The 143,775-nt window shown below is 41.4% G+C and overlaps 11 protein-coding genes across 11 annotated transcripts in view; 5 read left to right on the top strand and 6 right to left on the bottom strand.

Annotated features, from left to right (window-relative positions):
* cux2b (cut-like homeobox 2b) overlaps positions 1 to 2,248 on the bottom strand; it is a gene marked incomplete at its 5' end in the record, with an annotated part of 120,010 nt that extends 117,762 nt beyond the window's left edge. The window contains one exon of the mRNA XM_084055521.1: positions 2,186 to 2,248. Coding sequence (XP_083911647.1) covers positions 2,186 to 2,248 — 63 coding nt within the window. The remainder of the gene's footprint in view (positions 1 to 2,185) is intronic.
* A 7,927-nt stretch (positions 2,249 to 10,175) lies between these two features.
* Positions 10,176 to 13,587, top strand: myl2b (myosin, light chain 2b, regulatory, cardiac, slow). Its single transcript, XM_084055158.1, has 7 exons — positions 10,176 to 10,204; positions 11,299 to 11,379; positions 11,513 to 11,588; positions 11,912 to 12,016; positions 12,704 to 12,782; positions 12,979 to 13,027; positions 13,412 to 13,587. The coding sequence occupies exons 1-7, from the start codon at positions 10,202 to 10,204 to the stop codon at positions 13,514 to 13,516; spliced, it is 498 nt and encodes a 165-aa protein (XP_083911284.1). The 5' UTR covers positions 10,176 to 10,201; the 3' UTR covers positions 13,517 to 13,587.
* A 3,695-nt stretch (positions 13,588 to 17,282) lies between these two features.
* LOC311043823 (uncharacterized protein) lies at positions 17,283 to 25,402 on the bottom strand. Its single transcript, XM_084055195.1, has 6 exons — positions 25,175 to 25,402; positions 22,926 to 23,828; positions 22,267 to 22,458; positions 21,554 to 22,039; positions 20,474 to 21,070; positions 17,283 to 19,971 (listed from the first exon to the last, which is right to left on the bottom strand). The coding sequence occupies exons 1-6, from the start codon at positions 25,229 to 25,231 to the stop codon at positions 18,658 to 18,660; spliced, it is 3,549 nt and encodes a 1,182-aa protein (XP_083911321.1). The 5' UTR covers positions 25,232 to 25,402; the 3' UTR covers positions 17,283 to 18,657.
* Positions 25,403 to 26,495: 1,093 nt separating this feature from the next.
* On the top strand, positions 26,496 to 32,978 carry ppp1cc (protein phosphatase 1, catalytic subunit, gamma isozyme). Its single transcript, XM_084054806.1, has 7 exons — positions 26,496 to 26,933; positions 28,419 to 28,550; positions 28,775 to 29,005; positions 29,473 to 29,577; positions 29,853 to 30,076; positions 30,611 to 30,745; positions 32,327 to 32,978. Exons 1-7 carry the CDS (start codon positions 26,879 to 26,881, stop codon positions 32,414 to 32,416), a joined length of 972 nt encoding a protein of 323 aa, XP_083910932.1. The 5' UTR covers positions 26,496 to 26,878; the 3' UTR covers positions 32,417 to 32,978.
* Positions 32,979 to 34,408: 1,430 nt separating this feature from the next.
* Positions 34,409 to 45,945, top strand: pptc7a (protein phosphatase targeting COQ7 a). The gene is made up of 6 exons (XM_084055883.1): positions 34,409 to 35,095; positions 37,680 to 37,859; positions 40,271 to 40,469; positions 42,779 to 42,905; positions 43,018 to 43,147; positions 43,574 to 45,945. The coding sequence occupies exons 1-6, from the start codon at positions 34,894 to 34,896 to the stop codon at positions 43,630 to 43,632; spliced, it is 897 nt and encodes a 298-aa protein (XP_083912009.1). The 5' UTR covers positions 34,409 to 34,893; the 3' UTR covers positions 43,633 to 45,945.
* An 857-nt stretch (positions 45,946 to 46,802) lies between these two features.
* Positions 46,803 to 55,963, bottom strand: rad9b (RAD9 checkpoint clamp component B; the record flags this gene model as incomplete). The annotated part of the gene is made up of 11 exons (XM_084055520.1): positions 46,803 to 46,922; positions 47,543 to 47,741; positions 50,985 to 51,113; positions 51,640 to 51,704; positions 53,128 to 53,231; positions 53,503 to 53,618; positions 54,282 to 54,381; positions 54,715 to 54,829; positions 55,318 to 55,455; positions 55,616 to 55,686; positions 55,930 to 55,963. The coding sequence occupies 11 exons, from the start codon at positions 55,961 to 55,963 to the stop codon at positions 46,803 to 46,805; spliced, it is 1,191 nt and encodes a 396-aa protein (XP_083911646.1).
* A 2,959-nt stretch (positions 55,964 to 58,922) lies between these two features.
* On the bottom strand, positions 58,923 to 64,468 carry LOC311043416 (ubiquitin-conjugating enzyme E2 G1-like). The gene is made up of 6 exons (XM_084054653.1): positions 64,255 to 64,468; positions 62,530 to 62,632; positions 62,316 to 62,413; positions 61,582 to 61,760; positions 61,142 to 61,256; positions 58,923 to 61,041 (listed from the first exon to the last, which is right to left on the bottom strand). The coding sequence occupies exons 1-5, from the start codon at positions 64,295 to 64,297 to the stop codon at positions 61,170 to 61,172; spliced, it is 510 nt and encodes a 169-aa protein (XP_083910779.1). The 5' UTR covers positions 64,298 to 64,468; the 3' UTR covers positions 58,923 to 61,041; positions 61,142 to 61,169.
* Positions 64,469 to 65,191: 723 nt separating this feature from the next.
* Positions 65,192 to 70,509, top strand: anapc7 (anaphase promoting complex subunit 7). Its single transcript, XM_084056272.1, has 11 exons — positions 65,192 to 65,410; positions 66,751 to 66,937; positions 67,182 to 67,301; positions 67,573 to 67,684; positions 67,777 to 67,930; positions 68,071 to 68,213; positions 68,355 to 68,472; positions 68,643 to 68,839; positions 68,973 to 69,197; positions 69,403 to 69,553; positions 69,651 to 70,509. Exons 1-11 carry the CDS (start codon positions 65,310 to 65,312, stop codon positions 69,838 to 69,840), a joined length of 1,698 nt encoding a protein of 565 aa, XP_083912398.1. The 5' UTR covers positions 65,192 to 65,309; the 3' UTR covers positions 69,841 to 70,509.
* LOC311044581 (sarcoplasmic/endoplasmic reticulum calcium ATPase 2-like) lies at positions 70,418 to 106,486 on the bottom strand. Its single transcript, XM_084056271.1, has 22 exons — positions 106,298 to 106,486; positions 105,894 to 106,118; positions 104,528 to 104,545; positions 104,333 to 104,415; positions 101,329 to 101,433; positions 99,504 to 99,642; positions 89,276 to 89,356; positions 88,225 to 88,310; positions 86,740 to 87,037; positions 86,031 to 86,197; positions 82,795 to 82,883; positions 82,320 to 82,422; positions 82,056 to 82,187; positions 80,532 to 80,651; positions 79,278 to 79,496; positions 78,677 to 79,012; positions 78,165 to 78,385; positions 77,466 to 77,668; positions 76,545 to 76,630; positions 76,155 to 76,288; positions 75,499 to 75,616; positions 70,418 to 74,426 (listed from the first exon to the last, which is right to left on the bottom strand). Exons 2-22 carry the CDS (start codon positions 106,009 to 106,011, stop codon positions 74,151 to 74,153), a joined length of 3,132 nt encoding a protein of 1,043 aa, XP_083912397.1. The 5' UTR covers positions 106,012 to 106,118; positions 106,298 to 106,486; the 3' UTR covers positions 70,418 to 74,150.
* Positions 106,487 to 109,967: 3,481 nt separating this feature from the next.
* ift81 (intraflagellar transport 81 homolog) lies at positions 109,968 to 129,577 on the bottom strand. The gene is made up of 18 exons (XM_084055099.1): positions 129,127 to 129,577; positions 128,277 to 128,380; positions 127,701 to 127,881; positions 127,516 to 127,605; positions 127,174 to 127,239; positions 125,807 to 125,917; positions 124,917 to 125,001; positions 123,847 to 124,010; positions 123,442 to 123,537; positions 122,785 to 122,931; positions 119,239 to 119,388; positions 116,774 to 116,902; positions 114,736 to 114,825; positions 113,774 to 113,860; positions 113,527 to 113,598; positions 112,318 to 112,403; positions 111,780 to 111,825; positions 109,968 to 111,234 (listed from the first exon to the last, which is right to left on the bottom strand). Exons 1-18 carry the CDS (start codon positions 129,268 to 129,270, stop codon positions 111,052 to 111,054), a joined length of 2,031 nt encoding a protein of 676 aa, XP_083911225.1. The 5' UTR covers positions 129,271 to 129,577; the 3' UTR covers positions 109,968 to 111,051.
* Positions 129,578 to 136,391: 6,814 nt separating this feature from the next.
* Positions 136,392 to 143,775, top strand: part of LOC311044360 (breakpoint cluster region protein) — a 36,701-nt gene continuing 29,317 nt past the window's right edge. The window contains exon 1 of the mRNA XM_084055863.1: positions 136,392 to 138,187. Coding sequence (XP_083911989.1) covers positions 136,822 to 138,187 — 1,366 coding nt within the window. The 5' untranslated portion in view covers positions 136,392 to 136,821. The remainder of the gene's footprint in view (positions 138,188 to 143,775) is intronic.

The following is a 143,775-nucleotide window of genomic DNA, read 5'->3' as shown; positions in this document are numbered from 1 at the left end:
TGAAAACAAATTATTTTGAGAATGAATAGTGTACATTATATGTCCCTTATTAGCATCTGGGTAGCCTACTTGACATGATTAACTTTCAAAATCACCAAATTGTGACTATAATGTGACTAAAACTAACTATATATCAAAATTTCACTGACTGACAAAAGTTTTTATTTACAACACACTATCATAGCATGTATATTTTGAAATTAGCAGCCAGCCCTGTTATTAGGTTTTGCAAAACTGTAGGGAATTCAACTCAGCTCTCAGGCTATTCCATTTGATCATGTAAAAATAATCCATAATATGCTATAGCCTACATGTGACAGATTCCTGGTTCTGGATGGATCAGTGGAAGATGATTGCGATTATATTAGGCCAGGGGTCTTCAACAGGGGGTCCAGGGACCCCTAGGGGGTCCTCAGAATTACTACAGGGGGTCCACCAAATGTTTGTGTGATGGGAAACATTAGCTGAAAATAGCAGATCTACAGGCTCACAACGCCTCACACTGCGAGGTGTTGTGAGCTTATAGATTGGCTATTTTCAGAGTTTGTGTAGAGGGAAGAAAAGAGCTGACCAAGTACAGAGCCAATGGTCAAGTTGACTAAATAATGAGGCTTTATAAGGTTAACTATCTGAAAATACACATTAGCATGAATCCAACTATCTATGAAATCTATGAAAAAGTTAAATCTGCAACACAGTTTTATATAATACGTTGTGGGGGTCCCTGCTTCATCTCTCTCTCAGCTAGGGGGTCCTTGGGCTGAAAAACGTTGAAGACCCCCTGTATTAGGCTAAAATGCTACATGAACCCCGGTGGACATGCATGCACAACAATAGCTCCACTCGCCCTCTGGATCCCCGTCTAAACGAGCAGTCCAGCGCCTGGGAGGTAGGATAACATTCGGCCACACAAGACAACCAAGAGCAGATCTGATTTCTTCTCGGCAGGCAGGCTTTTCCGCGGGACCTGGATCCTCAGCCACGCCGCTGTCATCTCTCATGTTACAGAACATCAATCATACGGCAGAGACACAGAGACAGTGCCCTTGCGCTGGCCGAGGCTGATTTACAAACATTAGCGGGGAATACAATTACACAGCCCTGGCCCGAAGAGCCCAATGCGGCTTTAGAGGTGGGGGTGGAGGCATAAAATAGCCTCTAACGTTGGGAAACCTAAAGGTTTTTCCAGGGTCCACCCGGTGGACACTGGAAAAAACCTTTAGGTTTCCAACGTTTAGAGGCTATTATTTCATGCCCACTCAAACGTTTGGTTTCAGAGATGCAGCCTATAACCTAAACCTGTCAACAATGTGCTTTTAGATTTCAACTTTCAACTATAGCCTATACGCTACGTGGCATAATTAATAGCCTAGTATATCTATTGGACTCGGAGCTATAGGTAGACGCACTATTATAAATCAAATTGCTCACCTGAGACATCTAGGCTATAAAAAGGCTATTGTGTCATAGGCTACAAACAATTGTATGCGATCAACACTTCCGTACATTGTTGAAAACTATAACGTGCAAACAGATCGCATTGCTACTCATAAAACATAAATGTTCCGATATCAGTTACAGCTCTCATCTTATCGTATAGTAGGCTACACCAAATCCTCCAACAATTAAACGCATAACCGATGTCAACAGAAAAAGAAACTTTCTCAATCATAGTCGTTTAAGTTTACTATCAAGCAATCGTTTTAAAATCCTTTAAAATGTAACCACGAGATAAAAAAATGGTATAGTATCACAACCGGTGCTGCTGCTGGTGAATGGCATAAAACATTAAGCTGGTGTAAAAAAAAAAAAAAAAAAAAGTTACCCTACGTCCAAGAACCAAGATTCACTCGTGCCATTAAAAGTTTGCGAACAGCAACAATGTAGCGATATTGTCGCTGTAAAAACGTATAAATGGCTATAAAGTGTAGCAGCGCGCTGTCCGTGGTGCTGATCCCAGTGTGGAGGCAGAGCGCAGAGCTCTCTACTCTATGGTCGCAGCTCCATCGCTGATCAATGATTGAACCGAACAAAGGCAGAAGAGGATCAATTTCTAATAACTATCAATGCAACACGGCTCGCTTTCAGCTCTTAATTCGTCAGATTCGTCAACTCACATCGGTTTAAAGTGCATGACATGCCGCAAAAAGATACATGTAAGAAAAGGTAAAGGAAAAACACTAACCTGAAGCCGCCGTAGATCAAATTTCTTCCAATATTGAAACATCGATCCTACATCGGCGGCCATCTTGGGGGATATTGAAGAGATTTTTTTCCAGCGGCTGCAATAAATATGTGGGCTGGATTCCCCTCGTTAAACAACGTTTACGATCATGCGGGTCCTACTTTATAAGAAAAAAAAGTAACGAATAGACTTACACACGAGCCCACCGATATGTTTAGCGAGCCTCCCGACATGTTTGGTTAAATGGAAAAGACAGTATCTCCTGATTTTCAAAAGTAAAAGCAAACTGTATCCACATGCATCCAGTCCCGAACATTAACTGGACAATTGCACTTGATTTTGCTTTGGCAAAGTTATCAATATACTGACGTAAGGGGGTGATCGATATTGTCTGGAAAAGAGAAGGAAATGATTTGTAGATTAGTAGTAGTTCATGGAATTTAGCCAAGCCTACTTTTAGGTTATTTAGACTATTAGAAGCCTAAATCTGTAATGAAATACATGTAAACATATATTTCTTAGAAAAAGAGTATGGGAAATGAAAACATGTGGTTGTAGTAGGTGTTTCGTGAATGCCACCTCGTCCACCTTTCGGCTCCTTTATCTTATTATGCAAATAAGACTAAATACCTCATTAAGTGGGCTTTTCTGCAATTACCCTTCCTTCAACTTGACGAACAGATTTCCATGATAAGGACTGTAGATTGAAGATTTAAACGACAATCTCATTCTTAGTTAAATATCTCTATAGAGTTTTGCAACATAATTCTAGCCAATATGAATTCTGGCGACAAAAGAATATATGTAAACTAGCCTATTCACATTATTTCCACAAGGTATGCCTACTTTTATAGATTTTATTCATTCATCCGAAATATAACAAAGTTGTCGTTATAGTTTAGAAGGCATGTATTTCTGCAGGTTCAGTTGTTTTTATGGATTTTTGGGGCAGTCAGTAAACAATAGGCTACAGGCTAATATAAATAGTTTGCCGATGCAAGCTTAATCAATTATAAAAGCTCAAATGATGACATACGTCATATATTTATAGGCTATATTAGATAAAAAGCAGAGAGTTCATTATGTTTTCTATAAACTTTTCCAAACATCACTTCATAGCCTAATTCTGCTGATAGATAATATCGTGTATATTTGTAACGATAAATCAGTTTAATCTTGGCCAAAAAACACATTACCTGATTAAACATATGGCCAACACTGCCCTGTTTACAAGCTGTCTTTCTTTTGCCACCTAAAATAAGTCTCTTTAATAAGACTGACTGAAGAACAAATACCGGTGTCACTGACTCCCCCTGCTGGCATTGTTGTGTACTACTGGCACAGTGCTGCACTGAAACGAGGCTTTTTGTAAATGAAGATTATTTTTTTAATTTCCTCCACTAATTATACTATTATCACCCAGCAAAGGCATGCGTCTAAAAAACATTGCTTTAATCCCCTTTCCCACATACTGATCACTGCCATGAGTCTCACAAAATGTACATAGCCTATTGCTTAGGAGCCATAGAGACTGCAGATATCTCTCATAAATCGGTGCTATGTAGAAAATGATATCCTCATGAGTCACATTATTAGTAGCTTGGGGGACAATGAGATATTCTCATGCAATACAAAAGTACCTAGGGGGTAAGTGAAGCTTGCTTATTAAAAGTTTCAGTCATTGCATTTTATTTGTGGCTCGAGGGTGGGAATACGATGCAGGACTCAAGTGTAATGAACATCTTATTTAGCTGTGATGTATCAGGAAACATAGCATTCACATAGAATTACTGTAGATTAGAAGACAATTTGAGGGCAACATCCCCACAGCTCATGTGGGTATTTAGAAGGTAGCTATAATAAAGGACATTTTACATCTTTCCACACCCAAAGGTTTCATTTTTTTCTGTGAATGTTGGCTGTGCAGTTATCAGTACAGTGCATGATTTTGGTCTTTTAGAATCTAATATACTGTAAATGCTAATTACCACAAATATAATGCAATATAGTTCTTTGCTGCTGGAAAAGGTAAACACGTCTTTTACAGAATGATTCAATTGCCAGTTTTGTAAAAGTTTGAATTTTAATGGATTAATTTGCCATTTCTTGGCAATGTATTACAAAATGTGTTTCTATATAAACCCTATCAGTGACACACACACATATATGTCAAGAATTTAAAAGAACCTAGTGAATAGGTTCAGCCAACAGAATGAACTCAAATGCAGGGTTAGATTAATCCGGGTGTAGATAGTTGTTATGAGGTGCTCTCTGTAAACCTGCTCAAAACAAACAAGATCTCATTTGTCAACAAGAGACACATTTCTTTGAACTGCTGAAGCACTTTTATAATGTGTTTTTTTTTTTTTATAACTTTTGAACATTTAGAGGGATACAGTGTACGGCCTTAGCTAGCCATACCAAAGGATAATACTGATCCCAGTGGGACTGGAACCTAAAATCCCCAGTGCCATTTCCTTTTAAACCAATGGACCATGTGGTTAAAGACACACTTCCTGAATGAAGGATTCTTGACACCACGTTCACCATTCCCCAAAACAAAGTGCTTAAGTCCAGCTCTACTGACCTCATTAAATAAATCACATTTCTGAGCGCTCCTGAAACATTATGAAATCTCAAAAACAGACTGAGGGTTATTCCACCATTACAGCATTGGCATTATTAACAGAGTGACTTTTGAAGTCAGTGAATCAGGAGAGGGAATGCGTACCTTTGCCTGCATTAATTTGCAGGAATTAATTCAGTCACTTTTTGACCTGTGAAGCAATGATGTAATTGAAAGGCTTGTATGAACATTTTCAGATTGTTAATGAGGCCAATGGAGAGGAGATTTAAAATGAAATGATGGTGTTTCTCCTAGGAGACTGCCACTGTGTATCTCTAAAATTCTAGATAAGTTCTAATTCAGTGGTCTCTGCTCCAACCCTGCAGAGCCCCAGAGTACTTCTGGTTTCCATTCGGTCTAATCAGATACTAATTCAGAACTTGAACACTAGTTCAACACAATCAACTATCTGGAGACTATCATAATAGAAAACTACTAGTAGCCATCGCTCGGACCACACAGTAAAGCTGTTAATGTAACTCTGAGAGTGTAGAAATTGACCCAACCATTTGGACCTATAAGGGTCCATACTCAAGTTAACATTACATTAAGGATTTTAATGTGCAGGGTTACAAACCACTCCTCTAGATGTTTCCAATACAATACAATTGTTAAGTCACCACTGGAATTTAGCTTGGTTGGACCAATAATTTGCCAGAAGAATTCACTTCAGAGCACCTCATTTTTAGATGAGGTGCTACATTTTCAACTGTACCTTGCATGTGTATAAATGTGGGTTGCCATTTTAGATTAATTTCTAACTTTTTCTGTAGCCAGACAAGTCAATTAAGAACAAATTCTTATGTTTAAATTGACAGACTGCCAAGATGCATAAGGTCTCTGTTGACTGAACTGTCACATTTATTATAGCATGATATTATAATTCTCAGCAGTAGGAGGGCTTGAAGTCTCTAATCCATAATTATGATCATTCCATATGTCTTTCGTGTCATTACAGGCTCATTTACATTTTGTCACATGAGAAAAATGAGGTAGGCTATTTTAATTTGAGGAGATACAATTGTTATTGTTTCATGTATTAATTTAATCATTCTATACTGTAGGTACATTGATAACAAGTTCTTATTAACAGAGATGGATGCTGTTCCAATAGGCAACTTGGTTGCACAGCCCACATGAATAAGAGAACTCGACTCTATATCTTGTACATACTTAACCTTTGAAAATGTGATTCCCAGATTGATTGATTGAATACTTTATTAACAGTTTGCAAAAACAAGGCATGGTGGCACAGATTTACACAAAAGAATGCTAAAAGGATAACCCAGATAAGCCCTCAGGGCTTGTTTCCATTAAGTTCAATAGGTTGTAGTTAAAATCCCACTATAACATCGGTCACATATATTCAATTCATAAAGACATTTAAAGACCAACAATAATATACAATAATAAAAAAACATCAATAAGAAAGAAAGATATGTACATAAACAGTTGGGGGGGGGTCATTTCCCTCATAGATAGAGTCATCGTGTACTGCAGGTTTTAACATTGTGCCTTAAGCCAGATTTATACTTAATTGTGTGCCGGTGACACGTGTGGAAAATAGTAGATCTGAAAGCTTGTTGTGAGCTTGTAGATCTGCTATTTTCAGTGCGTGACACTGGCGTGCAACTGAGTATGAATTAAATATTATGCTTAATATGCACATGATTCTACTGCTCTAAATGGAATATCCCACTGGGTCAGACAATGGACCTTATCAAGGTTTGTTAAAATATTCATCTTGAAATTTTATAACGTCCTGAAATTTTTATGAACACAAATCACAGGGATAGCCAGAGCGTATTAGCACAATTATATAGCTCATTTAGAATGAGTCATTCTATAAGGTGCAGATAAGTTTCTTCTCAATAAAAATAACTCTGGAGGACCTTATCAGGACTTTACATACTGTAGCAAACAAAGTCAAGTAATAATGATGATGTTCAACAAACTATCAAATTAGCAAAAGCTGAATCACCTTAATGAGACACTTGACAAGGGGTTTTACAGAATGTAGGTTGGTGGTAATGAGTCTTTTTTCGTCCATATCTTAGATATTGGACACAGGTTGCTAGCACTACCTACTGGACAAAAGGGATGAATGGAAGAAGACTGGCTGTAGTTTTGTGTAAATCTACTTAGTGTTCACATAACCATTTAAAGCCCTATTATACTTCGTTGTACTATGGTGTCCTGCGGCAAAAATAGTCAATCTACAAGCTCACAAGGATCTAGTAGATTTTGGGGGTGAACACTTAAAAGAATTGTGAAATATTTTGAAAATGCCCATGTTTAAAGTGTGACATTAGAGTATGGCATGAAGGCTCTTGCTAAACTTCATTTCACTGTAATGAAAATAACCATGCATGTTAAAAGTTCAAAATTCATTGCAAAAATATGAGATATTTTCTTAAATCATGTAACAATTCAGCTGGCTAGGGCTTGTATCGTGTGCTTGCAATGTAAAGCATTTAGGTCTGCCTCACAGTCTGTCATATCCCCTTCTTTCATCTTTCTATACTGTACTAGAACAGAAATACCAGAACAATCTTTGTATTTTTTATTTTAATTGTATTATTGTTGTTGTTGTTATTATTGGAAAATAGTAGCTAACTTACGTTGACACTCCGGATTTAGCTGTGCATGATGATAGACCCTGCAGAAAGGTCTTTAGCTGAAATAGATGGCTTGTGAACAACAATGAACAGACAGACAGGAGCAAAGGGACTGAGGTCACAAGCATACTGTATAGCCAAACCCAGGACCTTTCCTGTGTGGCTCATATACCATTGGCTGACATTTTGTCTTTCTGACCCTGGACAAACAGTTAACATCAGACTTAGCACCTCTAATGCGGGAACAATGACCAATATGTCATCAGACATCTAGGCTTTCTGGATAAAGGGTTGTAAAAGAGAGAGGACACAGCAGGACATCATTCAGCCTGTGACAGTACATGGTCACATGATGATAAAAATAAACAAATTCAGGCGTCATATCATTTATATCCTCATTGTTCTTCCCAAGCCAACACAGTCTACCACAGTCACTGAAAATAGCCAATCTTTAAGCTCACAACGCGTAGCACGCGCTGTGAGCTTAGTTGCCTATTTTTGGTGAGCGACACCGTCATACGATAGAGCATAAAATAGATATAACAGTATATGGTGTGTTCCCACCTTTGTAAGAACTGGTTGCTTCTGCTCCCAGATCTTCAGTGTGCTTTAACTTTAACTTTTCAAAAGGATATTGATGGACTTCAAACTTTCATAATAAACTTCTACTATATAGAGATATTAGTGCTGCATTGCATTTTATTTTACATTGGCAAAATATTTGCAGTTTTTAGCATTTACAACATCGGAGTGTTAATTTAACTCTGAAATGATAGAAATTGATAGTTAAAGCTGCACTATGTAACATTCCTGTTCTACCCCGGATTTGAGCCCGGGTCTCCTGCACAAGTGCTGCTTGATCAGGGGATAAATTGAATCTTGACCTTCAGGTTAAAATGTGTGTCAAATCAGAAACAGGATGGTGTCAAAGGTCATGTCTCACCTAGACACAGGATCTAATGTCTCAATAGAAGAGCAGGGAGACCAAACCAGCCCAATTGTATAAGCTATATTGTATTAACATACAATACCATACAGATTGGACAAAATTACAAAAAAGTAATAGTGCCGCTTTAAATTGACTGTGTATGACTTCAGAAATCATTATTGGCTCTGAGCAACATTGAGATGTACACACAGGTAATTTTACTTCATGAAACAGTTATGATGGGTATTTTGGTCAACTGAATTAAGCTACATAAGCTTTCTTACACTACACAAATGCTAAGATTTATTTATTGTCTCCGCCAGGCCGAAAGGCATGGCGAGAGAGTATGTTTTACCCCCTGTCCGTCCGTCCTGTCCTGTCCGTGTGTTACCAGCTAATCTCCGGCACCGTTGGCCCGGTCGCTGCGAAACTGTGCACACACACTTTCTGGATGCCAATTCAGAACCTCTGCCCCACATTTTTCAAATGGGCATGTCATAGTGCCACCAGGAGGCCGATTTGTGCAAAACCCATTTTTCCCATTACTACAGCTTTTATCCAAACGTCATGCAAATCGGTGCACAGTATCTCTATAGTCATGTGATCAACCCGGATCTGTCCGATTTGCCATAGTCCATCGTCATTGGCTAAGGTTGGCTTCCAAAGTTTGCAGGATTGGTCTGTTTTGAACATTTTTTGTTTTGAACTGCCTCAAATCATGAACACAGCTTGCCATTTCCATAAAATTGCACATGCACATATTTCATATTCCATCCTAATTGGCTAACATTGGCTTCCAAAGTTTGCAGGATACAGTAGGTCCGTTTTGAACAAAATGCCTCAAATCATGAACGCAGTGTGAGATTTCCCTGAAATCTCGCACGCACATTCCCACTAGGCCGAGGAACAAATGCCACCCTTTTCACATTGGTCTGTTATAGCTCCACCAGCAGGTCTAATTTCACAAAATTTGTTTTTGGAACAAAATGCCTCAAATCATGAATGCAGGGTCTGATTGCCGTGAAAGGCCTACGAACAAATGGCACCCTTTTCACATTGGCCTATTATAGCGCCACCAGGAGGCCACAATAACCTACCTGACCTGGCGGAGACTTGTGCTGAGACTTTTTCTAGTTTTACTTACAATAACGGAAAACATTTAAAAAACACAAATACAACTGTACTGTAGGATTCTATAAATACCACAAATAAGCATTGCTCATTTAAATGTCTCTATCATACACTAAAATATGTATGAAGAAGTGAAATTAGCTGAATAATGTTTCTGAAAAACATCCACAGATATTCAATCTAATAATAAAACATTTATTACTATTGTGGCTCCATAGTCCACACTAATGTTTTCAACAGCATAGGCATGTTGTGTGACACAAGTCTTATTGGGGGATAGAAAAAGCTTTGGTTCTTAATGTTGTGCTACTCAGAAACGGCTCAGATCAGATCATAACATTCAATCCAAGTCCCTATGGCACATTAACAGGACAGCTGGAGGTCATAGACCAACAAATGGAGCCGCCAATGACAGTGCCATGGCTATGCCCAGTTGTTATTCTTATATATTGGTAATGGGACAAAGTATTTGCCGATTACCTATTAAATCTCATGAGGTTAAAACATTGATCAAAGTACAAAGGAGGACAAAGGGAAAAAAACCCTCACCTGTGGCTCTGCCTTAACATGGCATGGGGTATTTATAGACCGATGGGCAAGCATAATTGTGGGAGGGGAAGGCTCAGTATATCTATCCCTTGTTTTGAATACTGGTCCATCACAATAAAGCATCAAGGAATACTGTTTGGTCCTCATCCAGCTACCGTAGGAAGATGGTGAGTGAACTCAAATGGATGCTGTCTTCGGTTAACATTGCATTTGGCCTCAGGGGGATTTAAAGATTTAAAGAGAGCATCGTGTGTAGACGCCTTGTAGACGCCTTATATGCCTTGTAGACGAGATGTTCTTTATTGTTTGTTAAACATCCACATTGTTGATGGTGAACAAAATGGAACATAGTTAGATATTTTGAAAAGTAGTATCAAAATATTTTAAACTAAATTGCAACATGTAAGTAATGTATTGTGCTTATAAATAACTGTGCTCATTGTATGTTTTCATATTTTTCTATACATGACCTGAAAACTATACATGTTGTGTGCCAGTATGTGTGATGGTGTCTAAGAGTCACACTCCATATAGTCCATGCTACTGTTTTAAGTGCAGGAGTGTTGTGAATGGCCAATGAGCCTGCTACATTGGGCCCTGACGCTAGTTTAGTTTTTGTGCACATAAACTGAGAAACGGTAAACATTTACAGAAACAATCCAAAACGTGTCTCAAACCAAACAGAAAAAGGAGGAGCCGAGCAAAATGGCAAGAAATACAATGACCTTCCATTCATATGATTTAAAAGTCTAATCCACAACGAGGGTTAGACAGCAGCTGTCGACAGCCCTGTGAATCTAAGCAGTATGATGTCATCATGCTGCATTCCTTCACACTATTTTTCACAGTTCCTTGGCAGTCATGTAAATAGCTCAACGTAATCCTTGCCTCCATGGGATTTCCAGTCAAATGGGGCTCAGTGTGGCATGCTGTCACCACCCAGGGCCCATCGCATAATCCCTCATCTGATACTAGCTCTCTAGAAGCTAGAGAAGAGATCGGACCACAACTGCAGGAAAAGAGTGGAAGTAAATATTTCCATCACAAAGTGACATTGGTACTAATCCGCCATAATCAAACGTGCCCTGTTGCGCAATTCATGCTGAGCAGTTATCATCAAGGTTGTGATTATTGTCTTGTTGTCATAAGCACATGCGTCATCACAAACCGATAATGAGTGAAGCGCAAACAGAGACCCAGGTGATGATGACTGTGCCAGCAGTGCTCTTACTAATGACTTTGTCACTGTCAAACTCTACAGGCACCCAAGAAAGCAAAGAAGGGAGCCAACTCAAACGTGTTCTCCATCTTTGAACAATCCCAGATCCAAGAGTTCAAAGAAGTCAGTGCTCTGCCCATGGTTTCCTTTCACATAGAATGAAAGCGTGATGGATGCTGATGAGAGCATTGATTTGAGCATGCCAGACAGGACAATGTGCACACAATATAGTACTATAACAACTGATCTTCAACAGGCCTTTACCATCATGGACCAAAACAGAGACGGTTTCATAGACAAGAATGACCTGAGAGACACTTTTGCAGCTCTAGGTGAGATGTTGTTTGGTTGCACCTGCGGTAAAAACAAAAACAGTTTGTGACTATACAATGTATAGTGTGTGTGTGCGTGAGCATGTGTGTGTGTGTGTGTGTGTGTGTGTGTGTGTGTGTGTGTGTGTGTGTGTGTGTGTGTGTGTGTGTGTGTGTGTGTGTGCTTGCATGCATGCGTGTGTGTGTGTGTATGTACCATATGTATGTATTTCAGAAGAAGATATCTGGTAAAAATGACCTGACATTATTCACATCTTTGTGTAGGGAATGTTATATTGTTACTACACCACCTCTCTAGCTAATAATAAAATACCCTTTTCTAGGTCGTTTAAATGTGAAACAGGAGGAGATTGATGAGATGCTGAAGGAAGCGCCAGGACCGATTAATTTCACAGTCTTCCTCACCATGTTTGGAGAGAAACTAAAAGGTAAAGAAATTGTTCTGCTACTTATCTAGAATGTCAGGGATAAATAAAACTGCACTGAATGATGTTCATCTATCTATGTATCAATGTATTGGTTGGTCTGCTGTCATCACATTGTATATCAAAGGACATTGGGCTGTTCAGTGATGAGGGGGAGGTTGAGACCGTGCCAATGCTTGAAATAGATGCAATCCCCTGGATCATTGGTTCTCAAAGTGGGGTCCGGGGACCCCTAGGGGTCCTTGGGGGGATTCCAGGGTGTCCCCAGCAAAATGTGTTAATATAGCATCACAATAATTTTAACCACTTTAACCTTTTATACTTTGGCTATTCAAAAATAGAAGATATACAAGCTCATAGTGCGCCACCGAGTGCCACGCTATGAGCTTGTAGATCTGTCTTTTTTTTTTTATCGTGAACATTTTTGCAAATCTTTGAATATATATATTTTTTAAAGCGAACATTTGTAACTCAAATCTTTGCTTCTGGGGGTCCCTGCAACAAAATATTTTGAGATGGGGGTCCGTGGCCAAATACATATCGCTTTGGGGGTCCTTGACATGAAAACGTTTGGGAACCACTGCCATAGATTTGTTATGTCCCTCTATTGATCGAGGGGCTGCTGACAGCATTTGCCCGTAGACTAGCAGAGAGATTACCACATTGCTGGAGATGTTTGTTTCTCTGAAGGTGCTGATCCAGAGGACACCATCCTCAATGCTTTCAAAGTGTTTGATCCTGAAGGAAAGGGCACTTTAAGGAAGGAATTGTGAGTATATATTTTAAACTCACAATTAATAAACAATAAACAAAACTACTACTACTACTACTGCTACTACTACTACTAATAATAACAAAAACATTATAGTTTACTATTAAAGTCAGAAATCATCTTATGACTATTCGTTATAAAGTAGTTAACATTTTTGATGATTGAAACATCTGTCTTTGACTGATTTTTACAGTGTGACAACAATGCTGACAACCCAGGCAGACAGGTTCTCTCCTGAGGAGGTTAGATCGCCACTACCCACGAAGACAGGCTATTTGAAATATATTATACAATCATGCTCTTGTCTACATTATTATAAAATACTGGGATCAATAATTATGTTTACCACTGCTGCTTTATGCTATGCAAAGTCCTGTTGTGTCTGTATCATTAGTAATCATAGTAATTTTTTAATCTTTAATTCATCAATGTTTCTTCACTTATGTCACCAAGGCAAATGGGCAGTTTTACTATGGATGGTGATCTAAGTGATTCTGTGTTTGATGCCAAAAGATCTGAACACACCCTACACCTGAACTAAAAACACATTTTAACATTGAAACACAAAGGTTGTGCCATGCCTTCATTCACACACAAAATAATCTATTTTTACTCCACCCTCACAGATGGAGCAGATGTTCACTGCATTCCCCCCAGACGTAGCAGGAAACCTGGATTACAAAAACCTGGTCCACATAATCACACATGGGGAAGAGAAAGACCAAGAATAGATTAATATCTTTGTCCACCATCTTTCCTGATGCTTGGACTGCCCTCTGTGTAATAAAATAAATGGAACATGTTTTCCCAGAGACGTCCAGATGTTCTTGATCAATTTATATCAGCTAGAAAGTTCAGGACAAGTCTGGCAAGGTGGTCCACTTGATGTTGCAGTTCCCTTTCTGACCATGTGATATGTGATTGTAGAGCAACATTAATGGGCAAAATAAAACAATGAATTGTAGAAAATGATCATTTATGTTACAGTATGTGCAAAATGTATACATTTGTCAGTATGTGAGTGAATGGTTGAATGAATAATTGAATGAATATTAATGAATTAATGTATTTTAAAGCTTACTTGCCATCATATTGGTTACATATCAAATCTGTACAAAGATTCACTCAAATATGGAATCAGTCAGAATTGTCCTACAATGACTGTAATTAGCCTAGGCCATGACAGAGACTGTTATTAACTGGCAGAAATTCTGAAAACTCTTAAATCTGGCCGTGTTGCACCGATAATAGCAGATCTACAAGCCCATCGAGATACAAGGCACAAGACATTGCACAGCGATGCCTTGTGAGCTTGTAGATCTGCTATTCCTGGCATGCAATGAAGTATATCAAGCAGTCATGCATCCACAGCATGCTGATTTTAGGCCTACTTCTTCAGTGTTAATATTTCATGCACTATCAGTAATTGCTTCCAGGTCATTTGAAAACGAAATAGGCTATCTCCTATCTAACAACACACCGCTTCTTAACTGACTCCACACATGGATTTACATAGATCATCATGGTATATAGGTGTTAAATTAATTAAATAAAAATCCAAACAAAAATCTGTGTGTCTACTGTCTGGCTATCTACCAGGCAGGCACATCCCCAGTCCCACCTCAAAGTAATATTAACTGACTAGCAAAAGCTTTAGTAACACACCACTGCTCCCAAGTGGTGAAATACTAGATTGAAGCAGTGAAGCGGATCCCCAAATTATTCAGAAGGAAAATGCTGACAGTTTTTGAATGGAACATTATGATTCTGTAAGGTGCTGGCTACTTTAGGCTATCACAGCACTGCCAAGTCAGTCTGTATTTTAAGATATAATAATAATAATAATACATTTATATTTATAATAATGCATTTGTAATGCACTTTTCATTCACAAGGAATCTCAGAGTGCCACATGGTAAAAACACATCATCAATCATATCAGGTTAAATAAGCAGGGTTTAAAAACAGATGTGGCTAAACAACAATTCAACACAAAAATGCAGAGTAAAATAATGTAGTTTTTTTTGTTTAGTTATAGGCTAATAACCTGATGTGTATGTGTGTGTAACATACATGTCCTATCCACATATCTGTTAATTGAAGCAATGGACATTTCTTGTAAACATTTGATAAATGTGACTTATTTACAATTTGTTTTCCTTTCATTTCACACACACACACACACACACACACACACACACACACACACACGCACAGTATAGTATATGGCCCAACCTATGTGGTTAATATATATTTGCACCAATATCAGACACATTCCTGTGCACCTGCTGCACATGAAGTGATTCAGTCTTATCTACTTATATAATTGAGGCGTGACTTCCTTGCGTCGCTGACGCCACAGCTCTGTAATCGAATAAACACAACACCGACACACCACATCTCGCCAACACAGTAGCCACGGCGGACGCGCTGAATTTACACCTCGCGTAGGCCACCTCTCACTGCTCACTACACATTTTCCACGTCGCAACATAATTAATTCCACTCACCACATTACGGACAAAACGGAAGGGGAGACAGTTTCCTACCGTGCACATCAGCGAGCCAAAACAACACCATGCGGTGGGCTGCCAGTCGGGATGACAGGTTTTCAAAACAAGCGCCAGAAACAAGCAACCACCTTCATGAGAAAAAAAACACACCGCCGAAGGGGTCCGGCATGTTCCACGGGGGTCCCCGCGGGTCCCCACACTCACAGGGGGTCCGTGGACCCCCACGTAAAAAAGAAATATAAACATTTTTTTCAAATTATTATTTTTTTAATACTTTTGGAAAGTTCTATCCCACCATTTTGGTACCCCAAAATAAGCGCGCCCTCACAGCCTAGCGTAGCCCCCCGAGACTCTAGTATTATATATATTAGCAGCTTGATGAAAGCTGAAACTCATGCCTTACGCTTTAGTTCACATTTTCTTGACAATGTCCTATCTTTGCTGGTCTGCTGTGCCTCACAGACACTACACTGTAATGTTGAAGTGTTCCTCCTCACTGCCCAGGTCCAATATATTCTTTATTTAGCCCCGTCTATGTTGGAATGGGGATGTGTGTCAGGAGTAGTATACGCCCAATGATTGTGCGTATGAGGCAGAAGATCGGTGTCAGTGTTTCAACAAGGGCTCTATAATTATCCCCCAGCAGTAACTAGGCAAGTAAAAGGGGACTGGGTGACCCACTCACTATTCTGTCACCCGTTTTCTTGTTTTCTTTGTGGATTGTATGTGTTGTGAGTTTGTGTTGCGGAACTATAACACAATTTGTAGCGCAGTAAAATAACAGTGAACAATATGCACACTCTATCCAATGTGTACTTTGTCTTTCTGGTTAAAAAGGAGCTGCTTATCTATGGATGGAGTCAGGAGGACATAATGAGGATCACAACTTGGTGATTTGTGAAGGAGAAAGTAGTAAGGAAAGAAGAGAGGAGCTGAGTCAGTCTGAGATCCCAAAGGCCAGATTTGGCCAAAACGGCCTCGATTCGCTGGTGAGAGGCCCACCTCATGGCACATGACTAGTATGAATACTGGACTACTATCAGTACTATGTGATCACTGAAAAGCACAATGGCTCAATTGGCCCTGCCCACATGGGTTGCACTGCTACCCTGTGTTGAGGTGGTCCACTGCTTCTGCTTTCCATGTCATGAAAGACATGCCACAGAAACTAACTACTTAAACTCTATTGTTAGTAAAAAAGATTGTTACTGTACTTGGACGGCTTTTTCCCTCTACACCAAATTTCTTCAGCATCCCCCAAAGCAGGGAAGCTGGGGTTCAAGTGGTTAAAGATATCCCAGAAGCCTCTATATGATTCAATGTGTCCCTTTTTTTTTTTTTTAACAATTCTCACAACCGGCATGAGAATTGTAAAAAAAAAAAAACGACCCAGAAAGTCTATGTACCCCCGCTAGATTAGCAGTAGAAATATAATGACATTATAACCTTGTCACATTCTGGAACAATTCAGATCAATGTTATAGTAAGTGACAGATTTTCTAAATTTAGCAGTTACAACAAGAATATATGCAGGCAATATTTTAGATTCAATGAACATAACAACGATAGCTGATAGCTGTGGTGGGGGTGAGGTGTGTGCTTGCATCGACAAAAAAATAAATACATTGAAGCACCAAATGTAACCCCAGAAGATATTTAGTAGCCTAAATACAAAAGTGAATATAACTTGGAAGGTGCATGGTGCATTTTTGGGGGAAGAGGGATTTGTTAACAAAATATAGTTTCTTGTGTCTAGAGAGAGAGAGCTAAACTTGTTTCTATTATTTTAAGCCCAAATTTTAACATTTCAATCAAAAGGTTATAATGATCAAAATCTCATAAAGTAATAACTTTCTCACATTATGATGACAGTCAGATGTGCGATACTTGTGTCACAGGGTGTCAAAACCTAGAACTGTTCTTTAAATCCCCAAACACAACACAAGGTGAATATCACCACAGTTTTGTTGACAAAGAAGAAATGAACAGTTAAAAAATACAGCAGGCTAAGCGTTTTCTTTTTTCTTTTCTTTACATTAGGCAAGAGATAAAACTGTACAGACACAAAATAAAAAATGAACTTACTTACACACCGGGGATATGATGAACGATACAAAATTATGTAGAAATTGTTTTTCTTGCTTTATCACTGTGTAATGTTCGTGTAGTGTGTATGGACAAGTGCCAACACCACACTCAGTTGTAAGGATATACTGAACATGACAAAGGCTTAATTGTGTGAGCATAAACAACACAGTGAGCATATACAGCATTCAATTAGCGGGTTCTTCAACAGGGGTGTCTGGGACCCCTAAAAAACTATCATCACAGTAACTCTGAGGATTAGAGTTACTAACATTTCTTTGTGATGATTGGAACTGTTCTTTATGTCTGAAAGTACATATTAACCTGAATCTAACACAATTAGCTAAGAGAACATGTAAACAAGCAAACACACATTTGATTTAGACAACACTGATGATAGTGCTGTCAAACAAATCTATGAATAGAAGTCATCAAAGCTGCAGCATTACTTGGAGGCAACTCATAGCCTCTTAACAGAAAGACCTGTGGAATACTTCCAAGCTAGTAGTGGTGGGAAAAACAGTTCATTTCAGTGAACGAACGATTTCGTTCAAGTTCACGGCAATGATTCGTTCAAAATGATTTGTTCACGTTCTCGTTCAGTAGCGCTTCGGGTCCCGGCGGAGCGCATGTGCATGCAACTGTGTGCATCTGATCCCACTGACATGACTGCACAGTCTGCACAGAAACACAGCACTGTCATTCACGATCTAATTGCACCATCTTCTTTGTAATATAATGTGTAGAAGTAATAAATCTTCTTTTGATACTTAAATGTGGTGCCAACACTATCTGTCTTTTGTCCAGGAACAACAGTAGACTACCTTTATTTCAATTCAAATAGCAATACGCATGCATGTCTATACTGGAAAATTCTACAGCACAGCTTTCTGTCTGTCTGATGATCTGTCTGTCACGGGAGGAATAACAGCCCGCCTGTCGTGTGTGCGGTGTGCGGGGGAGGGGGGGGTGAACGAAATCGTGAACGTAGCAGTTTCAAGAAGTGAACGTGTTCGTTCACGTCAAAGAACTAGTTCTTATGAACGAATCGATCATGACCGACACATCACTACAAGCTAGTCTCAAATCTCAACAGACATTGATGGTGAGCTAGCTCATCAAGTTGTATGGACGAAGCAGGGACCCCCATTTATTTGAGAACAAAAAAATACGCTTTGTCTCTCTCTCAGCTAAGGGGTCCTGGCCTGAAGAACGTTGAATACCCCTGCTGTAGGTTACTACATGATAAGTGTAGCAAACAAAAATCATAACTATCATAGTATCACAGCAGCAGTCAAATCTGACACCCTCCTCAGCAGCTGGCTGATGGTCAGCTCCTTCTTCTGGTATGCCTTCCAGAACTTGGCCAGCTTGCCCTGCATCAGCCTACACTGCTTGCGCACCGGCTGCTGCTGCAAGGGGATTAGGTTAGCCTCAGTATGCAGCAACTGCAAGAGGAGGTACAACTGTAAGTTGCATCGCTGTGTCTCCTGTTTAAGGCGGTTGTGCCAGCCTTCAACATAATTGTTTGTCTTTGTCCAGCTTTTGTAGACAAACCATTGCTCAGGCTTCCACTGGCCAACAATCCAGGTGTTGCGGATGTAGTTGAGTATGGGTCGGAGCTGGTCGTTGACACTGCCTGCGACCTTGTCGAAAGCTGCCACGATATGGTCGGCAGAGATATATGGAAGGGTGAACATCAGCGTGATGTAGTGATGGACTGCACCTGAGGCGAGGTAGGCCACTGCCAGACCAAGCTGCTGGACCTGACGCCACAGGGCTGGAATCAAATGGAAGTTGCAGCCGTGGATGACGGCATCAGGCAACAGTTTAGCTGCTGCTTGCCAGTTAGCTCTTGTCACCAAGTGCACCTTCTCGAGGTTGGGTGCCAGGTTCTTCATAGCCTGGAACACTGCAACATAGTCCTGCTTCCTCCTTGATGACATAAGGACAAATGTCAGAGGGACTTGCTTCACGTTCTGTCCCTCATCATCCCAGAGGAAGGCGTGGAAGCTGAACAGCTGCTGGAAGGGCTGGTTCACTAAGTTAAATGTACCACCCAAGAAGAGCTGCTTTACGCACTTCAGCAGCTCCAGTTGTTTAGGCGTGGCAAAGATGAGGTTTCGAGCCCCATCCTTGTTGATGTCCTGCTGGAGGAATCCATCCGGTACATGATCCTTGTCTAGTACAAAGTCCATGGAGGAGGGTTCTGCAGACTGTCGTTTCTGCAACTGGTAGTTGGAAGACCTAGCCACCTCCTCCCCTAAGCTAGCAGCCGACAGCCGACTGAAGACGTTGAGGTGGTGAGCCCCGTCCTGGTTGAGGTCCTGCTGGAAGAGCCCCTCCTCTACATGATCCTCGCCCTGCACAAAGTCCCTGTCCAGCGCAAAGTCCAGGAAGGTGGGGCCTGAAGCCCGATATTTTTTTCGCTGGTAGTTGGCACACCTAGCCAGGCTGGCAGGGTTGAGACGAATGCTGGAAGGCATGTCTACGGCCAGCTCCTCTGACATCACCTCCTTCACTATGCTGGCAGCCGACTTGAAGAAGTTTGTCTTGGTGAGTCCATATACGTGCTTCGTGAGCTTTACCTAGGAAATCATAAATCAAGTAAATAATTATGATCAATGATGTTGCAACAGAATGAAACTAAATTCCTGGGCATGATAATTAATCATAAATGATGTTGGAAACAACATCACACAGAATTGATCAAAACAGTCTAAAAATAATTGCATAGATATCCATCTGTCAAAGGGGTTTAAGTTGTGGAATAGTTGTGACAAGGAATTAAGAAAGTGTGAAAGAAATTATAATAAAAAATAGTTGTGATGCATTGCTATGGACAGCGTGGTCAACATGTTTGGTGTATCCTTTACTTTAATGTGTGTTAAGAAATCACTATAACAGCCATATACAGTATGGGCATAAAAGGGACATGACTGACAGGTACATAGATCTCCATATATGAGCATATTGGTTGGATCAGTGGTGCAACGTAGGTGTGAGGGCCCGAACTCTAAATGTGAGGGCCGCCTCTAGTTCCAGAAAAATTGTTAACCATTAATAAAGACAAAAATAAACTGCTACTACCTTGGTGGCAATGCCAGGCTGTCCAGCATGGCTGTGACCAATGCGGCCTTGGGTAAATCTATCCCCATTCTGCTTCACGGTGGCCTTGCAGGAGTTGCTGTTGTTGCTGCGGGATCGTATAGAGCAACGCCACACTGTGTGTCTGGCCGACCCTCCACACTTCTTGGTGTAGCTGTATCCATGGTTATCAACCAAAAGCAGGCCACCACGCTGTGTGCCGCCTTCCATGATCTCGTAGACCACGTTGCTTGACTGCCCGAGGGGGTCTCCGTCTGGCTGCTGGGGAACCAGTCCCGGTTGCGGTGGCTCAGGTGTGGCTAAGCCGAGGTCGCAAGCCCCGTCCTTGTTGAGGTCCTGCTGAAGGGATCCCTCTGGTACATAATCCCCGTCCAGCGCAAAGTCCAGTCCGGTGGGGCCTGCGAGCCGATTTTTCTGCCGCCGGTAGTTGACACGCCTAGCCAGGTTGGCAGGTTTGGAACGAATACTGGATGGCATGTCTACAGCCAGCTCCTCTGCCATCACCTCCTCCACTATTCTAGCAGCTGACTTGAAGGCGTTTGCCTTGGTGAGTCCATTCACTTGTTTGGCGAGCTTGACCTGGCAAAGCAAAAATCAAGTAAAACTTTATGATGACCAATGATGATGACAGAATGTGTATGAAGAAACATTTCTGGGTGTGATAATTGATCATAAAATTGGTTGGGAACTTTACATAAACTAGTAAAGTGTTCTCGCAAACTGTGGTCCTAGCCACTTGGCATGGGATAAGAAAAATCTAACTTATACATCTTCATCACAATGACCCCAGAGATAATGTATATCGACATAATCTGTAGGAGTAGTAGCAAAAAGTGTGTTTTGAAGAACGGTACCGGACCCCCCCACACACACACACACACACACACACACACACACACACACACACACACACACACACACACACACACACACACACACACACACACACACACACACACACACACACACACACACACACACACACACACACACACACACACACACACACACACACACACACACACACACACGGTTAATGAGCACAAAATAAACTACTACTACCTTGGTGGCAATGCCAGGCTGTCCTAAATGGGTGTGACTCATGTGGCCGCAGCTAAAGGAATCTCCAACCTGCTTCACTGTGGCCTTGCAGGAGTTGCCGTTGCTGCGAGTTCGTATAGAGCAACGCCACACTGTGTGTTTGGCCGACCCTCCATACTTCCTGGTGTAGGAGTATCCATGGCTGTCAACCAACAGCTGGCCACCACGCTGTGAGCCGCCCTCCACGATTTCGTAGACGGTCTGGTCTGCAGGAAGGATAGTGCCGGTGCCCCCTTCAACCTTCATGTACACAGTATCGGCTGGAATGTGAGAGCTCTCAGTTACCGGCTCAGGCAGCCAACTTGCTTGGAGATCATCGATGGTCTGGTCTGCAGGAGGCTGGATGGTGGTGCCATCTTCAAACTCCACCTCTTCAGACCTCCGTGCCCTCTTCCGTGGTGCAGGTACTACACAATCATTGTATCGGCGTGGTTGGCAATGTGTTCTCTGTTGAGCATAGTGGAGATGATTCAAAATTTAACCTACCTGGAATCTGTGCCCCCCTTTTATCCAAGCACACACAGAAAGGCATTTAGCATGAACAATGTATATCTTGAAATACTTTGCAGTTTCTGGGGAAGGGGGGTTTACGAGCCCTGATCTTGCACTTGTTGTAAGTCGCTCTGGATAAAAGCGTCTGCTACGTGCCAAAATTGTAAAATATAGCGTCTTACTCTGCCCAGTTTTCTCAAGGGCTCCATTTTCCAAACAACAGGCTCATTTCCATTCATGTCCAGGTTGTCAGGGTTGGGAGGGATACTGGATGGCATGTCTACAGCCAAGTCCTCTGCCATCACCTCCTCCACTAAGCTAGCAGCTGTCTTGAAGACATTCGCCTTGGTGAGTCTATGAACCTTGAGCTTCACCTGGCGAGAAAAAAAAATCTAGTAAAAATTGTGATCAATGATGATGATATAAAGTGTATGAAAATACATTTCTGGGCATGATAATTTATCCTAGAATTAGTTGGAAACCACACATACATTATGTAAAACAAAATGTCTAAAATCATTGCATGTATCTGTCAATGTGGAAATTATGTGACAAAGAATCAACAATGTGGAAATAAAAAAACATGATTTTTAGATAATTAACTTATATATAGCTATATATTGCTGTGGACAGCACTAATCATGTTTGGTGGATCACTAAAATTAATGTGTATTGAGAAATCACTAAAACAGCCAAAAGTACTAACAGAGGTAGGGATGGGAAAAAAGAAGGGTCGGGTCAACTTTCTCCCATAATGGTTGTGATATTTTCTGTGGCAACTTTCACCAAAAAAAAGGCCTCCCAAAAAATTGTTAATGAGGACAAAATAAACAACTACTACCTTGGTGGAAATGCCAGGCTGTCCAGCATGGGTGTGTGTCATGCGGCCCCGGGTAAATGAATCCCCGACCTGCTTCACTGTGGCCTTGCAGGAGTTGCCCTTGCTGCGAGCTCGTATAGAGCAACGCCACACCGTGTGACTGAACGACCTTCCATACTTCCTGGTGTAGGAGTATCCATGGTTGTCGACCAACAGCTGGCCACCACGCTGTGAGCCGCCCTCCATGATCTCGTAGACGGTCTGGTCTGCGGGAAGGATAGTGCCTTCCTCGACCTTTGTGTACTCGGTGTCAGCTGGAACGTGAGAGCTCTCAGTTACCGGCTCAGGCAGCCAACTCGGTTGGAGTTCGTCGATGGTCTGGTCTGCAGGAGCCTGGATGGTGGTGGTGCCATCTTCAAACTCCATGTGCTCTTCAGACCTCTGTGTCTTCTTCCGCGGTGCATGGGTGTGACAGACGCGGCCCCAGATAAAGTCATTCCCAACCTGTTTCACTGTGGCCTTGCAGGAGTTGCCCTTGCTGTGCGCTCGTATGGAGCAACGCCACACGGTGTGTTTGGCCGACCCTCCACACTTCTTGGTGTAGCAGTATCCATGGTTGTCAACCAACAGCTGGCCACCACGCTGTGAGCCGCCCTCCAAGATTTCGTAGACGGTCTGGTCCGCAGGAAGGATAGTACCGGTGCCCCCTTCAACCTTCATGTACACCGTATCGGCTTGAATGTGAGAGCTCTCAGTTACCAGCTCAGGCAGCCAACTTGCTTGAAGGTCATCAATGGTCTGGTCTGCAGGAGGCTGGATGGTGGTCCCATCCTCAAACTCAAACACCTCTTCGGATCTCCGTGTCCTCTTCCGTGGTGCAGGTTTCACACAATCACTGTAGCGGCATGGTTGGCAACGCGTTCTCTGTTGATGTAGCAAAGTGGAGTTGATTCAAAACTGAACCTACCTAGAGTATGTGCCCCCTTTTATACAAGCACAATCACCCCCCCCAGAAAGGTATTTAGCATCAACCTTGCCTAGAACACTTTGACTTACCCCCAGTGCTGTAGTTTAGGTTTTTCAGTATACCATAATTATTCCCTCCCTCACATATACACGCACGGTCACATAATGAATTATTGTGATTACAGAGGGTATACTATTTTGTTTTTGTCATCATTTCGGTTTGAGTATACTGCGTATACTGGTAGAACACACCACTGCTTATCCCCAATCCAACCCTTGATGCTAAGAGCCAAGCGGGAAGGCATTGGGTACCATTTTTATAGTCTTTGGTATGACTTGGCCGCCGGGGATTAAACCCCGCCCTGACCTCCCAATCTCAGGGTGGACACTGTAATCACGAGGTCGCTGAGCCGGTTAGCCCAAAATATAACCCCCACCAAACTATACTGGGGTTACAGTGGCCAGCCTGTTTTATACCCAGGGGTAGAGTCTGGGCTAGTCTAGTTTTTATACCCTGAGGTATAAAACAGACTAGCCCAGGCTATACCTCTCTAGTGTAGATTTTAATGTATTTAATTCGATTTCCCCCATATATTTTGGGCTTACTTTGTAAACATATCGAAATGTAATTGCTAAATATACTGGATATCGGGTTGGTGCCAAAAATCTCATATCAGTCAGAGTGTGTATATATATATATATATATATATATATATATATATATATATATATATATATATATATATATATATATATATATATATATATACACATACATACATACATACATACATACATACATACATACATACATACATACATACACACACACACACACACACACACACACACACACACACACACACACACACACACACACACACACACACACACACACACATATATACACACACACACACACACACACACACACACACACACACACACACACACACACACACACACACACACACACACGTGTATGGGGGTGTGTATGGGGGTGGGGGGTTAAAAAAAAACTTTACTGACTATGCAGTTTCGGGGAAAGAGGGTTGATGTTTACTAAATCTGATCTAGCACTTGTAAGTATTAATGTTTGTCTTTAAATGGATACACAGGACCTTAATGGGAACAAGCCCTGTGGCTTATTTGGGTTTATCCATTAAGCATTCTTTTGTATAAAACTGTGCCACCGTGCCTTGTTTTGCAAACTGTTAATAAAGTGTTCAATCAATCAAAACAAAAAGTTGCTCTGGATAGGAGTCTGCTAAATGCTTGAAATTGTAAAATATAGCTTCTCTTACCCTGCCTAGTTTCCTCACGGGCTCAGTTCTCCCATCGACAGGCCCAGTTTCATCCATGGCCCAGTTCTCCTGGCACCGTAAACACGCCTCAGGCTCGGCTCCGGTGGTCTGCAGTTGGACACAGAATGTGTTATAACTGGTGGTTTGTTATAGACTCGATTATATAGATCGACAAATCTGCGTAAAAACAGCAGAAAGTCAGCAAGCGTGAAACTGTTACCATTAGCATTCAAAGCGGGCTAACCAGACTCCTTTGAAGACACCAATGTTGCCATATTCTGCGAGAGAAATAAGCAACCAGGTCTGTGAAAACAAGCCCAAAAGAAGCTACTAGCTCCCACGCGACGCGCTGTGAGCTTGTAGATCTGTCATTTTCAAACAAATAATCTTGGGGGAAAATAGGTGATTTTGAAACATTTTACCAACACAAATCTTGTATGGGGGTCCCTGGCACAACATATTTTCCGATGGGGCCGGAGGGTATGTGGACAAATGTGGGTGTCCTTGACATGTTTGAGAACCACTGGTTTAAACAACATTAGGAAGCAAGAAAGACCAATTAAGCAACTACACTTTAGAAACAAGAGCCCAAAGTAGCTTATGATAAGCGGACATGGCAACGCTGGTTATGCCGATTGCCTAATTTATGCTCCGTCGTACGGCGGTGTCGCGTGCCAAAAATAGACGATCCCCAAGCTCACAAAGCGTCGCGATGTAACGCTTTGTGAGCTTGGAGATCTGCTATTTGAGTGTATATATATATGGGTTTTTACAGGAGGTACGGTAATCTCGCGTGAAGTCTGGGATCTTCTTGGTCGCGCGCTGAAAATAGTCAATCTACAAACTCACAACCAATGTTGCCATGTCGGCTTATTATAAGCGACTTTGGGCTTATTTTTCTGTTAAGTAGCTTGTAAATATTGGTAATTGTTTCTAAAGTGTAGTTGCTTATTTGGGCTCGTTTCCAAACGTCGTTTAAACCAGTGGTTCTTAAATATTTTCATGCGACCCCCAAATTGATATGTACCGGCATGTGTCTGCAGCCCCCCCCCATCTGAAAATGTTTTATGCCAAGGAGCCCCTTACAAGATTTGTGTTGTTAAAATGTTACAAAAATGTTCCTCTTTTTTTTAAAATAGCCACTACTCATGCAGCCTATTCGCTTATTTTGGGCTTGTTTTCATAGACCGGGTTACTTGTTTCCCTCGCAACACCTGGCAACGCTGCGTGTGAGCTTGTAGGTTACAGTGTTACTCGGTCGTACGGCGAAATATTTCTCACATCACGCGAGATTACAGTAGACTCGAGACGAGGTGTGGTTTAGGAAAAAAAAAACAGAGACAAACGAAAGGAAGGACGACCATCGCCAGCTAACGGCTAGTACCGCCGTGCCGTTTAGGTTTATTTACTTATTTTTTTAATCCACATTTTTTTTGAACGGAAGCTAACACCAGATGTAGTAGAATCAAGTACAAGTGAGATATCGATGTAGGTTGTATCGTTGAAAAAGGAGTAGCTAGACGGGAAAACAGGGTCACGTCGTCATCATCATCATCATCATCATCCCCCCAAACCAGGACAATTCACCGAAGCTAGCCTAACATTGGGTCGTCGATGCTAATCTAAGCTAGCTGGCTAGCTCACCCCAAGCTATAAACAGATCTGACTGAGCTCGTTGTATTATATATACTCACAGACGCCACGATGGCCGACGTCGACAAACTGAACATAGACAGCATCATCCAGCGTCTGTTAGAAGGTAACGAAACGGCCGTTTTGTTTAAAAATATGTTGAGTAGTTGTGTTTATTTTACCCGCATGCTAATTGTTAGCCTGGAGGTATGTATTTGTCAACACCGCTTTGGGAGCTAACGGCTAGCAATCCTAGCCTTGGATGAAGACTAGATAGATGTGTACTCATAGATGTATTTTATCGACTTTTACTTTCTTATCTGTGATATCTGATATTCAAATGTATAAATCAGGTTCTCAACCAGTGGTCCGAGGACCACCAGTGGTCCTTGAGGGGGTCCCAAGCTAAATGAGTTCAAAGTTAACATAGCGTCACAATCATTTTAACCACTTAGCGTTGGCTATTCAAAAATAGCCGATCTACAAGCTCATAGCTCGGCACTATGTATATCTGCTATTTTTGAAAAATCTAGAAAATGTGTGCATATCTTTGAATACATATATTTTTTTTTTAAGGCAAACATGTTTAACTCAAATCTTTGCTTCTGGGGGTCCCTGGCACTAAACATTTTGAGACGAGACAAATGTATATCAATTTAGGGGTCCTTGGCATGAAAAAGGTTAAACAACTGGTCTAAATCGATAAAAATACGTCTATGATCTCTTGATCCAGTCTTGATCCAACGCTATAGCAATCCAGCTCTGCCATATATACGTAATGTCGTTCATCATATAAGGTCATCATATAGCATCGTTATTGAGCTGGAAAAAAATATATCTTCATCGCTCTCTGTGTCGAACACAAACTGAAAAACAACCTGCTGCCCACAGCGCTTGTCCTTTACTCAGGGCTCAACAGTGGTGGAAAAAGTACTCCCATTTCTTATCACGTAAAAGTATCAACAGTGCGATGTATATTACAACTCTGTTACAAATAAAAGCATTCAAAATGTACCTTTTAGTTAAAGTATTGGCCTCAAAATATACTTGAAGTACCAAAAGTAAAAGTAGTCATTGTGCAGAATGTCACAACAAGTTCAAAATATATAAAAATCTTTTGAAAATAGCAGATATACAAGCTCACAATGTGTTGCATTGCGATCTTGTAATTCGGCTTTTCAAATAGCCGAAATATATAGACCGTAAGTGGTTAATGTATGTTTAGTAATAAAAATCTAAATCTAAAAAGTAATTAGTAACTAAGTTTTCAAATAACTGTAGTGGAGTAAAAGTACACTATTTTCCTCAGATGCAGTGGAGTATTAGTAAAAGTATTGAACATCGGAAATACTCCACTAAAGTTTAAAAAAAAAAAAAAAAAACTCACAATGGTACATAAGTATAGCATTTGAGTAAATGTACTTAGTTACTTAACACCACTGAAACACCTACATATAATTGTATCTTCATCGCTCTCTGTCGAACACATACTGAAAAACTACCTGCGCTCGTCCTTTACTAAGGGCTCAATACTAAATTACTAAAGCATACAGCTATGGTCAGTGAAATGTATAATTATTGTTACTGACCACTTATTGTTCCATATTTACAGTCAGAGGTGCCAAGCCTGGAAAGAATGTCCAACTACAGGAGAATGAAATTCGTGGATTATGTCTCAAATCAAGGGAGATCTTTCTCAGTCAGCCCATTCTTCTGGAGCTGGAAGCCCCTCTCAAAATCTGTGGTAAGTGTTAAATCACCATACTAAACGCCAGGCTGGTGAAATGACACCACCATGCACCCCCAGATGCTGGAGAATTCTGGCTGTGCCTGGGATGCTTGTCCAGACATTTTGGAGGGAAATTAAAAAAAAAGTAATGTTTTTATGTAAGTTGAAAAATCCTATACATCAATCCACCCCCTCCCTCCCTCCCTAACTGATGCATTTGTTTTTCTGCTATCTTGTAGGTGACATTCATGGGCAGTACTATGATTTGCTGAGGCTTTTTGAGTATGGGGGCTTCCCTCCAGAGAGCAACTACCTATTCCTGGGAGATTATGTTGACAGGGGAAAGCAATCCCTGGAGACCATCTGCCTGCTGCTGGCATACAAAATCAAATACCCTGAAAACTTCTTCTTGCTGAGGGGAAACCACGAGTGCGCCTCAATTAACAGAATATATGGCTTCTATGACGAGTGTGAGTATTGCATAATGGTAGTTAGGATTCATATATATGTTTTGGCTGAAAATACTGACTATTTAGATAAATGATAGTTATGTAATTTAAATGGATGCTAGGTATTTTGTTTACTTGACAAATGCTAAGTATGATATTCAGACATGTCAGGTTTGATTGCTTGTTATCCTGATTACAATGTAGCACAATAGCACACTTATTTTTATGTAAGTGTATTCCTTGACCGGTCACCCTGTAGATGGTTTACTATTTACTAAGTTGCGTCCATGGCACCTAACTCTGTTGCCCTTTATAGCAGTGTATGTTAAATGCCTAAATTGTAAATGTCAGTCTTATTTTTGTCCCCTGCAGTGTCAACTGCTTTTGTACCACTAACTGTTAAGGGTAGATCAGGGTTTTAGTTTCTTGTTTATTACCGCTTTCCCGATGTGGACTTCAGCTAAAAACATTTTTTTAAATCTTTCTAGGTAAAAGAAGGTACAACATCAAGCTCTGGAAAACATTCACAGATTGTTTCAACTGCCTCCCTATTGCCGCCATTGTTGATGAGAAAATATTTTGCTGCCACGGAGGTAGGTTTATACCTTTTCGATATCAATTTAAATATTATTTTAGCACACTTTTCCCCTGTGCTGCACCAGTCACCAGTACTATTCAATGTGAATGAGCTGCACGTGTTGTCCAAAGTCTATCCCTTCATTGACGTCAGCCACCAGTCTTGTTTGTCATTGAGTATTGCTGACTATTGCTGTGTTTGTAGTTCATCCTCTGATTATCGCTGCTGTCAGATTACTGACCTTGGTGGTAGTGTGTGTTTATTTATACTGTACTTCATGTGTTTCCACAGGACTGTCACCAGACCTTCAGTCTATGGAGCAGATCAGACGCGTCATGCGGCCCACTGACGTACCCGACCAGGGTCTCCTCTGTGACCTGCTCTGGTCAGATCCGGACAAGGATGTCCTAGGCTGGGGGGAGAACGACAGGGGCGTATCGTTTACCTTTGGCTCAGAGGTGGTGGCCAAGTTCCTGCACAAGCATGACCTCGATTTGATCTGTCGCGCACATCAGGTAATCAAAATAGTTTCTTTTTTTCCATGGGTGATGCAGCCTTTCCATTTCACTGTAAAATTGTATCCAAAAGAGTAAAAAATGTGGTTTAATGTGCAGAATATTTCCAGTGAGATTGGTATTAAACCACTTGAATCGTCAAAACTGTTCAGGGCATTGTGCCTTTATTGACAAATTGATAATGGCAGAGTTCATTCACTGCACACACTTCACACAGATACAAGGACAACAGTGTGTATAGTGCAAGGGATAGTAGACTCTCTAAATGGTTTTCATCCTAATTGTTGACCTGAAATAAATTGACAGGTGGACAAAATCTATGATTAAATATGAAATAATTTATACAAATTAAACATTTATGTAATCTCCCGACAGTTATGTGTAAAATCGTATTTATAGTTATGAGTAAATCTGGGCGCATTCACTGATATGTCATTAATTGAGTGGGTTTTTATTTGAGGCTAGGTGCCATTTATATTTTTGTTGGTTTATTTTATACATTAAACTGTTATTGTTTTGCTTCTGATTTTTCAGGTTGTTGAGGATGGCTATGAATTCTTTGCAAAAAGGCAGCTTGTGACTTTGTTCTCAGCGCCTAATTATTGTGGAGAGTTTGACAATGCAGGTGCCATGATGAGTGTGGATGAGACCCTCATGTGCTCTTTTCAGGTGAGAAGATATTGTATAATTACGAAAATCTAATTTTGGTTATTTGGTTATATAAGTAAAGATTAAGGAAGAAAGAAAATGCTTATCAAGATACGTTTATTCAATGACAACACATTCACAACAACGTAATAAATAATTAAGATATCGGAGCAGGTAATGCTGGACTTCAATTTAAATGATGGGGTCAAATCTGTCCCACAGAAAGATTTTGTAAATTGTGTGTGCAAAACACACAACCTTAGTGGCAACATACATCACATCCGTATTTTCCTGTGCTATCTTGCTGGTGAATAATTAAATGATGGGGGCCTGGGGAAAGCAGAACTTTGTTGGTACAGTCCACCTCTTTTGTGACCATGCAGTGTCAAAATTGTGACACTATAGGAGTCATCTTATTCTTAACTTTGCCAACTGGCTTTGTGAAAACAGACTGCTGTGTTGTTTTTCTCAGTTTACTGTCAGCTGGAAAGGCCTTGTCAAATGATTTGTGGTTTATCAGAAAGTGTCTTTCCAAGTTCCCTTTCTTTGCCATCGCTGCACAATTGTATTTGTTGCAGTTGTTTTCATTTCCACATGACAACATTTTTTTATCTTGTCACTTCATATCTTCCTCAACTCATTCTCAATACTGTCTGCTGTCTGTCTTTTTAGCAGTCGTGGAAAATGAGTAGTACCGTAACCTAGTACTAAATGGGTAACAAACCGCTGCATGCTCCAGATTTGTTCACATTTAAACCAGCAAGCCTGACTGAGCATGATTGGGCGGTGGGCAATATTATTTTTTCTGGGTCTTCAAATTGCAGCAAGAAACATGGGGCTGACGGATCATGGTTTCCCACACCTGATGTAAAGTATCAGACTATTGTTGTGGCTGTGGTTTAGCACTAGAGTAGTAACAGACTTAAAATGCTGGGAATATTGTTGATACTATAGGCCGCTTTAACCATTTAAAAAAAAATCTGAAGTGTATTGTAAAAAATAAGAAAGAAGAGAAAAAAAACTGCCACTGTTCCCAGTGGACATTAAGTTTCCTGGCATGTTTTAGCAACAGTTATTGTTCTTTGGAAGGACATTAATGGGCTGAGTAGACAACGATATTAGTTACCTGGTGTTTGGCTTTGTTACAGTGCAAAGTGTCCAAATGTTAACATGTGCAACAGTTTTGATAGAAGTAGTTTAAAATCTGCTGGCATCCATGGCCATGTGGGATAGGTTGGGCGAACCAAATGACATCCTCTCAGGAGGCAGATTTGTGCTCTTGCTCCATTGACATGATTAGATTTATATCTGCGCTGATCCCTAGAATCCACAGTCTGTCTATAATTGGTTTCCCTGTATGACCAAGGAAAACCTAATTAAACAAGTGGAGCCAGGGATTTCCAGTTCAACAGTTAAGATTTAATTTGCTGTCCCCCTCAGAACATTTCTTTTGGACACTACTGCTAAACAGAAAATAATAGCTGTTACTACTAAAGAGTATTAGTCATAGTTAAAATTAGTGTATTTTAGATACTTTTCCTGCTTTTATTGACTAATGATTCTTATGGCCGTTTTCTGTTATTCTTTTCACTGTTCTTTTAGATTTTAAAACCAGCTGAGAAGAAGAAGCCTAATGGCAGCCGTCCTGTGACCCCTCCTCGCAACATGGTCACCAAACAAGCCAAGAAATGAGGTGGCTGGTGTTCCCACTTCCCTGTTCTGCTTTTGTCTTTTGCATTTGAAGGATTGCTTATCCTTCATGCTGCCAATACAGAAAAGATATACACTCCTACCCGATGAAAGCAAATAATTTTGTTGTTTTTGTCCACAAGGGTAAATTGATATGTCACCATGAAAACCTCAGGTGTTTTGCACTCCATTTTGCAACTAAGTCTTTGCCACATGACTGTTCAATCAGGAAAAATGTAACAATATGGCTAATTATGCACAGGAATGCCTTGTTTATAGCTGTGCACAATTTTCTTTTACAATTTTGTTCATGTCTCCATTTCAGTTGTCACATTTTCTTGTCACCGTCAATAATTGATATTAATGGTTATGGAACAACTGTGGAATAATATGTGAAACACCTGTTTTATTTCTGTACAATTTTATTTATCATATTGCATTGACTTCTCCGCACTCTGCATCATCACATTTTTAAAACTGAGTCTTGTGCTAAATTAAATGAATAAAGAAAGCATTCTTGTAATGTTAATCTTTCTAATAAACTTTGAGCGTATTTTAGGGGAAATTTTGTATATCATTATTTCTATTCCTACTTTTTCAATGTTGAAAAATAATGTTACTCTCCGAACATAGTACATGAGTTCTTTACTGTTTACTTTTTGGCAAAAACAAATCTTAAAATATATATATTTTTATAGTACTCCAGTAGTTCACCCAAAACATTACTTATTTTCTATCAATTACACACCCCATGAAGCCTTGAATTCATGGAGATTTTTTTTGTTTGTCACATTCCTGAGCCAATAATTTGATGACTGGAAAAATGAGTCATCTTTGGGGTGAATCACTCCTTTTTAAGGGCAAGTTTCACCAGTATGTAGCTGGAATAGATGACTGGTTGTAGTACTGTTTTTGTTGTGCACATCTTGCGTGCAAACAACTGATCTGAGCTGCTGGTTTGTGAAAGACTGGGCAGTAGTACTGAATTGTACACAGCAGTGTAGTCAGGAGACTGCTTATGCACTCCAGCTTTGTCCAGAAGAAGGGATTTCGCAATCTGTAGACCACCGTTCCTAGCCTACATACTTCCAAGTTCCATGGTGCCGTCATCTGCATCCGAATGTCTTGTTTTATAGGCAGCTGATGACATACTTTATTGTATTAGTTCAACAGCACTCAAACACTGAGTGCGCACTTATGAGTCCATTCAGGCCAAGCCGTAATGTGCATTGTGCACCAAGAGAAGTGCATACTGGACTCAAACTTAAAGTAATACCTTGACACAACACAGGGTGCCGCTATAATGATATTCGCATGAAACACGAACAAAGGCTCATGGGCCATGGCAAAAATGAATGTCCACTAGGGGAGGCCAATATGCAGTGTAACATTTTAGACCGACATTAATGAGGTCAGAATGAAAGTGCAATATTTGGAAAACACATGTGGACTCATGTTTTAATATTTATAAAATGGTAATATTTCCCTATCGATATTACGAATTAAGAAAATAGTATGGACTCCCAATGTGTCAATGTTGAGGAGGCTGGCGTAATACGCCACTGAACCTAATCATTTGCTAGTTAATAGAGGTTGGATATTGACAGCACTTATTTACACATGTATATAGTATATAGGGGATAAAAGTGTGAATCGTAGTAGTATTACCGGTAACCAGAAGTCTCGTCCCAAAACACGCTCACCCCCATTTCTTCGCCCTGGGGGTTCTTGTTCTTGTATTTGTTTTACTGAGGATACGTTTAGAAAAAAAAATCAGGATTAGGCATAGTTTTGCTGAGGTTACGTTTAGGAATAAGGCTAGGTTTAGGCATAGTTTACTGAGGTTGCGTTTAAGAATACCATTACCAGGTGAATACCGCCGGATTTGCCCCGGGGCGACTGTGTTTTGGGGCGAGCGTTGTTTGGTATTCTGGATTGCGTAATGTGTGACGTCGGAGCAGCCAGTCACAAGACCTGAGAGAGTGAGACCTCGGATCGTAGCTGCCTGGACAGAGTGAGGAGGCTAGAAGACCTGGGGGGTTTATTTATGTTACGTAGTCTCGCTGAGGTTGTCTTCTTGACATCATGGTTGCGACGAACAAACCGCTATTAGTTCCCGAGTGTTATACCGTCGATACCGACGTCTCTTTCCTCTGAATTTGCTCCAGAATAAGATCTTCCGTACTGTAGAGACGCCGAAATAATAGCTACTCTATTCGAACCTGTCATTAGCGTGGCGTGCGGGGCTTTGTCTGTCTGTGTGTGTGTGTGTGGACGGAGCGTGTTATTGTCACTGAGTGTGTGCGTAGCTCAGCCGTTACATACTCAAGCCTATACGTAACCCCGGTTATTTGAGTTTTACGAGCGCGCTTAAGTTTTGCTGGCCATATTAACGTTGGTTTGTAAACATCGTGAGCTTTTCTTTTCTACGTCGACGCTTTTAAAGCGAGCGTTTTTCGGTGGGGGGTGTTCGGTAGGGGATGTTGTCTGTCCTGTCGTACGGTCGACTGTTTGCCAGGGCTGTCATCGGCGGACTCTCTCAGACCGACGGCCGAGACTACAGCCTGGTGACGGCCAGATGCGGCTTCGGGAAGGACCATCGTAAAGGCATCCTGAAGAAAGGCATGTGCTACGGCGACGACGCCTGCTTCATCGCCCGACACAGACATGCGGATGTTTTGGGTGAGTGTTATGTCACTGTGTGTTTGTCTGGCTGTCTGCACTTTCTTTATTATCACATCATCACAAAAGGTCATAAAGGCTACGGCTTGCAACAGTGGATCAAACAAGGTTAGTTAGGCTATCTTGGACACTGGAATTACTCATACGAGAAGCACGTTGTTCTTTTTAGTGTAATCCTATCCTATTTTAACGCACTGAGACAAAGACGGGAAGCTCTGGTCCACGATGAGCCATATCTGCTGTCACACAGACTTAACGCACATAGGTCATAATTATAGTGCTAACCTACACATTGTGTATGTCATCATGTAGTACCGTAGAGGCAAATTACTTTTATCAGCTTGACCACTGACCAGTAATGTCTTAATGTGCACTTACACTGAGGGTCAGGTCAGGTTGCTTTGACTTGCTGATACTACTCGTCGATATTGTCTCTGAGTCTGGAGTGTTCAAGTACTGCCTGGTGAAGGCGGTTGTGTACAAAGTAGACCTTAGCTGGAGTCTTTTGTTTCTGCCAATTATCAGGTGGTCTGGCAAGTAGAGGGCACATAGTGCCGGGGCAGGCCGGCCTTGTATGGTCAGTGGAGCAGATGCTTGTGTCTTGGGAGCTGCTGGGATACAGTATGTTATCCGAGTCCTCCTATCACTAGATTGTACTCCATGATAAGGGGCATTCTCATTTATAAATGGAACAGAGGTGCTCAAACTATTACAAGTGGAGTACCAAGATCCTAGATGTAGCACTATTCGTTGGATTTGGGCTAACTCTGGTCCATAGCCTATATAACTGCTCCTAAACTGTCCTTTTCTGAGGCAGAGTAAACCACGCTCCAACTGATGTTCACTATGGCTTTTATTTCTCCCAAGACGAGACAACGTGAAAAACTGAATGAAATGACATAAAAACAAATAATATTTTTTAACCACAATGAATTATAAACATGAATTATGTCCTTGTTGACAGCCATGCTGTATTCTTTTTAAATGTCCATGAAATGTCCACATAACACATGAAATGTCCATATTTAGTTGCATAAACACACAACAAAACAATAATAACAATCATTGTACAGACCAACAAAATAAACAAGTGACATACCGTGTGCGCCTTCTGCCCAGATATGCTCAGGAGTGTTAGTACTTTTTATCATTTTATATATTTTCTTCTTGGCATACACAGAGCTCCTCACAGCTCTGAAACCCTGTTTGTTCTGATTACCAGCACCTAAGCTCACACAGGTGAACCCAATGCTGCCATGATTGGTGTCACTCTATATCTGCTACAGCAGGCCACAATGCAGAGAAAAGTAGAAGGCACTATATCACCATACTCCATGCACATACAATATATTACCCAAAATAAACAATATTCACCTTTCATATTTTCAGAAAAATAATAAAAACAATACCACAAAATTCAACCACTCTCTGGAACAGCTACAGCCTAGAAGGAGTTCGTTCTCCTTATGGACCAGAGTTGGTCTTGGACCAGAGAAATTACTTGACATTGATCATTTGAAAACTAATGGAAGCTTCCCTGCAGTGTCCTACATAGTACACTGGCCTTACATGATCTTTAACATGAGCTCTTACATGATCAATACATGCTCGCTTTGTAATGAGTAAGATGTGCTAAAGTACATCTCTGATGTTATTATTTTGCACATAATATGGTCTTTAAAGGGCCATCCACTGTCCACACCATTAATGATAACTATAAAGCTTGATATAACAATATTATGATGATAATGATGTGAGAATCCACATCACACATGTTGAAAGTGAGTGATGTGTTGTTCTTGATGCCCTGTACATTTGGATGGATTTTGACTGTCAGTTTCAGACCACTAGTAAATACATATTTGGGAGCAGAAATTGGTGTGCGTGCGGACTCCTTTTTATTCTTATCTATTACTACTGTTTTTGGTCCAGCACCCAACCTTGTCTCTTTCAACTTGACTGTCAGTTTCATTCATCACATCCCTCTGAAAGTGTTTGCCCGCTTTTTGTATAGCAGTGTTGTGGATGCCGTCAGCCACATGAGATAGAACCGTTTTTAAAGCCATATTTATAGTTATCGTTATTATCATTCTTTATGTGGACATACCTTTAGACCCTTTGAACCCCACCCCCAACCCCTGACCGTTCTGCATACCATGACGTTGATTCACTCAGTCTGAGTTTTGTCTTGTGCTGTACTTGGTGTCTTGTTTGCATCTTGGTGAAAGTGCCCATTGTATTTCTCCATCATGCAGCTGCGTTGACGTTCTTGTTTCCTAGCAATATATTAGTTCCTCTCTTGTGGTAAGTCACAGTTAAGAGGCAAGGAGTCCGGGGATCATAAATAATAGCCTCATTACTAATACTGATTTTCTGTGCCTACCACTGATACTTCAGTTCAGTTATGAATCTTATGATTTATTGTACCAAAGATAAACTTAGTTGAGGACAGGAATTAAAAATAATAAATTGCAACATAATCTACCACACTCTGTTATTCATTTCAGAGGGAGTCACTAGCTCAACATGCAATGCAAAGTAAAGCGTCTTCATTGAGTGAATGTATTTCTCGCTGCTTCCTTAGGTGTGGCAGACGGAGTGGGTGGTTGGCGGGACTATGGAGTGGACCCGTCGCAGTTTTCTGGGACACTGATGAAGACATGTGAGCGGCTGGTGAAGGAAGGCCGCTTCACACCCAGTAACCCTGTAGGAATCCTCACAACCGGCTACTATGAACTCTTACAGAACAAAGTGCCTCTCCTCGGTGAGTGAATCAACCCTGAACACAGGGCTGCTCAGTTAATTAAATATAATAATTCCATAGTGTAAGAGCAAGAGCCTTGTTGCAGCAGCTCAGTGGCCTTGTGGTTAGAATGTCCGCCCTGAGATTGGGCGGTCAGGGTTTGATTTTAGTTCACTAAATATATTGAATTCAATCCAAGAGTTGTCTGACTGAATCAAGTATAAAAGAGATGGAGAGCGAAAGAAAAAATAGGAAATAGCGGCACTCTGATCTAAAGTATTGCATCTTTTATTTTTTTTTGGAGTGCCGCTATTTCCTCTTTTTGGTATTTCCTCTTTTTGGTTCTTTATATTGAATTGAATAGAAAAGGTAAAATTACAATGAAATAATACCACATCTTAAGTTGCATAAAGCAAGGTCACATTATTAAATACATTTATCAGAATCACCATTTTAAGCATAAAGCATATTGGGTCTTGGTATGCATTCAACCAATGTTCATCTTTCTGTTGTTATGGTGGCATTCTGGGCTGGCATTATGAATGTACATTTATATCTACTCCCAACATAAACCTGAACAAAAATAATGTAATGCAAAGGACACAACCTACATTGCCTAACAATTGCATCCTAGAATATTGTGGAGACAATAATACTAGAGTCTGAACTCATGAGTTCATGACATACAGCTGAAATGCTGAGCTTTGGTACACAGCCCCCCTTTTTGTAGTTCTGTGTAGCTGATTGGGTAGGTAGGTACTAGTACTGATTTCAGCTGGAGCCACCCATACCAAATGTCTCTTGTCATAATATTGTATTGGTAGGCACTTAAGATTAAACTATGCAGCAAATGCCAGTGTCATGGTACATGGTGAAGATGGGTATTTGGTTGCAGCGCAGAACTACAGTAGGAGGGACATTTTTCAGGTGGTAGGATGATAGGTTCTCAACCTTTCACATGTAATGTCTTGCTTCATGCAAAAAGTTTAAGGCTTGGCTGTTTGTTCCCATCTGTGTATAGTTAAGTGGTCGGTTGTGGTTCAGAGATCTTTGCAAGTTTGCATCATGAGTCAGAGTCTCCGTCTCCGTTCCCATTAAACAACGGGAACCTTAGTGTCTCTATTCTAGGGCCGACATTCGTGGAAAATAAACATTTGGGGAAAATAGCAGATCTACAAGCTCACAACGTGTGGCAACCTTTCCCAACGCGCTGTTGTTGATCGACTATTTTCTGTGAATAGGGAAAATAGGAGGGGGCCTAGTATAGACCCATTTGGGACTCCAGTCAAGTAAGTATATTGGGTTTTAAGTCTGTTAAGAAGTCCTGAGAACGTCCCATGTCCTGACCTGCCCCCTCTGCAGCTCATTCCAAGAATCATTTTGCTACATGGCACTGATGCCCGTAAGCGTGTGCAAACGTGTAGCCTTGTGCCAACAAAATCTAGGGAAGAAAAGCAGGGGAAGGATGTCCATCACGGAGTCAGTACTTTTCCACCCTCCTGACATGTGCAAATGGTGGAGGGAAACAACACAGTATTGTGTTTTTTTCTTCCACTGTGGAGGGAAGGTTCTTGAAGCAGGCTGTGTGTGTGTGTGTGTGTGTGTGTGTGTGTGTGTGTGTGTGTGTGTGTGTGTGTGTGTGTGTGTGTGTGTGTGTGTGTGTGTGTGTGTGTGTGTGTGTGTGTGTGTGTGTGTGTGTGTGTGTGTGTGTGTGTGTGTGTGTGTGTGTGTAATTGTTACTATAGAGGAAAACAGAAGAAAGGCAGTGAGTGAGTCACATTGCGTGAGGGGGGTTTTAGAAGGTTGAGCCCAGAGAGCGGACCACATTCTGGTGAGCCTGTTCATCAGCAGCAGGGTGTTGTCACACAATGTGTGCTTAGCCAGATTATTATGTTTCCTCCTGCATCCATCCTCCAGATGACGGCCTTCCAAAGTAAAGTGATCTTGTTACAAACATTTTGTGTTCTTAGACAGATTATTGTGTTTCCAACTGCATCCATCCCCCAGATGACGGCCTTCCAAATAAAGTGATCGTGTTACAAGTACATACATTTTGTATGTTCAACCTCAACTAATTAATCAACCATGTAAAATATATATTGGGCTAGGTCTCGTGTGTCTTTCCTTAAATGGCATTTTGTTGTCAGTTATGTGTGTAAAGAAGGGCAGGTTGGGAGACTTTTCCGGAATGATATACGTACTTATGCATGCCATATTACTACTTCATGTATGTTATCTTGTCTATTAACATGTACTGTGATTTGAGTTATCTGTGTGCATTGAGCCATGCTGCAAACCAAATTGCCCTTGTGGGACAGTGAAGAACTGAACCAGCTTTCCATTCTCTCTCGCTGTCATTATCCGTGTTATGCGAGTTGTGTCTGTCTCTCGTTCTTATCTGTGTGTGTGTGTGTCACTCTCATGTCTTTCAGGCAGTAGCACGGCCTGTATCGTGGTGTTGGACCGGCAAAGTCACCAGCTGCACACTGCCAACCTCGGTGACTCAGGCTTCCTAGTGGTGCGGGGAGGGGAGGTTGTCCATAGGTCAGACGAGCAACAGCACTACTTCAACACACCCTTCCAGCTGTCCATAGCTCCTCCAGAGGCAGAAGGAGTTGTCCTCAGTGACAGGTCAGACACTCATCAAGGCACTAATTAAACGCTGGTGATGATTGAAGCCTCTGTGTGTTTTACACCTTTTTGAAGGATTGTTGAGTGGCAATGGATAACAGAAGAAGTTGCCAAACTGTAAATGTAAGAGGTGAACTGATAGATGTGAAAGATACCTGCACATTTATGGATTGCACACTGGCATATTGAAGGCACTCAAAATGCCTCACTTTGGTTTTCCACTACTTTAGGATGCAGACTGTCCTAATTGTTTACATTTTATAAGAAATAGCAGAATGTTATGTTACTTTTCTTTTGCCATTGGTGCTCCATGGTGATATTATTAAACGGAAAGGTTGAGGGTTAAACTTGTTTCTGTGAAACTACTCTGATGGTGTGTATCCGAGGTCATCCTGGGACCACGTGCTGCTGTGTCTCGTTGCCGCAGCATGCGCACAGCAGAGCCGCCTCTTGTAGCGTGAGCGAAGGCGGCAGCAGTTGGACGCCCGCCAATGTCTCTGTCTGCCAGGTCAAAGTCTCGTCATACTGATGGGCGACTGGAGGCTCTCCACTCCACAGCCAATCCTGCACCTGCTGGCCCGGCCAGCCTTTTCACTAGTTTAATCTTAAATGAGGCAGATTGTTTTGAGTTTACTGCATGCATTTCTCTACAGTACACTAATGGAAGGCAAACCATGGATAAATCTGGGCTGTAAGGCACTAATGGTTTCAAATGGAATCGGGATAAGCAGCGAGTGTTTCCTGTAGTCTTTTATTTCTAGCATTGGTCTCAAGTGACTTCTGTTCTGTGGCTCTTCATCCAAGTCCCGGTATCAGCACTTTTTTAAAGAATGTGTGTCTGCTCTTTAAGTACATTTCTTGTTTTTATAAATAATTGAGTGTGAGACGGTGGGTGAAGCATTGGAGGTTCAAGCAGAATTCGGTCTGAGACCAGCTGGGGTAGACGTGGGGGATCTCACCCCATCAGGAGACTCATCTTTTGTGGTTTAATGCATCTGTTCTTAGAATATGATTACTGGTCATTTTGTGGCCAATGTCCCTCGTCTTTATGTTCCCCTTGCACTAAGGGCAATGTTCCAGCAGTGTAGTGCTGCCCCAACTGAATAAAAGCAAAGAAAATGCATCTTCCTTTTTTACATGCGTGATGATTAAAAGCATGTAAATATTAACAAGAGACATTTGCGTTTAAAACTTCATGTCCCAGACGTTTGATCTCCCTACCCCGACTGTCCTCAGTGGTTTTATAAATGACTTCTGGCTACCTATCACTGCAGAAGGCAGTCCAGATGCATTATAATGAATAATGGCTCTGCCTGGCCAAGGAGCAACGGGGTCAGGGAGATGTAGGGATTCTTCCAAGAACTGAACTTGACACTGGCACCAGAACTTGGCCGTGGGTCTGTGACTAACACAAATCACTGTAAAAGCCATGATCGCTGGAGCACCCATGAGACCAAAGTGTACTTTTCCAAGCTAGACCATGTGACCATTCCTTGAATTACTTCTCATCGTCGCCATACACATATGATCCGGTGTTTGTCATTAGTTTCCAAAGTCGTCAGTCAACTGAAACTTTAGTTGCAATAAAGACTTGGCTGGAGAGTAACTAAGAGTGCCATGCCGACTTACTGGAGGACTGGCACTAAAACGAAACATTGTAATGTCAGCCTATTCTTGATCTTTTAAAATGAAGACATGCTGCATTGATATTGCACTGTTTTGTTGGGAGATCAACATGATGTATCTCTTATGTGACAACATGGCACTCCAAAGCATTTTGTGACAGGTCATTATTGGAAGCCTGGCTGATGTTCAACTATACCTGTAAGTTGATGAGGTGTGTCTGCAACTGTACATGCCATAGTCGGGCAGAGAAGAAGTTACGTTTGGTGCAGAGATGTGCTGGCAAATTCTCATAATTCATACAGTATTAATAAATATATAGAATGCATGTACCATTCCATTCATAACAGCGCTGTGCTTCCATGTCAACCATGGAAGAGGAAGTTATAAATCCATGGGGGCCTATGTGACGTGTTTATATGAAGATGCGTTGATTATGGTATCCTTAAAATAAGTGCCATCATGTCCCCCAGGAAAGTAGGTGGCTGTGAAATGAATACGGAAGTAGGGCGCACGTGACCTATTGTATAGTATAGCTATGGTTCATACAAACATAAAATGGAGGATCTCCAGTATAGTGCAAATGCATTTACTCCATTAGGAGTCCTAATGCTTTTTTCCTGAGCTTTTAATGTATATCTGTGTATGATAGACTCACTCTGCTTTTACACTCTGTGTCCCCTCAGTCCTGACGCTGCAGACAGCTCGTCCTTTGACGTCCAACTGGGCGACATAATCCTCACCGCCACAGACGGTCTCTTTGACAACATGCCCGACTACATGATCCTGCAGGAGTTGAAGAAGCTCAAGAAGGTATGTCGAGCTGTAACACTAAACAGGTCTGCCCGTCAGGGTAGTACGAACACTGGAGTTGAAAAACATGACTGGAATGCTAACACAATGTCTGGCGTGTTTTTGTTAACAGAACTCAAACTACGAGAGTATCCAGCAGACCGCCAGGAGCATCGCAGAGCAGGCCCACGTGCTGGCATACGACCCCAACTACATGTCACCTTTCGCACAGTTTGCCTGTGACAATGGGCTGAATGTAAGAGGTTAGTATCTCAAGTGGAATGTGAAGGTATGGCTTAAGGCTGATTTATAGTTCGCTCTGCAAAATGTATGTATTTTGTACTGAAGATGAAATTAGGAAAATTGTAAAAACACATTAAGCCTGTATTATGATAAAAGGACATTTTTTAAACATATTTGATACGTTTAGTGTTGGCATGAGACCCCCAACATTTTCTTCCCTCCAAAATCAAAGATTACTAACTGCTTGAGGAATGAGACAGAGGAGAAAGGACTTCAAACTTGATGTCCTGCCAAAAACATTGTTGGCACAGAAGAAGCATAGTTTAGTGTTTAGCACAAGTATATATTCTGTTGATGAAATAATTTCAAAAATCATCAACACAAAAAAGTTGTTTTGTAGGGCATTATTCACATCCTGACCGTGTGTGTTTGTGTGTTCTCCGCAGGAGGAAAGCCCGACGACATCACAGTATTGCTGTCAATTGTAGCAGAGTATACTGACTAGCTAAAGACTGTGTGGAGGAAGATGTTTTTTTTTCACCTCGCCTCTGCAGGTGTTGTCTGCTTTGATTCCTGCTGGCCAGGAAGAAGGAACTCGTGTTTGGACAGCAGGGTCCCACATCCCCCTGTCTCTACACTGCCCCCTGACTCCCACTTGACCATCATGCCCCCCAAACCCCTTTCTTACACATGCCCATCTACTGTAAACTGGAGGGGATGGACAGCCAAAGGATGTGGGGGGGTTCAAGATTTGACACTTCCTCCTGGCCATGTCTGATTACCTCCTCTTGTTGTGGGGGTAATCCCATTTGCAGAGATGAACAATGTTGAACGTGGCATGAGGGAAGAAGCTCCTGGTTGATGTGGATAAGTCCTCTTTCCTGAGTGTGGAAAGTTCAAAGCTCAGGTTGAGATTCAGAAAGGGATCAGGTATTGCTAGTGTTAGGTGTTTCAAGTGGTTTGAAGCTGTGCTGTCAAGCCAGAAGAGTTAAAAAGGGAACAGAGCTGATTTAGAATTGCACACCATAAATGGTAAGCATTTTGCAAGGGGATGTTCCAAAATACTTTTCTAGGCATAAGTGCTACGTTCAAAAACCTACATCAATCGAAGGCCACGGCACCCAATATGCGGGTATAAGGACACACGTTTAATATGACTGGTTTGATGATGTTGAAATGTGTTGTAGATGTTTCCAGGAAGGGACTTTTTGTTGTTTTTTGGGAGGAGGTATAGGGTTTCAGCTGCAGCTGCCTTTTCCGTATCCGCACAATTCTAGTCTTGCACAAACATTATTACTTCAAGGCTGTTTAGGGAGGAGATTTTATAATGTAAAAAAAAAAAAAAGCTTTTCTAAAAAAATTATGTCATTGCTAGTGTCAAACTAGTGCCCTCCCAACGCAGCAGCGGCTGGAGCCATGATTGTGATTACAAGAAATGTGTGTGTGTGCGACTGTGTGTGTTGGTGAAAGTTCTCATGTTAAACTCACTTGGTGTCTGTTGTTTGTTAGATGATGTGTAATTAGTGTATACTTACGAAATGTGTATGTGAAGGCAACACAGTGTTCTCACTATCCAATGGGGTGAATTGGTCTTGGCAGCCGTGAACGCACAAAGATAAAGATGCATATCTGAAGACTAAATACAGCAGATGCTGGTCGGGTGACCAAATATATTTTTTATAAATTCTTCATTCGATGGGATTAGTGGAGAATAATCTGGATTGATTGCCATATTGTGGTAGCTTTAGAAAATGTTAATCACAATCAGAATTCTCCTTTTCTTTTCTCATCTCTCCTCCCTAGCCCCAAACCTCTAATCATTAGAGGTTTCATTAGTCTAATGAAACATTTGTGGGTCATTGCAGGTTTTGATTTGCTTTTCATGTGCAAAATGACCATTGTGTTTATATTGTTTTGCTGCTGATTTGCACTGTGCATTTGCACAACTCATGTGCAGCAACCTTAACTGACAAGTCAAATTTAGTTTTCTCCATATTTCATTCATTATCAGAGCTGATGTGCCTTGTATCAGGTGTCATTGATACTGGCGAACATGTGTGTAATTATTCCTTAACCTACCCCTCACACTCACAGTATTCTAGAACTAAGCGCAAAGCTTGAATCTGTTGGAACAGCCATGAGATTCAAAGTTTCCCCATCACGCCTTGCTGTCTTAATACTAGTTTTTTTGTCATATATTTCAAAGATATTTAAACCTTTTACCCCCAAGATCTGCTATCATGCACCCAGTCACAAGTTTAGGCTTAGTAACGAAACCCATGCTCTGAAATCCATGTGGGAAGTTTACCTTATTCGGTGATGAAGTGGGAAGTTTACCTTATTCAGTGATGAAGATGGCATGACAGAACACCTACAATCTGCACCATCTACCTACAATATGACATTTTTCAAATACGACAATTACTGTAAGCTTTCTGTGCATGGAACTTTATCCCTGGTTTTCACAGAGGTAAATGAACAGGCATGGCATTGCAGATTTGAAAGGGGTATGGCACTGAATAAATAAAGAGAATCTAAGCAGCCTTAATAGTATTGTAACAAAAGCAAACCTCTCCCTGTCAGATGGCACTAGTAGCTTCAGTGTTCCCTTACCCGTTCTTAAGATTGCACCCAGTACCTACATATTGCATCCTCCCAAAACAAACTTTGTTACAGCCAGAGCTGCATGGGTCTATATATTTTGGGTGAATAGTTCAAACATTCTGATGCAGGTTCTGTATGCAGGTTCTGTAAGAAAGGAAAAGAGAAAAGTTCTCAAATCTGTAAAATATTTAAATAAAGAGTATAGTATTTATTACCTTTTGTGTTTTTTGTTTTATTTCACTAAGACAAAATGTCCACACTAGCCACATTGAGGAATTGTTTTATTTTTGTTCCTTTCAAGAGATGGGCACAAGCCTTCATTCAATTCTGCAACAATGAACACCATCTGACTTCCTTGTCCATCCACTGACAGAATTCATTTCAAAGACCTGCTCTCAACAGATGAGATGCGTTCCGGATGCCTCCGAGGCAGTAATCCCATTAAGACAAGTACAAGTTGTATCTGTGAATCTCTGAGTCCAAGTTTACCCGTGAACTCACTCTCTCAATGTACTGTTATGCAAGGCAGGGAGTGATACTGTAATACTGAACAAGAACACAGTGCCATTTGTATGTTTAGTTACACATTCCTCAGATCTCAGGCAGTCTGTCAGGCATGCTCCAAGTTACTATCAACAAAGAGGTGTGGTATCTCAAAGCACTCTAGAGCTAGAAATATTAGTCAAGACTAATATCTCTTTAGAATTATTATACTTCTGATTTAGTGTTTCCATGACCCATATCCTTGTTCTTTTGTATTTATTTTCATTTTGCTCCATCAAATACAATTCAAAGGAAAAACTGGCGGGAATGAACATTGAAAACCATCAAATGCATTATAAACAATTAGATATACACACTGTATATACTGTGTATACTGTATTTGTATATGTTTATACATATACATTACATACAAAACAGATAAATAAAAAAACTGATTTAGCTGTCACAGCTATCTTTATGTAACAGTCAAGGAACCCCAGTAAGCGACTTTCTGCTGTAGAATAATGGCGAATTAAATAATTAGCAGTGTTTGGTTGGCTCTATGGTTAACTTAGGGTGAATGTATTGTCAACCTTCGTCCTCCACATCATCCTCAATGTCACTGGAACATGCAAGAACAGACTGGGAGGAGAAGCCACCATCAGCCACCTGCTCCTCTGCCAAGGCCCCAAACAGTAGGGAGCATATCTAGGAGATTACACATTTTAAATGCATTATTTTGGAAAAAGAAAAATACATCTCACCTACGTATATACAATAGTGTGTGTTGTTCAAGTAACCAGACAAATAATGAATGGAATTGAAATGTGTTGAAGTCAGATTAAAGATGAAGTGAATTCTTGTAAGGCAGCCCTTATGTAATACTGTGTGGCAAGAAGCTATTAACCTCTTGTAGGGATTTAAAGTAACTAGAGGTTCGGCCCTCACACCTACGTCGCACAGCCGATCAGACTGATATGACCATATATGGAGACTGGAGAGATCTCTATATCTATCAGTCCTTTATGCATCTTTTATAGGTTGTTGTTTCAAAGGGAAGACCCGGTCATCTGAGGCATGGGTTTCCATCTGCCACAGTCACTTTCACCTTGCTCCTCTTTTCATAATCAATCACACCTCATATGGTGAGGCATTATGGCGATCTGGGCCCGCTTCCAGTTGAAAGTCTGAAAGCACTTTATTTGTACTTTGGCACTTTGCGATGCGGGACCAACCCCACAGCCATGTAAAGATTCTAGAACACTGAAGCCTCACGGGAACACTGTGTTGCTCGAACTGAAACCTAATTAACAACATGGGAGTCTTACCTTAGAGGTGGGAGCTGGGACTGAACCAGGTGTTTTGCATCTCTCCTTTGTTGTGTACTGTCTGGAAAGAGATGCTGGGTTTGACAGTGGGCTTCCATGGCTGGATGCGACCAACTCAGTCACAGGATGAATGCTCTGGAGAGAAGGCTCAGGTTCTGTCTCATGTGAACCTCTTAGGGGTCCAGCAGCATCTCCACACCTGAGAACAGTAAAGCTATATGATAACACTACAAACTTCCAGTGCAAGTCATCTACAGAGGTACCAGTATTCTCATAAAAGGGGCACATGTAATACCCAAATAGTAACTATAACCTCTGAAAAGTGGAATAAATAATCAGTGTAATTGAGGTGCAATTATTATAATTACAGTTAAGACTTAAATGAGGCGGCATATGCTATGTTCTCCATAGCAACGAGACTTCTGTAAATAAAACTGATGTCATGGGTATGTCTAAAAATTCGCATGAGCATGTCAGATACTCAGATGTCTGTGCCTCATGGATTACTTTGCTTGCACATGTGTTAATGTGCGTGAGAGATGGAGAGGGGAGGGTTCCGATAACCAGATACTGAGGAATTCTTCTTAGAATCTCTCAGCAGAAAGTAATGAGACTCGGAGAGCTGAATCATTAGTGAAAAGGTACAGGTTAAAATCACATGCCGACTTTATGTCACATGATAAGAAGAAAGAGGACCTAAAATGCTCCCCTGAGGGACCCCACCTTAGTGGTTGAGGTGAGGACATGGTGCAATTCACATTTACCATTTGTTCTCTGGTCCCCAGATAAGACCTAACCCACTGTAAAGATAAACTGTTAAAGCTCAAAGCTGTAAGTTTGCTCAAAAGGATATTATAATATACAGTGTTGAACGCCTTTTGAAGATCCAAAACAACCCTACCACAATACTTTCCCATATCTACTTCTTTCCTAATATGATCTGTAAGATAGTGCAGACAATCCAGACAGGTATCTGTAGAATGTGATTTTCTGAAACCAGATTGAAATTCAAACAGCAGATTGCAATTGATGATGTTATAGTGATATTGTTTCAAATGTGATAACGTCTGAAACATCAGCTTTTTAACATAATAAAATCATGTTAATAATTAAGACAACAAAAAGTTCAACCTGAAAGTTCAACCTGAAAAGGAACAGTGAATTGTCCTTATCATATTTTCAGGCTCAATAAAGGTACAATCACTTCCATGGAGACTTTAAATGTCTAGACATTGATCTTCCTCTTCCTCAGACAAGGATACTTAGATTTTTGGCTCCAGGTGAAATAAGGTGACACATCAAGATCCCACTCACCGTTTTGCGTTTTGAAGAAATGTGTCCAATTTGCCCCAAATTTGATTCATGCACCGAAAAAGCCTCTAAACAATACAAAGCCAGAAGCGATTTCACTTACACCCATAGGGTATGCACAAATGCTACAAATGTCATTGTTTGTTGCTGAAATGTGAGTGTTTCCACCAAATTAGGCACAAATGGTCTCGAGTCATGTGACAATTGCCGTCAAACAGAGCTTTGATACTCCATATGTTGTTATTGTAAAGCACTTTGTAACTTGTTTTTGAAAGGTGCTATATAAATAAAGTTATTATTATTATTATTATTATTATCTGTACGTTTGCCTGTAATTCCCTGCACAAATGTGTGGACAGGGCCTATTTCTTAAGAAGAAAACTGCATCATGAATGCAACATCCAATAATACCCTAGATAATGAAAAGAGGGATTTAGTTACAGAAATTGCTTCAACATGTATGAAATATGCAAAGATCAACAATACAACATTTCGCTGCTTGTACTAGTATAAGTGACAAATAAAGCCCTTCTTTATTCTTAAATTGTATGAGAGAAAGTTAGATACTAATGCCCAGGATTGTGGAAAGTGGTCACTTTTTAATAAGATGAGAGATTCCATCTGCACAACTTGATCTGTAGGCCAAGGATTCTGCATAGCACTAAACTACCTTGATTTGGAGGCCGTCTGCAACACATTTGCCAACCTCTATGAAAATAAATTGCATCCTCCAGCGATAAGGAAATGAGTGGCCAATATTACGGCTACAACATACAGTCAAATGTATTTGTGCAGGCCTTGACAAGAGCAGAAATTCTGCCTGCTCAGCAGGTCACCGTCGTTCTCTGTAGCCTGCCAGCAGTGCTTAGAACAAGCAAAGTAGATCTATAAACGGCCCAGATGTGCAAAAATCTGGCTGGGACTAATGCTGAAAACTCCCAGCCCGGCTAGAGCATAGCAGAGATGCTTAGAGAGATACAGACGAGGTCAGAAGAGAGCTGACAGAGCTCTGCACTGTGACATCAGCAGAACCGATGAGCCAGGGCTGCGTGGGTGGAGAAGGGATTATGCGTTGTCAAACTGTCAGGCCTCTAGCCCCCGCATAGCCCCTGCTTGCCCCATATAGCTCTGTTACAGATGCAAGGCTTGGATGCTGTAACACACTGCGCCCACTCAGGAAGCTAAATGAACCAATATGGGCGAACGGCCTGGAGGAATCAGAATCATCTTTATTTTTGTCACATCACGGGTCTACAGGTGTAAAACAGTGGGTGAACTTTGTTTTTGTGCAAGATCCATTGTTTTTGATCGTTTCCAGAAAGAAAGAAGAGGGGGGGGGGGGGGCAGGGAAGGAAAATAAGAAGTACTTATAAAAACCGACAACATGGTATCTACATAATTACACATAGCGTATCCATCCAAACATGACGTATGAGGTTTAGAAAATAAGGTGCATGAGCAGCATATTAGCTGGTATATGCTGAAGGAAGTGCCAGGGGAGAAGCTCAGGTGAAGCCCTGTGGGAGGATTCAATTAAACTCTAATACACTGTCGCCATAGATAGAATAAAGTAGGTCTGCGAAGGTTTCAGCTGCGACAGTCTAGTCCAAGTAATGGTTCATGTGACACCCTTGTCCATGGTACCGGAATTCAGAGTGCAAAAGAAACAGTGCACACTATACAAAGGGTAGCCTCGGCGTTGCATTGGATCATTGCATGTGCACTTTTAATATCCATCAATCTATAAATCCACGAAACCCGTCTCGGGCATAACACGGGCACTGTCCGGCCGATCACCCTAAAACTTGACGTGTCACCGATGACCCTGGGGATGAACCGAAGAACCGAAATCTCTGTATCTGTCTGTCTGTGGGTCTGTGGAAGATGCACCGAATCTCTGTGTGATTTTCTTGCATTCTACTTGTTCCCGAATAGGGAACGACATACACAATGATGATGAAACTACATTTTTTTTGTTGTTGAATAGAAACCTGGCGGTGATATGGGCTTCACAAGTGGGCACCTCCCATCACCGATATGTGCTGTTGAGGAGGTTCACCAGTACATGCCGGTGTCCAAAAACTAACCCTCTCACATGAACCCTCATCAGAACAAAAGGAGTGTTGGTTACCTGAGTGTTATAGGGGCCTGAGCTTTGGCCTCTGTAGTCTGAGAGGGGCCTCTGCTATCAGGGTCGATAAGAGTCGCCAACACCACGCTGGCCTCCAGCACCATGTCCTCCACACTGAAGCACACAGGCCTGAGAGAACAACAAGAGCTGTGTGTGACAGACGGCCTCATTTGAGCATTTGGTGCCTGTGTTATGGTTGGGGCTTGGTATTATTATAGTACATAAGGTATAGTAAAAATAATAAGTATTGATACCATACTGACATTATTAATGATAATCAAGTCTCCATGGGGGTGAACTATGCCTTTAAGGTGTAAAAAGGAACCTCACATTCTTAAAATGTGTGGTATGATTGTACCTGGAAAAAAATACATATATCTATGAAAAACACTGCAGCAAAAATAATTTACCCTACTGATCTATAGCATAATTAATTAAATACACTTTCCTCCATAGGCAAGTACTAAAAAAGGATAGCTTTAGCAGTATTCATATGGTAGTTCTGGGACTGGTGGTATTAGTATTGCATGAATGATCCCCAACTGTGGTTACCACATAGAGATGGGCTACTTGGGTGTCTGTACAGACTCTCCTTGTGCACTGTAATCTGAGAGCTGGTAGGCACTCTAGTTAATCATGGCCCAGTAGGACTTACCTTCCTGCAGCCCCAAAGTGGACAGACACGGGTAGGCCATGTGACTCTGCAAAGGAGAGTAAACCCTGCAAACCAAAGAAAATATAGTTCAGCAATGTGTTGTCAGCCCTGACGGACACATTAACATGATTTTAGTTAGTTAAACATGATTTTAGTTAGTTAAAGTTGTGTTTTAGTGAACACATTTCCAAAGAGACATTCTAACATTTTTGAAAAGCAACTGATACTTAAACCCCGGCTCTTAATCATTCCAAACCCAGATTCAAGCTAGCAGGAATCCATTCAAGTAGGAAAAGCAGTTAAAGACAGGGCTGGGTAATGAGAAATGTCACAGTGGGTAGCCCATAAGAACGCCAGTAGACACTGGGGTCAGGGGTTGTGGCTCTTGTGGGATTCTCATTAGTAATAGTTGGACTAAGAAAAGGACACTTTATCGGGTTACCAAGTTTCCAAATTACCTCCCATGCCTGCTGACTATATTCGAAACATTGCGCAAGACAAATGGAAGCTTTTTTGACAGCCTGTGCAGAATTGTATTTTGTTTTTCAATTGGAAATTCTGCAGTCAAAAAAATATAATTTAAATACATAGATGTTTCACAGCAGAATATCATTTGAACACCCCCCCTTTTTAAGATGTGCGTACGATCATGTCAATACATTCAAATTTGTGATATGACGGAAAATAGGTCGGAAATACCCCAATGTGCCCAGCATCCACAGTCCTGGAAAATTCATGGGATGGGGTTCATGGGCAAATTATACAGAGTTGGATACAGTCTTCAGGACACTTGAGTCTCCTGATTCCGGAACCGAAGATATGCCTCCTTACGCATTAACCCATTAAGACCGGGAACGCATCTGTGCCATTTTAGATTTCTTTGGCTATTAAAAAATAGCAGATATACAAGCTCATAACGCGGCACCGAGTGCCGCGTTATGAGCTTGTAGATCTGCTATTTTTTGATAAATCGGGAAAATGTGCGCAAATCTGAATATATACATATATTTCAAGCGAACATTTTAACTCAAATCTTTGCTTCATGGGGGTCCCTCCCTGGAACTAAATATTTTGAGATGGGGGTCCGCGGCCAAATGCATATAATCCTGGGGGTCCACATGAAAAAGTTTGAGCACCACTGATATTATAGCAACATACGTTTTTCAGAAAACTGTTAGATTTACTGTTGAAAATTTAGATTAGAAGACATTCGTAGAATCCCCAGAAGGAAAGATTAGAGAGTTACAAATGTTCGCTTTGGAAAGAAATATCTATATATATACATTCAAAGATTTGCACAAATTTTCCACGATTTTTCAAAAATAGCAGATCTACAAGCTCGTAGTGCGTCACTCGGTGCTAAATGGGTTAATATGTCACATGTACAGTATTCACGTGCACATTGCACACGAGTGCCGCGGCACCCACAACACGCTCAACAGTTTCATGTGACAGAAAGAATGGACCATCCAAATATAACCTCCTCACCCTCAACTCTTTCAGACAGAACGTTATGTCTGAGTCCACTCCGACCTGGAAGTAGTCAAACTCTCTGGGGTGTAAAGACATTTCTGTATACATCTTCATGGGGCCTGTAATCCAAGCAGACTACGGTCGGGTACAGGCTTCTGTTTTAATCCCACCAGAGCACCAGAATGTTGGGATTTACCATTGTATTGAATAGAACAAACAAGCAGATGAAAACAAATACTTAGTTTGAGCCAAAAAACTTGCATGTTAAGCAAAATTGTAAATTTCCAATTGTATTATTTGCTTCTCATCTTACTATACTGTTTCCCACAAGGTTGTGGAAATAATATCTCAATTATGTTAATAGTTAAGTGACAACACAGAAACCATTACCTTTGCAGGGTGAAGAAATCTCCTCGTAATTTCTCAGAATTACTCTCAAAGGAGTCATGGATAGTGTGATCTCCTCCTGAGACACTGGGAAGTGCATCACCATGTTGCCAAGAAGCCTGGAGAGGTTAGCAATGAAGATAAATGTAATCATATACGTGTAGTCGTGGAATTCTGGATCAATCAGCAATCGATGGGGCACATAGGAGTCGAGACAATATTCTAGGTGGTGATGATTATGCTTTATGTACATGATATCGTGGGAAGAAATACAATAACACTCATGTTAGTGGTACGGTAGTTCTGCCAAGAGCACAGGGCAGAGATCATAGTTATACTGTAGCTGCTTCAAGGACAAACTGAACCATAACAAGATGTACCAAAACAATAGCTACTGTATTAGGCCTAGTGGAGACATTTAGACTCTTACAAGCTTTCAAATATCATAATGTATTGTTGAAGTATTATAAGTGATGGTAAAATATAAAGGTTAGATATAAGCAGCCATATGATTTCTTCCTTCGTGCCAAACAGTACAGGGATTGCATACATTTTTACTGTGTGGCAATTGAGTCCTGGATGTAATATAAGACCACCTACTCTTTCGTTGTAGAACAATGATCACCAGATGAAGCATATAAGTTGTCATGTCTTATTATACAGATTAGAATACTTCAATATGGAATTGTTTCTGATGTTTAACACACTAGGAAATCATCTAATTGCAGTTAGAATACAGGCTTTTTTACTTCAAACTTGATATTTTCTTCTATAATTCTCACCTGGCCTGGGCCTTCAGGACGTTGGGACATAGGTGTGATGCAAACACTGCCTGCAGAGCCTCACTCTCATGGAAACCTAGGTTGTAGGTTTTGGTGATGCCTGTTCTCAAAATAAAGCAATAGATGGCAGATATCTGCTGCCATCTAGTGATGATGCAATATTGACTGATCTGGATATTCGTTTATTGTTTTGTATCTGCAGAGAATCTAAAAAGCTCACATCAACTATTTTATTTACAAATAAAAAGAGCAACATCTGAGATGTTAACCTCATCATCTTAGGTGCATTTGTTAACAATTATACTATTTCTCTCAATATTGCATTTCCTTTAGCCTTCTACTAGTATAATTACATTCAACAAAAGTAAATTGTGGAATGCCTTTCCTCTTGAATGTGTAGCAAGAGAATGACACAATGTGAAGTGTTCCCTACCATGCCTGCAGTGAAACTGGAATACCACTCTGCTGTCAGCTGTATTGATAGATATCTCACATCGCTCCACATTGCGCTCAATGGCACCCAAGCTCCGAAAAAGAGGTAGCACTGACTAATGGACAAACAAACCTCTTTTAGGCTGGATTAGAGTCACTAAATATTTATATAATAATGAAAAACAGGGATACTAGGGATTGATGGTACCTGATGCCTCCCTGCTTGGTAATCAGGGGTTGTATTGGAGTAAGTCCCTGTGACATATGACATCTCCAGGGATTGTACATGTTGTACATCACGCTACGGAAACAGGAGATAGGCTCCTGACCTATGGGCCACATGGCTCGGGAACAGTTGGTTCCTAAAGCTACTAATTCTGAATTATATTATAGAAGTCAACTCGAAAGTCAGATGTGCAATTGAGGTCAATGGAGTAACTCTAAGCTATACATTCTTATGAGATCTCAAATTAGTATTGGTTCTCTGATTTATTACTTTGGCTGAGAATTGCTCTCCTTCAGAAATACTGACTCCTTTAGCTTGAACCATAAAAATGGCTCTATTGATTATTAGTCTCCCCTCATCAAATGCTGGTTTGTATACCTTCATGACTAGCTTGCATTTGATGATTCCAAAGTCTTGTGTAGGTTCCGTTCCTACGCTGTAGTACTGGAAGAACAGAGATGAGAAGAGGAAGCAGCCATAAGCAGAATGGGCAGAGTTCACTGACCTCACTGCCAACTTCAAGACCAGGGAAAAGGGGGGATGCATATGTGAGTGAGAGAGAGAGAGAGAGAGAGAGAGAGAGAGAGAGAGAGAGAGAGAGAAAACAACATAAAATCAGTTCAGTCATGTTCCCAGCAAAATAATACACCTGAAATCTATGTGGTCTAATACTCACTCCTTTCACCATAGGATCCAACCATAATTCGTCCCCAATTCGTGACAGGGCATGAATAGCTTTTCCAAATGCTGCAAATTAAAGAAAGGTTAGCAAACACAGTTGTCAGTATTCATACTTTATCTAAATAGTATAATTCTAGTGTTAGCCTACCCATATAGCTAATAAGCCAAGCTACCCCAATCCCAACAACAACAACAACTAAGCTAGCTATCCTAACCTATTAGGCTTATTTGCAGTGGTTGAAAAACTAAACTTTAGCAAAAAGAATACATAAATCTTCCTCAAATAGGCCTACCTATAATATAATATACCTTTGACACAGTTTCCTTCAATGACACACTTCATTGTTGATGACAAAGACCGTGTTGTGCGTGGTGGAGTAGAGTTAGGGAGGGACGTGTTGACTGAACAGGTGCACAGGTCAGTGTTCAATACATCCCATAGCCGGAAGGGACGGTACTTGCGCCAAGCACCAATTACACTGACAGTCAGGCAGTGATGGAAGAAGTACTCACATGTCATGTGTAAAAGTATCAATACTGCAATGTAGAAATACTCTGTTACAAGTAAAAGTCCGGAATAAAAAAAATACTTCAGTATTGAGTACAAAATTATTGGTATGAAAATGTATTTAAAGTAGGCTACCAAAAGTAGAAAGTACTCATTATATGCAGAATGTCCCTATTTCACAGGTTTTCAAATGTATAAAATGCATACAAATCTTTTGAAAATAGCCAATCTACAAGCTCACAATGCGTCGCATCGCGACCATGGTTTTAGCTCATATTATATTTATGACATTATCTCGATAGTACAAGAAACTGCTCCGTTGCCTGGTAACCAACTAGCTAGCCAATCATAGCGCTATCATCCGTCTCTACGAAGTATGGGACCTAAAAACTCAACCTTACAAAAAACACTGTTGGGAGGAAATTATCATTTATTTGATCATTTAAAATCTTTCAGTGCGAACAAAGAACACAATATCAACCATTGTTTAGGTAAAAGTGGTATTAGAACAAATTGATCAATGAAAACCTTTATTCTGATACTGAATAGCATGGACATCAATCAATCACATCCTCAACAACATATTCTGTAAATCAAAATCAGTGGCTCTCAAAGGGGGGGGGGGGGGGGGGGGGTCTGGGGACTCCCAGGGGTCCTTGAGGGGGTTCCAGGCTCTATGCTTCCAGGGGGTCCCCAACACTATTAGTTGATAACATCAAAATCAGTTTAACCACTTTAACTCTGTTTTATACTTTGGCTATTCAAAAATAGCCGATCTACAAACTCACAGCATGTTGCAGATAAGAGTTAAAAATAGATAAGGATGAACGGTGCTGCATTGCGACACGTTGTGGGCTTGTAGATCTGCTATTTTTGAATTTTCTGGGAAAGAATCTAGAATTTTGTAATATTATTTTTATTTTATTTATCGTTTTGAACATTTTCACACAGATCTTCTCTTATGGGGGCCCCTGGCACAAAATAGTTTCTGATGGGGGTCTACAGCATCAATTTGGGGGTCCTACATGAAAAGGTTTGAGAACCATTGCTATAAAGCTATACCAACCAAATACAATCCTATAGTTTGGTTTTCAGTGATACATTTACGTAAAGAAATTGAATCAATGGACAGACGTGGCAGTTTTTTTTTCTTTTCTTTTTTTAAGTAGGTTTATCATCCATTATAAATGTGTCCTAACCACTAATTTGGGATTTTTGGAAGGATGACTTTGGACGGCCTAGTGATACTTTTCATTCTCTGGCCCTGTGGCTTCGTCCTACACCCCAAATCAGCAACTTTTTTAGACATGAGGCTCTCTTGATGATCTCCAAGCAGTCTTCCACCTCTCACGGTCTGACCTAGATTTAATATACAAACACACACAATATTAAAGACGAGCATTGAGCAATAGTCAGTCATGCACCTTTATTTTTTTTAATAATGAGTGAAACAATAGCACACCTGATTTAACACATGATGCGTGTAGGACATTAAGATAGTGTTGTTTCATTTGCCTCCGCAGGTGCTCTGTGCTGTAGACATTTGCTATACTGTAAAGATAGCGTTTCTGTCCAGGTGTAAGAGCTGGGTGCTGAAACGGAGACAAAACCTGATGTGGTTTAGGTGGTGTAGAAGAGTGGGCAACTCATGTAAAAAATACAATCCCGCCCAAAGAATTTACTAATAAATATGTAATATATATAAAGTATTAAGTATACATGATTTGAACATGCACGGTTCGTCATCAGACCTAAATTTATCCTCCAACTTCTTGTTTATGCCAAAAATGACTGGCTATCCATGTGTCTTGTAGCAACATTTTAGAAATAATACTTAATGTCAAATGTTCAAGCATGCTCAAATTATGTATACTTACATTATTTAAGTAAATTTTCCAAAGCATACATGTATTCTTTCTTTTTGTACATTTGGGGAAAACATTTGAGATCCCACAATGTTTAGGTGCCCACTCTTTCGGTTACCTGGTGGAATAATAGCCTTCCACTTGGTTTTAGGAACAATTTCTTATTCAAAATGTATGCCTTCACCATCGATCGTCACACACTTAACTACCTACAAGAAAGCTAGGCAAACCTGTAAGAAGGGTGCAGTCACCATCATAGATTTGGGAATGTGTATAGTCTTCATTCGATTATCAGCTGATGCAGTAGGCCTAGGTGCTGGTCTTTGAATCTCAAGACGTCGACTACGTAAACATGCAAAGCCTGTTGCAAAAAATGTTGAAAGCAAACTTAAACTAGATGTCACTACAGTAGGCTGTACTAAACAGATTCTGACCATGATCCTTAAATTATAAAATTTTCTAACATTGGACTAGCCTACCTTCCTCACATCTTTGGTTGGAATCTGCAGACCTAAAATTGTAAGACAAAAAATACTTAATAATTTAAAAATGGAAATATAATCTGGACTGTAGATTATGAAGTGAAAGTCTTACCGTGCAAAAAAGTGAGTATTCCCTTGTTTAAGTAAGCTTTCCTTTTTTAGCTGCTCAACAAAAGTAACATGTTTTCTCATCATTTCACCTACAATGTCAACATTTCCTTTATACATGTCATAGAACTGCTGTGACAATAAATAAATGGCATATTCCGTAATGGCGTATATCTTTCAGGCAACAGGTCCCACTATACTGTGAAATGCAGCCAGACTTGAAATCTGACACGACTCCCTAGTTTCCAGTTACGGCCCAGGGGTCTGAACATACTTGAACCCATTTAAGTGCCCATCTAAAATGTTAAACAGACACAAAATTACAACTGCAAAGTCGACTTGAGTTTACACATTTTTATTGAGCAACAATATACATTGCATTAACATAAAATGGAAAATAAAATAAAACTAAGAATGGGGTTAGGATGGGTTACCTGGACACACCATTTTCAGGGCATATTGCTTAATGACATTTCAAGCGCACCGAGTCTGTGCAAATACAGTGAACACCGGTCAGAGGAGGTCATGGTAGGTTAGAAAACTTAGTAAAAGGTAATGTTAACAGCAGTTATATGACCCTTCATAAAGTCTACAGAAACATACTAACTGTACACATCACATCCACTCATAATGTACAATGGTATAGGCTACAATTGTATATGGGTCTAGCCCACAGCAAACCTCATTGCATGTGCCATAAATTGGTTAGCAATTTATATACCATTGTCATACAGTATATGACGATGGTATAGTATGTACATTATAGATGATTAAAATGGTAGCATATATGTTATTATGGCTTACAGTCAGCGACACCATCAATGAAAGCAGACTTTAAAAGTTCTTAGTATTCTGCTCTCACTTAAACCAATTTCAAGCAATGATTGTGCATATTTTAAAATAAATCCTACCTGCATCACTGTTCTGTCCATTTCCACTAAATAATACTGTACTAGACTCTACTACCTTTGAATTTAGGTGCAAGACTTTGAAGAATTACAGCCCGATTTTAAATGTAAAAAAGAAAGAGGGGGAAAAAAAGAAGCAAGGCTTTTTAAGATAAGATGGTTAATGTTGTCAAAGAATACAACAGCAACCTTAGGCTTGGTGCATTAAGGTGTTCAGTAGGGCTTTAGGAAGCTGTTGATCTGATCTAAGTGTTGTCTACAATCTATACCTATGAGTGAATGTGAATTATACATATCATAATTAACTAACACTGATTGAAAGCCAAAATGTACCACCACAAAGAAAGGAAATGTCTAACCTAAATCTATGCTGGAGCCCACAAATTTCCCCATGTAACAAAATAAATCAAAAAACAACCACAATCCTCTTCAAACTTCTTGTCCTACTTGTTGAGGTAAACTCAGATGCCAGTTAACCACAGAATAATTACAGCTTAGGCTAATTTTTCCTACACACTACTTTTTGGTTGCCCATGGTTTAGGATTAAAATTGTGAAAAGACATTAGACGGACATGATAATTAATAGACATCTTGATTATCAAACAAGGGCCAGGTCTTAAAGGGAAGGGTCAGTCATTTTAGAAGCCTGTCCTACGGATTACTTTTCATGTTATTTCTGAGAAGTTGGCACCAGCAGCGGTATAATTTGTTAGCCATGCCAGCACAAACAAATTACGTTGAAAGTCACAACCCAATATGAATGCAAGTCATGCCATGCAGGTGAACTACTTGAGGGGACACTTGATATTAGCAAAAAGATATAAGGTACTTATGCAGGTACTTCTATGCAATTTATTTTAGCAATGTTTTATTCCCCCAGTGATTTGCGATCGCATAATTACAAATGATAAAAGGAGACTGTTGTGCCTATTTTCTAGAGAGAGACTAGCATGAGAATTTTTTCATGTGCCAATTTGGAACGTTGCTACTGTTTAACAGGACAGGCTTCTAAACATCCTGGGCTTTTGCCTTTAAAACCACAAGCATACCAAAATATTCATGGAGTGCAAAACCTCCACGAGGAAGTCAAGCCAACAAAAGGCAGCAGTGATTAAGTGACAGTGTTGAAAACAGGGCCTAAGTTAATTATGGTGGTAGTCTTGATGAAAAGAGATTTAGTGAGGACTTTATGCTAACCGTCTTTCATTTGTTTTACACTTTCGAGCACAATTATGTCCACTAAATTGCATAAGAAACCTGGTATAAAGTAGAAACTGTTCAGCAGCAGATAAAAAAGCAAGTTAATTTACAGTAGTGACATATCTTACATCATTATATTTTCAAAATAAATAAAATTAAATATACACTTCCAGGTAGGAAATGGGCAAATTTCGCTGGTAGGGATCACAAAATGGCTCATCTTGCAAAAAACATTAACCTTTCACAACAAATGGTTGGAGCCAAGTAGCCAACCAATTCCTTTGACTGGCAAAAGAAGGGGTGCAAAAGCCTTTTGCAGAAATTTTCCCTCTGAAGGCATTTCCTTTAACTGAAAAAGGGGGACAGGACCATCATAATCATTTTTTCACCAAGCAAGTAGTCAATGTCAGTTTCATTCAACTTTAATTTATGAAAACACATTTACTTACCCTGGAACTTAGCTATTGAGAATCACTCCTAATCAAATGCCATCTCTTGACTTTTTCTTACACAGCGAGCCACCTTCCTCTTGAATTCACCATTAGGGTCCTCCCTCCACTCTTTCTGTATGAGCAATGTGAGATTCTTATCACAATATATTCTAAAACCTACTTCAGCTGTATAGATGATCTGCTGCAAGGCTAGTTTAAAAATCTTTAAAAAGATTGTATTCCCTATATGCTTGTTCTTACATCTTTTCTGACCATGGCACTTGGATTCTAATCTAGAATATTCAGTTTTTTAAACATTTTAGGGTTTGAGGTTAGATGTTATGAGCCTCTGTTTTTTTTACTTTGTACCGTTCCTGCACAATAAACATATATTTTTTAAATTCAATATAAGCAATAAAAATAGAATCCACAGGTACATTGGATAGTCAAAAACTCACCGCAGCATCCACATTAGCTGGTGAATCACTGTTGGGGTCAGCCAGCATAGAGATGACACTAATCATGATTGTCTCTACTGTGTGGATAGGAAGCCAGCGCTCTTCAGGTTTCTCATAGCCAAATTTGTCTTCACCAGGCTCATGCAGGATTGAGATACACACGTCCCCGTTCTTTGCAACTGTGCATACAAATAAAATGTATTTAATATTTCACATAAAAAGCTCAACTCTCCCATCTTGAAAAGGGGAACAACACGTTTCTTTTTCACTTATTATTGACTAGTTACGAATCCAAACGGCTTTATTTTTACTGGGGGAGTTTCATAGCAAGATTACTGGGAGAGTTTCATAGCAAGAAAAATGATTGGTGCCTATCAAGGCATATTTGAATTGCATGTATTGAATATATTAAGCAGTGCCAGTGAGTATCTTTTGGAAAAATCTGTTCAGTTTAGTGTGCCGACGATCTCACTGTAACACAAAGCAACAAAACCAACAAGATTTGTAGCTAGCATTGCAGAACGAGCATGCCAAAAAAAAAAAAAAAAAAACATTTGGGTGATTTAGTGATCGAAAACAAAAGCAGTCCAAACGCCAGTTGAAATGTCTGCGATGCAAGTGTTTCCAGAAATGTCAAGGTGAAGCATACATAGTACTGAATGTTAACAGGTTATCAATACATTTACTAGTGGTGCCTGGCAGCATGTTAGAAGTTTTTTTTTTAAAGTGTTTACCATTTGGATGCCAGAGTTCAGTGATGAACTTCATCTTGGGAGGTCGTAGAGGATAATCATAAGGAAAAGTGAGGTATGCTTTGAAAAACCCACCTTCACTGTGATAGGAAAAAAGATGACAAAAGGATGAGAAACTGGCACATGCATACAAACATACTAGCAACCCAAATATATATCAGTCTCAATGCTCTTCTGCAAATATTTTCTGACTTACAATAGGGTGTCCTGTGGTCCTATGATGACAACTTCCCATTTGTAAATGTCTTCATCATCTATCAGACCCGCTGAAAAGCCCTCTACTGGGTTTTTGTTGAGCTCTGAAACAAAGACAAGACCGTAGTTAGCTGGAAAATGTTTTTCATGGATGGCGTTGGTGTCCTGGTCAAAACTGCAGGAGACTTGAATAAAAGGTTTGCAAATATTTCAGGAAAATAAATAACCATGATTATGATGCAAAAAAATCTCTAAAGCTTATTAATATTTTAGAAACCCACACACACAGGCTGTATTTTTATTTTAATATTAACCAGTTTGATATCTGTATAATCAGGTTTAGGTATTTTTAATGCACACACTACCAATCAAAGCTGCCCAATGTGAACAACATATTATGGACCTTGTTGAGCTCTGAAATGTGTCCTTTAATGATATAGCCTGAAATGTGTCCTTTAATGATATAGCCATCACCATGCCAAACTGACACCAGTTGTGTGTCCTTTAATGATACAGCCAGCCCAGAACCATACCAAACTGAAACCAGTTTACTAAAAGGACATGGGATGGGACCTCCAAAATCTTTATCTTTTTCATTATTATTATTATTATAATAATGATTATCATTATGTGGTATTTAACAGGAAACTAGACATACAGAGAAACAACACTGCACATTGTTAACATCAATCACATCACAGCCTAGTCTCAGAACAATGGAGTTCCATCTCTGTTTGTGGGCTCAAACCCTTGACAATGCGGGTTCCCAGTGAAATCCACAGTGCTAGAGCTGCCTTTCATCTACAAGCAGGTGGACCATTTGTTAGTTGGCACCAGTTACACACAAGCAGTCTTTTTGACAATAAAATGTTTAGTTTGAAAGCAACATTAAGCTAGTCCTAAGTCTCCAATAATAACAGATGGGACTCTGCACTGATTATTCCTTTGTTCCTTTGCTAACTAATGTCGAATCTGCTAAACCCGGTTATCTAGGTTAACTTGACATTACTGTTTTAATGTTAACCAACAAGCCTGTTTAATTCTGGCCATAACATTATGTATGTATGAAAAATAATAAATGTTCCAGAGAACGAAAACAACCAAGAGGGGGGGGGGGGGGGGGGTTTGCGGCGGTAAGACAATAAACAGCTAGCGTTATAAGTCCATAGGGGCAGTGTTGCCAGATTCTGTGATAGAAACAAGCAACCAGATCTAGGAAAACAAGGCCAAAAGAAGCGACTAAATAGGCCACATGACATGAGCGGTTTAAACCATTGGCTATTTGAAAATAGCTGATCTACAAGCTCACAACGCGTCACGATGCGACGCGTTGTGAGCTTAAAGATCTGCTATTCTAACTAAAGAAATCTAGAAATAAAATGAGAATGTTTTTGAAGAATTTGTAAACATTCTAACACCACAAATCTGGTATGTGGGGCTCCCTGGCACAAAACATTTCCAGATGAGATTTAGGGACAAATACATATTCATTTAGGGGTCCTTGACATGAAAATATTTGAGAACCACGCGCGGTTAAAATAATTGAAAAAAATGTAAACACGCCCAAATAAGCAACTACCAATATTTAACAATCAACTCTGCAGAAACAGTCGCTCATAATAAGCCGACATGGCAACACTGGTTGCTACAAGCTAGCATGTAGCCACTGGCTGGGCTCGCTTGGTTTTGTTGGTCAATTTATTAATTTGTTCCCCGTTTATATTACCTGCCAATTGTTTTCGAAGAAGTAAGGCTGATTGTTCAGTCATGGTACGTGGACTTTAACAAAAAAAAAGTAAACGTTCTGTCGCCAAATACTGTCCCAGAAAATGAGGATGAAATGGATGTGACGTCCTTCGCTGGTGGTTCAGCAGCTAGCTGTTAGCTGTAGCTGTTGTTTCCCTCTGTTTGGACACAAGCTTCAGCTGCCAGGGAGGAGGGGGGGCGGTCTTATAAGTGAGCATGCGTGGCTCTTTGCACGTTGCTGATCCGGTCTGGGCGGTCTGGTCCAACAGCGGATACGGAAACTGTGTGTGTGCGTGTGTGTGTGTGTGTGTGTGTGTGTGTGTGTGTGGGTGTGTCGTGCGTGCGTGCGCGTGCGTGCGCGTGCGTGCGCGTGCGTGTTTAAAGACAAACAATAATACAAAATATGCAAAAACATCAAAATCAAAAAGAAAAAGATGTACAGTAAAGTGTGGCATAAAACACAATGTCATACTGTGTTACACAATATAATATTCATTATTACATTATTTATATGTAGTAAATATAATCATCATATAACTCGTTTGCCTCCATCTCGCTTGCCAAAAAGAACGCAAGCTAACGACGCGTCGTTAGCTTGTAGATCTGTTCTTTTTAACTAACTAAGACCTGGAACGCATCTGTGTCACTTTAGATTTCTTTGGCTATTCAAAAATAGCAGATATACAAGCTCATAGCGCGGCACCGAGAGCTGATAGATCTGCTATTTTTGAAAAATCTTGAACATTTTTTTTTTTTTTTTCAAAAAACTGTTAGGAGTTAGAAAACATTTTTAAGAATCGCCTCAGGTCTTAATGGGGCGTCGTTAGCTTGTAGATCTGTTTTTTTAGCCAAGGCCAACGGTTGAATGCGGATATATGTGGTCCCTGTCACTTTAAAAAATGCGCCATATTGGATCCACCAGTGAGAAGCTAGCCAGCCGTTAGCTGTTTTTAAGAAATCATCACAAACTTAATACCTGCCAACAACAGTGATTCAAAGTATAGTACAACACCTTTATTCACACCATCATCCACTATGAACGTGATAGATCATGTACGGGACATGGCCGCGGCGGGCCTGCACTCCAACGTCCGGATCATGAGCAGTTTGTTGCTGACCATGAGCAACAACAACCCGTAAGTAAACAACACAGCGATGTGGGATCCGTCTATTTGATGGAATTGAACTCTCTCTTAACCACGGATGCTAGCTATATGCTAGCCCCCCTTGTAAACATAACGTATAAACATATATAAACAAACACATGTATGTGTTAGGCCCGTCACGAGTATTACATAATCACCTAATCGTAATAATTTGAGATGATCGCAATTATTTTTGCTTTATCGTCATAATCATGTGTTGAAAAATATTCTTACATTTTCCACTTCGTGATGTTCTAAGCTTGTATATCAGCTATTTAAAATACATTTGAAAGTATTTAATTACATGTTTCAGTAATTTCTTTGTATATTTAAGTTAATTGTCATGTCTGCCCTGTGCAATTTGTGATTATGATGTCTAAAAACAAAAATTGCATGTTCAACGCCAATCGCAATTATTTTTGTGACAACGATCGTCAACTTTAATTTGTAATTGTGACAGCCCATTCTGACTTTAGACATGCATACTGATAAAGCAAGAGCACCTGCCACTACAAAGCATTGAAAGCATTTAACAGTTGACATTTTCTTATTAGTGACGTTGCCTGCGGATTTCCCACAGCCTGTAATTATTTAGATGAAAATTCACCTATCGTTATTTTATTGGCTTATTCAAAGATGGCAACGGTTGCCTTCATTTTTAAATACATATTGGTTACCTACAGTTGCCTAAATTATAAATATGTGTGTGTATTTTGTATATTCTATGGGGTTTTTTTTCTTTCACTTACTGGTAACTAAGATGTGATTAGTTTTTTCCTTCCAAAAATGTTCATTTGAAAGCAGTAGAACTGAGTAGCAAACGGGCATGTGAGATCCGTTTATTTGCTGGAATTTAACTCCCTCTGCCACGGATGCTGCTGCTAGCCCATGTAAACATAATGTATTTGTTTACAACACACTTCTGACTTCAGACATAAATACTGATTTAAGCAAGAGCACCTGCCACTATACAGAGCCTTGGTGGAAAGCATGATTTAACATATTGGAGTAACCTAAACGTTAACACACATGCACAACGTTTCTGTTCTCCAAGCAGTATATGTCACTCACTAGGAATACGATCAACTGTGAGTCAATGAAGCCTGAAGGTTTTCCCTTCCAAAAATGTCAGTCCATGATCATCCCACTTAGCGCTGATTCGAAACGACAAGATACACATTTTATTCATAACTGGGGGGAAATGCAGGTGTCATAGCAGCAACAGCAGTAAGAATCACACATTCTAGGCGCATATAAGAGTGTGCACACTTCATTTACTCAATGCTTGATTCCAGTCTGACTTCTAACATCCTTCTCCATTTTTATTACAGAGAACTATTCTCTCCTTCCCAGAAGTACCAGCTGTTAGTTTACCATGCTGATGCCATCTTCCATGACAAGGAGTACCGCAATGCTGCCTGTAAGTACAGCATGGCACTGCAGCAGAAGAAGGTGATCAGCAAAACATCTAAAGTTCGGACATCAACTGGTGGAGGTGCTTCCAACATGCAGGCACAGGTACTATGAGTCTTTTTGATTTGCATTGCATATGTAACCTTTTAAAATAATCTGTGATAGGGCTGGGTGATATTAACGCGTAGCATAGCCTGTCATTATATTTTCCAATATATCAGTTTCACAATATTGGCGGTAAGGAAATGTAATTGTGCTTCCTGGTATGGTCTGGGGCTGATATGGCCAACATGGCACATGTAATATTAGAGTAACTGTATATATATTTCACAATATAAACATTTCACAGAGCTTGCCTTCAGAGATTGAGGTGAAATATAAGATTGCAGAATGCTACACAATCCTGAAGTTGGACAAAGATGCCATCGCTGTGCTTGATGGGATTCCATCCAGACAGAGAACTCCTAAGGTAGGCTTATGATCTCTGCAAAAAAAGCTTAATTCAATATTCTGCCAGCCCAACTGGCAGGTAATAAACTATCATTGGAGGTCCTATTCTATTTTAAATGAATTTCCTGCCTGGTAAAATTGTAAACGTGGCTGTTAATTTCTGGTATTGGCCAGTTTGTTTGAGGTTTATATATCTTGCATAATCCAGAATACGCTTAGTGCTATTTGTCACATTTTTGGTTCTAAATGAAAATTTAAATGAATTGATTTTTTTTTCACTCGTACGTCAGATCAACATGATGCTTGCCAACCTGTACAGAAAGGCCGGCCAAGAGCGTTCTGCTGTTACCAGCTATAAAGAGGTCCTGAGACAGTGCCCCCTTGCCCTGGATGCCATCATTGGTATTGTTATTATTATACAAATACTTGGACATGTCTGCACTTGGCAACACCGCAGTCCCTGCAGGGATACTTAAATGTGTTCTATCCTGCAGGCCTCTTGTCTCTGTCTGTGAAGGGAGCTGAAGTGGCCTCCATGACCATGGATGTAATCCAGAGTATCCCCAACCTGGACTGGCTCTCTGTGTGGATCAAAGCGTATGCATTCATACACGCTGGGGACAACAACAGAGCTATCAATACCATTTGGTGAGCAGTTTAGTAATACTCCATAATGAGTGATTGATTATACAACAGTTGCGTCATAACAGTGACTTGTTTGGACAGAATGGACACACTTTTGTTCCATCACTTCTTAAGATGGGTTTCTGTCTCCTGTCCTTATCCAGCTCTCTGGAAAAGAAGTCTCTGTTGCGGGACAACGTGGACCTGCTGGTGAGCCTGGCAGATGTCTACTTCCGGGCAGGTGACACCAAGAACTCCATCCTAAGGTTTGAGCAAGCCCAGATGTTGGATCCATATTTAATTAAAGGTACAGTGCAGCAGGAGTACTGTTTGCCTCACTGGCCGATTGAGTTTGTGCAATGCTCACATAATTGCAATGTCTTTGGCTCGATTCCAGCTGGAGACCTAGGTTTCAAGGCAGATCTTATAATATGTCATTTTCTGTCAGGTATGGATGTGTATGGCTACCTGATGGCCAGGGAAGGACACCTGGAGGATGTTGAGGTCTTGGGAGGAAGACTTTTTAACATCTCAGACCAGCATGCTGAGCCTTGGGTCATTTCTGGGTGAGTTAGCAGATCAAAATGTAATTGGGATTTAAAAGTTAAAAGACAAAGCATGACTGATCTTTTTTTTTTTTTAAGGATACATTTACTGCATACATTTACTGTGCCAGTTGTGACATAATTCACTAGACGGAATTTCATATTAAATATCTTTCATGTCTTTTGTCTAGTTGTCATAGCTTTTATAGCAAGCGTTACTCACGTGCGCTATACCTGGGTGCCAAGGCCATCCAACTGAACAGTAACAGTGTTCAGGCCCTTCTCCTGAAGGGGGCAGCGCTGAGAAACATGGGCCGTGTACAGGAGGCCATCATCCATTTCAGAGAAGCTATGCGCCTGGCACCATGCCGCCTGGACTGCTATGAAGGCAAGTAATGCTTTACAAGTAATTGTTTCCTATCAAGTTGTACCCTTGAAAGAAGCCAAGCACTGCTTCACCCCTATTAGCTGTATTAAATATCAGTACATTTTTAAACAATAATGGCCCCTACCCCACCTAGGTTTAATTGATTGTTACCTGGCATCCAATGGAATTCGAGAGGCAATGGGGATGGCCAACAACATTTACAAGACTTTGGGAGCCAATGCACAGACCCTGACCATCCTTGCCACGGTGTGCCTAGAAGATCCAGTGACCCAGGAAAAAGCCAAACCCCTGTTGGACAAAGCACTTGCCCAGAGGCCTGACTATACCAAAGCTGTGGTGAAAAAGGCAGAACTGCTAAGTATGTAGGACTGTTTCTGTTTTTTGCATTACAACCAGGTTTTAGTCAACTGTTGGAACCCTTTTTTCTTCATAGAATAATAACATTTTATTTTGATCAAAGGTTTGGTATACATTTGACAATTGTATTAGTGGGTAACAATTCCAATTTTTGTCTTGCTAAAAGAAAATGTATGAATGGCTGTTAACGTTTTGTTCTTTGGCAGGTCGGGAACAGAAGCACGAAGAAGGGATCGCTCTCCTCCGGAATGCATTAGCCAATCAGAGTGATTGTGTCCTGCACAGAATGCTGGGTGATTTCCTCGTAGCAGTTAATGATTACCAAGAGGCCATGGACCAGTACAGCATAGCACTGAGGTAATGGCATGTTTTGCAGTTATATTTTTCATCATCATGATCAGTCTGATCCTCGCCCACATTTAACATGAATCTTTGTTTGTCTCCATGTAAAAAGCCTGGATCCCAATGACCAGAAGTCTTTGGAAGGCATGCAGAAGATGGAGAAGGAGGAGAGCCCCACGGATGCTACCGTAGAACTGGATGGAGATGACATGGAGGGCAGTGGAGAGGATGGAGACCTGGAGGGCAGTGACAGCGAAGCAGCGCAGTGGGCAGATCAGGAACAGTGGTTTGGTATGCAGTGACCCTGGCTTACTGGAGATGCCTCTGGAGAGGAGCTGGGTCACTCGCAGGCACCATGCAGTCTTTACTATCACAGCACTGTTTTCTGTGGGCATCCTATTCCCAGGGCAGTGCTATTATACGAGAGGTAAATCGATCACAATCGCTAAGGAAATGAGGGCATCCATAAAACATTTAAGGGCATTGTCACACATACGCATTGTAGCCAACGCAAGCCGAGGCTTCAGACGCGTCAATTTCTCATTTTATATTGTGGGTTGGTGGGCAGTGTCGGCATGAGTGCCGGTTTTCTGGTGTGTAGTTTATTTGTTTGACTGACGCTGGAGTGGTTGGCTCAGTGAAAGAAAACTACATGCAAAATGGCTGCCAAGTGGCGTCAACCACAACACTTCTTTCCTTTGATGCCTGTTCAATGTTCATCAATGATGAACTCCAAGCTGACATTCTGATGCGTCTTTTAAGCGCATGTGTAACCGTGCCCAGTTTATGTTCTAGGATGATCTTATTGACACGTCTTGGTCTACAGCAGGACTTAAGTGATTCTTTGGAGAAAGCATCTTAAAATCCTTTTTCACTTTCTTTTCTTTTTTTAGCTCTCTTTGAGCCTCAACTTGTTCAAAGTTGAGTATATTATTTAAAGTAATGGAATAAAGCCTGTGACATTGCCATAACTTTGCTTCTTGTCTTGTTGGCTAGAAGGTAGAGATCTGTGAAATAAGTATGTACGATATCTCTGCTGCTCTTCTAAGTGTTCCTTTTAGCGCTGTTACATTTGAATTTCTTTTTATATAATCATGGCTCATTGATATTGAGCTTAAATGGTCTCCGAGTTTGCTTTTGTGTGTCAGACATGGGAGTCGTACTTTGACTTGCATCTTTGAATTTTGAAATCTTTAACTCTTAAGACAAATGTTAATAGCATTTTGTACATAATGTATAATAAATGGTTAAATACTGTCCCCTTATTACATGTTGTTGAGTTTCATTTGAGATCATTCACGTGTCACATTTGAAAACACCAAATGTGTTACAATTAATACAATTAACCACTTGAATCCTAGCATCCCTATTCTGGGGGAGTGCAACACATTGAGCATGTAGAGAGAACAGTAGTTTAGATGGTAAACCTTTCGGAAATCAAGCTAGTTAAATGTTATGTACAGAGGAAATATACAAGCTTCTATTAGTTCATTCATGTATAACGTTTTTTTTATTTACCTGAAACCACAATTCATGTGATGCATTGTACAATTGCCATCTGAAATTGCAGTACAGCAGTTTGGCGCAAACGCCACAGAAAGGACTGCTATTTTCATGGTATAATGTACACATCACATCGCTGCCATTCCTCCACACTGCAAAACCTGCCTTAAACATGTCGCACATCCAGTGCAAAAGCAGAAGAGTCTGTTTGGTTATGTTACATAATCCCATAAAAGTATTTCCTTAGGAAAAATGACAGGTGTCTGAACTTATTTTTAATATCTGTACCATTTCATTAATATCTACTCCATTTAACAATACTATACATTGTTATTACACAAATCTGGTAAAGTAGATGGCTGACTCGAGAGGACATGCACCATGGAATATTGTATAATTGCTGTACATGAACTCAACACCTTGGTCTACAAAGCATGTCTTGAGAACTGTCCTCTTTAGAATGAATTATACTCGAAAGGCTCTTCATGCAAGAGGGTGGAAGGATTGAGGACACAGGATAGGCGAATCAAACATTTCATTACAATTTATGGCCATCAGTCCAAAAAAATAAATACTGAGATTTTATGTGACATGTCCTGGTTTGTATTTCTTTCTTGACATGCAGGTCTCAGAAGATGTGATGCTGTTCAAAACACACATGCACAACACTAAAACAAATCCTTGCAGATCCTGCAAGGAATTGAGAGATGGGGGGGGGCTTACTTGGCCTTAGCTGCAAAGAAAGGCAAGAGAAAGACAAGGAATAAGAAAATCAGTGTACAGAGATGGGTCAGGTTAAAAGAACATCTCATAAGGCTATACTGAGCATCAAATAATTTAAGATACATATTGCTTTAATTCATATGAAGCAAAGGTTTAAGGCCATGCCACATGCAAGCAGAAAACGTTTGCTTAATTTGCAACAAAAAAGATGTTATGTGGTTGTGCGTCTCTGCCAGTTGCCAATGCTTTCTGCCAACATGGCCCTCTGCAGTACAATCATATACAACTCCCTGGTACAACTCTGCCAGGTTGCAGATCACCAAAGGCCCCTATTCTACACACTGTTTAACTGGCACTTTGTGACATTAAAGACACTAAAACAAAACCAAATATTTTCCTCTGTTACAGTTAATGGTCTCTAATCAGTGACAACACAGCTGATATAACGCTCATACTTGCATAAAAAGAATGTCGAAAGACCAAGCCAAGATATCCTATTGCTCTCATTGTAAGGCTATGAGATCAGATGTTTGATTAGCAGGAGTAGCGACAGGCTGCGAAGCTTGGTGTGTGCAACCATGTAAAGATGAGAAAGCACACTTGATGGGCATGCAGGTGGAGGGTAGGTACTCACTCCGTGGGCAAACAGGTGGAAGGCATTGGAAGAAAAAACAAGTTTTAAGACTCACTGGTCTGGTATTATTTTGAGCGGACATGCAAGGGGATGTCTACCTACCTAAGCCTAAACATTTATCTTATTTCATTTAAAAGACACACTTGAGTAAACTAAATGTATGGAGCATTTTTGAAAAACAAACCAAAAAAAATCTATACATACAGATACTACTTTGTGTGCTATATACAGATATACAAGACTCTTCCACCAACCAATCTTTTTAGCCTTTCAGAGTAGTACGGTGGTCAGCATTTTGTGGCAAAGAAATATCCCGTTAGGTGGTACATACCAAACAGGGAGTCCGAGCCACATCACTGTCCATTGTGTGCTCAGCTGATAAGATTATCAGCTTCTTGGTGCTTTGTTTTTCTTTAAACATATTCAAGTACAGTATGTGCACATTATATATAAATTATAAAGATAATTTCTAATTAAGACTTAAGATAAAGACTGTAAATTGAGACTAATATCCTAGAAAAGTGAACCTGTGAGGAAATGAGACAGAATGTGTTCTGTTCAAGTAAACAAGTTTTAACAAAAGACTTGTCTATATTAAAACAAACAAGAAAAAATTGCTTTGAATTAAACGAAGGTAACATGTACATCTTTGCCCACTCATCCCTCAAAGAACAAGAAACATGACAAACATTTAACATAAAAATGTTTTCTCTTTTTTTTAAAAATAACAATTTGAAGGCATATGAGGGTTTTAGAGGCCGTGTGTCTACTGTGAAAGCAAATCTGTGCATACCTCAACACTCAATATGACAGTCTTTATGATAGGTTTGCTACCTCAACACTCAAAATGACAGTATTTATGCTAGGTTTGCTGAGACAAATGGGTAGTAATGGTCATATCAACAGCATAGAGGTAGCCGTGCTCTGCCAAAAGCCTAATTTATACTTTGTCACACAACAGTGTCGATCTCCGAAAATAACTGATTTAAATAAATGAATTAGGCTTTAATGCAGAAAGTAATGAAGACTGAGATAAATGGAGTTCTAGAAAAAGTGGTGCAGAAGAGTGGTGCAGAGAGTGGTGCTCATGATAGGGCAAAATATATCCACGTCTCTCTCTGGATTTTAATCTGAGATAAAATTTATACTATAGGCTCTTATTATTATTATTATTATCATTATTATTATTGATAACATCGTCTGCACTAACAAAATTCATGTCCCCCCACAGCTGCACGGTCAAAATTCTTATCCCCACGTCCCTTCCCAAAATTACAAAAATGTTAATGTCTTCATAAAATAGTTTCTCTGTACAGATCAATAGATGGTTCCTACTTAGTTGGCCTCTATGCCCGTTCAAAATGGGTGGATTCAAAACAGAGAAGCTCAATATGAAATTAAGACATATGACAGACCACAAGCCATTATAATATGCCTATGTACACAAAAATAAAAACAAGAATAAAAAAAAATCAAAGGAAATGGAATGGAATGGTGAAAATGTCCTTGATATAAAATAACCACATCGATCATGTCTGTTGACACGGGTGCAAGGTGTGTGAAGATTCCCACGATAGCTGGCGTACGTTGCTGTGTCTTGAGTTAATGAACAGGTTTAGACATGGTGTGTGTTTTCGGGTGTACGTGTTAATATCCACTCCATACTGGGTGCACAGGGAGGGTGGTGGTAGTAGTAGTAGTAGTAGTAATAATAATAATAATATAATAGTAGTACTGGAATCAGTCAGTCAGTCAGGACCAGAACATGGCGGTGGCGTTAGTGTCAGTGCTGTAGATCCACACCAGCAGGGGCAGGGTGATGGCCACGAAGGACCAGGAAATGCCCTCTGTGCATGCAGACAGGGAGCAGTGGCCCTTGCTGGCCGCTGGTCTGTCCAACTGTTTACCGGCTTCCAGGTAGTTCCGGGCTGCAAACTTTAGCACCTCATCCAGTAGGATGACGGGAAGGGAGATCTTCAGCACCATCACCCACTGGGTGATGTCCAGGGGCGTGATCTGGAAGATAACCTGAGGGGAGCACCAAAACGACAATATGCAATTTAATATGATATACAGGGAAAAAATGAGGCTGGCGCCTGCTGATTGCTAACATTGATGATGAATATATTCAGAGAATGCATTTTATTCATATAGCAATTTATTTGATCAAATTAGTTTTTTTGTTTTTTTCCTTTCCAATCGGCATTGTGCATAACTGTAAGTCACAGGTTTCCAGAAGGTGGCACCCTAACCCTACACAAATGAACACCATCAAATGAAGCTATGGGAAAATGACCAGGAAATACGTAAGCCACCTTCCGGAAACCCATTATGCCAATTCCCCCCATGTTTATAGTCCCTATAAACCCCTACAGTTAATCTGGGGAGGGTGTAGACAGACAGCCATGTCTACTGTCTCTGATACACATGGACATGCCACTGGCCATGCCACTTCTTTTTACCTTAGTAGTGAGAAGTTTTCCCTTTACACTCTTGCACTTATGGGTGCTTGGACTGACAAGCACAAAGACACTTTTTGCACCATTGGGTGCATGGACATAAGTGCAAATACACACATACACATCACATCATACAACACAACATCATTTGCACAAATACATATGAAAGGGCCACAATGGAAATAAGCCACTGGCTTTTTTGCGTTTTATCCTTTTGATAATGGTGTGACCATGCATGTATTCTACATATGTTTATTATCAATAAAGAGGTAAAAGTACCATAACTTACAACCTGAGCCCCAGGAGGGGTAATAGGCGTAAGCAAGATCATTTTGATCATTTGGTGGATATTTATCTTAAGTGCCTCAGTGACTGAGTATTGCGACATGGATTGTCACAGCAGGAAACAAGTCTCAACAACACTTGGCATTTACAGGCAACACCCATCAATTTTAACACATTTCTGTGTTTCGAGTGAAATAAGGCATTTGGCCACTAGGGTGCAACAATGAGCCCATTCAAGCGTTTCCTTATCAGTTGAATATTATACCCACTGAAACCACTAAAGCCTCTATTCTTTAACAACAAAACCAATATTTCCCTTTTGAACATTTAACACCCAGTCCCCATGTGTGACTTACAGGCAGAGGCTCCACATAGAGGATGAGGAAGTGGAGAGACATGGAGAGACAGATGGCTCCCAGCAGCCAGACGTTGTCCCAGGGCGGCATGCGCAGTAGGGACTGGTTCTCTGACAGACTGTGGGTGGGAGAGGGACCATGTAACCACATGCAGCATTTTAATTAGTCTGCTGCTCATTTTCTCTGTCAAATCTATCAAATAACATGAGCAACAACGGAGCGTTTTCTCAGTATTCAGTTAGTAATGGTGAGCTACCACAAATAAATTAGTATGGAACTGAAATAAGAGTATAATGTTTGGACACATTTCTACGTAGATGCACCATACAACAAATGAATGGTCATTAAAAGAAGTTTCATAAAAATCATGAGACCGAAACAGCGCTAAAGCATCACTGCTACATATTAACTCATTCACTGCCACTGACGTAAAAAACGTTATTATTCCCGTTTACCAATGCTGTCACTGACGTAAAAAACGTAATAAAAAAAATGCCCTACTTCATCATACAAGTAGTGAAAATACCAGTGAGCTCGTAGATTGGCTATTTTCACATGTTTTTAGAATAATAATAAAAAAGGAACGGTTTTGGACATACTAGGTTTCCACTCGACAGCAACGAAACACAATCCAACAGGATCTGTAAGGAACTTGCCTGTTAAGAGCATTGCACATCTCGATGGTGACGAGCACAGACAGGGCCATGGTCATGGGGTACGGTGACTCAAATACAGCGCAGTCCAGGCCCTCAAACTCGGGGTTATCTGCAGAACACTGGAGGAAGTGGCTCTAAAAGGAGGGCAAAACAGTTCAAAGCTTGAATTAGTTTACAGCAAGGCACAACATCTCTCTTATGACATGTGCAAGGGATCAGAACTTCAGCCTGATTTAGCCAGTAGGTTTGCTGAACCTAAAGGATTGAAAAGACTGGTTCAAATTATCCTCACGAGGTGCTACTGACACTCTCTGACAGGGGAGTCAGTTTCAGGGCGTACAGAGCAAAGAGAGCGGCCAAGTTTGAGCTGTCACCAACAGGCAGACTTACCAGCTGGTACAGGGAGATCTGTGGGCCGTCCTCAGACACTGTGAACCACCAGGCCGCGGCTCCCACGGTGGCAGCGCCCACGTAGCCTTGGGCACAGACAGGGACAGGTGATTAGACATAACAGAGCAAGCCAATTTAAGAAGCCAATTGCATGTGGTTGAACGCAAGATGCTCTGTTTAAAAAGAGACAAGTGCGATATTAAGTAAACATACAACATTTGGTTAGTGCTTTTAAGAAAAGTATCTTACAGTATCAAACATTTGTGCATTCGCAAGTAGTATGTATGGCACCAGTGGGAATCACACCCCTAACGCCTAGTTCACAGTTCTTAGTGGTTTTCCGCTGAACACTTCTGTTAAATGGGTGTTCAAAATGTCCAAATCATCCCTATGACCTTTGTGTGTATGCCTAGTTCACACCACAGTGAGCTTCTCATTGGTTGCCGCTTTGTCTCGCTGCAAACCTCAGCAAAAAAAGTCCCTCGTCGTTTTCACACCACGTTTTGCTGGCTTCGCCCTCTGTCGCAGCAATAGACAATACACAACCATGTTGAATTCTCCGAAAGCAGAAGTGGAATTTCAGGGCGCAGATGGCCTAGTGGTTAAGGCGCGTACCATATACATTTTGGTACGCGCGTACCATATACATTTTGTTCTAACCATAGAACCACCAAGGAAGTTCACTTTATCTGACTGCAACCTTTGTCTTATTTTTACTTTAAACTGTATGGTTTAGGAAATGTTCCCAATTGCTACTACTGGATTGTATGCAGTATTAGTATTTTTTATATTATTTTATCATTTAATTATTTGTTTAATAATGTGCTATTTTTATGTGAATCATTTTGGACTTTTTCTATTATAATTATTGGTCCGCAAACGGGGAAATACAGGAGGAATACATTGTTTTTTGTAACTCACCCCCAATAGCCAAGTATCTGAAGAAGAGCCAGCCGGAGATGAGAGGCTCCTTGGCATTGCGTGGAGGCTTGTCCATGATATCCAGGTCAGGAGGATTGAAGCCCAGGGCGGTGGCAGGGAGGCCATCAGTCACTAGGTTGACCCACAGCAGCTGAACCGGGATCAGAGCCTCAGGGAACCCCAGAGCAGCAGTCAGGAAGATACTACAAAGAGAGACTCTGGTTTATTATTGTTCTAAACTGCATTAGGCTTACGGCTAAGTGGAGCGAGTGGGAAGTCAAGTTGTTGGATAAACAGTCAATAACAAATGTATTTATTTCAATAGAAATGGATTCAAACTGGTTTCTGATTTTATTTAGCATGGTTACAGAGCCAATGAATACCTATTCTGTACATTTCTTCTAAAGGAGAAAATGTTTCACGAGTTGTTATTGCGGTCGTATGTCTGTGGATGTTTACAGATCTGCTATATTGTCTAGAGAATTACAAACAAAAAGCCAAGAACTGAAAGTCCAACATCACTCATATATTTTTGTGTTTTCTTTTTTACTTTTCCAAGGTAAAACTCAACCACAAGACTCATCAACATCTCTCCAAATATGCCATTCTTCTAGTACATACAGCAAATGCCATGATGACTGTATGTGACATACAGTATGTGTAACAGGCAACTCATACTGTTTTCCTCTGTAGACTCACCAGACAACCTCTCCCACATTGGAGGAGATGAGGTATCTAATGAACTGCTTCATGTTGTTGTAGATGGCTCGGCCTTCCTCCACGGCGGCCACGATGGATGAGAAGTTGTCATCAGCGAGGACCATCTCTGAGGCTGACTTGGCCACGGCAGTGCCAGAGCCCATAGAGATGCCAATCTCTGCCTTTTTCAGGGCAGGGGCGTCGTTCACACCATCACCTGTCTGTGATGAAGTAAGAGATGATATAAGAGATGATACCTCACCTTTCCATGTTTGTCAATTTAGTTTTTAAGCATTGTAAAATGCAAAACCTATTACTTTACTTCAATGTTCAAATGTTGTGTGAAAAATCCCTAGAACTGATTAAAGCAGTCAGCAGCAAATTAACTCAACATACTCAACAAAGATAACTTAGGTCTAAGTATCACACATTTACCAATACACAGGATCAAATATAGCTATCCATAATCCAACTATCCACTGTTATACACATTATTAGCAGATCAAATTTACCATAGCCGTGATTTCATCTAAACGCTGCAGGATCTCAACAATCTTGGACTTGTGGGAGGGCTCGACGCGGGCGAAGCAGCGGCCATTGATGACGGCCTCACGCTGGGCACTGGGTGACAGGTCGTCAAACTCCCGGCCGGTGAAGGCCATACTGTCCACGTCAGAGTCCTCGCTGAGGATGCCGATGCGGCGGCAGATGGCCACGGCTGTGCCCTTGTTGTCCCCTGTGATCATGATGACGCGGATGCCGGCCTGATGACACAGCTTAATGGCGGCTGCCACCTCCTGTCTCGGGGGGTCCAGCATGCCCACGCAGCCCACAAAAGTCAGGTCCGACTGGACAAAGGGAAGAATGTTTTAATCACACAATTCACACAAGCCACCAACCATTTGATGGAAAATATTCCGGCTGTTACTGGTAGAGTGGTTTCTTATGCCAGTCAGTCTGGCATATGAACATCTAGTTTATGGTACTTTTTTTAGCCTGTTGGCTAACAAAATAGTCAAAGTATCTGGTAAAGTTTGGAATTTATCCTAGCCTTTTATAGGGTTAGCACTTTCTTCAGATAATAAATGCTTATATAATGAAATGAAAGTTCACCTCGTATCCAGCGAACTTGGTGGTGTCAGTCAGCACCATGTCCTCCATCTGAGGGGGGGTGTCGCGTGTGGCCAGAGCCAGGCAGCGCAGTGTGTCGCGCCCCGTCCCGTACTCACGGATCACAGACAGGATCTTGTCCTTGATGCCCGCCGTGAGTGGCACTTTGGTGTTGCCAATTCTGACGTGAGTGCACCGATCAATAACACCCTCTGGTGCACCCTGTATGGTAGAAGAGAGAGGTAAAAATGTTACCCCAGTAATGATTTTGGAGACCACAGATTACCAATGTTTTGATCAATATTTTGTGAACAAATGCTACATGTTCTAATCAATTTGAAAATAAATAATAGTAATAGTAATTACTAGTAATAGTACATAAATAAAAATAAACAAATACATTTTTAATAGATACATTTTTTAGCTGACAGGCTTTCGTGCTTGAATTTCCTGGTTCTACAGGAGTTCTACACTTTCGTCTCATCTCTCTCTTGTCACACATGATGATTTATGACATTTTTGTGTGTGGAAAGAAAGGACAATCAAGGCAGAGCAGCAGTAACAGCATCATAAATCCTGCTTCAGCAAGAGAATAATCCGTCTGGTGCATCTCTGCGAAGCGGTAAACCGTTGCCCGGCTTGGAGAGCTCACAGACAGGCAAAAGAAGTACAGGCAGTGGGTGTTTGTCTTTGGTTGTAAAGGATTTATACATTTAATGGCAGTAAATGTGCTATGTAGTTGCTCAGTCTTTATGAATTTTCCACCTTCAGCTGCTGGTTAAAAATGCTGATATTAAAATTTGCATCTTCCTCCCTACAGTCTCTCTGGGCTGTTGAGTGGTGTGTCAACTATTCCACACTCCGCTCAGCTCCCTCCCCCTCACCTAACACCAATCTCCTCGATAGCTGACCTCGCCTACGATGTTGTCTTGTTGGATATTATCATTTAAAAATAGCCCATCTACAAGCTCACAATGCATCGCATTGCAACACGTTGTGAGAGTTTAAGACTGTAGACTGTATTTTTGTAATTGTTTGAAAGCTTCCAAAAATGTCCGCCTATAATGACGCAATGCCCAAAATAGGGGCAACTGGTTGAAAGGGGTTGATGATGTAGTAAAAAAAAGAAACTGATCTCTCGAATTTTACAGATACATTCTTCCATAACTGTCGGTCTCTCAGAAATCCTTCTAGCTATACCTTGACGAACATCTGGCCCATAGAGGACCGTGACTTGCTGGGGTGCAATATACTGACCTTGACGAACATCTTGCCCATGGAGGATCGTGACTTGTTGGGGGTGCAGTAGACAGACATGGACTTCCGGTCTCTGGAGAACTCCAAGGTGACCTCCTTCTTCATCAGCTGCTTGATGACCTGGTTCACCAACATGGATGTTTCATTAGTAATTCATGACATCACGCAGCCATCTAGGGGCCGTTTCTACTTCCTTACAATGTGAGGACGATTGTCAAGTTTAGTATCCATTACATCTGGCTCGGTCTCTTAACTTGTTATTTCTTGTCCATATACATTAGGGATGGGCGAATCCTGTGTTAAACGCGGTTAAACGAAGCATGACGTCATATTTGTACAAATTAACATTGCAATGCATATCATGAGCCTTGGACACAGCAAGGGTATCATCCTGTATGTTGTGCAACCGACGTCATTAGTAGCCTACTTGAACACAGTCAAGCCACCCATCTCATTACAGACAAGAGATGACAAGGTGAACATTGTCCAAATTAAGTTAAACAATCATCTGTAATTCTGGAAATGTTTTCCACTGCCGTGTCATTTCCTAGATGAGGTGTAATTTCCTAGATGTCTCAGCTACGGTTTCGGAGCAAAGCCTTTTGTTTAAAAGTGGAAATGATTACCCAGAGTTTAAATATAGAACACAATTTCCCTTAACGTGTTGCTTGTTTTGACATTATAGATTGTGGCGGCCAGCAACAATGGATATTTGATACATACGTTGGAAGACTCCATCCAACAGGATAAAGTAAACATTGCAGTTCTGTAGGCACTATGCAGTTCAGCTGTCACTGTTATAGCAGTGCATGTCCCACATTAGAATGAAGCGCTATAGTGTGTCCAGGCCGAGAACTGCTGACGGTTACTTTGAAAGACAGGAACAAGCGTGTAACGCTGCTAGAGTCTTTTATGAGTTAAAATGATATACAATATTTAAATTATTTAGATATTTAAATTTATATTACATTTTTGGTTAATTTGTTCTAAATGGATAATGGTTTTCTTATTGTTAAACGGTTATCTGATTAAATGGTTAACCATTTAAACATCCCATTCCTAAAACATACAGCAACAGCTATTCCACTCTTTTTTTTTTTTTTTTTTTTTTTTTTAAACTTTCTTTTTTTTTTTTTTTTCTTAGAGCAAGTTAGGTCATGTTGGGCATCACATATACATTAAATGTATTCTGGTATAGTTAACACTCTTATGTTAAGGGCTATTCAGTCCAGATGAAATGAAGCTATTCCACTCTTAATGGACAATATATTTCCACCAGCTCAGGTCACATGCACAGGAAAATCCTGTTTATTTATCCAATTTATCCATTTGTTACTCCGAGAGTGTACAAATGTAACCAAATCGACCCATCCGTTTAGTTCCATTTGTACAAATCCACACTCAGGATTTTACTGTGTGGGCACTCTCAGATCAAACCTAATCTAAAACACCCTGAACCTGCTGAGGAAGAGCTTTCACGATCCACAAGGCTCAGAGGTGAAACGGTAAGTAGCTGTCACTCACAGAGTTGCATGCGTTGGCCCTGTCGATCTTGGAAAGGTTGTTTGTATCTGTGTCAAAGGCATTCATCTTCTCCACCAGGCAGGTCAGAGCCGTCTCAGTAGCCTCGCCAACCTTCTCATACACACCCTTGGCCTGAGTGGAGATAAGGAGATACATACAACATTAGTTTGTGCCAATCCACCACTAGTACATATACATAGTCAAATTGTTAATTTAACTCAGAGATTGTGCATAAAGATGGTGAGATCATGCGAGAGCCCGGACCTCATTGAAGTCCAGCGAGGAGTCATTGCAGAGGGCACAGATAGTGGCCATCTCAACCAGACCATCATACTGGGAGGACTTCACTGGTTTGCCATCATGGTATCTGAGGGCAAGTACAGAACATCAACATACAGTATGTGTGCGTTCCGAAATACAGAGTCAGGTTACATTACTAGTTTATGTTACAATCCATGTCTGGATCACCTCAAGGCATAAAAATACGCCTTTACAAGCCCTCCCTTCTATCCATGTCTGCCCTTCAGAACTGAAGAGCTTCACAGCTTTCACCTGGATTTAAGAGAGGAGCTGCTAAGCTTCTACGATTGTCTTCCGTGGGTAGTAAAGGTACACAGCACAATACTAGTTGATTCAACTATGAGAGTGTAAAGGAAAATGGATCCAAATGGACCTTTTACATTCTCAGACTTAAATGATCACAGAGGAGTTTACTGTGTATGGGTTAAGAGTTACTCACACTTCTCCCTCTGGGGCGTAGGTGGAGCCAGTGATGGTAAACTCAGACAGAGAACAGCCATCTCCTTCAGTCTGGTTGACAATGAACATCTGAAGGGGAGAAAAAAAGTAAAATAAACATCACATTGAGCTACATCAGTGGTTCTCAAAGTGGGGTCCATCGAAACCCAGGGGTCCTTGAGGGGGTTCCAGGGGGTGCCCAGCAAAACGGGTTAATAAATACATATTAATTTGGGGGTCCTTGACATGAAAACCTCTGAGAATCATTGAGCTACATTACAGAGAAGATCACCAGTTTAAAAAAACTGTCTACACATCAACACCTCTATCACATCATCAGACAGCGTTTGCACGATCAAGTTCACTGCAGTCGGCAGGTTTGTTTCTGCACTGACACAGCAGATGGCACCAGACACCATAGAAATTCCCCACGGGCCTGAGCAGTGGGAGCTGTTAAAGACCTTGGAGCAGCCTGCAGTGTCATTGTGTGTGTGTGTGTGTGTGTGTGTGTGTGTGTGTGTGTGTGTGTGTGTGTGTGTGTGTGTGTGTGTGTGTGTGTGTGTGTGTGTGTGTGTGTGTGTGTGTGTGTGTGTGTGTGTCAGGGCTCGGCAATATGGACAAAATGAAATATCACAATATCTTTTTACCAAGAACTTAAAAAATAGCATCGCAATGGGTTGTGAGCTTGTAGAACTGCTATTTTCGCTATCTGACCATTTCTGAAAGTATAAGGCAAGGCTTAAGAGACAACACGTTTGCCCCATCGCGATATTACGATATGCAAAATCCCAGATGATATCTAGTCTCATATCAATATATTGCCCAGGCCTGGTGTGTGCGTTTCTATGTGAGAGCCAAGGTGGGTGGGTGGCCAGCTACATACAGTGAGGAGAAGGGGTTTGGTTTCCTCCATAAGTAAACAGTACCATGGAGTCAGAGTAAAGAGCGAAAGTGGTGGTGACTCGAGGAGGAAGCTAGGCAAGCTCCCACAGGAAGCACCCAACGTTGCTGTGGATGGACACAGACACGGACACGCACGTACGCACGCACGCACACTCTTCACCTTTCCCCTCCACCACAGCACAAACACCCACACAACACACATACACATATGCTGTTCCCTCTCATCACATCATCTCGTTTTTCCTTCGTAAGAGCTAGTCAGAAGGTCCAATCCCAGTGAAGGACTGACATACACAGTGCCATAACAACTGGTCTACATGGACAAGTAAAGACAGGAGTGATGACATTCAGTCAAGCTCTCCTCCAGCCAGAGGCCACACTTCAAACACTGCTGCTTGTGCCGTCTATCGACTAGGGGAAAATGGACATTCCATCAGGCTTATTTTTGGCTCAGCTTTTTCCATCATTACATACTTTCAGTATGTAATGAGATTATTTATTATCTACATATACATATACATATACATATACATATACATGTACATAAATTAGATAGAGATAGAGATAAAGAATATGCTTGCCTTGAATGGGGTCTCATTTCTTTTTTTCTTTTTGGTATGCCACTTTAAAAGCAATTCCATACCAGAGATTTGTTTAACATAAGATGGTGTTTGCAAGACATTTTGGTCCACAGTCCTAAAGTACCACAAGTGCATACTGTACATTTTAACTACAATGGGAACCTTTGTGGTAATCAAAGCCTTAATGACAGTACCGTTAGCATTATTCTACAGGAACAGTGTTCCAACATTGGTAGTGCTTGTCAATGAGATACTGTTGCAGACCAGTTAATGACCATGCTAAATGATGGTGACTCAACACAGTTGTCGCTGCACTCCAACAGGTAAACACTTGTCATCCAGCAACTTTTCTATTACTATTTAGGGCTGCGTTGTCTGGACTGAACAACAGTGCAGGACCAATAGAAAGCAAAACACATATGACGATGATAGTTTAAAAATAGCAGTAATACATCCAACAACAATAACGTTGTGAGACACGCAATTGTGAGTCCTGTCCTATACGCACATCAAAGGACAGTCCGCTTGTAGAGCTAATTAATGTGTTAATCCAGTCTGAGAACTGCAGAGGGTCACTTTGACAAAACGCATGTAACACATCTAGGGTCTTGTGTTGAGTGAGTTACAATTATGTACAATCTTTTAAAAATGAATATTATTTATATGAGTTAATATACTTTTCGTTTTAAATCGGTTAATTAGTCCTAAATCATATCAACTCTCTAATGGCAATTGATTGATTAATATTCCCGTACCTTTTTATATACAGCAAATTGAATTGTGTTCTTCTCCCCCCTGGGCCAGAGGGTGGTTGTGTTTGTTTTGTTGTATTGTGTATTTTGTATTGTTTTTTTGTGTCTATGTATGTCCTTTATTTTAAAAAAGTTGATATTTTTAATTCATTTCTTTTTTTTTTATGTAAATGAAATGAAAATCTCTTTGATAAACAAGAGTGAATGCCACGGGTCATATTCTAAACAGGAGCTGAGCAGACATTTCTCCGAGATGGGTGGAGGGGGAAAAATCAATACATGGGCAGCAACGGCAATTCAACTTGTATAAATGCTGTAATGTCCTATGAAAGTAGGGTTACTAGCGGCACTGGGGTGTCACATATACAGAGGGAGGGGAAACTACAGGCTGTCTGCTTTGCAGCATGGTGACGCAAGGTCAGTTATGCAACAGCAGCACTGCAAGTCATCCAACGGCTGAATGTAGTCTTCTGCAGCTCTGGCAGCACGCTGTCTCCTTGTTAAAGAGCTGCCTTTATTCTTCTCCAAACAGTGACATTCTGCTCACTGTTTACTTTTCACATACTGTATCTGCCTTTTGAGCAGATGTACTTACCCAGAGCAGGTGGGGGGGAAGGGGGGGGGGTAATCTAGTAAAAGGGCAGTTCCAACAGGAAACGGCATTGTTGATGGAAAATACATTGGCTGTTGAGAGGACCCAATCTGTTAACTTCTAAGAGTAAAAGGCAGGTGGCCTAGAAGTACAGGTCATAGGTTTGAACCCCCACAACAGCAAATGATGCAATCAACACACCCCTGTTTTCAGCTGAAGTGTCCTTGAACGGACACTGAGCCAGATTAAGAGAATCGGCTAAATTCCCAAAACTGTAAATGTCTCTCCAAACCACTGGGACACGCCACCATTCCACTCAAACGCCAGATGGGCTCTTAAAACGAAGATGATAGAGAGCAGAGACCTAAAACCAATCAAAACATGTTGTACAAGTGTGCGAGTCTCTCACCCTGCACACAGACATCTGGTTGGTGGTGAGGGTTCCCGTCTTGTCAGAGCAGATGACGGAGGTGCAACCCAGAGTTTCCACTGAGGGCAGGCTGCGGACGATGGCATTCTTCTTGGCCATTCGCCGGGTTCCAAGGGCCAGGCAGGTAGTGATGACAGCCGGGAGACCTGGGGGTGGGGGGGACGACGACATTTCAATATAAATGTTTCACACAAACACTAGATCAAGCCATCAAAGTCAGTCTTCCATTCATCGCTGGCAGAGACGGTCCTTCTGGTCTACCACCACGGCCACCGCTTTTGCCATTTTACCTTTGTGTTCACCCATAGCCTGGTTTTCCAAAGGCAAGCAAGTAGCATGATTGATAAGTTACAGGATGAGTAACATAAATCCTTGAATAAGTGTATTTTGTGGCAGGGCTCAAGGACCCATTTTTTCGAGGCAGAAGCCAAATTCTAATCCTCACATTTCTGCCTCCTCCGGCCTCCAGCGTGACCCGAAAATAGTTTGCATCCCAAATCAGAATTTGCTTTTCAAATTCCAAATGGACCCTTACAGGTCTGTAACTCTTGAGAGTGTACAAATGTACATTTGAATACTCTCAGAGTTATGGGGATCCTCAAAATTAAAATGTTTAAGAACCACTGATCTATCTCTCTCAATGAAGGAAAAATATCATACGATGGAGTATATACTGTGTCAGGTTTACCCTCAGGAATGGCGGCCACGGCCAGTGCCACGGCGATCTTGAAGTAGTAGACGGCACCACGAATCCAGGAGCCTCCATGGACGGGATCGTTGAAGTGTCCAATGTTGATGATCCACACGGCGATGCAGATCAGGGAGATGACCTTGGACAGCTGCTCTCCAAACTCATCCAGCTTCTGCTGCAAGGGTGTCTTCTCCTGCTCTGTGGCCGCCATCTCGTCACGGATCTTGCCGATCTCGGTGTTGATGCCGGTGGCCACCGCCACGCCCACTGCCTTCCCTGCCGCGATGTTGGTACCCTGGAAAATGGCGGATGACACGTCGGTTCAAGTTATAAAATGATAAAAGTCTCTTAAATCAAATTCTCATGTTTTTAAATAATGTAATTGCGATGGCTTGTATCGTTTAATAGCTTTAACTTGCACAACAGGAGAAGACGGAAGCAAACAAAAAGTAAAATAAAACTGAACAAGAAAACAACAAACGTGCAAATACTTGTTTCTTCACATTTTTATGTCAGAAGAGATATTTTACTACACTGAGGCCCTTGTACTGTTTTGTAATGAAAATGTTAATATATGTTAATATAGTATTTCTTTTAACGTGTTTTGTCATGTGCTATGAGGAAAATCATGCTACCATGAAGCCCTCTAAATGCATATTATGTTAACTACATGAACCCTGGCGTCCCCGTTTTGAGAAAATGGACCATGCAAGTCGGGAACGATTTAAATCGCTGCTGATGTAGGTTGGGAATGCATACCCCACCCGCTTATGCAATACCTGCTGTACTTGTCACAGTACCCGTTGCACCCATTGTCAGAGTACCCAGTGCAGTATCAATTACAATTCAACCAATCTACCAAATATGAACAGGGATCCCTGATGTCATCAATACATCAGAAACTGCAGATTTTTTATTAATGACGTGTGGGAGTAAATGGGAGAGATGGACCCGCAGAGTTCTATTGTGCACGCTACCATTTATATTGCCAGTGGCACAAATGTGACACAAAGCTTGGCCAATCCTTTAAGTCGATGGTCGGGTTGGCAAATCAGGGAAGCCAATGCCTACACCCCCCCCCCCCCCCCCCCCCCCCCCCCCCCCCAGATATTCGTGGTTTACAGTTCTTGGAAACCGTTGGTCCGTTCGAATTCCCACACAGCACTGCACCCCCCCCGCCCCGCCCCCGGGTCATCTGGGACACACGCTAAGTTTGGGATTGTTCGGTCGGACGGTGCCCGAGTTATGCCCGGGACAGCCATACATACTGTATATACATACACACAGAGAAAATGTATAGATATATTAGTGTTGCGACGCGTTGTGAGCTGGTAGATTGGCTATTTTCGTCATTTGTCGCACAAGGAAGTACACAGGGGGCCTAAGTGTTAAATAATAATACAAATATGTTTTCCATAAAAAGAAAAAAAAGAAACTGAAGGACAATAAGAGGATGTGTGCCAACATGCCAGGACTGCTTACAGAGAAGAGCATGTTCTTTTTGTCCTGGTTGACAGCACGTGGGTCAGGCACAGGGTCAGTGTGTTTGATCACAGACACAGACTCGCCTACAAAGACAACAGAAAGCAGGAGGTCAAAGCCAGTTCAATTATTCAACACAGGACAAAATACAATACAAGTTATCAAAAACTCCAGGATACTGTCAAAACAGTTCTACTTGAGAAACCAGTTTAGCAGCAAATGGTCATAAAAGTATCTTATCACCTTCACACTATGTGCTATTGAGAAACAAAATAGGGATTGGCATTTGCCATGGTAACAGATCATACCCTTTCACATGCTCCTGAATGTCCTTCTTTTTTTTGTACATGTGCTTTTAGAAAGTAAAATGTCACCATAGTGCCCCTAGCAAACATTCTTCTTGGTAACAGTAATATAAATTAGCTATCAGATTATAGAGGGGGAAGGGTGGCCTGGTATGAGAATGTTGAGCAACCTCAATCCAAGAATTTGTAGATCATGTGATGGGAGAGAGGGACATGGATGATAGCTAAGCCATTGTACAACAAACACATTAGCAGCTACTATACATAGACAACATTTTCTATCAGTCATGCACCAGAGTTTACAATTACCGTTATCAGATACAAGTGGGAAATCGTTGCTCTCGGGTGGAAACCTCATGTCCATGTTACTTTTTTTTTTAATAGCAAAAAAAGCTAAATTACAAGCTCAAAACAAGATTTAAGATTGGCTATTTTTGCTTATTTTGTGCGACACTGTAGTATGATGAAGTAGGACATTAAATTACGGGAAAAGGTTAAGTATGACAAAGTAGGGCATTAAATTACGAGGGGAAAAAAACAAAACAAAAGTTAAAATATGAAGATAAGAGGTTTCTGCCCGACAGCAACGAAATGGTAACTATAGGGCTCCACAATTAAAAGCTAAAGTGAAAATGCTTATATTGCTGGATTTGGTTAATTGTGCACGCGTAATGCCATCTATCTAAATGTCTATATAAGGCAAGGAATCCTGCCAACTGTGATGAGTCAATCAACAGACATCTTACCGGTCAGAATGGATTGGTCTACCCTCAGGGTTGTGGATTTGATGGAGCAGATACGAATATCAGCAGGAACCTTGTCTCCAACTAGAGGGAATAAATTTACCACATATTAGAGATAAAAATGTAGCTACTAGAAAGTGGAAACAGAATGTTAACACAAATACTGTACAGCATGCACACACACACGCACACGCACACACACACACACACACACACACACACACACACACACACACACACACACACACACACACACACACACACACACACACACACACACACACACACACACACACACACACACACGGTATGGCATAATGAGATGTTTTAAAATACATTTGAAGCTTTTAAAGCCAATGCCAACACAACAGTTAAAACCTAGTTCAGACAGAAGATTTGCTAGCCAACGTTGAAACTGGCAACCACTTGCAACAGAATCCTCCAAACTGTGGTTTGCAAACATTATAAAACTGGACAGTCCACATCGAGGCGATGAACGAAGATCGCTTATCGTTTCCATAGCAACAGCTCTTGTCACGTCACGACAACATACTTATTTGATGCTTAAACTCCAGCATCTGACAGCACAACAATCTTTCCTCCTATATCTATATGTTATATATATTCAGCTTTATTCATTTTATATTGGAGAGCTAGGCTTTAGACATTCAGGGAGGAAATTAATGACTGATCACTGTACCACAGAGCCAAACAAATGTGTTACCAACGTTATCAGATGACATTTGCCTAAATATGTTATGGAGTCAGCTGTTGTTGGACAACATCTGTCATTCACTCACCATCATAAAAGTCAATATTTGCAGATGAATCATCATGCTAAACAGACGTTTGGCTTTCCAAATATGACCGGCATATGCCACATGGTTCTGTCACTGTGTAGCTCGAAGGTCAGAGAGAGTACAACAATAGTAGCATTAGTGACTGACAGCACAATGCACTGTATATACTGAATGCAGTCTTAGTTTCGCCCCAGACAAATATATGCATTCTTAGTATTGACCAAGAAGAATACATACAAATATATTAGCATACAAAAATGTTTCCACATCATGACCTAAAGGTGGTAGAAATGTTCGCTGTAGGTGTCTTGTATCGTTCAGTATGACAATGTAAAAGACGGCCATCTATGAGCCGGTGCACAATAATAATACTACTCTACGAAAACAACTTTATTTTGGCATCTAATGCCATGCAGATATCATCAGCTGCCTTTGGAGAATTACCCACTCATGTCCTCTTTCTGCCAAGCCAACACTGGGTCGAATTTTTCTTCCACTTTCCTTGGATTTGTTTTGTTTTGTCAAGGTAAAACATGCCACAGCATGCGGCGGCAGATGTACAGTAGGTCATAGTTTATTTGCACAAAATGTGACATGTTGTCTGACTAGGGTGGATAATAATAACGCTTTGACCTTTTTCCCATCACACAGTGTGACATCTAATGAACAAGACAGCCAAAATTGTGCAGTGTGCAAACACCCTAAGGGGTTCCATCCCCACTGGGACAAAACCGCACTAAAAATGTCTATACTCATGGCACTGTTTAGATGCTATGTTAGCTAAATGCCTGAGCTTGGTTCACTATGTTTGCTTAATGCCTGTCTGACAGTCAAAAGGAAACGCAGTGCAACCTTATGTAATGTTTGGCTCACAAATTGGTTTGGATACCACTTTCCAACAAATGGCAGAAGCTATGTTAATGGGGCCCTACTACAGTCTAAGGGAAACGTTTTTAAAGGGACGAGGCTTTCTCTGAATTCAATAGGCAGTCAATCAGTATCAGAGTAGACTGAAAATGCTACCAGCTCCTTTTCAGGACTGCTAGTAGTTTTTCACTCCCTTCGCTATAGGCAGAGGGAGAGGAGGAAGGCCAGAGAAAGAAGAGGAAGTAGAGGGACTAGAAGCCATAAAAAGGCCAATCTCAAAGGAAAAAGCCAATTCGGGCACATCTGAATTGCAGTGACCCACTTCAGCTTCGTAATACTACATAAAGGCAGTGGAAACTAGGGAACTGGCTCAGGTCGTCGTGGCACAGTTCCCCTGTGCGTAGCTGACGTATAGACCTACTTTGTTAAAGATGCAAATTGTCTCGGATGGGTATTTTGAGGCTCCCCCCAAGAGCTTCACCAGGACCTCTCTTAAGCCTAATTTATATTTTGTCACATAACCGCGTACCTCAGTGAAAACAACTTGATTGTACTTGATTTGTTTGACCAAGCATACATTTGCACAGACAACAAAGCTTGAAGAAGAATGCACAAAAATGTTAAACTTAGAAAATGTATTATTTTAGAGACAAATAATGTGAGGTTAATGACTGTGAGAAAACAGTGTGAGAGAGAACTACTGAAAATAAGTAAAGATAGAAGGGGCAGGATGGCAGGATTCCCTTGTCAGGGAAACAAAAACATTAAGCTGGGACCCCCTGCATGCCCTTCAGAGAAGGGAGTGGAGAATAGCATGAGACAATGCACACAGCCAAAAATGGTTAAAGTATTTCAATATGTTCCCCCAATGCGCTGATCAGGTTTAAATGTGGACACATGATAGCAGCTGTTTGCCCGTCATCCCCATGGCGCAGGAAGAGGTAGGGGATTAATGCCAGCCACTGTCAGTCACAGGATAAAGACCCCATGCCCCACCCCGTGTCAACAGGACAATCACTCAATGGCAAAGTCTCTCGGAACTCACACTTCTACGACCGCGTCAACTCGCTAACCCTCAATTAGCACCTTGGGGTCTCTAAGCTTGCACATAATTGTGACTTAAGGTGTGCAAGTCTCAACGCAAACATAAATAACCCTCTAGCCTTGGCACAATGAGTGATAACGGCTTGTTGTGAGAGACGACCCCAATGTGCAGTGTGTGTCAGCTCATATTAAATGTACTGGCGGTCGGTGCCAGGAATGTCAGTCTGGCAATGGGCATTTTCCAATCGTGCGAGATGTCGACACCTTTTCTGAGAAACACACGTGTCAAGTTCTGCTGCATCTTCCAGCAAATGCAGAACAAGGGGTGCAATGGAACCCTCCCTTCTGAGAAGGCCAATGCATCACTGACGATGGGGCAATGCAGTTTTGGTGACTGACTAGTACAGGTACACCTTAAATTTCTTTGATTCAAAATATAACCTATAACAAAAAACACAATTAAGGTGCTAAAGATTGCATATTTGTTGTTATTATAGTTTTTTTTTTTGGGGGGGGGGTTATCTCAAAAACCTTTCTTACAGACTTTCTGACGTTTTTAAAATATCATCCACTTTGAATGAGGCCATTCCTGGGAGAAAGAAACGGATCAGTATTGACTGGAGAACAAGACCAAAACATGATATGTTTCCCAGAGAACCACCAAACTTAACAGCCACATCCTACATGATTGCATAACACTTCCTGTAGCGAGACATTAAAAGTGAGAAACATTGACAACTTGGTAAGAAAAGGGGGGGGGGGGAGGGGAGGGGAGGACAAAAACTAAACAGTAGGATGTTGAACCAAGACACATGGGATAACAAGACGCTTAACAATGGCACTTGTTGATATGACTCTCGAAAACATGTTCTCAGTGTCGGGACACCTTTTTTGTACAAAGCTAAAGCGAGAATCTCCTGTGTCTCAGACACGCTGGCGCAGTCATAAGCCTGTGTTAAACTGCAGACATGCTGTAATTGAAGTGTGTGTATATCATCTGTCCCTTAATGTCAACATCCTACTTGGTAGAAGTCCAACAGGGTCCTCAGGCATGACCACCTTCTCACCTCTGTGCCTGCCAACATCACAGCCTCTATGCTTAAGAGCAGAGAGGGAAATCCCCACCATCCATTCACAAATGCTTGCCATGGAACAGATATGGTTGCCTTTTATTTGAGAAATCCCACTCTTGTTCTAAAATGTTGTCTGATAAAAACATTTTGTTGCTAGTGAACAAAGACGTTTCTTGTCCTACTTCAGAGAGTCTAGACACATGCGCGGTGCAAAATGAAGAGGCTCAAACCAGGAGCGAGACAAACACATGAGATATGACTCCCGAAGGTGCACTTTAAAACTGCCAAGTTGAGGCCGCAGTGCAAACCACAGGGGCTGGCAGCTTTGATGGGCAGATGCCACTGCAGATGTTTTAAGGGCTGGCTGAAACAAAACGCTGAGGCTGTGTACATGATTATTAGCCACATTTACAATTTGAGGCTGGGTTTATTTTCCTACCCTGCCAACTCTACCATGTTAATGATTTAAATAGAGTGGAACACATACCTGGTGTTCATACTAAGGCTACAACGGTTACTGGTAATCGAACTAATTGATTTAATAGATTATAAAAAATCACAAAATAATCTATTATTAGTTTAGTTTATTTCAGTCAATTTTGTGTAACATTTCATAGGTAATACAAAAAACGAATTGCCTATTTTGGGCATGTCATTGTAGGCAAAATGTTTCAAAAACGTTTTTAAAGATTGTGAAAATAGCCGATCTACAAGCTCACAAAGCGTCACATCACGAAGGATTGTAAGATTGTAGATTCAAATGGTTAATCATTTTGTTGAAAGATCATGTTTTTGTAATATTCAAGTAAAGCTCACTTACTTATTCGATTAATCAAAAAAGTAATCAATAGCATAATCGATAAGAAGATAATCAATACTTGCAGCCCTAGTTCATCTTTTACAAATCATGAACATCGCCTTTGACCGTGGTTAAGTCAATAGTTACCTTTGACCTTGGTTATGTCAATAGTATCTTCGATGGGCTTTCACTTTGACTGCATCTGTTTTGCATCTCAAACAGCACTCTGAGCTTCTGGAACGGCTTCTGTTGCCATAGTAACAATTCAAAACTTGTCCCAGGACTGCGCTGGAAACACACAGCTCTTCTTGTCAAAAACATTGAGAGCTCAGTGGAGTTAAGTAACAACAAAAAGTAAGACTGGACATAGATTGTCACAGAATACAAGAATCATGTAGACTCTGATTTCTATCTACGATAGCAACATTTTTCAAGAGGTTGAATACATGCCACATGTCATGCTTCCAAACTGTTGCCAAAGCCATGTTTAGCATAGCAACGGTGTAATTGTGAATAGTACCAGGGTATGAAACCGTGGCCTTTCTCTTACAATATACCTTACATCTGTTGAAAGCAAAAGTGAAGAATCGGATGGTAAATGAATATTCCTAAATTTCCTCAATCTTCAGGTCACAGTTTAACAAGTAGTGTAGTATCACTATCAACACACACGCATGCGCGTGCACGCACACACAGTATCTGTCTCTGCTCTTACTCCCCATCAATCATGATGATGTATGAAGTGAGAAGGTGAGAGGGCAGAGAGGCCTGGGCAACAGTTGTCTGGGAAAAAGGGCTTCCACACAGGCCTATGATCAGGGCTGCGGCGTGAGGACAGCTCCGAAAACGTACTTATGGTTCTGTCACTCTCTTCTGTCTTAACGTCACCACTTTCTCGTCAGTGACCCCTCATTAAGGCCTGCTCAGGGTCAAACCAGCATATCTGACCTGTCGCATTCCCATCCATAACCACTGACAGAATGGCACAGATTCCCGGTACTCAACGCAATAGCTAACTCAAGGCTAACATGACAATGGTGAGTTGGTACGCAAGAGGAATGCCAATGATCTGTGTGAAACTAACAGTGGCTTGGCCTTAGTAATAGAAGCTAGGGACTTTTATGAGAAGCATTAGTGATTTATTCAATATAAGATATTCCATGTAGTGGACTGGACACTTTTATTCTAAGTGGTTTTAAGTACAGTGAGTACAGTTTTCCCATTTTTTATCAAAAACAAATATAGTAAAGATAGCATATCTATAAGCTTTCCCCTGGCAGTCATCACCATGGGCTTTGTAATATTCACCCCCCCCCCCCCCAAATCTAATTTAATGCCACTTTCGTTCGCTTCCTTCACCCATGACCAGAGCTCTCGAACTTTCTGTTCCATTGCACACGCTGCCACTTACATTGGCGACGCGGCACATGTGAAGCTCGGCCAATCAGTTAAGCTAAAGGGTTGAGTTGGCCAATCAGGAACTTATATCGAACTTATAAGTGGCACAAACGTGATGTGAAGCTTCAAAGCTTCACCAATTCATGAAGCAGTCGGGTCGGGTTGGCCAATCAGGAAAGCAGATGCATACACACAGAGATACGGTGTGTCTTCCACAGAATCGGTGTGTCCTCCGCAGACCCGCGGTCGGACAGATATTCATGGTTTTTCCAAAGTTGGTCCAAACATGGCAAGTTTGAGGCCGTTTGGTCGGACGGCGTCCAACTTATGGCCGGGACACACAGACATACACGCACAGGTTTCATATTAATTATTAGATAGATTAATTGTGTGAGCTACACAGGAACACTGACATATATCATTTGGGGCTGTTCTCAATGTCTGACGTCACATGCCTGCAGTTTCTCCTTGCCACTAAGACAAAACCATTTTGGAACGTCTCTCCGACAACCGGACAATAGTATACCATACACCTGGCTGGACCAGACTCCTGTCAAAGAGACCCCTCCTCAGTGACAACACACACTTGCCAGACCACACAAAATGCCACATGCCATCCAGGGTGTCTGGAATCCCAGCCTGTAAAGGGTAGGGACGGCTAGGGTCTGTGCATTGGGCTTGGTGGGGGGCGACTGGACTACTCCACAAAGCACTTCCCTATAAGGCCTCCAAATAATAGACGAGAGATCCTCCCCCCTAGCCTATACTGTACAGTACCACTCCCCACACAGGCCCCTCTCTCAGGAGACTCCACAACCTAACATGCAGCAGAGAACAAAGTCACTCAGTGCTCTATAGTGTAAGGGAGGTCCACATCCAACTCATCCAACTATTCATTATCATGTCTTAGATTACATGAGGGAATAAAAAAAGATATACTACATTGGCTTGTGGACTACTAAATGTAATGTCAATGTCAATTTAAAAGATATCGTCGCTGTCGGGCAGAATCTTGTATCTCCATATTTCATTTTTTAATGCTTTTTTCGCTATTAATTTCATACTTATATACTACAAAATAGGGATGGCAGGTTTAAAGTGGTTAAGTCTGTCTTTAGACTTATATAATATTCAACCAATGAAAAGTATTAACAAGAGCTAAATAATAACTACATTGAATCCACTGGAACAAAGGTTATTTTTTACATTTCCTGAAAGGTTACGGTTTTGCGATATTGTCTGGTGGCCTATCCTGATTACAAGCACTGCAATCCTCACCCCATATGTAAATTGTAAATATGGCTATGGTAGTTTTAAAAACGTAAATTAAACACACTTATAACAACAAACTGAATGTCAGAAGGTTTTTGGTTGGAGAAGGCCCAGGTTCCGTTAGGGTTTACTGCAGCAACAGCAAAATAAGCATTTGTCCGAGCCACAGTATTGTGGAAGAGTACACTGGAGCAGCTCCTTTATCAACTCTGTAAAAGACATCAGACAAATGGACAGGGCTGCATATTGGCTTGGCCAGAAACAGGCCAGATAGCACAAAGCAGCTCTGCTGCCTTTTAAGTACGACAGCTTGGGCAAGACAGAACGGAATATATCACCCAGAACCCAAAACCAACTACAGCAGGTGCCCTGCAAGGTTACAGCAGCACTGAGAAGTATGAGAAATTAATTCGGATTTAATCACTTACGCCCCATTTCAAAAAATATCTACAAGCTCACAATGTGTCGCAGAGGCATTGTGAGCTGGCAGATTGATTTCCGCTATTATTTGAGAAAAAAATATAATACAAATATTTTTGCCTATATTGACATGCCCAAAATAGGGAATCCGGGTTGTTTTTGTAAAACAAATACTCCATGCCTGTCTGTGTACACTACACGAGAGCTGATGTTGAGCAAAGGGAAGAAGGAAGCAGGCTCAGAGCCCACGGTGGTGCTCTGACAGCCAGGACCCAGAGACTAGCTACTTGGGTATTCTCCTCACGGCTAAGCCAGTCAGAGAGGGCTTGTGTTTTCGTGCCCTCTGCCTCCGCTCAGTGTGCATGGAGTCAGCTGGCATCTGCCTGCGTCATCAAGGTGGTGGTGTGGGGGATCAAGCTGGAGCTTTCAGGAAAATATTATTATTCAAAGAGGCCTGGCAGGTACCAAATATGAGGGAGCTTTGGAGGATTTAGTGTGTAAGCTGAGGTGATGGGTTTCATCCTCTCACTGCAGGAGTAACACATCCTGCTTTGCTGTGTGCTGGCTGTGCGTTTAAGGCTCAAGCTGCTGACGGGGTAAACCTTTAGTGTCCTTCACATTGACTGTAAAGTGATCTGTACTATGTAATAGCTGAATGGTGTCAAAGAATTGTTAATGCACCGTTTACTTTATTTTGTAGGTTTATGTGCCTCTTTTGTATTGTGCATTGTGATTTTATCACAAGTTTCCCTCTTAACAGGAAAAACCTTAAACAAAAAACGAAAAAAATAAAGTATTTTCCCCAACGAAATTAATTCAGTCCATCTACGGTAATTGTCAAAACCCCATTCAGAACACGCATGGAATGATTCTCCTTTTATACTCAGGGTCCAGGATAATGCTAGGTCTGCCCTTGGTCAAGGTGACATTGGGAGTCCTGCTGAACACTCTCCTACGTCATCCGCTGCAACAATGTTCCCCTGAGCAGGGGAGAGAGAGAGGGGGCCCACCAGACACCTGTCATCTTCTTCACCACTGGCACTGTCTGCTATAAATAAAGCATTCCATAATCTAAACAGACTACGATTGCTAAAAATAAAAGACCCCACTGTGCTCGCTGAAAAACACTGCATCACCTCTGTGGCTTAGGGTTAAACCACATCGCGATAACGCCAGTGGCCCCCAAGGACTTCGACATTCCGTGACACATCCTATCCCCGTCCATCTGTCTCTACAGGAGGACTCGTGCGTGCTGATGACGGGGGGAAATGGTCATCCAATCACGATCAAAGCCAAAGTGTTTCAGCTCCCGAGATACACTGACTGCATCACAGGCCTTATCAGCACCGTGGGATACATCACACAGGAAATCAAAGCATCAGCGTTTCAGCTGCTGATATTCCTGAGATAACGCCGGCTGCATGGTATCAAGAGTGACTCACTGCACCGACAGAGAAAACTGGCTGACGATTTGGAGGCTGCATCTTAGGATGTGTCAGCGCGTAGCACGGGTAGGAGCAGCTACTGTAACTTCAAGAGAGCCTCGACAAGGATGTGTGTGCCGAGTACAACAGCTGGGAGGCGTAGTGGTAGACAGGCACACTCGTGCACAAAAGGAACGTTGCAATGAATTCTGGGGCCCATGAAAATGTATGATACCAGGACCACTTACGGTAATCCCTATATAATATACTTCATCCTACATGAAATACAGAAAAAAGACAATCTACAAGCTCAGAATGTGAAGAAAAAAAGAAAGAAAAAAAAAACAGGTTAATGTGGAAACATACTGATGATGACATGAATACGCGGTATTCATGGGACCTCAGGTCCCATGAATCATCATCACTTTGCACTGCTTCGTGACAGGCCTGCGTGCACACACACGGGGGCCTCAATAACACCTGTGCCAAGCTCTTTGAGGCAATGTGTTAATAGGAACATCACAAAACACACCGCTATTGTAGGGTGAGTCACCTCTGCAGTGGTACTAAGAGGGGCCTTGAGATAAATGTAATCCATTGCCACCTAGTTTCCCTATCATAAGCACAAAGCTTGGAAGAGCTTAACAATATGTACCAAAAGAAGGCGGTATGAGGAAAAATCATGAAATCCAAGGATTTCTGATTGCAGCTCCAATGCCATTACATTGTTAATTATGGGGTCATTAAAAGGATGTCTCCTGTTGTATTCATGAGCGATTCAGATGGTTACAACAGAGTAGTCCAAAAACCCAATGATATAACATCTAAACATTCATTTAAAAATATGTAGGCTGCAACATGCTTATTTATTTGCAACAGCTTACATTGTAATAACGGAAAAAAGCATTTGTTTCTAGAAGGCCAAAGTTACACGTTAAAATTCTGGAGCGCAAGGGTCAGCACCATAGCACTTTAAGAAAGTACATCCACTGCTGTGTCGCTTATCATAAGTGCTGGGTAAAGTAATAGATGATGAATAGAAAGGCAGAGAAGATTTTTCTTTAACATTTTTAGAATAAGCTTTATAAAGCAGTCAGTGTTCAGCGCACGGTGGCAGAAAGCACTCAAACTTACCAGCAACTTCCACAATGTCTCCAGGCACGATGTCTTTGGCCTTGATCCTCTGAACGGTCTTCCTGTCTTGCCGATACACCTTACCCATCTCAGGCTCATATTCCTTCAGGGCCTCAATGGCGTCCTCTGCATTACGTTCCTGATGAGAAACATAACGAATGTCAGTGCCAGCCAGTCAGTGTCAGTAAAATTAAGTGGTTAGCAGGGGATACCCCTATGAAAATACCTCTACTACACTGCAGAGAACCTTACATCACATAAATATCAAGCTTCACTGGATATTTATGTTGGAGTGATACATGGGAGAAGACACACACCTGTGTTTACAAACAAACATACCGTAATACACTTGTGTGTATACTGTAGTCAAGCAGTTGGGATGACAGCTCTTAGGATGAAAGTCTATTGCTGGGCTGCTGGCCAAATTGATCATTCCCAAGAGCCAATCATAAGGGATAATGTACGGTGAGGCATTCATTGGAAAATAAACCCTGACGGGGTGAAAAAGTCCTGCCAGGCTGCCACCTCAACTTATTACATGGCTACTTAATGAATTAAATCTATAATTTAACATGACTAGACCAGCGCCCTTCGGCTACCCTGGGGCTGTGCCATGCAAGTCGGGAATGATTAAAGCTGGGAACACACGCCCCACCCATTGTGCAATATTCCTGTTATCTGATGTACTCGTTGTACCCGTTGTACCCGTTGTCAGCTCCACGCGCATCGCATTTTTCTTCGCACTGCCACCTTCGTTCACTTCCTCTGCTATGACCACAGCTCTCGTACTTTCTGTTCCATTGCAAATTGGCACTGCAGCACAAACGAAGCGAAGTGGCCGACGCCGGGTTGGCCAATCAGGGACTTATATTGGCTAATGGCTATGGCTAAGTAGCACAAATGTGACGCGAAGATTCACCAATCCGTGAAGCCGACGGGTCAGGTTGGCCAATCAGGGAAGCCGATGCATATACTCCTAAAACACACAGAGATTCGGTGCGTCCTACTCAGAAGCGGTATATCCGTGCCGGTATATCCTGGTTCTCCAAAGCCAATGATCAGATCAAATTGCCACTTAGCAATGGTTTGTTATGAAAATACACATTACTACTCCTGCTTCAATAGACATAACATGGGCCATACAGGCATTATTACAGCCAATATGGTTGACGTATCGCTCCAGTGAGCAGCAGCAGCCAATGCGGATATATTATACATCTATGTGTATATATCTATTGTAAATCCGCCATCTGATATGGTTGCAATTAACTCTTCATCAGGAGAGGGAGACAAAGGATATAAAACTTACAGATTGTAGCTTTAAGGTGAACTATATCCCTTTAATAAAGGATTTTTTTTTTTACATAAATGTCATGTTGTCAATGACCCACACTCTGGACCCATTTTCATTTTCCTGTCTTGTATTCCCCATTGTATTCCCCATCACAGAGTTAGCCTGTAGTGCTGATGATGTACTTGGTACCGTAGAGATTTTCAGGACAATTATCATTTTTAACCACTTGAACCTTAGCGTCCCTATTCTGGGGCGAACATTTGGTGAAAATAGTAGATCTACAGGATCACAACGCGTCACGTTGTGAGCTAGTATAGAGCCCTGAGGGTAAGTACAAAAGCAGATCTTATGTAGCCAGTACATAATGAATGAGACTTCCATCCAACCAAAGAAGGTATATCAAATTTGAGATATCAGTAGTGTCACTGGATAAAACTGACTGACAAATAGACTGATTCTTTTTCATTTTACTGGCATCTAAGGACCCTAGATCCTAAATCAGTGCAAATAATATTTCACCAAGAGTCTCACCTGCCATACACCAACAATAGCATTGGCTATGAGGATGAGTAGGATTACGAAAGGCTCCACAAAGGCTGTGATAGTTTCTTCTCCTTCCTCGAACCATGCCAAGACCTGGAATCAATCAAATGAAACGTGAGTCATTATACTGAATACATGCGTTCCCTCACAGCATCAGGTCATATTAACCAGCTCAGACATCGTTTTTGGGGACATATTCACAAGCACACAAATAAAATACAAGGACAAAAGCAAGCACACACATTGAGACTCTGACAAAATACATTGTTGATTGCTACAAACATCTACAGTATACCCCATATACCCACCCACATATTATAAAAAATGTGTTGGACAGATTCTCAGCTCATTAGAAAAGCTTCAGCAGTTCTCCTGCAGTCAGAGGCACAATATCTGTCAGAGATGGCTTGGTTTTAATAGCAGAGTGTCATCCCACACATTTGTCACATAAACATTCCTTGTATTTAGAATGATTACTTTACTCCGCTGCAACACAAACATACTGAAGTTTAGTGGTAGAGGGCAGGCACAATATTTAGTGTATAATCGGGGGTAGGTGCTTATTGTTTAAGTTTAAGTACCAAGTTCAATAATAGGTCCCATTGGGGATGCACTGGCAAAACTCAATTTGCTGGACTTCTGGCATCAGTGCTAGCCACTTGACAAAGGAATAATTAACAAATTATCCATAATAATGAACTAATTAATTCAAAAACCACAACATAATTAGTCTGATTAGACTGCAGTCATTGCACAGACATTTTGGAGTAGATGTGAATGCAGGTTTCCTAATAAGAATTATGTGAACGGCAATAGAACGTCAGCATTCAATCAGCCTCAGTAAGACACATAAATAATGTCCCATAATGTAATGGCAGCAATTAAACAATCAAACTACACAACCACAAACTATGTCAACCGAATGCCAAACAACCTTTAAAAGGCTTAACTCAAATAGCGAACATAATTCTAATACTCGTGTCAATAGTACAACAGAACTTCTTTTTTAACCGCTTCAACTTAACCCTGGCATCCCTTTTTGGCCATGTCGTTCAAAAATCTTTTAGTGAGACACATTGTGAGCTTGTAGATTTTTTTTTAAATATATGCCTTAAGTGGCTGGTCAATCAAGATATTCCCTCCCCTGCTTCTCAACCCTTCCCCCAAAATGTGCTGCTCCTTGCCTCTCTGACATTCATTTGAATAATGTTCTCTCATCTGTGTTCCATAACTGCATTCTCTCAGTGGTGGGCAGAGTCATGACCACTGAGAAGAACGCATCAAAGTGTCAAAACAATTTAGATGATGCCCGATGGCCTAGTCTCTACGTCGATGTGGGTTGCGTGTGCACTGTACTGGTCTGATTGGTGCCCTCCCACTGAGAATACGCAGAGTCCAAATTTGGTGTGTAGAGTGGTGCTCTGTTCCTCCTGCCAGACAGCAGCTACCGACACCTCTCTATCATCTGACTGGGCACTACACACGACATACCAGCCAACGAACACATCCACATACAGTACATATCAGAGACTGGACCTACACAGTTATCCCAGGCATTGTTCAGTGTCTTTAACCACTTAAACCCTATATACTTTCTCAAATATGACGAATAGTGGGAATAGACAATTTACAAGCTCACAACAAACGCATCATGATGCCATGCGTTGTGAGCTTGCTATTTTCTCCAATTTGTTATTTAAACATATTGACATTATGACATGCCCATAATAGGGACACCAGGTTCAAAGTGGTTAAAGAGGCACTATTCTTCTAAAACATCACCTCAACACTTCCTTTTCGTTATTGTTCTTCGACATTCTCTTTGATTCTATAACGCAATCACTATATAATAGTTGTTTAATGAAATAACATTAACTTATATGTAGTATATAAATTATAATATCGCAATTATTTCGCTTTTAATATTGTAAAAGTAGGCTATAGTAGTGTTTGTGGTGGAGTAGTAGTAAATATGTGTCTAACTATAGCAACTTTGTCAATCAGAAATGTTTACGAATAGGGAAGGACCCATAATCCCAATCAGTGTTTACAAATAGGGAGGGAACCATAATCCCAATCAGAATTACTTTCAAATAGGCCTAATGCGTAAGGACCCATAAACACACATTTTTCTCACTCAAACCACTCAGATAATGAAAATGGACAGGAGCGCTTGACTCAAAATAAAACCACCCACCCATCAAAATATAGGATCTAGGTGGCATCACACCAAAAAACTGACTGATTAAGACTATAATATGATGCCTCAGAATGGGCTTCTACAAGCCACTGATGATTTTATTACTTTTCTCACCCCTTGGGGGGGTGAGAAAAGTGTGGCGGGTCAGTCATTACACAGCAGCAGTACAAGACGACTCAAATGCCGTGGCACATGGTGATAGCAACTCAATACGGCCAACTGCTGCCGTCACCATTCCATGGACGAGTCGCCAGCCTTCTCAGCTGTTTGACACCCTACGCTGTTAGTGTAACCGCAGCTGAACTGGACAAACTGAAGACGTTCACACTTTCACCGCTATGTGCTATGCAATGCATAAACTCTCCCCTGCCAGTCATCACCCTGCGCTCCATAATAATCACCCCCCCCCCCAAAAAAACATCTTTCATTTATCTGTGGTGGTAGGGTACGGTTGGGGTTGTGATGGCAGGTTAACCACTTTCAACCTGGCATCCCTATTTTGGGCATGTCAGCATCATTATACCGTACATTTACCCAATTTCCTGACATTTTCAATAAATAGCGAGAATATCTCATTTACAAGCAATCCATTTATAAGCAAGGGAGTACGGAAGACATGGACTTGAACTTAGCATTGGGTTTATGCATCATTTCATTCATATGCATCAAAGTCCAGAATGAAATGACATCATCAGTCAAAATCAATGATCAAGGAATAATGCAATGGAGAGTGACCACTCCCACAAACCTATCAAGAAAAAGACTACATAACGAATCTGTTGATATACTTACAAATGATATACATGCAGCCAGCAGAAGAATTCGAACAAGTAGATCTTCAAATTGCTCTACAACAAGTGACCATAACGATTTCCCTGTGGAAAAGGAAAGTCAATTAATACAATACCAATATACAGTATATGTAGTAGTATTAATGTATTATACCGTAACATGAAATAAATAGTAAAAAGAAGAAAGAATGTTTACCTTCTTCAGCAGGTAACTCTGTGTGGGGTCAAATCCAGGGACCATACATGAAAAAAAAAAGATAAACAGGAAGGGGACATCATTCAATGGTCTGTAATTACTTTACATAGGAGGCAATCTGGGAATCCATTCGGGGAAAAATTTGCTTTTTTTGTGTAGAAACAGTCAACGCAGTTTGGCTCCTCCCCTTTCTTAGCCCACTTCCTCCCAGATGATTCTGTGTTTATTCCTACCAATAACAACAGTACATGTTTGGGGCAGTGGTGCTGCTGTGCTGACAGGAGGTAACCTGAGGGATGTGTTGATGGTCTGCTTCTGTTTGTCTTGCTGACTGAGGGACTAGCTCTGAGAAAAGCATAGCTGAACTTCACTTGAGGTCAGCAGTGACCTCAAGTGACATAGTCAGTGGTCTGCTCTTTTTCCCTCTACACCTATACCTACACCTCCAAAAATAGCAGATCTACAAGCTCACAACGCCTCGCAGTGCGAGGCGTTGTGAGCTTGTAGATCTGCTATTTTTGGCTCCTCAGAAAAGGGATACTAGCTAGGGTTCAAGTGGTCAATGTGAAGAGAAGCAAATCATCATATCACACTAAGATTTGGCGTCCCCCCTGTAGTAACTCTGAGGACCCCCTAGGGGTCACGGACCCCCTGTTGAAGACCCCTTGGTCTAGACAGTTCTCAGTACACATGGCAAGTTCTGAAGAACAAACACCTGCACTCCCTCTCTCTCTCTCTCTCTCTCCTTTCTTTGTCTTTCATGTTACTCAGTGATGATGCCGTTCCGCTTAGTGACTCATTTCAGGCAACTTGAGCAGAATACTAATAAGCTCAAGAGAGTTGCTAAGAGGTTTGTGCTGCATTATAACGAATTATTTACACATGAATAGCTGAAAACTGACGAATGAGTTCATTTGTAACGCTGAGAGTGAACAAATGGAACCTTGGGTACAATTTGTACACTCTCAGAGTTAAATAAACAGAGTATTTTACTTGTTTACCATCTTGGATGAGGGTTACCTCAAAGTGACAACTGTACGTTGTCAGATGACACATTACATAAAATGCATTGTAATAATAATTAACACCAGTCATTCAATGATCTAGTTTCTCCAAAGAGGAAAGTAATAATCTGGTTATTAAGACATCTTCTAAAGAAAAAGAAAAAAGAAAAGAAAAAAAGAAAGGAAATCCACGAGGTCATCTATGATGACGTCAGCAGCCAGATACCGGCTTGGTGGTGATGGTGACATTTAGCCCAGTACTGTAGAGTGCACGATGACTAAGGACATGTTGGATTTGAGAGTCTTCTTGAAATGCCAACAATAACACCAATAAACAGACAGTTTGTTTTCATTCAACATACCGTTTAGGCCCCACTTCTCCCTCTGTCGTTTCACCTGGTCCAGGGCCAGCCCCGTGCTCTCATTGACGCAGAAATGAGTGTAAACTTCTTCAACACTCTTTGTATGAGCGTTCTCCATGGTTGGACGTTCCTTCTAGACTCCTGCTGCTCACAGCGACTTCACCGTGACCGTGAATGAATAGTCCTCCTCCCGTTGGTGGCACCTTTTCTCTATCAAATTCAACCCTTCAAAAAGAACAAATAGTTGGCCAACTAACTGATGTATCTCATCTGATCTATCCTTCACATTCGGATATCTTTAAAAGACCGTGGAGACTGGTATTCACTGGAACGTGACCCCCTTCCCCCCTTTCTGCCAATAATTATGATCCCAACAAGTAATATTTGGGCTAACAACAAAATACCTCTCCCCCGTCTTCGATGAAGATACTATATGGGTGTCCTCTTATCTTCCAAAAATGGTGGCAAAGAGTGTGTGCAGCAAGCCGTCTGTCCTGTTGAGGACTGCATTCACCCAGTCCTGAGCCTCTCTGTACCGTCTCTCCACCGGCCGCCGTGTGGTGCAGCTCTGCTCTCTGTGGTGGTAAAGCGACGTGCTCGATATTCTGCATTTATCAAAGGGGCAAAGTGTTCGTCCCATGGCCCGAACGGACAGCTTCGCCGCTATTGGCCAGTTGGTTGCCAAGTAACCACTGACGCAACGTTCGAGATGCCTGGCTAGTGTGATCCATCTGATCACTGTTTGGTTTCCGTAATGACTTATATAATAGTATAGTATAGTAATAATAATAGTAATTGTGTGGTGATCATTTTAGGTAGACATTTTATACACGTTGATCCAAATTCAGCCAGTCCAAGCCTTTAATAATAGTTTTTGAAAATGAAACCAAACAGTTAAATAATAATTATACTGTAGCGACCACCCAAAAGACCCGGCCGTAACTTGCTCCCCCAAAGAATTTGAGTACTCGCTACATTGTATGTATTGTGTGAATTGTATGTATTGTGAACCGAAGTTGCTTATCAGGATAAAAAAAAACGTTTATTCTTAAACCATGTGTAACAACATAATAATAATTCTCTGCTTGTCTGTTTTTGTTCGTTGTTTAATGTTTTTTTCTTGAAGATCCCCCTGATGTTGTCTGGTGAGTGGTGACCTCCCCCAAGCAGGCTGTATGGGGGGTCAGCCCGGGTCACAGGAGGGGCTATTGTCCTGTAAATTTCTTCTTTGTTTGTATGTGTTTTATATTGTCAATAAAGATCATTTTCCTTTCTTCTTAATGTTGACCGGTTGCATGACAACCAGCTACCCAATCACAATACCCAATCAGTGACTGTCCCTCTGGACTATGTGATCATACTGTACCATTATGGAAGTGCCTCATTGACTTCTCCTGTTCCTTCCTTGCTCTGCATGTGGAGTAATGTCATTGGATGGAAGACGCCCGAGGCGTTCAAAATCACACAGGAGCCAAAACAACCAGGAAGTATGAGGCAAACCCCCCTAGTTTTCATTGAACTTCAAATCAAGCTTTTTAAATAATCAGCAAACCAAATGAAGAACTTGAGATACATTTTTCTCACTTTACTGTATGATTGTTTCTCCGGGGTTTTTGTCGCCAATGATTTTCCATGACTCAACATCACATGTCATATAAGATAATGTAACTCAGACAACTGTTAAAAGAAACGTATTGCATCAAAGGCCCTTGTTACCAAATGGTATTTCCTGCCTTGATTAAATAATAAATCATTATATTATTATCTTACACCGGTGACTGTCTTCTTGGTCAAAGGCTATTCCTGATAGCCCTATTGAAATTATGAGGTAAATGTTTTACGTCTGTTGTTTTTCTGCCTAGCCTGGAGGACTAATTCTATAGAGCCCTATCTTTGACTTCGGCCCACACACACCTTTGTCACACGTACCATCCCGAACGGGGTGGGGTGGGTGGGCAGCATCTGCTGCTGATAGGGTCCAGGGAACGTATTTCCATTTTAAATTCAGCCCAGGGCCCCCCAGGCTGTCAAAAAAACAATCTAAAAACGTGTGCCACTGCCACAGCGGAAGATCATTTTACCTCACCATTTTTACTACAGACATCCGTAGGAATATTAGAGCCTGAAATTTAATTTCGTTTCACAATATATTTTTAATGGGCGTGGCACATGATTCAGGGGCTGGAACATGTCAATACCTTTGAAATTGCTTTCAAGGACGTTGCAAGATAGGTCAAAAACATCTCTTCTATTCACCCTGGCCTGCGCATATGACCGAGTCCCAACCTACTACAGAGATGGGTGGAAGAAAGGTCGCAGATGGGGCAGATGGGTCTGAGGCGTGAGGTGACAGATGATGGGGCTGGATTGTATAGGCCAATAAATCTATATAAATGTCAGAATCAATACAAAACAATCAATCTTAGTCTCTTTTGAGTGACTGAGACTGGGGTTCCTGCTGTGCAAGGAAGAAGCTGGTGGAGAACATGAGAAGGGACTGCAGACAGTAGACACACCTCTGGGCTTATTATTACCCTAATCCTAACCAAATAAGAGAATGCAACTCGAATAATTTTTTGTCATCACCTCACAATACATATTTATTTGGTCAAACATTTTATAAGGCCAGCCAGACAGACTCTGATCCATAACAAACTTTAACTTCAACTGCACAACTGTATACAGACACCTAAAATGGTGTTAAGTGAGTCAGCAAAGTGTGGTTTAGAATGTGTTGTTTGGAACTGTATCTCATTCTCAACACAACCACCACCACTGCCCCCAACGTGTTCATGGTCACGGGACATCACTGTCAGATTCTTGAGAGGAATTGACATGCATCATCGGTTGACACATGAGGCCACATGCAGCACAAAGTGAAAACTGTGCCGTAATTATATCACCACCATTCTCGCCAGGTCCACGTCATCCTGCCTTCTAAAATCTACACTTGATACATCTGGTGTAAGGACCACTAACAGCGGCTGTCAGCAACATATTAGGTTACGGGAGAGGGAGGGCCCTCACCTTTTTCTCAGTCTCCTCTTCTCTCCCTCTCTCTTAAAGGTTGGTTGCCCTCATTCGTATGAAAGCAACGTCATTTGCTTTTAACTGGAGTGGAGGCATCGTTTTTTTATTTGAAAGTGAGTTTACATTCTATGCAACTCTATGTATTTACATTTTCTAGAAGATTACCATCTGAATCTATAATTTATGCAATTCATTATATCTCCTCCCAGTCTCTGCAATTGTTAAGGTGTTCCAAAGGCCATGCAGCCTCTTCCACCACCAAGTATACAAAACATGCAACTATCTCTCTACATTGTTCTAGAATCTAGATTACAGAATACAGAGTGGCACTATGATCTCACCCTTCTCACTCTGTCTCCCCCTCTCTTTTAAAGGTTGCCTTGTTTGAAGAGAGCTTTGTTGTCCATGTGTGAAGTTCACAAGCAACATTTTGACTTACTTGTATATTTTATACATACTTGTGGGCTTACATTTTATTAAATAATTTGAAATTACATATTGACTTCTAGCAGAGCTTTTTGTGTGACAATATTGTACTTCTACTTGAGTATTGAGAAACAAGTCCCCAGGACTTTTTGTGTTATCCTTTTAGCCCAAATGTCTGACTGTACCTCGTGCTGTTTACATTTCTGTCTAATAAAGTATTCAATCTGCCTGGGGGGAGTACTGAGAAGGCAATCATATTACAACCATGAGCACATTTAAAGGGAACAGCATGAAGCCTTTAAAACTGTTCTTTGAGCAAAATGTGTTCCTTCATTCATTTCAAATTTTCAACATTAACAAGGTCTTCAGAGATAGTGTGCATTTTACCCTAGATTGAAGGGAGTGTTTTGGGAGCATTTAAAAGCAAAGAAAGTAAGCAAAAAAGGCAAAGATTTACTATAATATTACAGAACCCTCTAATAAATACATTTCAGTATTAAATTGGCATTTGTAGAGACACATGGGCCATGGCATTCATCTGACATAAGATATGACAACAATACCTATTCATTGAGACATAATATGTTATGTGATTTATTTGAAATGCACAGGAAAAGAAAATTCCCAGAGGATTAATATCACCTTCGAAATATGCAAAATGTAATTACTTATATTTAAGCTGAGCTCTAGCGTAGAAATATATCCATGTAGACTATAGGATAGGAAATGCAGGTAAGTAAAATAGATAATTGACTTGACAACTGCACTGCCTAGCCTGAAACAATGGAGGTCTCATAGAATTCCAAAATTGGCAAGCTACCCTGCCCAAGGTCATGGTTGTTGTTTCTAAAAATAGCTGAGTGCAGCCCTGTCCCAAGTGCAACACTTTGTATACTGTTATCGTTAGACACTTTGATTGAAGGCGTATTCTTAAAGATGTGTCAAAATGGAGGCCGCTGGACATGTTTGAAGTCAGTGGGCTAGAGAAAGACAAACCTCTTATCCCGTGACACCTCCAGGGACATGTGTCCTTTCAGCTCTGGATTCATGAGCCACCTCAAACGGTGTCATCACCGGAAGAGTGCTTTTCATGAGAGATAAGGAATCAAGTGGTATTGAACAGCATCATGGAGATGAACATTAGTTGGAAATTCATAGAATAGAGTACAACCCGCATTGCACTACTTGTAGTTATAGTAAGCTACTCTATCTGTCTTCGTATTAACGGAGGATGTGCCAACATTTTCTGTCTGCCATTACCTTGTACTGATATTAGAGAAACCAGGTAGACATGATAGAATCTCTAATCATTAATATACTTTAAGTGGGAGACAAAGTTTTAGTTGTATGAAATTTCCAAGTGATGGCTGTAATTTGACTGAAAACAAGCTCAATCATAATTAAGAAGATGATCCTGTAATAGTTGTAATAGTTTCACTAAAAGACACATCTCACATAAAACAGATTGTAACATATCTACCAGCAAAATATTTGAATGATACAATGTACTGTATGTCACGCCTTTATTGACTTATGACAGTCCAACAGTAGAGTAAACATCTACTGCACATACTTTGTACATGACTTCCTCAAGCCTTAAGTGAAAGTGTCGACAAAAATATTTCTGTAGCATCGACTGTTTTTTCAATTGAAAATATGTGACATGTCACACAGCACATTTTCACTAAGCACAAAATAGGCTTCACAGTACCAGCCTATCCTCTCCTCCCTCCTGGATGACCTGGCCAATAGAGGCCTGGCTCTGGGCTCTGATGAAGCACTGCCGCTTGCACTCCATCAGTTGCTCTAAGTCACGCCACATTTTCATCTGCTTTATGTTGGGACCATGGCTCTCCCTCACAGCCTTCTGTTTCTCACGTAACTTCTGCAGTCCAGTAAGATAGAGAGAGAGATAGAGAGAGGGAGAGAGGGAGAGAGGAAGAGAGGGAAAGAGGGAAAGAGGGAGAGAGGGAGAGAGGGAGAGAGGAAGAGAGGGAGAGAGGGAGAGACGGAGCGAGCGCTGTAATGAATGATATGAACATAGGCTAAATTGTTGTTGGTTAATTTTAGATGGCTTTCTAATAATTTAGTTTAAACTTTGCACATTCTCTCTAACTTCCACCAAACATTATCAGTATAAATTAAAACAAATAGTAAGACTTCTTTTCATAAGTGTAACATGTTATAGAAGATATAGAGATGTAGAGAATCAAGTCTTCCACATGAGTTGTTGTTCTGATGAATTTGCCTTACAAGCCTTCCCATCAGCCCCTTTGCCATCGCCTGTCTGCGATCAGACCATGTTCTTGACAGAATAAGGAAGAAATAACTTCTAAGTACTGAGCCTGTCTATGCAGTTGATCCATAGCAGATGCCAGAGCAGTGCCAGAGAGTGGAGTAGAGACAGTAGACACATCCAACTGTACTCACCTTGCCAAGTGACTCCTGCTCTGCAATGTTCTTCATGTACACTTCCCTGTAAAAAACAACCGGATAAGCATACTTCAAGTGTAGTCTAAAAAGCCATTTTCAAAGTTAACTCATCTGAATTACTAAGAGTTTGAATCAATGACAATGCCAGATGATAACTCTGGACTGCCCAAGGTGGAATGACTAGATTGCCTGATGTGTAATTGCACCTGCTGAAGTTTTCATCAATTCCTTACTGTTGACATGATTTCTATGACCTCATATTGACAGACAACCAAGCCTGATATAAACTTAGTTGCGTGCTGGTGTTGTGCACCGAAAACAGCCAATCTACAAGCTCACAAGCGTTGTAGCGTGACGTACTGTGAGCTTGTAGATTTGCTATTTTCGTTGTGCAACACCCACATGCGACTAACTCAGGCTTTACTTCTGTTTGCCTTTGCAGGGCAGATAAGTGTGAATGTGTTACTGGTGCATGTGGATCACAATGGGCTAATCAACTCCAAAGCAGCTGGCAGGCTGGGCTCAGCGTGCTCACCTGATGGCCTTCTTCCTCTCTTGCGGATCAGAGGACACGTATGCCTTGGTCTCTTCTACTGCCCTCTGCATTTGCATTTCAATGATCTGTTGAGGGCAGAGATGGGGGGCTCAGGTATAAAGTCAGAGTACAGGTGTTTGGGGGAAGGGAGTGAAATTAACACCAGCCACCGGCCCAATGCTGGTGTATTGCGATTCCGACATACATTTGTCTAGTACTATGACCTGATGAATATGGACGGTTCTCGAGATATGTGCTGGACACAGATACGCAGAGATTCTGTGCAATTATAGATAGATAAATACAATTAAGCAAAGTCTGTGCAACAGGATTAAAGGTATGTAGCTAGTGGTCTAGCGGTCAGGGCACGAGCTCCAATTCAGCCTGATAGCATGTCGCGGGTTGAAATCCCGATCCCAGCGACCTTTGTGCGTGTCACTCCCCGTCTCTCTCTCCCGATTTGCTGTCAATATACTGTATACTATCAATAAAGGCAGAAAAATCCCCCCAGAAAGGTATATTATGCAACTTCTGTAGCTTTCTCTTTGTAAACAAGAATTTCATACTTGGCCCTCCTCCTCCCCGTCTCTCTGAGAGATGGGGGAGCGTTTCCATTAAAAACAGAATGAAATAGAATCTCTTTAAACACACCCTCGTTGAGGCTGGAAGCTCTAAAAAAGGTAAAACCCAAATACATCCCTATCTACCAAAACAACAGTGAAAACACTAAAATACAGCGAAAGAGGGCAATGTGGTAAACATCACCACACAACTTCAGTGGTTGATAGCTGCTGGTATGAGAGGGAAGTGATGGGTACATTTTTTTTATGTAGTGTATTGTTTTGTTAGACATAGCTATGCCTTTAAAGTGGGAGTAAGTTATGTATTTTTTTGATTTGTTGTTTAAAAGTTAAAGCTCTAACCCGTTTTTTGGTCTCATAACTCTCCCCCGTTTGTATAAAATTGTTATCCTGAACTGATTTCGTTTTTCTGTTTACTGAAGAGCTTTATAAATGGGGGAACTCTGCTACTATGCCTTGAATATAGAGTTATTTAACATTAATTTTAACAAAAAATATCACATACACCCGTTCAATAATAATCAACAATCTCAGTAGTACAGCACATATAACCCTAAAAACAACCACTGTGGTGAAAAGCTTTTGTTTCCTGTCCTTGGTGAAGGTGTTATTTGCTGTTAAAGGTTACCTGCTTAGTGCAATTGATGTGGTGATATCGGTTTTCCTCCTGAGCGTTCTCTTCTCTTAAGGTTTTTACCTCCTACAAAGCAGAAGGTGGTGACAACACATTGGAAATAAATGTCTCTGGGGACACAGAGCTAATTCGTAAAAGCTGCATCTGAATACCCCAAATATATAATTAGAATCTAAGGGATAAATGAGTGCACACAGTACTTTATCTAGGCTAGGGCAACTGTTTTGCTGTATGCTCCCACCTGTTCCAATTTGGATCTGTTGCTCTCCAAACCAGCAGCAATGCTATCATACTGGGCCTTCTTCTCCTCATGTTCCTGTGTTAGCTCCTGTTTTAATAAGAAGACACATTCAATACAGCAGGGAGAGGTTAATAACTATTTTCATTACCATAGATATTTATAGATATATATTGTAAAAATGTCATACAAATCAAATCAAACTTTATTTATAAAGCACATTTACAACAATCGAAATTGACCAAAGTGCTGTACAGGGTGAGACAAAAAACATCAACAGGAAAGTTTGCAAGTGCAACAACAACAAAGTCACACATCACATACAACAAGCAGATCAAGACATGAACTTAAGTGTGATTAAAAGCTAAAGAATAAAGTGTGTTTTAAGAAGGGATTTAAAAGCCTCATAGAATGAGCAGAAAGCTTAGGGATTAACCATTGCAGTATACTCGTTTTGGTTTGACTGAAGAGTGACCGTTGCAAAAGTCTTCCAAACCTTTTAAATTATAATACAGATTCATGCTTTATGTCAAAGTTAGTACATGTAAGAATAGTGTAATATCGCTCACTCTCGAAATTCTCCTTCACAGGAAACATTTCCAAATAAAAGCAGGTGAGTGACTTGAACAATTACACTGGTAAAGCTTCTAAAATAGGTATAGTTCAAAAAGACAATGGATTAATTCCACATACAGATTAATGGAAATTCCTGTATTCAAGTGAATAGCAATAGCAAGGGTGCAGAGGATGTCCATTTCTCCTATACAATGGCCATTGAGTTCAAAGGAAGAAGGTGCGGTGCGCGCGCACACACACACACACACACACACACACACACACACACACAAATCTGGGCTCTTTTTCACGTGACTTTCCAGTGGCAAAACTGTTTGAACACACTAAATGACACAGACATGGGAAATTGAAATACTGAGAATCAGAGGTTTTTATCACATGACACTCACCTGACACTGCTGTCTCAAAGGCCTCAGCTCCTTGATAATCGGGGCAACAGCTGACTTCTTTTCCACTATCATAGAGTTCAATTTCTTCACCTGTAAGAGATCAACAGCTCAACTGATCTGATGTGAAAGCCCCCAGGCCAGGACATAAAACTGTACTTGGCTATAATACCAGTGGATAGCACTGCTCAGCGTCTTCTACACAGATTTGTGTTGGAGTTGAGGAAATAGCATCTCCAGTAGTTTGGATCATTGGCAGGTTGCAAGGAGACTGAAAGTCTGCTTTTAGGCTGGAGCCAGGAATGTTTTTGAATCTATCATTAAGAGCAGTATGCCCTGTTGCCAAGTGTGCACTGCAAGCTGCCAGAAACACAGAAACACTTAAAAGAACTTTGAAATGTCCCGGAACTTGATCTATTTCAATGGAAGTGTTATTGTGTCCCAACACAATGGCATAACAAACAAACAATACAAATAATAATATGGTTAGCTACATTATCCTGGCACAAATTTCCCTATGAATGATGCCATGGAAACATTCATCTTTAGTTCTTTAATCTTTGTCAGTTGATAACTAAAATGATAACTAAACTGAAGAGAAAAAAAAGTCAGACAAAAAGTAACTAGTAATCACCCAACATGGTTAACTCTTTACCTGCCATTGACGAGATTTCTCGTTTTTCTCCGCATGGCTCAGCCAGCCGTCGACGAGATTGACGAGATTTTTGAAAAAATTAAAAATTATTATTTATTTTGTTGTTTATCACAAAGGAAGCAGGAGATAACGCGATGCGAAGATTTTCTGCTCCATTCACTTCAATGTTAAAAAATAAACGGAGACAAAATTCACATGTTACCTATTTTTGCAATGTTATTCTCTGGCAGGGAAGGGGGTAGATTGTGTATATACTCTGGCAGTTAAAGAGTTAATGTAGAGTTCTTATAAAGCAATCACTGACACCATATACGTGTGTACATCTGAGCTGAGCACTTGGTCAGATATTCACTGCTGTGAGTGGCTGACAAAGATGAGTATGACCTGATCTTGCACGGGGTTTAACAGTTTAGACTATCCCTTGAGCGCCTCAACTGTTTCTTAAACGAAATATCCACTCTAAAACAAAAGGCTGTAACTATGATCTTGGATCGTTCAATACATATCTGCACATATCTCACTCAAACACTTTTCCAAACCTAGCAAGAGACATATTGTTGCAACACTTTATAGAATACTGTATGTATGTATGTATGTATGTATGTATGTATGTATGTATGTATGTATGTATGTATGTATGTATGTATGTATGTATGTATGTATGTATGTATGTATGTATGTATGTGTGTGTGTGTGTGTGTGTGTGTGTGTGTGTGTGTGTGTGTGTGTGCATTTCCCGTAAAAACAAGCAACCAAGAGTATACCTTAGCGCTAGGTATACTCTTGGTTGCTTGTTTTTACGGGAAATGCACTTAAGACTTCTGGTGATTAGTAGTTTTGTTCCCTACCTATGTTGAATGCACTTATTGTAAGTCGCTTTGGATAAAAGCGTCTGCTAAATGACTGTAATGTAATGTGTGTGTGTGTGTGTGTGTGTGTGTGTGTGTGTGTGTGTGTGTGTGTGTGTGTGTGTGTGTGTGTGTGTGTGTGTGTGTGTGTGTGTGTGTGTGTGTGTGTGTGTGTGTGTGTGTGTGTGTGTGTGTGTGTGTGTGTGTGTGTGTGTGTATGTATGTATGTATGTACAGTATGTACCGTATATATCTTTCACAACTGGCTAATTTGCTAATTGAAGCTGCGACAAGTCTAAATTAGCCTGAAGCCTGAGTCGTTCTTAGAAGTGTTGAATGACAGATTCATAGACATTGTAATTCAATTATACATACATCAGTTTTATAAAGAAGGGTTCTTTTTAGCAACTTTCAAGGGTTTCAATTCAAGTAAGTTGAAGAAACAGAAAGTGAAGTTATGGATATTTTCAATAACTGCTGTAACACGCAGATTTTGTTTTAGAGTGGATCTGAACATCAAACTCCCTGGTATAGTCACCATCTCTGACATGTCGTCCAGTGTGCGCCCCTTGATCTCGTCCACCGCGCTCTTGGTGGCTGACACCCTCTCAAGTCCCTCCTGAGTGTCACTGTACCCTGAAATCCCCTTCTGAGCCTCCAAGGATTGCTGCACACACACACACGCACACGCACACACACACACACACACACACACACACACACACACACACACACACACACACACACACACACACGAGGGCCTCCATGTTAAATAAACATATGTAATAATTTTGCAGTCAGAAGAGAATGCTAATTTCAAGCATGAAGAGGAGATCGTGTTCTGCCTGGAATTTCTGTAATCCATCATCTATCTTCCTCAGTGTTAGCATAAACATGAAGTGTCAGTCAGTCAGTGTGTTATCCTAATGATAATGATGCATAATTACCACAGGGCAATGTTAGCATATTCTTCTAGTAATTACTGTACACACGTCAGCTGATGACGTGTCAACAAACAAGGTAATTATAAAGATACATGGATCATTTTGAGGTGTTATAGACAGATTATTTGACCCAAAAATATGTTCTGTAGTATCTCCTCATACTGTGTCCCATTTGATAATAAAGCCAGATATATTGGTTTGGCCGATATATCAGCCATTATTTGGCAACTATGCAGCCAATGTGTCTTAAAAATAGCAGCTCTACAAGCTTGTAGCCAATTGTTTTGTGGTTAAATAAAGTGTTCAGTTTATGTGTGTATCTTATAATGACCTGTTTGCCTCTTCATTGTATATTTAGTCAAGTGAAATGTTTAATATACTTAATTTACTTTTTTTATCTATCAAAAAGTTATCTGTGTTTAATTTATTTAAAAAAAATGTTCTCAAGTAGAGACTTTAATCAATCTAAAGCTTTGGACTTTTCTTTTTCTTTGACAATCTGTCGGTCAAACATTGGTAATCGGAGGAAGGACTGGAAGGACTCTTCAAAATCGGGACTGTCATCAGACCCAAAACTCAGGCATGGGTCGTACTCTATTTGATATCTGAATGGGAAACTAGCACCAACTACTTGCTGGCACAAATCAATGGCCAATGCTAAATCGTGTTCACACAGGATGGAATGGCACAGGTTAATGCCTGGGACTAGAGGCCATTTTGTTCTCAGTGTAACTCAAGTTGAGCTGGATGAGATGCGTGTAATTACATAGCAAACTGTAGATTAGGGGTGGAAAAGCTGTGACATTTGAAAGAACAATCAAACACCCAACCAACTGCTGGTACAGGAAGATATTTCAAGCCTTTTCTCCAAATGTAGTCGCTATGCCAATTTCCCCCCTCGTCTATAGACAACCACGTGCATCCTCGCTAATGCAGCGACAGATATTGCCCTCCTCTGCCAGCTTCCCACCCGCAAAAGCGCCCAATTGTGTTTGTTGGAGCATCCGGCCAAGACGGAGGATTCAATCCCCAGACTCCCCTCCGCCCGTTACACCACCATGGAAGATTTTGAATGACAAGTACAGTATGGCTCCTCCCCTTTCTTAGTCCACTTCCTCCCGGGTGCTTTTGTGTTTATTCCTACTAATAACACAACATGACATGCTGTTAGCAGAATCTGTCTTGAAAGATTACTGCTAGGGTAAGGGGTTCCATACTCGTGACCAGTGCTGAATATGTGCCCAAGGCACTTTGAATAAAAGGACTTGTGTACTTCAGTCTGATAAACCACCAGCTAGGCTAGTATGACCAGGGAGACCGAGTTCACAGTGGGAAAAAAGAACCTCCTATGGTGGGATGCAGACGGTGGAGCAGATGCAGCCATCAAAAATAGCAGCGGCTCAGCCTGGCCTGCGCCAGACAGGCTATCAGCAAGTCAGGGAGCTGGGACATCAGAGAGGTGTGAAGTCATTTCTAGGAAGCTCTGTACCACTTCATCACTAACGCAGTTTGTATGAATGGAGGACAAGATGTAATGCATGCACACGACGTGAATGCTTAGAAAGGTTGAGAATGTCTATTGTCTGCGTATGGACAGTTGGTTGCCTGAAGTTCACAGAAGCTGGCTTAGGCTGCTGGCGGACGTCCCTGGACCAGCTGGGAAAATGCAGGTGACATTAGCGAATGACGAACATGCTTCCCCACCCTCCCAACCACTGCTATTAATATAAAAAGTCTCTTGGAGGATGGCATTGAAACCTTCAGCTGTGGCCAACAGACTGTCAGAGTGCAATAGATGTAACCATGCAACCACTACTACCCAGGCTGTTGCTGTGAATAAGAATGTGCTTTTAATAAAGTCTTTCTGGTTGGGGGGGCGCTCCAGTAGCTCACGGGTCAAAATCCAACCCGTGGCTGCAACCCATGTCATCCCCTCTCTCTCCCAGCTTTCCTTCCTCTATCTATACCATTGTCACTATCAAAAAGAAAGCAGAAATGCACACAAATCTAAAAAAGGAAAAATGTTGAATTTTTTTGAAGGTGTTGTGGAATGAATTACCAGTTGCTGTTGGATGGTTTCATGCCTCTGCTTCAGAATCTCTTCTGTCCGTTGGAGAACGCCATATTCTGCCTTCAGCTCAGCCATCTCCTGTCGCTTCTTCTTGTGCACCGTTCCCTTGCTGCGCAGTTTCCCCACCAAGCGCTTAAACTGTGGAAGAATCAATAGGTTGGACTTGGATACAACAGTGAACGGAACGAGATTTTACGCTTTTCTAAATTTTGACCTTGCTAAGTGACCTAAAAAAATAAAAGATCATAATGAAGGCTCTGACCCTACCCTAAACTCATCTGTCAAGGATGAGTTTAGGGAATGTTTGCTGACACTGTATCATGCACCGCTGAAATACAGCTTAAAAAGTAATTTGAAGAATTTGACAATGGGTTGAGCCCAGGGGGTGATGGATCAGAAAACTGGCGCACTGCTTGCAGCAGAGGAGTCTGCTGTGATGGTTTGGAAACGGTCACCAGACCCTCTCAAGGCAATCCGCCAGTAACATAGTGCAAACATCTTCCTCTGGCAGACTGTCCCATGTCTGTCCCACTGGACACAGCATTCACTCACTCCACACCCTGAATCTTCTCTGCAGGGCACATGGAGGCTCCTCCGAAACCAAGAGCAGCTATAAATGTAATGTTACATGGTCACAGGAGATCAGCCCCAGAAATCATATCCCACAGGGCATGAAAGGCGTGTGTGCGTGTGCTGTGCGTGTGTGTGTGTGTGTGTGTGTGTGTGTGTGTGTGTGTGTGTGTGTGTGTGTGTGTGTGTGTGTGTGTGTGTGTGTGTGTGTGTGTGTGTGTGTGTGTGTGTGTGTGTGTGTGTGTGTGTGTGTGTGTGTGTGTGTGTGCATGTGCGGGTGTGTGTATTTCGGGACATCAAGGGCAGACAAGGTTGAAAGGGGAATTAGCGAGTCAGAATAATGCTGCATAGCTTTCTCTTGTCACCTACAGTACTGTATGTCCTCAAAACAAATTGCTACTAAATTGGCCAGTGGATCAGACAGCCACACACAGATACATCTATGAATGGGTCAGCAATAAGGCAATATAGCAGCAGTTTTCAAAAAAGTTGCAGTTAATGTAAAATGGTCTTTCCAGATAGGAAGGTGCACCCATTATTTAGACTGGATGTGGGTAGGGCTGTCACGATTACAAAATGTAAGTTGACGATTGATTGTCACTCAAATAATGGCGATTAACGATTTAATTGTGTGTTTGGCATTGAACATTGAAATATATGAATACACATTTAATTTCTGTTTGCCTTTTAGGCTTCGTAATCAAAAATTGCACAGAGCAGATATGACAAATAACTAGCTGATCTACAAGCTTACAACGCGTCACAAAGTGACGCGTTGTAAGCTTGTAGATGAGCTATTTCTGCTTTTTTTTATATTTGAAAATGTGTGAACATTTTTCAACATGGAAACGATTATGACGATGCAAAGATAATAGAGAGATTATCTCAAATAATTGCGATTATGTAATAATAATTGTGACGGGCCTAGATGTGGGTTCCTCAATGAAGATTGATTGATTGAATACTTCATTATCAAGTTAGTTAACAACAATACATGTAGTACAGTCCAACGTTATGCCAAAAGGATAACACAGAAACCCCCAGGGGGCTATGTTTCCATTGTGGTCCATTGTACTCAATTCATCAGTAATGGCGGTGGGTTGACTGGCCGGATAGTACAGCAGTCAATGTACACTACAGTATTCAACCAGTCGACCAACGATGGGCGAGATCGTGTCATCCCTCTAAAGAGGCCCCACAGTTGGTGGCTGACACGTGATGACATACAACCAGCAGAATGGAAAATTCCTCTGATAAGGTGATCGTCTCCACCGTGGCCAAAAGCCCAAAATCAGAACAGACGAGACAGATAAGTGGCTTGTGAGACAACCCTCTCCATTTACTACATTAATCTACTGGCTCATCTGTCTGCCGTCTGTCAGCAACCAGGTCCCTCTTAGATTATTTTGAAAAAGAATTTCCGATTCAATTTAAAAAGCACAAAACACTGGGGAATACTGGTGGTTCAGGAAATTAAAGCGCATATTAGAAATGTGTGCGGCATCATGGGTTAGAATCCAACTACTCTCTTCCTCTTTTCTTGTTTCTATCTCGTCATCGCCCACTCTGTCTTTCTACACCCTTAAGGTAAAGCAGAAAATCCATTACGTAAAAAAATAGTACATAGTACAGTAGCTGATGGCAACCTTCCAACCTCCTCCCACACACACACACTCACTCACACACACACGCGAGCAGGGAGAAAGTGGTCATTGCTATTTCAGACATCATGCTACGACTGCCATGCTTCAGCAGCCAGTTCAGCTCTCAGCACGTGGATCTCAGTGCATGTGAAGCACCTGGTCATAAAACTTCTCAGCAAGCCATCCATCAGCAACCCTGGCTATTACAGACCTTTTTATAGTCCATATAATGGGAAACGTGAAGAGTGGACAACTCTATCCTTAATCTTACTGTGTGCACATGGGTTCAAGTGTGCACTGACACAAAGCAGCGATGGCACTCTGTAAAGTGCAAAGACGCTCACTCAAAAGTACGTGTACCTGATGATGCTCCCAAAAAAGACCCCATATATCATATCACCATCTCCGTTTGTGTTCTACAAATAGGTTAGACACTGGCCATCGAAGATATCACAACCTGGCATCCCTATTTGGGCATGTAATTATAGGCAAATAATAATAATTATTATTATTGTTATTTTAAATTGTATTATTTATTTTTGTATACATTTTACAAAGACTTCCCAGAATTAAAAAAAACATTGACAAATAGCAGATTTACAAGCTCACAATGCTTTGTGAGCTTTGTAGCATTGTAAGCTATTTACCATGCTAAACAAAGTATCATAATTTTCTTTCATTTTGTGTAATCACACGTTCCGTGAGAGCAAGTGTCCCTTTTCCCCCACAAAAAGTGTATGTCTAATATTGGAATGTAGTTCTTTATGCACAGAAGAGGAATTTACACAGCTGGACGGTTCAGGACATTTTGCTAAACTGAATCGGAAGATTGATTACACTTAAAAGGTTGGGTATAAAAAGCCAACATTTCAAACAGTTTGTCCAGCTCTGTTCCTTGTTCTGGGTATTCTCTGCTGTGTTTCTTTTTATAGCCGTGCATGGGAATGGGAGGGAGAGCAGGGAAAAGGGATAAGTTCCATTAGACAGTGTGCCCCTCAGTGTTTACACAAGAGCAGAAATAGACGCTCTCGTTCACCGTGGGTTCAAAAATCTACTGCTAAGTGTTCACTAAAGTCAAGCTAACATATCGCTAGATGAAAATAACAGATTTTCAGTTATAAGAACGATGTTGAATCTTTCTGTTTCGGTTCTGTGTGATAAAACATTACACAGTGTTTACAGGTACCAATAATAGCACGATGTAGCACTCAGTCCAAACACCTCCTCAACAAATAGAGTTGGCTGATAATTAGCGGATATATTTAGGTTGTGTCAGAAAAAACGTCACAGTGAGTGGTGAGGAACACTTCCAATTGTGTACCTCGTCACCGCGGATGATCTCGTCTCCATCCTGACCTCGTGCCTGGCTGTTCCGCTGGGTCAGCTCCCTCTCTCCTGCTGCCAGTTCCTCCCTCGCTTCCTGTAGTTCCTCTGCCTTTGCCTCCTTCTTACGAATAATGATGGAGGCCTGAAAGAGTCCAATTACAGACAGTATACAAACATGGATCAGAGACACAAGAGTGTGACATGAATGATCATATTCGTAACTCACAAAATAGGAGAATGAGGGAGAACGAAAATAAGCAACGCCAAGGACTTGGACCAGACATGAAACATGAAACGTCATTGCAACATAAACAAAAACAACGGCTGCTGGTGGGAGCTTGACAAAATATGAAACATGAGAGACATCAGTTACATCCGCCGGCCCCGTTAGCAGGCTGGCTTCCTATAGCAGAAAAACACTACAAGAAAAAGGCCACACAGTGAAATATTTGACCATAAATAAACTTGTTGACGGAACAATAAACCAGCGCTCAGCAGTGGCGTCACGCTACATCTATCATCTAAACAGAACACCCAAACTGCCTGGCCTTACATCAGGGGCCAAGAAATACAACGGGGATGAAATGAGCATGAGGGACCGTTAAAGGATAATAGGAAATCTATAAAAGAAGGGAAATAAAGAAGACATCACCTGCTGTCTGAAGAGGGTCAGCTTGTCATCCATGGGGTCATTTCTCATCATCCTCTTTTCAATTAGCTGGTTTATCTGAGCATTGACTTCTTTGATCTGAGGGAAATATTATACAAAGAAGACAAACATACCATTTTGAAACTAATGACACATTAATGTTGACTGTAAGATACAATGGTCTTCCAGATATATTTTGCCCGTCTTCCCCAGCTACCACTTCAAAAGCAGAAAAGCTTAGCTCTGATATCCATAAATAGACTTCAACAACAAGGTTTACTCAGACTCTGGGAGAATAAAATGTGTGTGTGTGTGTGTGTGTGTGTGTGTGTGTGTGTGTGTGTGTGTGTGTGCGTGTGTGTTCATTTCCAGCTGTTTCATTCAACCTTCGGTATATTCTTAGTTCACCTTGTCGTCCAGCTCGTGGAGCTCAGCTTGACCCATGGCTGGCTCAGACAGTACTTTCTGCAGGTACTGCACTGTGCGTCTCTTGCTCTCCAGCTCCTTGGGAACTTTGTCAGAAACCATATAGGAGTTGATCTTCATCTCCTCTTCTAACCTCTTCATTAAGCCTGAAAGACAGACAGAGCTTTAAATATGGCCTTTTGATTGGGTTAAACAAAGTCTTATGGGCTTTGAAAACACAATGAGTACAGCTCACGCACCTGCTCCGGTTGCTCAGTGAAATAAAACAAAAGATCAAGAGTGTACCACTCCAAGTCAGTGGCTTTATACAATACACAGCATTGAGCATTGGGATGACCACCAAATAAGTAGAATCTTTATTTGGATGTTAGTGGAAAAAGTTTTTTTTTTTTACCACTATCAACCTGACATCCATATTTTGGGCACGTCATTGTATGCAAAAAAAATATAAATTCAAAAATAGCTGACCTAAAAGCTCACAATGTCTCGCATTGTGAGCTGTGATAAATGATCTCACTTGTGAAGCATCACCTCAGCCTGTTTTTGCAACGGTAATTTTGGGAACGTGTAAATGTGTAAATCTCTGCTAGAGCCCGCCGCCAGATCAGACCAAGAACAGAAGACACCACATCAGATAAGCCTCATTAGAGCACTTCAAAAGAGCAGTATAATTACAGGGCCTTAATAGATGTGGATCCAATTAACTGAGAGACACCCTGATATTCCCTATGAACACTCTTGTGCTTTGTGTTTCCTAAACAGTGGGTTGAGACCAGTTTTGAGGTCGCGGACTCATTTTTATGGGTTGCAGGTGAATATTTTTGGTTTCTTAATTTTTTTTCTAATTATTTCAAAAGATGTTATTTTATTAAAATCAAAGAAATTCCATGAAGCCAATCTAGCTCTTTTCACTTGCTTGAGTCCCCGGGGAGACATCAAATTTCTCTTTTTGGGTCTCGAGCTAAAAAGGTTTGGGAACCACTGCTCTTGTGTATCCTTCAACCTCTCTATCCAGCTGTGGCCTATGATGGGGGTGACGGAGGGAAGCTTACTCTCTGGCTTGGCATCTGCTGCTGCCTGTCGCAGGTCCTTCAACTGCTGCTGGGATCTCTGCAGTCTCTGCTCTGCCTGGAACAGCTGATCACATGCAGATGAGAGCTCATTAGCATAGATTAATAATATAGCCTAAATGTTGTAATGTGCAATATGCCAAAAATGTAATCGTAACAACTAGACCAGTGGTTCTCAAACTTTTTCATGTCAAGAACCCCCAAATTGACACTTATTAGCCCGCGGACCCCCATTTGAAAAGATAAGCCAGGGACCCCCATAAGAGAAGATTTATACGGCTTTCTAGCAGTGATTCTCAACCATTTTAATTTCAAGGACCCCCAGTTTGACATGCATTAGGTCTACAGACCCCCATTTAATGGCATTTATATCTCTGGGACCCGAATTTATGTTATAAAATCAATGTTAATTGATCCATTTGGACCCGTTAGGGTCCGTCCATTTGGTTCCATTTGTACACTCTCAGAGTTACAGACCCATAAGGGTCCATTTGGTTCCTATCCCTCATTTAGCTGGGGACCCCCTGGAACCGCCTGAAGTACCCCTGGGGGTCCCCGTACCCCACTTTGAGAACCAATGAACTAGACAATAGAGGATGATTCATTTGATCGATTGATTTGGATTTTAGAAAGTGCATGTGTGTGTGTGTGTGTGTGTGTGTGTGTGTGTGTGTGTGTGTGTGTGTGCAAAGGAGATAAATTGTCCCAGGTTCTTGATTTTTATAAGATTGACCTTCATCCCAAACTATCACACCAGAGAGATGATATGCAGCAAAGAAAGACTGTATGTATGTAGACGTGCACGTTCTTTTCAGTCTTCCAATATACACAATGCGGAGAGACAAAACCATATAAGAACCAAAGCCATTTACTTGATTCTTCTGTTCCTGTTTCTGCTGAGACAGAGACTCTTCTCTCTCCTTCTCCACACGCAGCTGTCCAGCCATCTCCAGCATCCGTTGGTGATTGGACACTGACTCCACCTAGTGGACATACAAGGTTAAATCAAATGACATCCTACTGCTCAGGCTTATCAACGCCTCCACATAAATAACCAAGTGTCTTTGACAGACTCAAGTTTCACCCATCCTGGCAGGGCCTAAAAGTTAATACCCACTTATTCTGCACACCATTACTCTAGTCCAGTGGTTCTCAAACTTTTTCATGTCAAGGACCCCCTAATTGACACTTATTACCCCGCGGACCCCCATTTGAAAAGATATGCCAGGGACCCCCCATAAGAGAAGGTTTTTTTTACGGCTCTCTAGCAGTGATTCTCAACCATTTTAATTTCAAGGACCCCCAGTTTGACATGCATTAGGGCTACGGACCCCCATTTAATGGCATTTATATCTCTGGGACCCCAATTTATATTGTAAAATCAATGTTAATTTAACTCTGAGAGTGTCCAAAATGGAACCAAATGGACCCATTAGGGTCCATTTGGTTCCATTTGGACACTCTCAGAGTTACAGACCCATAAAGGTCCATTTAGTTCCTATCCATCATTTAGCTGGGGACCCCCTGGAACCCCCTCAAGTACCCCTGGGGGTCCCCGGACCCCACTTTGAAAACCAATGCTCTAGTCTACAGTACCCTTGTCAGATGCCTGACGGGTGTAATTATTATGTTATGAAGCCATTAGTATATGCCAGGGATCATATCACATTTAGTTATGGTATTCTTAAATCAACTCTTTAGGTAGTTATTTGTTTCCCTCTGTATTCTGTTATATTTATATTGTTGTTGTTTTTTTTATGTGGGGACTACATTGTTGTATTGTTGTACTGTTTTATTGGATCTTGTTTAGTCGATACACTTTTTGTATTAGCTCGTGCTCACTTGATTTTGCTATTTTGTCTCGTCTGTTTAAGAAAGTAGGTAGCAGATATATTGCACTTTCACCTTAGCGCTAGGTATACTCTTGGTTGCTTGTTTTTACGGGAAATGCACTTAAGACTTCTGGTGATTAGTAGTTTCGTTCCCTACCTATGTTGAATACACTTATTGTAAGTCGCTTTGGATAAAAGCGTCTGCTAAATGACTGTAATGTAATGTAATGTAATGTAATAGACTACGAAAGGAAATGAGCTTCTAGCTAAATCCGGCATGTTTCCACGAGCAGCTGATTCATTTCACTTTCATGCATGGAATGTTCATTAATGTGCATTGTCCCCTCTAAATAAATAAATAAATGTTCATTGCTCAATCACAATCCTCAGGAGGGTCTGTCTCTTACCCTCTTCTTTAGCCGCTCCACACGTTTGTTTAGCTGGTCCTTCTCCTCCTCCATCGCACTTATGTCCTAAGAGGCAAGGAGGACATTTTAGGGGCTGTTTTTGCAGTCATATATTACCACATATTATGGGTAATATGTGTACCGTACTTAGATTACACTTGGAAATCTTTAAGAGATCATTATTTATAATTGGTCACTGGCAGTGGTGGCAATTTAAAATGATCAGGTTCCTTGACGTCATTTGCACTGAACACAGGTTGTGTCACATAACTTTAACAGGTATTACATTTAAACGATGAGCAGCTTGATCATTTCTTAAAAGGGAGAACATGTTATTATTACCCTTCTAATCTCTGCTGTGGAGAAGCCGGAGGTCCTCAGTTGCTCACACTCCTTGTGGTAAGTCTTAAATCCTTCCACCAGCTCTGCATACTAGAAATGCACAGTATTAATATGTAGTCTATTTGATCATTTAGGATGAAAGAACTATTTAGGACTACAGACAAGGCATGTGGTGGCTGACGAACCTGGTGATAAGTGTCACTGATTACATCATCCTGCAAGAAGTCTACAGGCACCTCCAGCTTCATGAGAAAGCGGGCCAGATAAGCCCTCTTCTTCAGCTCTGTGACCCTCTGTAGCAACCAGTGTAAGATATGGTGGATGACAGGTTTATTCCCGGTCACCAGACCCTGTCTGAAACTGCTCCTGTATGAAGTGAGAAGAGCGAAATTATGATGGGGAAATAAAGAAGATAAGAAGAGACAGAGTCTCTTTACTGTCTCTTTAAGTAGCAATTTATATTTGACCAAGAGTATAGGGAATATTTGAGGTCGCAACTAGGGTTGCAAACTACCTGAAATTCAAATGAGGGAAGCACAGAAAAAAGATAAACTCTCACTCACAGTATGTGTACATATGTAAAGTTTTTCTATATTATATTAACCACTTGAACCCCACCATCCATTCTGGGGGAACATTACCCAAAAAATAGCCAATCTAAAAAGGGACACGTCTTTTAGTTTCCAAATAAGAGACCATTCTGTATTTCAAGGGATAGTTCTCAACCCATAGATCACAACAATCATCAAAAAAATACTTACGCATCAGACAGACTCCCTGGAGGCTTGTATTTCAGCATTCCCAGCAAAGTAACCATTCTCTTTGCTGTCTGCTCAGGCATTTCTTCACGGATGTCAACGGCTTGCTGGAAAGGGAATTGGGTTTTACAGTACATTTCCAGTTAGGGTTAGTTATTTACAGCAGCACATGATGACACGCCTGAATCATACAATGGTGGAAAAAGTACTCAATTTTTTTTTACTAAATTAAAAGTATCAATACTGAAATGTAATTACTTTAAGTACCAAAAGTAAAAGTACTCATTATGCAGAATGTCCCATTTCAGAAGTTTTCAAATGTATAAAATGTATAAAAATCTTTTGAAAATAGCAGATATACAAGATATTGCAGATCGGCTATTTTCAAATCGCCAAAATGTATAAAAGGGCTGAAGTGAGTATGTTATGTTTTGTAATAATAATCAAAATCTACCAAGTAACTAGTAACTAAAGTTTTCAAATAATTGTAGTGGAGTAAAAGTATATCATTTGCCTCTGAGATGTAGTGGAGTAGAAGTAAAAGTACTGAAAATTGGATATACTCTAGTAAAGTAAGAAATACCTCAAAATTGTACTTAGGTACAGTACCTGAGTAAATGTACTTAGTTACTTTACATCACTGGAGAATTGGGTTTTACACAGTATACTCGTTACTTACAGTAAGACATGATGAATCATACAAGGTGACATAAACAGCCACAGTGAATCATGCACCTCATGTGGGCTCACCTTTGGGTGCTAACAGGGCCCTGGTAACACTGTGTAATAATAATAATAAGTATTATTATTATTATTATTATTATTATCATTATTAAAGTTGACATAACTTTACCTTTGGGTCTATCTCAGCCAGTACATCATTCAGCACCTGCAGCAGTTGGATGGGTTCTAGAGAATCAAACGTGATGAGGTTGAAACTCTTCTTGAAGGGCTCTTTGTTGAGTTGTTCAACGACCAATTTCAGCTGTTCACTCATCCTGAGAACGATTTAAATGTGCTTTATGCTTGATTAACCAGCTAGCTTAACCAACGTGTTTTTGTTTAGTTTTTTACCTTTAGCTAACTGGCGCTAACTAGCATTTATTTTTGTTGTATATTTCTTCTAACAGTCCTGTGAAGGTTAACAAAAAGGTAGACCTAGTTGAAATGTTACAAAACCTGGCTAAAGAATTGGCTATTTAAAAAAAAATCCATACAGACATCAACAAATATAAAACATTTAGTTTTGTTCGCTGTTGTTGCGAAACTGTCTTGGAAACGAGATAAGCGTCTCTAGAGCTGCCTGGTTGCTAACAGGAAGTATATTCGAGGTAATCCATGGCGCAAGTTATTATCGCAGCATCAAAAGAACAGATCAGAGGCGTAGAAGAGACGTTGGAACAGATCTGCACGCTAACAAGGCACCACGTATCAGCGCGTTGATAGCTTGTAGATCCGTTATTTTTGACAAGCGACACCGTCGGTCCTTCGTACTACGCAGTTGTGTTCCGTGAGCAGAAATAACGGAGCAGAAATAAGACTTGCGGTTGACCATCTCTTCAAAATAAGAGTATCCTCTAGAGTAAAAAGAAACCATTGAAAACCATTGAAAAACGGTTCATTTGCACATTAAAACTGTAAATTAAGCATTTAAACGAAGCTATACAACACATATTATGTTTCTGTGTAACAAAAACGTTTTTTAAAACATTGAAAATGTATCTAAATGGATAAATGCTGTTCAAAGGACTGCATAGAGACACACGGGCGGAAACGGAAGGCCTACAAATTCACGCCCACTTTTGAGATAGCGCCGCTACTCGAGGTCCGTTAGAACGACGAACTGCAGCTCTCAATGCATTCCCTATGAGAGGATATGAGAATTAGCCTACTTTTAAAATTATCCTGCATTAACTGGAGACGATATTGTTTTAAATTAAAATATGTTTCCAAATGTATGGAGTGTCTTTGTCAACATATCTTCTTGTTTTCTTAATAGTTGATGTGTTTCACATTTAATTTGCCACTTTAACGAGTTACCCATAATGTTAACACAGCAGAGGGTAGACGGCAGACAGACAAGTTGTCGCATTTCAGTGACATCACTGTCTTTACGAGCTCCGAGCGCCGACCAGTGGTGTACCCACACTGTAGAGGCAGGACAGGCGGTCGCCTGCCCAACTAAGATCTCGCCTCCCCTAAAAAAAACAAATAACCCGAAAATGTGTCATTGCGTGCTTAATGTCCTCAAAGTCACGCACCCAACAAGCTTTGAACTGAGCAGATTGGACCTTCTGTTCCAGAGATAATGACCAAAACATATTGAAAACGTCCACTTTCGCCAGTTTTCTGGGTATTGAAAACCTCAAGGGATGCGTCCGTGACGTATATACCATGAGACCACTTAAAGTCTAGATCTCCGATGCTAGCGGTTTTGACATACTGATGGAGTATATTATAGTATATTGTGGGTAGTATATCGAGATGACAGATATGGGACATTAAAAAGGACAAATCAAACAAATGGGACACTTTATTAGAACACCAAAAAAGTCGCTACAGCCTCAGTAGTTAACCAATGAAATGACGGTATTTTACAATGCCTCTCATAGGGAATGCATTGAGAGCTGCAGTTCTTCGTTCTAACGGACCTCGAGTAGCGGCGCTATCTCAAAAGTGGGCGTGAATTTGTAGGCCTTCCGTTTCCGCCCGTGTGTCTCTATAGCCTATAGAAATTGGACACTGGACCGGAGACGGCTGGGGATGCCAACACTTGTAACATACGCACGCGTTCAGGGAGACCCCCTCTACACTGCCACACTCTCCGCTAAGCGGGAGAGGTGTAAAAAAAAAGTGTGGCGGACCGTCCAGTGAGGTCAGAGGTCAGAAAAGTGCCGTTTTCAGACAATAGTGGACACTGGACCGGAGACGGCTGGGGATGCCAGCACTTGTGACATACGCACGCGTTCAGGGAGACCCCCTCTACACTGCCACACTTTCCGCTAAGCGGGAGAGGTGTAAAAAAAAAGTGTGGCGGACCGTCCAGTGAGGTCAGAGGTCAGAAAAGTGCCCTTTTCTGCCGTTTTCAGACAATAGTGGACACTGGACCGGAGACGGCTGGGGATGCCAGCACTTGTAACATACGCACGCGTTCAGGGAGACCCCCTCTACACTGCCACACTCTCCGCTAAGCGGGAGAGGTGTAAAAAAAAGTGTGGCGGACCGTCCAGTGAGGTCAGAGGTCAGAAAAGTGCCGCTTTCAGACAATAGTGGACACTGGACCGGAGACGGCTGGGGACGCCAGCACTTGTGACATACGCACGCGTTCGGGGAGACCCCCTCTACACTGCCACACTCTCCGCTAAGCGGGAGAGGTGTAGAAAAAAAGTGTGGCGGACCGTCCAGTGAGGTCAGAGGTCAGAAAAGTGTTCAGACAATAGTGGACACTGGACTAAAAGTGCCGCTGGGTGCATTGGACGGCCTGCCACTTTTTTGTGTGGGCAAATATTGGACATTGCAAGCCCTATTTATTTTTATTTTTTTTTGTACTTTAATTTTATTTCTGTTATCTATTATTGTATTTCTACTTCATTACATCAGTATTGTTACTTAAAAAGACATATTTTGTTTGGTTAGAAACAGGTCCCAACATTTCACTGCTTGTACCTGTATCGAGTAAGTGACAAATAAATCCCTCTTGATTCTTGTTCAGATTAGTTCCAGAGTTCTCTTTGAAAATGTCACCCATTTTGAAATGGATCCACTTCCATTGCCTGATTAATATTAAGCTGGTACACATGATGTAATAGACATGCCACTAAAAGTATGCACTTAAAAGTTTATTTTCATTCATTATTTATATTATTCTTTATAATTGTGAAAATAAACAATGTGGGGGTTCTGTTATAGTCACTTACAAAACTTTATGCACTATTTTAATGTTAAATGATAGTGTTGTTTACTGGAGTCAATCTGGGTTTGTGTCAAATATGCAGTTCTCCCATTTAAATCAGGTCAAAACATGGTACAAGACAAATCTAGTAAATACTAGTTCATCAGTGGACATTAATTCACTTGCTCCTAAATAATTTGGATAAACATGTCTCATATTTAACACAATCTATTAATGTAGCTTACTAGAGTTTCGGGGGGCTACGCCCCCTCAACCCCAGCCGCGCACGGGGCCCAGCGGAAATCAGCGGGGCCCAGCCGAAATCGCCGGAGTAAAACTGTCCAAAAGGGAAAAAAAAAAAAAAAATTGGGGAAAAATGTTAATATTTATTTTCTACTTGGTGGTCCGCGGACCCCCTGGTGGTCCGCCGACCCCCTGTGAGTGTTGGGAGTCTTGGGACCCCCGGGGACCCCCCTGGAACATGGCGGCCCCCTTCGGCGGTTGTGTGTATCGCGACGCATTGAGAGCTTGTAGATCGGCTATGTTCAATCGATTGCAACCTTTATTGTGAAGGAACGACCGGAAGTGCTAAGCTATTCAATTCCGTGTGACATAACACTCTGAATCCGTCGGGCGGCCCGGCGATCTTGGTGAGCATGCGCAGTGCTGATGCAACTTACATACAGACAGACAAACATTCTGGCGCATGACTGCGCATGACCGTAGATTCCAATTGTAAGGTAGATATAGTAATACCTATCACCGTCATTTCACTTTATTTAACTCTTAGTGAGCAAGACTATTACTGTACTTGAGTGTTTAATAGCCTACAGCCAGCAATTGTTTGTAATTATGACAAGCACAATAACACAAAATAATACTCCTGTGTGCGCGAGTCTGTTGAAAAGAAAATACCTCCAGAAGAGAGTGGCAGATTTTCATGGAACTTGGTAGAAATGATCTCTAGGCTACCCTAGAAAAATGGCTCAAAGTCAAAATCATGGTAAAATTTGATTAAAACTAAATTAATTAAAACGTGTGTATGTCACAAGTGCTGGTATCCCCAGCCGTCTCCGGTCCAGTGTCCACTATTGTCTGAAAACGGCAGAAAGGGGCACTTTTCTGACCTCTGACCTCACTGGACGGTCCGCCACACTTTTTTTTACACATCTCCCGCTTAGCGGAGAGTGTGGCAGTGTAGAGGGGGTCTCCCTGAACGCGTGCGTATGTCACAAGTGCTGGCATCCCCAGCCGTCTCCGGTCCAGTGTCCACTATTGTCTGAAAACGGCACTTTTCTGACCTCTGACCTCACTGGACGGTCCGCCAAACTTTTTTTTACACCTCTCCCGCTTAGCGGAGAGTGTGGCAGTGTAGAGGGGGTCTCCCCGAACCCGTGCTTATGTCACAAGTGCTGGCATCCCCAGCCGTCTCCGGTCCACTATTGTCTGAAAATGGCAGAAACGGCACTTCTCTGACCTCACTGGACGGTCCGCCACACTTTTTTCTACACCTCTCCCGCTTAGCGGAGAGTGTGGCGGTGTAGAGGGGGTCTCCCTGAACATGTGCGTATGTCACAAGTGTTGCAATCCACAGCCGTCTCCGGTCCAGTGTCCAATTTGTAAAGGCTATGCACTGAAAATGGACCTTTTCTGACCTCTGGCCTCACTGGACGGCCAGCCACTTTTCAAAATACACCTCTCACGCTTAGCGGAGAGTGTGGCGTGGTAGAGGGGGTCTCCCTGAACGCGTGCATTTCTCACAAGTGCCACGGCAAAGAGCCGTCTCCTGTCCAGTGTCCACTATTGTCTGAGAACGGCACTTTTCTTACCTCTGGCCGCACTGGATGGCCTGCCACTTTTTCTTTTTTTTTACAAATTATCTCGCAATGTTCACCAACATTCTGTACTGGTCTGTATCAATTTTCTATCAAGTTCAGGGGCGCTCAGTTATGGAACTGTTCTCACAAACGCACGCACGCACGCACACACACACACACACACACACACACACACACACACACACACACACACACACACACACACACACACACACACACACACACACACACACACACACACACACACACATGTTTTATGAATTATTGTGATTACATTCTTATTTGTTTTGTATTTTAGTTTTTAAATAGTTGAGATCAGCATTATAAACCCCCCATGCTTTATGTTTTTTTAAATCTCACCTGCACTATCTACTATTATTATTTGTAGCATATTTTGTTGTTGCTTTTATCATTGTTTATTTGCTTCTGCAATAAACAATATTATATCATGATAATTTTCCAGAGTGACCTGGTCTAGAGGCAGCATTATTACAACAATGGACAAACAATACAAAAACAATAAATACATATGTAACAAGGACACACGGACGGACGGACGGGGTGGAAAACATACTCTCTCGCCATGCCTTTCGGCCTGGCGGAGACAACAAACACAAATGAATATCCAGTTAAAGTTCAAAACAGGAACTGTGCTAAGTGCACAATGGGGATCAATAGCCAGTTTAAATCAGGAACAACCTAGCACGTAGAAGTGATCTAGTATAAGCCATTTAAAAAGACATACATCATAAATGTATTTTTTAAATACATTTGTCTCTTTAAAAAAAATACTTAGAAGTGTTCTAGTATGCGCCATTTAAAAGACATACATCATAAATGTATTTTTAAAATAGATTTGTGTCTTTTAAAAAACATTACAAAATCGTGATCTTATTTTGAAGGCAACCGGAAACCTTATTTCTGCTAGCTCGAAAACCGGATGTCCTATTTCTGCTTACGGAACGGAGCTGTACTACGCAGTGTTGATGTTCCGTTCACGCGTATCGTTTTGCGCTAGCCTTGGATCGCAAGACGGTCATCTGTCATCATAACCTTCTGGGATGATATTCAAAATAGTGTTTGCATTTTTTCCCTTTTTGGTCCGTACATCTACATAAACGTTCATATTTCAAATATAAAGTGCTTACCCTATGGCCATGGATGTTAAAATTATGTACGGACTCTCAAAAGTACCTGTATATTCCCTCTTGTTCAATAAAAAACATTTCAATCCGATTGGTGGCCATTTTCTCATAGAGTTATAGTGTATCAGAGTGCAATACACCTCCCAACCAATAGGATCGCGTAGTTGAAAGCAAATAGAGAAAATGGCCGTCAATCGGATTAAAATGCTCTTTATTGAACAAAGGGGAATATAAAGGTACTTTTAATGGGCCGTACAGAATTGTAATATCTGTGGCCATAGGGTAAGCACTTTATATTTGAAATTTGAACGTTTATGTAGATGTACGGACCAAAAGGGAGAAAGTGCAAACACTATTTGACTGTCATATGACAATCATGTATCAGGGCTAGTTTTGCGCCAAAGCTGCGCAGGCTTTAGTCTGTACACAAATACATTTTTGCTACAACAAGATCGATGGTCACGAGGTATACACTGATGAAACATATCGAGAAGTAATCGCATATCTGTGTGCTTGGATCCGTTTCTGATGTTATATTCTACACACAGTTAACACATTTGACCTACGGCCCTGTCATCTCCGTCCGCTAGATGGCGACAACTTCACACCGTTGCAACAAAGTAACAAAGTAGTAATGGCTCTGGTAACAACAGTGCACTTCGAACGTTATAAAAACCCCACCAACAAAACCAGTTTGATGGGTTTATGATAGTTGGGCTGGCGATGTGCTTTGGCTTGAATTCTACAACAATAAACAATGTAGGCTACTATATACCGTTGTCAATCGAGGTTTGGCCAGGGGAAATTTTGGTTTTGGTAATAAAATAGCATTTTGTAATCAAGAATAACATGTGCTGCTCTATTATTCATCTTTTGGAAATAACTTGCTGACTCCAGTCTATCTACAAACTCTAACCACCCTAACCCAACAACAGTTAGGATTCACTAGAACACCTGCCACTAAATCAAAGGCTTCGTCCCTGTTTAAAGCCACCTCTTTATTGTTAATACCAAAGTATGCTATATATTAGTCCTCCCACAAGCAATAAAAACAATGCTAGGTAATAGTTGTGTGAAATAGCACTTCCAGGATACAACAACAGCTCATTATCTTTGATACATTTGCAGGATAAAAGACAGTCAATCACGACCACAGCAGTCCCTCCCCCTTCAGCACCACCAACTATAGAGCCGTACACCACCAGCCCAGAGGAAAGTATTGTCAGTGTTGTGAGTCCGTCTGTACAGCAAGACACACAGAGCTCTGCCTCCCGAGAGACTACAACTTTATTCACCGATGTGGCACACAGCCAGGCTACTGCAATAGAAAAGGGTTTACGTTTCGTTTCGACGTTGACGAAAGTGGAAGGGATTTATCTTCTTCTGAGAGAAGGATTTATGATCGTGATCGTGAGTAGCTAAAGATTGCAAACCAGCCAAAAGGGAAGGACATTCCCAACAGAGAGAATACACTTCCTTCTAGCTTTTGTTTTTACTGTCAATTTGTTATTCTCTCTATTTATTCTTGCTCTCTCTTTTTTACTATTATTATTACTATTTTTTTTTTTACTATTACAACATTGTAGAAATAATGAAGTCCAAAAGTTATGGAGAATTATGTTCTACTGTTAGTTGATTAGATAGATACTGTATGTCACACAGCAACAACAACTATGGTTGAACCAGTGGGATTTGTGGAGGCATGGAAAGCCCAGTTCCCTGAGTCTGATCCCCCTTCCATGGAGCTGAACTCCCTTGGGGACGTTGAGGAGGAACTGGATAAATGCAAGACTTCCATCAGGCACTTGGAGAAAGAAGTGAACAAGGAGCGGTTTCGGATGATCTACCTGCAGACCCTACTGGCCAAGGAGAGGAAGAGTTACGATGGACAAAGATGGGGGTTCAGGAACAGGGGTTTGCTGCCCGAGATGAATACAGGAGGAGATCATACCAGTGGGATAGACAGCCACAGATCCCACTCCAAGGAGGTGTCAGTGGAGGAGCATCAGCAGCCAGGGACTGCTGAGATTGAGAGGTGTAAACGCCATCCAGAGGGTGTTTCTCCAGTCAAACAGCGAGGTGGTGGATCCTCACCCATCCATCAGGAGCCAGAATCACCTGACATCCCATCCGGCACGGGCTCGGTGGCAGTACTGAGATCCAACTTTGAGCGCATCAAGAGGGCCAACTCTCACACTGCCGGGGATGGGAGAGGTTTGTCACTTATGAGCGGCCCAGAGTCAGACAGACCCTTCTATGTAAATATGGAGTACCATTACGAGAGGGGGCTTGTGAAAGTCAACGACAGGGAAGTCTCGGACAAGATCAGCACGCTTGGCTGCCAGGCTATGCAGATGGAGCGCAAGAGGTCCCTGCACTCGCTTCCAGGAAACCTGTCCACCGCCACGGGTGACATCGGTAAGGCCGTCCACAGAGGCCGGTCCACCGAAGGCCACAGTGGTTCCTACGATGAGATAGAGGTTAACCCACATTTCCTCAAAGACAATGGGGCATGGGGAAGTGTGGGGAAGTCCTCTGAGCATCAGACCACAGACTGTCAACCATACACCAGTGTGTATGTTGGGGGACTGATGGCTGATGGGGATGCCAGGGTTATCCAGATCAAAGACCACACCTTGGAGGAGGATTCTCACCTTACGTGGCCTCGGCGGTCCTACTCACCCGGCAGTTTCGATGACGTGGGAGGTGGCTACACGCCCGACTGCAGCTCCAACGAGAACCTGACGTCCAGCGAGGAGGATTTCTCCTCAGGTCAGTCCAGCCACGTGTCCCCTAGCCCCACCGCTTATCATCACATGTACAGGGAAAAGAGCCGCTCGCCATCTCAGCATTCGCAGCAGTCCTTCGACAGCAGTAGCCCCCCCACGCCCCTGTCCCAGAAACGTCTGAAGCAGCAGGTAGTGGTGTCCGAGGCCTCCATCATCGGAGTCCGTAAAACGGGCCAGATCTGGCCAAGTGATGGGCACTCTACCACCTCCAGCCGGACCTCCCATGACAACAGTGTCCAAGGAGATATGGGTAGGTCTACAAGGCAAGCCACACACAAGTCTATAAACATATACTGTAGTGTAGCTCTAAACCAGTGGTTCTCAAAGTGGGGTCCAGGGACCCTCAGGGTTCCTTGAGGGGGTACCAAATGGATCCTTAGAGGTTTGTAAGAGTTATGTGGGGTCCTTGAAATTAAAAAGTTTGAGAAGAACCACTGCTCAAAACCCTTTAATTTGTAGGAATAAAGACATCAATAATGTTCTGATGAGCAGAGATATGAACAGGGGTACATACAACCACATGAAGGGCCCACTCTAATCATCCACTAAAAGATGCCTGTGCTTTCCCCTCTGACCATGATCCAGACTAAAGGCAGTGATGTGTTAAATGTACCTGCAATCTCTTTAATGAAATGGCTTTTAATGAAATCCCTATTTTTTTAAATCTCACTTAAATCTTGTTTTTTTTTTGGGAGGTAGGATTATGAAGCATTTTTTAATGCACCAGAAACGTCACAGCAACCCAGCCGGTTTTCTAGTTCTTTGAAGGGTACGTGATTTGTTGACCCTTTGTAGACCTGCCTGTCCTCTCCTTTTCACTCCTTTCCCATTGCCCATTGAGTGGTGCAGTAGTAGTGCTCTTTGTGGAGAATGGCTCTGATTGAGACAGTGGCTTCCCTCCGGGCATCTGCAGTCATTCGGCCCTGGCTGTCCACCCAGAGTGTTTTCGTGTCAGCACACATCAGTGTTGTTGTCCTTGGCGCAAGAGTAATTAACTTAAAGGGGTTTGTGTAGCGTGATAAATTTAGGGAGGCTCTTTGTCAGAGGGGGGTTAGGGCAGGAAAAAAATCACTAAAAAGAGAATGAAGGGCCCAAATTGTGTCACGTGATCCCCCATCAAAAAATGTTCAGGCATTTGTGTTTCCTGTTGTTAATGTGTGAACACAATAGAGGAATCACTCATCCACAATGCATATTGACACAGTAACAATGTAACAATGTTAAGTGGGATAAGGAGTGCTAACTTATTGCTGCCAAGGGCATCGAGAAAGGCAGGCGTGAGGGTTCCTCTTCTGCGAAACCATTTATCAAAGCAAATGATACACAAGGACCTGTGCTATTATTACTGTTTTTACAAAGCAGCCAAGAAGTACATACATTGTGTATTTCTTTCTATCATGTAATTTTCAGCTGTGTGAGACAGAGTGTGGATAGGATTGAAGTAGAAAATAGCCTGTACCCTACCCTCCCCAAAAAGTGCTAGCTACTGTACTGTGGAGCAGATTAAGGGCACAATCAAAATAGACTGCTGTTATATAATAAGGTGATAGGAGAGCATGGTGTTTTTTTTTTACACAAAGCATACAATAACCACGCAGATAGTAAATAATATAATCAGCATGAAGATTAAGCTTGTATGCTTTTCCAGTGACTGTCTGAAATACAGAAATACATTAGATATGGGCCTGCCCTTTTCTGTTATGATGACATTTGTTGAAGAACATTGTAACAGTGTTATATAATGTTATTTTGCTCTTCACTGCCTCACCTTTGCAAAGAAGAGAAAATAACTAGATATTCTACATCTCCAGGCAAAGATCAAAGGTACACATCACTACTGGTAGAATGAGTCAGGGAAGTACTGTTTATGTTTATTCTGTTTGTTTGCTTTTGAATGTTGCTCTTTAAATCTCATGGCACTGCAGAGCCTTGAGTGTCACGTTTGTCCAAATTGGGCATGCTGTTGCTTAGTAATGGGACTGCCACCTCGTGTGAACCATGCTTTGTGGATTACCATAAATCTGGATTTGATGTCATAATAACATTACCGTGCACATTGCTGCATCACAGCTTCGGCAAGGAGTGGTTTTGAAGTAAAAGAATTACAATAAAGTGCTCTCTGTTGTGGTTACTGACTTCTAGGGAGCTGTGGGAAAGTTTTTGCTGCCATGTTTGTCATAAAACATTGCAGCACTCACTAAAATCTATTAAATGTCCCCAGTAAAGTCAGCTTAACATCATAGTTTGAAAGGAGCTCTGTACTCTAGTTATATAAGCTTTCTGTGACTTTTGCTTTATACAGAATGAATTAATATGTCTGTGGTTATACAGTAACTAAATCAGGCTTTACATACACAGACCCCTGTACTCTATGTGTATGTTTATGTGTCGTTACACATTGTTACACGTGTTCATGGAATATCTCAATCCAATTAGACAGCAGAGAAATTACACAGTGCTCACTGCTGTTCACCACCGCTGCCAGGTGCGTGGTATGGTGGCATGCTGCCAGGTGTGTGGTATGGTGGCATGCTGCCAGGTGTGTGGTATGGTGGCATGGTCTGCCTGCGCCCAGGCAGTACAGACTCAGCATTAGCAAGAACCACTGACCTGCATAAACAAAGCTCCTGCTGTGCTGTCACCAACCCAATTTGCAGACTACTCCCCTCTAATCGTTGCGAAATGGCCAGTCTAAAAATTGACACATCTCAAGGGTCTTTTATTTCTATGAATAGGAGGATCAGTGCCATCTCTTGGTTTTCTAGTTATCTAGGCCAGTTGTCAAGCCTGACTGTGAATAGAGCTGCTGATTAGCTGTGGTGGTCTCTAAGGAGGCCAACTCTATGATGGCTCTATATTGCCATAATTAATTATTGTCATGACATTGACATGCCTGTGGCCAGCGTTTTGCTGTTATTGAGACGAGTAGCTAAGGCAAGTGTCTGAGTGAGCGGTAGACCGCTTTGTGCTTAATTTAATTTATACTTCATTGTATGGCAACATCGCTGTTGTTTTATGATGTAAAGGTTAGGTTTTACAGTGAGAAATAAAAATGAGCGCACTCTTGATACTTGATCGGATGATGGTGAAATGCAGTCTTTCATTCGTGTTTCCTTTGTGTAGGTAGGCACAAGGCAGGTCTGTCTGCGATCGCTTTGACCCATGGCTTTGACGCTAATGGAAAGTGTCTGTTTGAAAAGGTGATGAAGACTGTCTGAATGTCTGGCCTCCAAGTTCAGGTGATGATGTGCTGCCTCAGCAGTAGCCAGAAAAGGTACTGGCCCACGCTCCTGGTTAATTGCAGACTCGTGAATATTTTAGGCCCCCTAAGGAAGTCCAGACAGACCCATGATTGTACCTGGATATCAACATCTGAGGTTTGGTGGTCGAGGAAATGAAAGAATGCAGCCTCTCCCTTTCCTAGAATAAATGTATGCCCTAGGCCTACATAAGGAAGTACTGCTGTGTGTGTGTGTGTGTGTGTGTGTGTGTGTGTGTGTGTGTGTGTGTGTGTGTGTGTGTGTGTGTGTGTGTGTGTGTGTGTGTGTGTGTGTGTGTGTGTGTGTGTGTGTGTGTGTGTGTGTGTGTGTGTGTGTGTGTGTGTGTGTGTGTGTGAGAGAAAGAGAGAGAGAGACACCTGTCTCCCTATCTGGACGGTATAGCAGGAAAAGTGGAGGGCTCAGACAGAGGCCATTGGTACACCAGTCCAGTCATCATCAGCAGCTGCTGAAGGAGGACAGGGATGAATAGCTTAGTTGTTCTTTCATATCAGACACTTAGACAACAATGCCAGGTCACAATACAGCTGATATGTGAAGAATTCAAATTATGATCCTTCTCTATTAGGCATCTCCTAGGCTAGGCCTAGATTTTCTTAAATGTATGGCTTAATAGAGGCCTTTTTTTTCTTTTCTTTTCATGTTTATGAGGCTTGCCGTCCTCCTCCGCAAGAACCCCACCCCCACACACCCACTCCCCCACACCCCGCTCAATAATCTTCCCTCGTGTTCAGCCTCACCCCCTGGTCCTGTAGTGTTTAACTCCCCTCCCATAGTTCCTCTCAAAGGGCTCTCTGTGCTGCTGGCTGGCTGGCCAAGTGTTTATGGAATGTCTCAGCTGCTCTCAGGGTGTGGGGAGGGAAACAGCTAATGAAATGTAAAGCACTGTATGAGTTCACCTCTCTTAACAACAGCCTGACCCCATGGACCTCGTTGTGTCACCAGGCAGCGGAGTTGGCTTTAGGCAAATGCCTTGAATGTACTCCGCGCACAATGAAATCCTGATCAGTGTGACCCAGAGGGTAATTGAAAATCTGTATCAAATTAAGGATTAGAGTTCAAATCAGCTCATAGTACTGTACTTATATTTGATATCTTTTAACTTGGGCGTAAAGGTTGACCAACCTCTGTGACCAAATGTCTAGCCAGTCACTGATTTAAAAGTTAAAAATGAATAACGTCATTTTGAACCTGTGTTGCTGGGCAGATAATGGCTCAACCAAAACGAAAGCACATCATCAGGTGAAGCTGGCTGAAACGTGCACTAATATTTAATGCTGGCCCAAAATGGGAATACATTATTTAACATTCATGGAGTTTCCTTGTACTTGTCTTGTTGCTGTGCATGCATATTAACTACTGTATGATCATCATTCATCTACTGTAGTCAAACACAAGCTAATAATACTGTCTTTGTTTATGTTTTTAATTTTGCTACTTAATAGGTTATGGTTTAATCATGCCATTCATGCATGTCTAAAATGTAGACATTAGACTGTCTAGACTCATTCCCTGGTCAAGTCGGACGCAGGTGTTGAGATGTGAATTATTCATTGGATATGACGGAACAGGACAACCGTGCTGTGGTGTATGTTTGTTTGTATCAAGTAAAATGTAATCATCTTCGCTGCCATCTGTCTCTGTATAGGACATGCACGCATATGGACATTGGACACATGTCTGTGTTTTGTGTTTCTGTAGGATCACAGACTGGAGTGATTATTGGGCTTTCATTCTCTTTTATGAAGGGCATTACAAGCACTACTCTGACCACCCTGAGCTATTTAGGCCCTTCTGATTAGTAGGTGTGCCGGGCTGGGGCGGCCCAGTTCAGACCTACTCACGGCTCGGTGGCTGGCACTAATTTTAGGCTGTTCCACAGCAGATCAGAGCGGAGCGCCGGTGGGCCTCACTGCCTCTTTTACTGGCCTCCGCGGTTTCTTAAGTGCCTCCCACTCTTGCAGACACTTCAGACGGGCCAGGATGTGCTGATGTTTGGTTGGCTAACGCTCTGTGACTGTTTGCCAAAACATACAGTCAAGTCTCCTTAGGTCGAGCCCCGATAATAGGTTCTACGCTTTCCAAGCCTGGTTCTTGTCAACCTGGTGTCTGAAGCTTATGTCAGAGATGGAAAAAATAAACAACAACGTAGTGCTGACGATGAGGGAGGACTGCCGTGCTGACAGATCAGCCCAGCCTGTGATGGATGTGACGGAGAGTCAGAATCCCCTCCAGTAGTGGTGGGAAGTGTACTCTTTGTAAGCAAAGGACCCAAATGTCACCACCAAGTCAATGTGAAGTGGACCACAGATAAATCTATCTATAATTTTCCTTTCGCCCTCTTATAAAGTGTGGAAAACTGCGAGGCCCACGCCAGCCAGGGTCATCGTCAAGTCTGGTGTCTGAAAGCCCTTGTCCCCATTCTGTTCTACCCTCTGTATGGGCTCTTTCCCTTTGACCTCGGTCTCCCCGGTGACCATGCAAGTCAGGAAGAGAATCCATTTGCCGGAGCCATAAAATGGCACCAAACCTTTTAACATCACACATTGAAATCTTGTGC

This window comes from Gymnoscopelus microlampas (genome assembly GCF_963454915.1).
Source record: "Gymnoscopelus microlampas genome assembly, chromosome: 4".
Classification (NCBI taxonomy): Eukaryota; Metazoa; Chordata; class Actinopteri; order Myctophiformes; family Myctophidae; genus Gymnoscopelus; species Gymnoscopelus microlampas.
The sequence above is the reverse complement of the archived record's forward strand: the minus strand, read 5'-3'. Positions and strand labels throughout refer to the sequence as shown.

Excerpts from the sequence above, each read along its gene's own strand:
- myl2b (XM_084055158.1), top strand. Across the intron at positions 11,380-11,512 it reads AGATCCAAGAGTTCAAAGAA|GCCTTTACCATCATGGACCA; the intron begins GTCAGTGCTCTG and ends GATCTTCAACAG. Across the intron at positions 12,017-12,703 it reads GTTTGGAGAGAAACTAAAAG|GTGCTGATCCAGAGGACACC; the intron begins GTAAAGAAATTG and ends GTTTCTCTGAAG.
- LOC311043823 (XM_084055195.1), bottom strand. The coding sequence starts at position 25,231 with ATGGATGAAACTGGGCCTGTCGATGGGAGAACTGAGCCCGTGAGGAAA. Across the intron at positions 22,459-22,925 it reads AGCCTGGCATTTCCACCAAG|GTGAAGCTCAAGGTTCATAG; the intron begins GTAGTAGTTGTT and ends TTTTCTCGCCAG. Across the intron at positions 19,972-20,473 it reads AGCCTGGCATTGCCACCAAG|GTAAAGCTCACGAAGCACGT; the intron begins GTAGTAGCAGTT and ends ATGATTTCCTAG.
- ppp1cc (XM_084054806.1), top strand. The coding sequence starts at position 26,879 with ATGGCCGACGTCGACAAACTGAACATAGACAGCATCATCCAGCGTCTG. Across the intron at positions 30,077-30,610 it reads TGATCTGTCGCGCACATCAG|GTTGTTGAGGATGGCTATGA; the intron begins GTAATCAAAATA and ends CTGATTTTTCAG. Across the intron at positions 30,746-32,326 it reads CCCTCATGTGCTCTTTTCAG|ATTTTAAAACCAGCTGAGAA; the intron begins GTGAGAAGATAT and ends CTGTTCTTTTAG.
- pptc7a (XM_084055883.1), top strand. The coding sequence starts at position 34,894 with ATGTTGTCTGTCCTGTCGTACGGTCGACTGTTTGCCAGGGCTGTCATC. Across the intron at positions 37,860-40,270 it reads GAACAAAGTGCCTCTCCTCG|GCAGTAGCACGGCCTGTATC; the intron begins GTGAGTGAATCA and ends CATGTCTTTCAG. Across the intron at positions 42,906-43,017 it reads AGTTGAAGAAGCTCAAGAAG|AACTCAAACTACGAGAGTAT; the intron begins GTATGTCGAGCT and ends TTTTGTTAACAG.
- LOC311043416 (XM_084054653.1), bottom strand. The coding sequence starts at position 64,297 with ATGACTGAACAATCAGCCTTACTTCTTCGAAAACAATTGGCAG. Across the intron at positions 62,633-64,254 it reads TCTTCGAAAACAATTGGCAG|AGCTCAACAAAAACCCAGTA; the intron begins GTAATATAAACG and ends TCTTTGTTTCAG. Across the intron at positions 61,257-61,581 it reads CAGCTAATGTGGATGCTGCG|AAAGAGTGGAGGGAGGACCC; the intron begins GTGAGTTTTTGA and ends TTGCTCATACAG.
- anapc7 (XM_084056272.1), top strand. The coding sequence starts at position 65,310 with ATGAACGTGATAGATCATGTACGGGACATGGCCGCGGCGGGCCTGCAC. Across the intron at positions 66,938-67,181 it reads CTTCCAACATGCAGGCACAG|AGCTTGCCTTCAGAGATTGA; the intron begins GTACTATGAGTC and ends AACATTTCACAG. Across the intron at positions 68,214-68,354 it reads GGATCCATATTTAATTAAAG|GTATGGATGTGTATGGCTAC; the intron begins GTACAGTGCAGC and ends ATTTTCTGTCAG.
- LOC311044581 (XM_084056271.1), bottom strand. The coding sequence starts at position 106,011 with ATGGAGAACGCTCATACAAAGAGTGTTGAAGAAGTTTACACTCATTTC. Across the intron at positions 89,357-99,503 it reads AGACATTGTGGAAGTTGCTG|TTGGAGACAAGGTTCCTGCT; the intron begins GTAAGTTTGAGT and ends TATTCCCTCTAG. Across the intron at positions 75,617-76,154 it reads ATGTGCAATGCTCTTAACAG|TCTGTCAGAGAACCAGTCCC; the intron begins GCAAGTTCCTTA and ends TCCCACCCACAG.
- ift81 (XM_084055099.1), bottom strand. The coding sequence starts at position 129,270 with ATGAGTGAACAGCTGAAATTGGTCGTTGAACAACTCAACAAAGAGCCC. Across the intron at positions 116,903-119,238 it reads AAACCATCCAACAGCAACTG|CAATCCTTGGAGGCTCAGAA; the intron begins GTAATTCATTCC and ends GTGTGTGTGCAG. Across the intron at positions 112,404-113,526 it reads ACATCAATTGCACTAAGCAG|ATCATTGAAATGCAAATGCA; the intron begins GTAACCTTTAAC and ends TGCCCTCAACAG.